We start from the raw sequence: 104,329 nt of genomic DNA, 5'->3' as shown, positions 1-104,329 counted from the left end.
GATGTTTTCTATCACTTCAATTTTGTTAAATAACAGCCCAAGGCTCCTGCTCATGATAAATGGAGCAGTTCAGAATACCTTGTCTAAAATGCATCCCGGAAGGTTTGACTCATTGTGCTGTGTTCTGAGGATGAGTTAGCCAGGCATGTTGACTGAATTTTACTAGATTGTTCCAGTTCTAGGTGGATTTTCTTTGAAGAGCAAGGTATTATGACTGCTTTTCTTCACCTAGGATGATAAAATGACCTAGCATAATGTTAACTCTTACTTGGATAGTGTGGCCATGACAAGAAATATCAGTAGCTTTTCCTGGAGAATCATGACAGTGGATCATGTGGGAGACACTACTGTATGCTTATCATCTTTCTCAGACTCTCTATTTATCCTCAGCTTTTGTATAATAAAAGTAACTCACAACATCTTCATCAGGCTTCTCTGGATGATCCAAATATGCAGAGAGGAAAGTGGAGGATCTTTTCTCTGCCCAGGAAGTTCACTCTCTTCAGCGATCTGTTGATCCAAATCTCAAAATGCCAGATTTTGCCAGATTCACACTTACCTTTCAGTTGATGAAGCTGAGGTAAAATGAGGTGATTGGCTTGCTTGCAACACAAACAAGCATGATTGAAGCGTTTGCTGTAATTTGTATCTGCTTTTTTTATATATGAGTGTCTTATCTCTCTGAAATATGTCATATTATGGCTTTCTTTGGATGTGTTTCATGACATTAAGAAGAAAAGTCAAAGCAAATTTCCTATGACCTTGACTGTGGAATCTACACTTGGCAAGTGAGGTGTTCTCACCATGAAATGCACCGAGTTGTTGTTTGCTGGAGCAAATATTGACGTGAAATGTATGATACCACAGCAGTCTTTTAACCCAGACACCAAACCAGTTACCTAGAATGGCTTATTCTTGTGATCCCAGTGAATGTACAGCTGCATAAAGTCTGTGATGAATGTTCTTTTGTAGAAGATTTAAAGATGGGATTACCATGCACTAATAAGAAACTGTTGGGTGTATATTTTAATGTACACAAATCTATGGGTGGGTGAATCCATCACTGTCACACCCAGACATGCTTCATGTGCACCCGTAGTCTACCTGTACTAGTCCACACTTGTAGCTGTAGGTGTGTTTTTTTGTTTTGTTAAGTTCTAATTGTAATTGTGAAATATTACAATTGTACTGTAGTAATAATTAAGTAAATCTCTGAACACTTGTGTATCCAGTGAAATGATCCAGTAATATGCTGGTGGGGAACAGGAAGTGGTTCAGGAGCATTTTCTACTTTTTCCCTCCTTAAAATAAGACTGAATAACACCAAGAGCTGCAATATATAGTCCCTCCAGCCATCACACTGCCAGTATTCCCATCCCTATGCATTACCCAATGCGCCGACTCTTTTGACTCACCGAATTTTTTGCATGTGCATGTATGTGTAAGTGCGTGTGCCTTGCTTCCTCCCTGCCTGCCTATCAGTATAATAAAGTTTATCCTGCCTAAAAATGCACTGTTGAAACTTTATCGACATTGATTTTGTTTTTCAGTTGCCTATAGTCATTTTTATTTCTTCAAATATTTCAGTTTAATATTGCAAACAACTTCACAACATACAAAATGAATAATATTAACCCAGAAACATGTCAATGAATATATATATATATATATATATATATATATATATATATATATATATATATATATATAGTTTTTTTTTTATATATATCTTGTCCTCTGGTGGGGATAAAAAAATAAACAGCAAAGCTTTGACAACAGCACCTTGACATAGTATGTAATTTCAACATTACCTTGAGAAGTTTAGAACAGTAAACAGATAAATTACTTGAGAGGAAAATTGTTTTCTGCTGAATATGTAAACGGAATGTTTTTTGGTCAGCATCATATCCTTTTTTGTAAGTGGAGAATTTCTCAATTCACAATTGAAGCAGCATGCAAGCTTTTGAAGATGGAACTGTCCTCTCTCATTCCTTGCCTGTTTTTTTTTCCTTCATTTTCTAATTCTTGGCAACGTAAACAAATCACAATGTCTTGAGGAATGTGATATAGTAATTTAAACTGGGCGCAAATGACTGATCAGATTTTTTTTAATTGTTTACAAGGTCATGAATATGTTCAATAAATAGACTGTAGTATCACTTTTACTGTATAAACTTCATCTTTTTTTACATGCAGTCCATAAAATTTTCATTTGACGGAATAATTTACCCTGTTATGTATATATACAAATAGATATTTTCTCTTTATTCTCTTTTTTAAACTCTTCAATAAAATCTATACATTTTATACACTATCTCCCTCTTTTAATGGTCAATGTGCATACACATGAAGTGTCTATCCTTATAAACCGCCAGCCAATCTTCTTTTTGCTATCCATGGTAAGCGCTCGCACGTAGGACTGGGTTGTCCTGCATTGGGAATTATAATGCCGCTTGTCTATTCCTCTGCAGCCCTCCTTTGTGTACCCCATGGGGTTGCATTTGGTCTCATAAAAGTATTGCTTCAGTTGGCCATTGGGGACAGGGACCTTTTCCATGACGGTAACTGTCTGCCCAGACATGTCTATTGCCGTCTTTTTATCCACAGCTGTCACCCACTGGCTAATACTGTCACACACACTGAGCTCTCCACGCCGTGAGGGATCGGAGTGTCGCCGCACCCTCATGGACATATTAGCGGCATCCAGATAGTTTTTGTATTCCTCCAGAAGAAAGAGCAAGGGCGGCTCCAAAGGCACTTGGTTGCTGATCATCACCCGCGAGTCGTACAGGTCGACATCCTTGGTCTCTGTGGTCACCACAGAAGACGGGCCCCCACCTCCCTGGCTCTTATCAGCCCCCTGTCCCAGCTGTGCCGCCTCTCCCTCCACCTCCAGCAACTCCTCTATCACCTGCTCAAACGTGTCTGTGAGTGAGGGCAGTTCCCCGCGCTGGCCTGGCCCACCACCACTCTGTGGAGTCCCATGGCCTCGTGCGGCCGTCGCAGCAGCACCCAAGTAGCCTTCCGTCCGATGGCCCCGCATGCCCGGGGCGTCTCTCAGGGGCGCAGCTCTCATGCAACTGAAGTATGAAATAACCATAGTAAGGAACAGGATGGTCATCACTCTTCTAACCTGGTGGAACTGGAGGGGGAGACAAAGATAGAACACAAGAGGGAAGGAGGGGAGAGAGAGAATAAGACAGTTAGTCAAAGAGCATTTTCAACGAAGTTAGCTAATTCTTGATCCATATAATGTACCATGTAAGCCTCTCCTCTCCTATCTTTACACCCTCTCCTCTTTCTTTGCAAGGCAAACAGAAAGCCAGTGGCCTTGGAATAACCACAAAATGTTTTTATTAAACTGATATTGGCACCGTGTCGTCAGTGTTTTCAAACTGTTTGCAAACTGTAATCATTCTGTTCCTATGTGAGGTCTGGCTTAGATTTTTATTTGCCGGCAGCAATGCACAAAAGCTGTGCGAAGCATCAGAGAGATCGTTTATTACAATAGATAAGATTACACAAATAGATGTCACAACACCCTTGCTATTCTTTATGAACTTTTCTTTTACTAGTGTGTTAAATAGTACAGTTTATTTCTAGAGCACATAAGGAAGTGTAGTTTTTCAATGGCCAAACTTGTCATTCATCCCTCACTGCCTGAATCATTTTATTGACTTGTCAGTTTTGAAAGCTCATACCTATCCCGTTTTTAAACTTTACAAAAGTCATGTTGGATTTTCACATTCCTGTTATGTTTATTTGGGCAAGTAGCTACTTGAATTATTTTTGTTTTTAAAAAACATATATTAAGAATAACATTGACAGGTGGCAAATACTGTGGGCGTAAACTGTGGGCTGACAAAATTCAGAGGCTAGGGATATGGTTTTGTTGGTTTCTGTTTGTTTGTTTTGATTATGACATTTACCCCATGATCAAAATCACAATTTGCGATATCCAGGGAACCTCCAGCATGGACAGCACTTACAGGCTGACTGAGTGGGAAATGATGTGTTTGTTAAAAAAAAAAAAACTGGTCTGTGCTCATATGAGCGGTCTGATACTAAACCTTAGAGTCATGAATGGGAGGCGGGAGTTTGTTGAGGGACACTGTTTGTTTTTGGCAGGTGGATGGCAAGAGCACTGCAGGATGAACTAACAGGATGTCATGAGAAAACTGAATGACAGAAAGATGTGTCATCCTCCCCGCACTGTAAAGTACCAGTCTCGAGGCTCCGGAGAGCAGCTCACAAGATAAGCAAAGCACTGCCAGGGGGAAAAAAAAGAGAGCCACAAGGAAACAGGTGTAGCCGAAATATTGTACATACATCCTTAACCAGCGAATTGCCTGAGCAGATATGCATCCCTTACCTTTGAGAAGCTCTAAGATTCACAGCAAATCAATGAATTGGTGGACATCCAACAGCCAGAGATATAAAAGCAACCATAATGAAAAGAAAATCTAGATCTCGCTTTCCACAGGGGCTCATTTAAAAATAGCCTGGCCGAGGCTTTGACTGCACTCTGCATGTCCCAACCTGATACTGGAAAACACGCCGAGCAAACACACTCCTGCTCCCGCTCAGAATGGACACGAGGACCTTTACAGTAGGGAGGAGCAAAACCCCACCTTAAAAGCATTTGTTTCATTCTTAATTGGTATCTGGGGCCGTGGCTGCAATTAACCAACACCACGGTGACTGCCATAGAGATATCTCGTCTAAAAATAGATGTGCTGGGAGTCTCACAGTCTCTATTCAGAATATCACATCCTTCTTCTTAATGAGCCACTCATTCCCTGAGCTCAGTGACGTGCTCCTCCAGAGTGTGTGAGTGTATGTGTTAGGGGGAGGGCATGGGGAGGGGCTGGCTTGTATGTGTTTGCAGGGAGATGGGGGTATTTTTCCTCTCGCCACCTAAAACAACAATGAGGACAAAGCCAAGAATAAGGAGCTAATTATGCATTTTTCATTAAATACTGTCAATAAAAGCCTATTTAATATGCAAAAATCAAGATTATTAACCCTTCAGTATTGCTAAGGTTTTGGTTCCAATAACAAGAATCTTCTGTGAGGCTTTCCAGCACAGAGAATCACGTAGGTTTACGGGATTGAGGCCAGTCACGAGCTTTATGTGTAGGATGCATTTAGGCTGATATTATTATCAGCATCGCGCTCAAATGGTTGCACTTCCACATGAGGGAAATGAAGGCAGAGGGCTGATTACTGTTAGGCGTCAAACTTCATGCTGGAAATGGTGCAGACGAAGAGTGCTGCATCTTCCGTAACAGACCACAGGGGTAATATTGCAGTAGCAGGGGGTGGAGAGAGTGCCAGCGTCATTTCGCAGCATAACAACCACAGATGACGTCTCTTCCAGGTCTCCATAGGGGAGAGAATGGAGGGGAGGAGGTTGCTGGGGGTAATGCCACTCAACAGTGTGCAATTGCATGCCATTCCCCTGGGTATCCTCACACCGGGAACAACAAATGATTTTATTTCTATCTCTGTGATTTCCTGTTTCCATCAGGACAATCAATATGGCTTATGCTCTCAATCAACATCCTGTTAAAATGCGATAAAGCCAATGAATCATTTAATTGCTATGGGACTGGCGGAGAAGCTCTGGCTTATATCTACTAGAGGCTAAATGTGACAACTGATTGGTTTGCTCGTTTTATACATCCAGTGAAGGAACATTTTATGTGCACTGCTGGATTCTGCGGTTAATGAAAAAGCGGCTTGCGAGTTAACATAATGAGCACGAATAATAAAGCAAGACATGAAATACATATGGAGGAATGTCTGGAGCCTGTGGACAAGCTTAACCAGTCGTCGGTTAGAAGGTGGTTGAATAAAGTGCGGCTTCCTCAACTCAAATCGTTTAAAATGTACAAATCCAACCAATCCAGCCATGTCACATAAAAAACTCTTAAGTATCATCTGATGCTTGATCATCTAAATATAACAGTTCTTTTGAACAAAAATGTAAATCACTTCAGCGCGGAGTATTGAGCTAATAACATGTAGTGGAGGGGAATAAAGCCCACAATAACCACTGCTCAAACACATCTTTATTCACGACAACACACCTAGAGCATGAAACACCCAGAACAATAGGAGCAGGTGAGTGTGTGGACTCTGTCTACTGTTTGGCTTTGACGTCTCTAGATGACCACCTGTTCGTCTGCTTTTGAGAGCACGGCTGTATGGCAGGGATATGTAACTTACCCTCGCATTTATTCTTTGTGCCAGGTGGGGATTAAAGTGATAAATGTCTCCTTTGACAGATGCTGAAAAGTTTCTCTAAAGCATGAGAGGACTAGCATGGTTTGTATTATTACACATTCAGTAATTTCCCCCAGCCTCCCCGCACATGTCAGCACACTTTATGTTTTCATCTTTACCAACAGCGTACATAATGTCTTAGGAACCGTTAGAAGGGAAAATAAACATCAAACAAGAGAGATGAAAGAGGGAAATATGCCCACTACATTTGAATAGAAATGTGTGACCTATAGCAACATTTGTTCTCTGCCTCTACCACGGCTCCCTTGTGGGCATAGGTCTTTGTTCAATTCCTCAAGAACTGTGGCGGCTAGAGCTATTAACCTAGCAACATGTTTTGTCATGTTCAACATGTATAGCACACAATGTTCAAATGTGCAGCTTGACAAAAAAAAAAAAGAATAAAAAAGACAAATACATGCAGCACATGATATCAACATTTCTACCCAAGCACCCTTTGTGTGCCACAATGCAGCACTTAAAAAAAAAAGGCAATTAGAGTTGTCTGCAGTAATGGCTGACACATGTGGAAGCTTGCTTCCTCAAGATCTGTTTTCAATCTGACACAGTTTCAGAGCACGTTTAGTAATAGATGAGCATCACTAAGGGATTATACCTGGCCTCCGGGCCAACCCTGGCGGCTGCCACAGAAAGCCCGGCGTTCAGATAGCTGCTGAGTGATTTATGCTATCCAAATGAGTCCCTGTCTCCCTCCCACTGTGTGTGCAACTGTGGACAGCTGAAAGAATACAATAGCAGCATATGCAGTTAAGCGAAACCATGACTGACTCTCATTTGAGACTACGTACTCGGACTTAAACAAGCTAAGCTCTGCTTTATCATTGTTAAACACTTCTGAAGTTTTTGTTTTTGCTCATGTAATCTTAACAAAAAGGTTCATAGCTCATTTAAACTTTTGAATCACCAAATCTGAAACCTAACCACTAAAGTAACACAAAAAGACCTATGGCTCCACATTTACAGCGCTGCAGTCCCTAACTATGTACACTAGATGGCGTTTGAGACCGTGAAATAATATGAGCTCCTTCTTTTTCTCCCTTCCTCCACCTTCCTCCCATCTCCTGTTCACTCCCTCTGATAGATAGATAGATAGATAGATAGATAGATAGATAGATAGATAGATAGATAGATAGAAAATCCAAAAATACACATCTTCTTTTCCTGGGACGTACAACCAGTTTTTTTGTTGTGCGTAATTGTAAACAGGCCATAAAGTTCACTTACATGGTATATTTATTCACAACTCTGACAAGAAATTTGGCTCTAATTTGCATTTTTTGGAAAGTACATCATTAACTCATCATTACACCATCATCCATCCAGCCCTCGTGTACTGCTGTGATCCCCGGATTAGTTCTTGGACAAGACATTTCCACATGAAGCAAATGTCACAGTTGGGCCAGTTTTCCACCGCTCTGTAAATAGGACTTTGTTTTAATGCGTGTTCTTTCTGGCCAGCAATGTGAAGTTATTCAGTGCGAACACACAACACCGAGAAGTAGACCCAACAGTGTATGTTGGATGTAGCTGGGCGTTAAGGTCTCGGGTTTCCTATAAAGTCTTAATGAGTTCATCAAAGTTTTTTTTTCCGCCTCCAAAACAACAACACAAAAACTGTCTGGGATTTTTGTTTGTTTGTTCACAGAGGATCCGAGGTTAGATGATCAAATTGAGACAAGACTGAACAAGTTTATTGAGCTATTCATGAGCGTAAAGTTGTCGTTAAATGTTCAAACGCGGCTGATTTTCATACAGAGACACGATGGATTGTTTCCACTTTGTTACTTACGAGAAATACTAATAACCAGTCACATTGCTCAGGCTGCTCTAATCATAATGAAACACAGTCTTTTTTTTTTCTCGAGATTACATCTGCTGAGCACCGTGCTCTCCACTGGAAACCCAATCAACATAATAACTCCGTTTTTTATTAATGAACGAGAGGATAAGGTTACGCATATCCCCTCTCGGGCTGCGGCGCTGTCTGTGCGCAGGATAACCGGAGTTGATCGAGCTACTTTCAAACCCCCTTCCCCTCCTACCTCCAACCGCCCCCCCCCCCCCCACACACACACACACACACACACACCCTCCACCCCACCCCAACACCACCACCGCACACATATAGACACACACACATCTCTGTCTTTTTTTCCCTTCAAGCAGCAGCAAACAAAGCTAAAGTGCTTCAAACAACTGATCGAAAAACAAACAGACACATACCTTTTACTGCCCAGTCGTAAAACAGACCATTCAACAGGACAGTAGTGTCATCTGGGATGTTTTGGACAACTCCCTGAGTAATTTACTTAAGCGATATTTTCCTCTCTGTACTCTCCCCGACAAGCTTCAGGATATCTCTTCAGCTTTGGAGCAAATAGATTAAATTATTGATGGTGGAAATTGCATGGATGAGGTAATGCACTCCCATGGCTGCACGGCTCCTTTGGAGATCGTCTGAAACTGAAGTTGTCGCATGCTGAAACGCCACAGCAGCAGCACCACGGGATGAGAGACCTCTGGAGCTGAAATGAGGAGCCTCTTTGCAACTACAGTAACTTTACTACACAATGACGCTGCAACATGTGACCTGCCGCTGGCTGACTGGTCGCCACCAAACTCCTGTTTAAACAGCCCCGAGGCGGAACTATTAATGCGCTTTCAGTGTGCATTATGTGCTTTTGTTTGTCCGCATACCGTGCAGCCTGCTCCGATACCATAATGTCTGGCAATATATAAAACACAAGCGAAGCTTATCCTCTTCCGTATTTTTCTCGCTGAGGCCAGAGGTGTTTTTTTTTTTTTTGAAGGTTTTGCGTAACAGCGCGTCTCCACCAAGTCGTGATACACTGCGTGCCATTTAGAGATGGCCCATTTGTGTAAAATTAGATGTTCAGAGAATTAAAAATAAGCATTTATTTTACTGGTCTGCAGATAGTGAAGATCCTAGGTAATTTATATCAACATAAGCTTCAAGTAAGAAGGTATTTGAGTCTAAAGTATATGTTTGTGAACGTTTATTTTATTTTTACCATTTAATCCATTGTAGGTAGTGTGAGTCTTTCTAAATCTATATCTATCTTCTATATCTTTCATGTTGCCCAAGAAGACTCTCACAGTCTTCTCATATGATGTATTCTGTATAATGTGTCATCAATGAGTCATTTCTATTATATATATATATATATATATATATATATATATATATATATATATATATATATATATATATATATATATATATATATATATATAAACTACTGAATATAAGCATAGAGGAGGCTTATTATTTTACTGCTGCAATATGTGAGTGGTGTTAAAACATTTGGACGCCAACAGGCACTGGAGGCTAACAAAGATGTGAACTTATTGAAAACAATTCTGCTTCTCCTTGCTTTTAAAGTGAGCCATCTCCACAACAGATGGATGACTCCCCTGCAAGTGCTCTGCAGTGTAGTAACCAGCTTTCACAGGTTATTATTACCAAATGTCAGCTAAACAAACGTGTTTAAATTATATACACAGCGCTTACTCAGAGAAACTGCCTTGCTTCTTGATACTCTGTTTCCCCTGATCAGGAACAAACTGGGAACAATTCATTCCCTTCATAATGTAGAATTCAAATGAAGATGTCAGTGGAGCCACAACCTTTCAATGGGTGATGAATGTTTGGAAACTCCACCTCTGATGAATACAAGAGTGAGCATAATGGGGAAATAGCAGCTCATTATCCTTGTGACTTGGCCCTGGTCCAGTGCAAAGATTTATTGTGATGTGTTTGCTATATTGCCATCATGATTCTTCCCTGCACGAGCTTATGAGCTGGAGAGCTCTTGTTTGGCATGTAGCAGTATGGGAGTGGATGCTCACACCTGCTTAATGAGTCACTCCCACCTCCAACACACCCGGGGACATGCCAAGATAGATATAGCCCTCCCTGAAGGCTCACAGGAGGTGAGGGCAAACTCTGGATGACAAAGAGTTGCATCAGCAATCACTGAGCGACATGACTCCAAAGAGGATAAAAAAAAATGCACACTGCACAAGGGGGCTGTTCCAAACAAGTAATTCATAAATAAATCACTTGGCATCTCATTAGAAGAGCAAAAACAACAACATGGTCTCTCTCATTTCTGCAAATACAGCACAACTGAAGGTGGTGTATCAAGTCTTTTGGCGTGCATGTGTCTGAAGCTTGAAGGGCTGAATTTCTGAATGAAATTAATAAAATGTCTAATGCTTGGGAACAAAAAGGAGTTTGTGAGCAGTGTTAGGATCTTTTCAGCTAATCCAACTGAGGGTCAAACTGAAGCATGACCGCACCGGCCTGTTAGAAGACAACCAGGAGACTTTCTGATAACTGCTAAAGCAGTAATTCATCGGAACCGGGGTGTAAGATTTCTTTAGGTTTAAGATTTCTCAATACGGCGCCAGTAACAATGACTTCAAACTATCTGAGGTGTTGGGTTGTCTTTGCATGCTATGTGGCAAATTTCGAAAGGTTTTAATCATCCCATTCATGGCTAAAGACGTGATTTTGCAGTAAGAGTTGGATCGTTCTCTCCTCACATCTTCCCTGCTCACAACCTTTTGGCTGTTTGTGCAGCAGAAAGAAGAAACAACCACAGGAGCTGACAACACGACACACTTGTATAACCTTTCAAGGCTTCTCTTGCCAAATGCAGCACAATGCTGACAGGTCTGCACTGCCGAAAGCTTCACTTAACAAGTAGAATTATGCCTCCTTGTGCGAGAGAGGTACCTTGTAACACGGACGAAATGACATTTTGTGAAATGTCATTTTCACTGGGGATAAAGAAAGGCGATGAGGGTATTTTGATGAAAGTGAAATTGCATTCCTCCTCGAGAAGAAAACACGTCAGCTGAGAAAACATTTTGTATGAGGCGGGATGACGTCAAACGAGACGAGGGTGAGCTGGAGAACAGTTGAGAAAACTCCAGACGGGTAAACGTAAACTCAGTACAGGTCTTTTATGATCAGATGCAGGAGTGAGGAGTCAATGCCATCCCTCCTGTGATGACAATAACCTTTGTTGTAATCATCAGGCAGACACAGAAGACCAGGCTTCTAAGCTTCATGTACTGTATACTCATCCTTGCACATCCTCATACATCTGATACATTACTTCTATAGTGGCACAGACTGAAAATCACTCCATAGCCTATTAATCCGATCTCTGTCTCTGTCTGACTGTCTCTTTTCTTGGCTTATGCATGCCCCCACCCACACCCCCACAACCCATTTCCCATGCTCCCCCCTCCCAATCCAATATCACCACAGCATCAATAACCTTTGCATGGTTCACTGCTGAATGAAACCACACTAATCATGCCACAAAATCACTTGGAAATGCCAAAATATTTGTTGTGAGAGCCCCAGTCAAAAAGCAGGTATTTTTTTTTTCATTTGCTACACAAAGGAGGCTGTAGAAAACTAAACCAGTGGCTTGAATATGCCTCCTCCTTGGTTAATATGACACATCATGCCACCATGTACAACTACAGATACACCTTTTACCAGATAAGGGCAGAAATGAGAGATTCTCTCTTACAAAAAAATAATAAAAAGCAAAAAGCAACCTATACGCTATAAGTTAGTCCAAACATGACTCACTTTTAGTCTAACTGACTAAAAGGTAATACAAACATATACACACACACACACACACACACACACACACACACACACACACACATACACATACATATGCTTCGTTATTTCGGGAAGTTGCTTGTATCCAGTGATGTGCTGCATGTTCACATGCTGAGAGACACACTTGAATGGTTTGCCGGCATGATCGGACATTTCCTCATACACACAAACGCGCGCGCGCGCGCGCACACACACATTCATTCACACACACACACAGCATCATGAATCCCTGTAGTCCCGCAGTGGTCCGACATATAATAAGTCTTTACAGTCAGAATAACTATATCCACTGTTTATTAATAACTTATCGTGGGCTTCATCACTGTAAATCACGCCGCTGTGACGAATAACTGATAATTAAAGGTTTGGAAAAAGGTTCAAGGCTTCGCCTCCTGCCAGAACTTGTTCAAACAAGCCTGTTAATTGGATGAAGGTGTTGGTGATGAAGATGATGGTGACTAAAGCAGCAGCAGCAGCAGCGACGGCGGCGGCGGTGGCGGCGGCGGGCGATGTAGCCTACATTTCCATAATGATTAAGATGATTAATTTTCGCTCTAAATATATCGTGACGTCCACCTAGCCGTGAGTCGAGATTTCCGCCATCTATAGCCCAAAAATAATCAATAGCCCATTTATAATTTATACCAGAAACCAGCTTGGATAAACAGACAAGTTATTACATTTCATGAATGAAAACGTTGTGGCGAAGTGGGCCAGCACAATCCGAAATCGACATTTATTAAAAACAAATACCTGTCATTTATATTAAAAGAAAACTGAACGAGCTTAATTAATTGAAAACCAGATTTCGCCAAATCCTTTTATCCCCCAAAGTGCATGAATTGATCGCTAAAGGAGAAAAAAGACACACAAAGGCCAACATTTACATTATGAAAAAAGCAGCAAACACATTAGCTGTATGAAACAATCTAGAATAATATTAATGTTATCTTTATTTGTGCAGAAGGCATTTATTATTTTTTTTCGTTAAATAAACAGGCCTACCGAAAGAATTTCATCTGATTTTTGCAGTGAAACCTACCATCAGGTTTGTTATTGACGCCCACCCCAACTCTGCAGAGCTGAGAGTGCAGAGACACAGAAAGAGAGAGGTAGAGAGAGGGAGAGGGGAGATTCTCGGTAAAGATAACACACGCGGAGACGCACGCACACAGGCGCGAGCGCACGCAGGCGCACGCCCGCACACAAACACACGCAGCCCCATTTATGGACTGATCCGCTGACGTACATTGCAGAAAAGTGCTATAAAAAAACCTTCATACATACAAAGTGTGTCGTGCCACCCCACAGACCCCTCCTAACCCGCCTCCGCTCATCCCTCCTCCTCCACCCAACACGCCCACGCCCACACCATAATCCCACGTCTATGTAGAAAAAAATAATAATAAAAATACTGCTACATGGCCAGAAAAGAGGCATTCTGCAAAGAAAATTGTATTTTTATAAACAAAAAGAGCCGGAAAAGATTCTGCAATAAAATGCTTTTAACTCTTTTATTGCATCAGTGAGTAAAAGGGCAAAGATTTATTTAAAATACCACAATTTTCTTCATCTTATATCAACTAAAACCTGCATCGTTTCGTTAGATAAATTACTGATCGGTGATCATTTGTGCAAGAAACGGCTTTGTGGTATTTATGAGCCTGAAACGTGGCTATTACAGTTGCGACGCAGCCTTTATTAAAGGAGCATTTTTATGAATGTCGGGGCCAGTCTAATAAGTAATATGATCTATTTTGGTTTCACTGTCATATAAAACGAGGAGAATTAGGCTATAATACGCAGAAAGCGATCTGCGCACATTACATTGCTGGGTGAAAATAAGCGAAAACGCCAGCGGAGAAGTCACATAATTCAAATGTAATTAGGGATTTACTGGATACATTCGGTTTTTGGAGTATTTATTTGAAAATGCAGCCTGCGAGAGGAATCTTGATTAAAACAGGACATCCAGTGGGCGGTGGGGCTTTTCTCTTCTCTTGCTGTTGTTTTGCCATGCAATTGCTTCGTGTTGGATCAGAAATCTTAAATCTTTGACCAGAGGAGAAAAAAACAGAAGACGAGAGAGAGAGAGAGAGAGAGAGAGAGAGAGAGAGAGATAGGGAGAGAGAGAGGGAGAGAGAGAGAGAGAGAGAGAGAGAGAGAGGAAATAGACAATATCCACCGCTTCTGCATCGGTGCGAGACGAATTTTTAGGCTACAAGTCCTTCAGGACAGCAGAGAAATAAAATCCCAGAGCAGTCTTTTTTAATGTGTGTGTGATGATCATCTAAATCTAACAGCCTCACGTGACATATTTTAAGCGTGCCTTCATTTTAAACAAAAAAAGAAAGAGAAAGCAAGGAAGAAAAATCGATGCCTCCCGAACAACTGCATATCAAGCCATCTTATCTCTCTCCATCACATTCAGCCATAACATCTGTCAGTGGATGTACTTTGACCACGCCCATCTTTATTGTAATTTTACACAGGAATGATATAACAATTCGTTTACTGTAAAGGAGCCAGGCTTTGGCAAACCCGGCAAAATTACACGAGTCATAGCGATTAAGAAACAATTAATCTTTCTTTGTTTTTTTTTATTATTCATCCGTAGCCTGCGTTTGACGGGTCGACACAGAGCCGTGTATGGACAAAAGAGGGGGTAGGGTAGCAGGTGAAGTGAAAAGCACCTTATGAATGAAACCGTGGAGCGGTCGTAGTAAAAACACAAGTGATTTGATGGCGATGACGGGAGGGGGGGCGATGGAGGGAGGGAGGGAGGGAGGAAGGAGGAGGGGGGGGGGGGGGGGGGGGGTAAAGAGTAGGGCTATTTTTGGTCGATAACAAAATCCAGAGGGTTTGACATCAAGACAAAACATGAATGCAGCAGATCAAACAAGAAAAATAAGCATAGATAGATAGATAGATGGATAGATAGATAGATAGATAGATAGATAGATAGATAGATAGATAGATAGATAGATAGACAGAAGACAAGAGGCTTCTCCAGACAATTTTATGATATGCACCAGCATCAGTACTCCAGTTCGTGCAGGCTGGAAGGATCACTGCAGCGTCTTGAGTCCCATATTGGGAGCATGATTAGGCACAACGCAACGATTACGCAAATTATGTTGCAGCAGTCAGTGTTCGGAAACTCCAAAAAAAAAAAAAAAAAAAAAAAAACGCTTCAAAAGCTATGTTTAAAAAAAAAATCCCAAGCACGAATACGAGTCCCAGTTTTACCGTTCCACATGACTCAAACCCTACACGAATGTGCAACGCGTCCATATTTTATAAATATAACTTCAATTTTTTTAGAAAGAAAAAGAAAAGAAAAAGAAACGAGAGTCTACGTGATATTGGTCACCTGGATCGGATTTCATCCCGGAGTTATTTCGGTCACTGATGCCCACAATTAACACACTGCATGTACGCTGCATGCTGTAGTTTTAAACCGAAGTTCATTTGAGAAAAGCCAGAAGAAGCCCGTAAAGACGACAGGAGCAAAAGAGTGACATGAAAACAATGGATTGTGCTCTTACCTTTACAAGGGCTGACAACCACTATGTGCGTGGTTAGATCTCCGCGACCAAGACTTGCATGTCCCAAAGTTTAACGCAGTGTGGGGGGGCTTATAGGTACCGAGAATGTGGTGTGCATAAGACCAGACGCCCTAACATTTAAACTTTCACAGTGCTCTACAAAAACACATCTCAAAGCACGAGCTCTTAATGGCACGCGCGTTTTCTTTTTTTTTTCCTTTTTGTTTTTTTTTTTTTAAATTGCCTTTTTTTTCCTCTCCTCTTTAAAATCCCGTTTAATTTCCGTTTACAGACCACAGGCTCCCTCAAAATAAGCTTACCAAAAGTTGAAAAAACAATCCCAGGTTTGGCAAAGGGGGGCTGGGAAAAGAGAGAAAGAGAGTTGGCGTCCACTCGGCGTTTTAGTCCATGCACGACTCCGGTGCCTCTGTCCAACGTGCTGAAAGCATAACACAGCCAGGGTAACTATGAGGGGCCAAGAATAATATCTTTATACTTTTGTTTGAATGCCCACTTTAAACTGCTTTTTTTTTTTCTTAACTCTGCTGCTTCCCCGCGTCTTGTCACGTGTATTTTTCCCCCCCTTGCCAAACCAGTCCTGTTAATATTTGATCACATGTTAGTCGGACATTTCCTCCAAGATAACAGCACCTATATCACAAACGCCGGTTCAATTCATTGTATACTCGCCTTAAAAAAAGGGCTTCACTCTCATGCCAGATTACAACTGGCAACGCTGATACTGATCCCTATTGTTCATGCTTATGACAAGTGTCACAGGCAAGTGGCACATGTTGCTTTTTTTTGTCTTCATTAAACACGGGCACCGCACTCAAAAAGAACATACATACATGCATAAAATATAAAGCCCTCACTGCCAACACGCACAGCCCTCCAAGACAGCATATAGCCTACATCACATCCACACTGCGCGCAGACACAATGTAATATTTCCTTACCTCTCTCACTGTACCGGCATATCCTTAGCCCAGAAATGCCACACAATCTTTTTTCACACAAGCTTTGTCAACATCAGCCTCATCAGACATGGGTCTCGATACTGAGTTTCTCAAGTAGCCACTGAGTCCAACCCTTCCAGCAATGCGTTGCCAGACTAAAGAGCAAGCACGACTATTTACTGGTAATCATCCCTTATATGCTGTGTGTTTCCATTGCTACTTACCATTTTCCCCTACGCTGTCCTGGAGATAGAAGTGTCTTAATATCCACTCACTCCAACAGATGCTGGTAGGTAATGTGTCTTGTTTGAAGTCATCATATGAGAACTTCTGCTGTGCTCAGTAGATCGCCCACCACTTCGCTGACTTATGAATCTAATAACCCTTTGCAATATCGGCGTGCTTAAACTCTCTTAGGCAACACCTTGGTGGCTCTACAGTAAAGACAAATATCAACAAGCCTGCGTTGTCAGAAAAGCTTGTACAGATATACGTAACACCCTCGCCCGGACAACGCCATTAGGGGTCTTACGTGATTGAAATAAGCGACGGCAGTCCAAGTTTATGGGGATACTAGTTCCTGACTGATCGCTCGCTTCACTGCCTCAAATCTTTAAATCCGCATCGAGCAACAATGACAGAGATATAAAACTTCTGAGACATATCCATATTCACGTGTTTGTGTTTTAGACTGTGAACTCCCTCTTTGGCGAAGGGCCATAGGCCCATTACGCATACGCACAACTGGTCATTTAGATGTTTCTGACACGGGCGATGCACAGCCAAGTCGGATTTACAAAACAAATATCACATTAATAGCGCCCCTATGTCTGTCTGTCAAGTTCTTGAGAAACTTGTTGCTGCTCAAAATGACCCCCCCCCTCCCCTCGTCACCCAAAAACCCCCATCCTGCGCTTTTTCTTTTCGGGACCAAACACTCTCATATATACTTACATTGTCAAAATTCTGTTGAAGTGCTGCGTTTTTTGCGTATTTTTTTTTTTGCGGACAGATATGAGAGAAATCAAAAAGTTAATCCACGTCCTCCAGAGCCGCAATTACACCGAGAGAGGCGATCAGAGCGTTTAAAGCAAGGAGTGATACTTTTCGATCGGGAATATCTGGAAGTTCAAAGGCGAAATCTGTTTTCAGTAAAATTCCATCAGTTGCACTGCCAACACTCAGCCATCTGATTGTTATGCAGTGACGAAGCGCTGTGCTTGCAAGTGAAGCCCCAAATGTACTAAGTAACATGAGTAATAGGTGATATTTGCCTGACTCTTTGCCAGCATCCCAAACTTTGCAGAGTGTTTGTAAGAAAAGTGTCATTCTTGTGGTATAAATGACTTTTTTTTTTTTTTTTTTGGTCATAGTTTATAGAAGTCACGCTGCATGGGTGGCGCGTTATTGGAACCTGTAGGCGTGCGTCTGCAAAGAGACAATAGCTCCAATCTGACAAATCCTTGGACTTATCTCACAACAACACAACACAACCACAACAGCAGCTAAAAGAAAAAAAAAGCTGCTCATCAAAGTGTTTTGGGGAACTCGAGACCTGCAGCTCCGGCGCACAGTTCGCCTTCTGCCTCTGTGTGTGAATCATGGGTGTAAAAGGGGGGCAACACTATCCCTTTGTCACCACATAGGCTTCATGCACTGATTTTTTTGAAGTTTTACTCTGCAGCTTTATGACAGTACAGAGTGAAGAAAAAAAAGATGCAAGTTGCTGTGTTGTCGGTGTCACTCGTCAATATTGTTTCCACCAAACTTCTAACACATTCAAAAGTCTTTTCTTGGCAAATATAGTTGGTTCTAATTTGGTCTGACTACGCATGTACTCTGTCATCTTGCTTTTAGAGGCAGTGGCCAAAAAAACTTATTTTCTTTGCAGTTTGAGTCAATACATTTCTGTCTTAAAGACACAAGATGGCATAATCAGATAAAATTAGATTTTTTTTTTATTAGAATTATTATTTGCCAAGAAAGATGCACTTTTTTTCATGTACCATACAGGCAACAAGTACTGGACTTGAGAGTCACACATAGCTTATTATCCTTGAACTCACTTCTTTCTAAATGTAGGCTTTTCACACAGTGGCTACTCATTACAGGCTACTAATAAAAAGGAGTGACGTAAAGAGAGAGGTAACACATATCAGCTCGACGTGGACAACACGCTGCGGGTGAACAATCCCCTTCATTCGCTTCACACGATTAAATGATTAGGATGTATGTGTCCCATCGCCTCTCGGGGCTCCTACCATCATCCTACTCTCAGTCCTTTTTGCTTCCTGACGTGGTAACTTGACTTGCTCCTACTTGTGATGTTGTTAACACTTCCTCTGCTCCCACAGCTTTTCGCAGACTCTGTTACTGACTCATGCTCGTCCCTTTTTCCACTATCCATGCCCTCCCCCGCACTCTTCACCACAATATCTTATGGCTGAGTCCGAGGTCACAGATCAATCACTTCATCCCCTGGGCTGCATATGACTGCATGGCATTTTGCTCTGTGGTCTGCCAAGATACTTCACCTCTTTTGAGCTTACTCTTGGAACTTTAAAAGTGTTTTGAGTGGAATGTATTTTGGCAGAGGGAGTGTTATTAAAATGTGTAGCCAACGGGCTGCACTGTGGGATAAATGTGGAGATGAATGTGCACCATTACAGATCTTTGAGGTCTGTTAAGAAAGGTTGAAGTTGGTATAGATGTTGATGTTCAGTAGGTGCAGTAAACAGCAAAGAAAATGTATGGTGTCAGAATAATAGCAGGAATAGCAGGAATAGCCGCAGTGTTGCTCTTCAGTGGTTGGCTTTTCACCACTTGTTATTACTTTTTTGTGTGTGAACCTGCCTTTAAGGTGGGATCTTATGTGATTTAAACCAACCTTTCCTGAGGATCTGCCAACAATCTGTTTGTAAAAGCCTGATGTGTATCCCAACTCTGCCCTCTCAAATGACACCTGTACAAAATTAATCATTAAAAAAAAATATTGTTAAAGCCATTTTAACACTGCAGTCATCATACTTCCCTGTTTACATCTGCTAATCACATTTGAGCCCTGCCTGGTCTCTGGAATCATTACTAAAATGTAGAGTGCCAGCCTAAAATTTTGAGTCTATCAGCACTTTCCTCCCCCTCGCTGTAATGACAACTATTAAGCGAGGATGGATCCAGTCGGGGCTGTGTGTATCATTACTCTGTCTTAATCTTTGTTCCATAAATATTGATAACAAGGGCCCCACGTCATGTGTTACTAGCACCTGCTGTTAAAAATAGAAGGCCTGCTGATGGCAGGTTATCTCTTACTGTCAGATCGCAGTGTATCTCCCCCTCTCTACCTCTTGTACAGTATCTACAGGAAGTTGAGCTCTGGGACGAACAAAGAGCAGACAGAAAACATCAAATGATTACACTCCAGTAGATCATTCTACTGTACCTCATGCCTCTTCTATTTGCCCTCAAACAAAGTGTATTTTGTAAAAAAAAAAAAAAAAAGAAAAGAAAAAGAAAGTGCCAACAATATTAAAGTCTTGATTCATTTACATAAAAACACAATTTCTTTTCAAAAATCCTGCATAATGAAAGAGTCACAATAGCTTAATCCAGTCACCCTGTTGACAATGTGCTTCATGCTGTACATCTGTCATTCTGTCGTGCAGCTTCATAATATTTCTGTAGAGTGTGGAATTAATTATCAGGCTCGGTCGGTGACTCAGAGCTCAGGTCTTCAGAAAGTAATGCAGCCCGTAAATAATCGCTCTACTGCCACCATACTTCACACTGATGGCGAGTGCTGCATTTGTGCTAATTTCGCCGTTCTATGTATAGTGTGACGGACAGTGTCAGGATGGATGATATTTGGGTTGCCCCAGTGGCTTAGCAGGCTGAAATTGAACTGAGTGTGCTGGTGTGATATTGAGAGTTTCGATCTGGCTTTGCTGCGTACAGTATCATCCGTCTTCTCCCGGCCATCTTTTACCAGTTAAACACCAGGTGACTATGTAAACTCTGTCTTTAGTGCCTGAGGGGAGAAATCCAGAGCTCTGGGTGTGACATATAAGTGCATTGATCTCCTAACTCTGACTAACCTCCGTCTGCTCAACAGCCGGATGCTGCCTGTCTGCCATTAGCTTTATGACTGCCAGGGTGAGACAGGTAATCTGGGCCTGCCAATGGAATGAGAGGCTGCCAAATGACAGTGGGCAACAAGGAAGATAAACATCAAGAATTTGACTTAAATTATGGAGAATATCTTAGATGAGTTTCATCACTTGAACAAAAAGAAAAGGGAGCACAGAAATATGGATCCAAACTTGTCTCAGATTAAATATCGCCCCAGGACAGTGACTTATTCGTAATTGAAATGAATGCAATGTATTTTAATTCTGCAGCGTGGTGCACCGAGATGAGATTGTTGTGTGAGTGTTTGTGTAAGCTCGAATGTGTACGGAGTGGTGTGAATTTGAATAGATGTATTTGCATCTTGTTGCTTAGCCAAAGGCATTATTGGTTCCCAGTGGCAGTGACCTGAAATTTTGCATGCACGGCAACTCTGCAAATGGAAGCCCCTTTATGATGAGCCAAATATTGTACAATAGAAGTATGAGGCACTGACCTTCAATGCAGCACATATATGTAACACACGTTGACAGAGGTGATCACATTGCATGGTTGTCTCTCCTTCCCAGATTTTCTGCTGAACTCTATGAGGAAAGAAGAAAAAAAAAAAACAGTAAAAATGTATTTAAGTCTGTGGTTCAGATGGTTCAGATTGATTTGGTGGCTTTGGCCATTAACATTCAGTCCTGTTTGAATGCCACCCTGTCTTCAAGTAATTAAGAAGTCAGACACACTGTAATGTAAGCAGACAAATGACTGAAAAGACGGCCAAGGCAGCAAAATACCAAATGTGTGGTTATCTTTATAGCTTGCAGATGTACAGAATTCATTCCACAGCAGTACTGCACGCACACTCAGGAGGTAGGTGGTAGATTGTGCATTCAGATAATCGCTTTGTGCACTTCAGTCCGTCACCAGTGAGGTGGACTGAAACTGCACAGGCTGCTGATCTTGTAATGGACTTTTGAACTATACACTGATCCCACCAACACCTTCTTTTACTTTGCATAAAGAAACATAAGCTTTCTCCGTATAGTGAAGTTTGACAGAATATGTAGTCGGTGTGTACATTTCTAGTATAACCACCAACCATTGTAAATACCTTGCCTTAAAATCCAGTGTAAGCCAACTTAAAACATAGTCAGTCAAGGTCCACAACCCTGCAAAATTCATATCAGCATTAATCAGGCTTTAAAACAAAACTGTTTTTTCAATATTTTTATGTAAAAGCCCTATTTTCTGACCCCCATACTAAAAATGCCTATGTGATTAAAATAATCTTTATCAGCTTAAGCACTTGTGGGCACCCAGGAGTGGACGGGTCAAGAGTTTTAGCTCTTTTACTGGCCGTCTGATATAAAAGACAGAAGCAGCTGCCTGCAGAGGAGGTGGAGGCTCGTGACTTGGAAGCTGGCAGTTCAAATCCCTGGACTGGCTGACGAAAGCTTGGTAGGAAAGTAACACTGTGCTCTGCCTCAACAGCAACTGTCAAAGTGCTGTTGCACAGAGTCACTGAAGTCCAAACTGTTCAGATACAACAGTGCAAGACTGCGACTGGTTTACTGGGCAGCTCCCAGGTGTGAGCGAGTGAACTTTCCTGATTTTAATCAAGTGTATGTTAGAAATTACAGTACGAGCTGATAGTCAAACTAATCAAACATGAAGCAGTGTGTGTGGGTGTTCAAATGAAGATTTTAATCTTCATGTAACACCTACTTAAACAACGAAGCTCATCCTTGACCTTGGAAACAGCAACTGTGGAAACAATCTCAACACAAGGCTAATTTAGTAGCTGTTCTGGAGCTTTTTATTACATCGCACGAGCTTCATCGGCAGATGGAGTTTCCCCAGTGTTAGAAAAATGTGCAGAAAATTCTGAAGCACCAGGCACAGCTACTAAATGGACCTTTTGGTGAGACTGATCGACTCCCAATTTGTTATTTTAGATAATATGAATACACACGAACCTCACTGTAATTATTTTGGAACATTAAGACAAAATAATCAAAATAGTCTCCAATTTTTGCTCTCTGATCGCAGCATGTGCTTTAAAAGACGGAGGCCTGATGGACTCTTGAATTTATGAAAGAGGTTTTGATTACAACACAACAGACAGCTTGATGCCACTGCAACATTTTCAGAATTTGAGAAATCAAACAAGTTTCTGACCCACTTTAAAAGAAAAAGAAAAAAAATCCCCAGAAGGTAATGTTTCAGCACCAGTTTGCCATAAACTGAGAGTGGTAAACTGGGCAGGATGATATAATCCTATTGCAGATAGGTATCAGCATAAGTCAGCCAATAATTTCTTTCTCTCTTTCTGTTTGAGGTAGTTAGAAACGGTGCAACCATTACACATTTTATCCACCACTGATCACTGACAAGCTGTTTTTTTTTCTAATGTAAAATGTTCCATTTGTTCATAATTCTTTAAAAACAGAAATCCTTTTTTCTCTTATGTGTCCATATAGAAAATAATAGTGGCTGATATATTATTAGTGAAGTTTTCAAACAATGACATCAATAACAGCCTCAGTACCGATGAGGCTCAATTTTAAAGCTACTTATACCAGACGGGAAGTTTTCCACACATTCATGCTGAACGACAATAAGCTAATATCTAAAGTATTATCTGGACAAAAAAGTGAAGTTTTACATGTTATTTTTCGTGCAAATCAAACATCAAGACATGATGTGTAAATTAGTCAGCTTTACAGGTGCTGGTGAGCGAGTGTAACCTTTTTTGTTCCCTGCTGTTTCCAGTCTTTCTGCTAAGCTAAGCTAAGCTAACCAGCTGCGGGCTGTGGCTTCATGTTTACTGTGCAGATATGAGAATAGTATTGATCTTATCTGACATGACTTCAAATGCCGCCCTATTCCTTTAAAATGGAAATTTTAAAATATCTACAGTTTCATTACAACTGGGCTGAATCACCTGTTGAAGAGGCTTTTGGCGGTATGCTCAAAAGCTCCAGTTTAAAAGCTACTAAATACACCTGCTGAGATTTGTTTGTCAGCTATTGTTATCATATGTTTTTATATTTTTACAACTCTTGACTGTCTAAAGAGTATCAACCTCAAACTTTGTCACATGATGTTTTTCCATATCTGAACTGCATGGCCCCAACTCCCCGTCAAACTCCCCTCCCCACACCCTGTACAATAAAGTCAAACAAGATTCCCCATTACAGTTGACAGACAGACAGTAGGCACAAAGTTTAAAATAAAGGTCTTAAAGGGAATAAAAGCTTTGCAGTGAATGGTGAGGGAATTGTTAAGGATAATACAAAGGAGTGGGATTTCTCGTGCATTTGTCTGCGAGGGATATCCCAGCCAAAGTTTCTCTATACATCAAAGGGCCGCTGCAAATAAAAGCACACTTGTCAGGGGCGAACAAACTGCCTCCTTTGTGCCTTCTACCAGCCAAATTCAGACACACAAAGCCTTTGGATGTACAACACAGCAAAGAAGACATACTATTCACATGACATGCTTTGCTCTCTGGTGGTTTGCTGTGTGCTTTTGTCTGCTCTGACCAGAACAGATATATAATATCACTGGATCAAAATCCTTTCAGTCCCTTTTACTCCCTGTTAAAGACTCCCGTTACACTCCCTCCCCCCATACACTCCACTATTCTTTCTTTTCTTAAACAAAGTAAACTTGATGCAGCCAGATAACACTTGCAGCCCTCAGGCCTAATGCCCAAAAATGAGTCTCAGGTTCATTCCGTTTTGTTTTTTTGTTTTTTTCTAGCAAGGAACCTCATAGAGACTGTGGTCAGACAGAGTGGACACGTTTCACCTTAGCCTCAGGACACATTTGTCCGTTTTGGTTTTCCATTTCTTCAAACATCTGTCACCTGCATCTTTCACATGTCTGTGAAATAATTCACTATCACTTAGAAAGTTTTTCCATGCCAAGGAAAAAGTTAGGAGAAAGTATTTTTACCGCCCGCACACTGACATGACTCACAATTACACACATACACACACACACACACCTGAATCACATATTAACTGCTAATTACTTTTGCAGTTAATCGTTTGTGAAATACATACATATGTATATATGTTACAGTATCTACCAAAAATCTGAATCTGAATTTGTTCTGATATGACCTAAGGCAGTGGTTCCCAACCTGTGGGTTGGGACCCCTTGAAGTAGTCAGAAAACCTCTAACGGGGTCTCGAGATGATTAACAAGGTGGAAGAAAACTCTACAAAAAAAACAAGTTCTGCTTCATAAAACTTTTTTTACCATTCAGGGCGCCACACAGAAATCAAAATAAATCTGTAAAGGGAAAAAAACTCACTCTTTGTTGGAAACATCTCATTGTCTATTGCAACACAGTAAGCAGACATTTTAAGAAACCAGGAGGAAACATTTTGAAATCATTATAGATGCCAATCAACTGTTTACTGAAAAAGTCTGTGATTTATAAATCTGACAAACAACACATTTGCTTTAGTTGTTACTGGTTCCAGTTCTTAGCTGCCTTACACAACTATTCTTCCTGCCAGTCTTGATTCTTGACTCTTTTCAATATAGCAACATACGCCAAATTTTCAGAGGAACGCCAAATTATCGATTGGCTGGAAATATTAGGTAAAGCCCAGAATGATCACAGGAGAAGGGAGACCTTTTTAATTATGTGTGTGTGGCTGGGAAATCAAAGCCTGGTTTCACTGGATTTTAATGACATTATGTGCTATTTTTATTTTATTTTTTTTTTACATTTGAGAAAAAAAACATCACGGCACACCTGAGCTCACTCAGAGGCACTATGGCGAAAACCACAGCGTCACTCTGCCTTAAGAGATTTCAGTGTGTTGAATAAAGCAAGTCTCTGAGTGAATGCAATGACTCATCACCAGGGTCATTTGCCTTTCACTGCAAATGAGTGTGGGTGTCTGACTAACTTGCAGTTATAAGCTGGATATTGTTTTTTAATCATTGGAGAGAGATAAAGAAAGGGTGAGAAAGAGAGACCTAGTGTTTGTGTTTGTGTGTACAGTACGTATGGAAGAGTGAGAGAGCGTGCGTGTGTGTGTGTAGCTGTGTACAGATTGTGTGCCAGAGAGTCTGAGGGCCACATTTTTAGTCTTTGAGATGCATTGTATGCCCGGAGCCCGGATGCCGGTTTCCTGTCATCCGACACAGAAGCCCTCTGTGTGTCAGCAGTGAAGTATGCCTCGCTCCCACATGCATTTGAGGGAGAAGCGCACACAAAGTGGGAGGAGATATTATAAGTGTGGTTATTTGTGCATCCTGACTGATTCCTTACAGTTCACACACACACACACACACGCATTGTGAAGGCTGGTTTTAAGTGGAATTTTTTTTTTTCATTTCTACAAAGCAGGTGCAGATTTTTAGCAGGTTTTTAAAATTAAAGGCTAAGGTAGGCAGGAGGAAAATTTAATTAAGCTCTATCTGAAATCCAGCCCACATATAGCTACTATAATATCCATGGTAACACTTTATTTAAAAGGGTGTGCATGAGGCTGGCATTACACTATCATGAAAACTGACATTATCATTAATTAAACTTTTGCAATTGTTTATGATTGTTGTCAGTAAGAGGTATCTAACTGATAATCACCCCCACCTGAAGGTGTTGTCAGATTCTGAAAAGAAGCTGTCAAAGGTGTTAAGCTTTCAGAACAGTTATCACATTGACGTGAATTAAGTATCATATAACTTTATTATATCTTCATAAAACTTCTAAACTCTTCCACCATGTAATAAAATGATTCACATAACAGTCACAGGAATGTTGAAAAGTAAACAGTAAAAAAAAACCAAAACAAAACATTACTGGTAACTTTAAAATGACATTATCGACCAAAACAACATTAAAATGGGGACTGCATCAATTTTACACATCTAAGTCTGTTTATAGGTTTTGGGGTGTGCGAGTGCTAATGTGAAAAAAGTTGTGCAAAGCCTTTTGTGGCCTGTGGGAACTGCACAAAGTCGGAGGAAATGTTTCAAGTGATGCCACATGAGGCAACGTTGGTTGACCACAAATTGGGAAAATGCAAAAAAAAAACCCCAAAACAAAACAGAAAAAATAGTGATCTGCCAGACTTAGGCAAAAAAAAAAAAGGCAAAAGGCTCTAACTCTAAACTCCAACTTAAAGGGACTCTAACTTTTTTGACTTAAAGCTATCAGAGCCTACAAAAACTATCCACTTACAAAGTTTGAATTCCACATCACAGGGTCGTTCAGATGGACACTTCTAGAGAATAAGGTAAACATGATCCAACTTGAACCTGGCTAACAACACACTGGGTGTTAACGTAGGAGACTGCTGTTCATTTTCCGTTTCGAGCTGCAATACAGCGTTGTCTTCACCATGTGGTTATTACTGTAACCATGACAACGAAGGCCCCTAACCATAACTATTTACTTATTATAACTGATACTATGATCTTTCCCTAAACCTGACAAAGTTATTTTTGTGCATAATCTAACCACATGATGCAGTCACGAAATTCTAAAAGCTTGAAGTTGAGATGAAAATGAAGGCTGAGTTTGAGGATGGGTGTGGTCTGACCCATGAGTACTGAATACTCATGTAATAATGTAGTAATGACAACCACTGAGTACTCATGGGTTGGAACATCAACATGTTGACAGGTGTTGCGACTGGTGCTCGATCTGGTTTAATTTTGCCACAGCTCTGACTATCACTCTGAATCGCTTGTTCTCCATACCAACGGTCGCTGCTGAAGCTCAAAGCCGTTGTCATATTTAGAACCATGAGTTAAACTGAAGTGACAGAGAAAACAAGGATTTCTCAGAAATGCAGATGAAATAATTAAAACTGGTGGCGATAGCATACACCTTTGTTTAAATTATCAAGGAGACTTGACCTTCTGTGCTGAGAAACAAAGAGGGTTTTGTAAAAGTCAACGTGGAAATCTACGCTGGGGGAGAGAACACTAATGGAACTCGCAGCTTCTCCCTCTTCTTAACTCTGTTACCTGAGGTGATCAAACTCTTTGCACATATTAATAAGAACGATAAAGGTGTTAAGCTGTATTACCCTAACAGGCACAACAAAACAAACCGGAGAGTGATGCAGATGTGAATCAAGCGCAGTCTGTACACGCCCACACAGTCCTGAGAGGAGGTCTAATAAGCCAAAACAAGTGAAAACACCTGTGTGGGTGTAACATGGATGAGTAGTTTTTTTGAAACTGGACAGGCCTGAATTAAAAGTCATTCAGCTGTAGAATAAAAAGCATGTCAGGAAGAATAAAGGGCCTCAGGTGTTGTGTTGAAATTGATTTTCTCTTCTAATATTTGCTTTTTATCATAAATTACTGGATATTTCTTTTTTTTCCATTTTTAAAATGTTCAAATGATCAAATAATCTGAGAAGATTTCATCACCCTTCGGTTTCCATGGTCATAACCCACAAACACAGGCAAAGGGTATTAGGGGTGCCTACCATTTGCAGCCTCAGCCTCAAAAAACAGGATTCGCTCCCTGTTCGTCCCCACTGCTCCTAAATATTTAGGACAGGAGAAATGCAAAGGACAACATTTCGGTAGAGGGATCAATAAAGTCTAATTTAAATCAAAGAAATATAGACATAGCCCTTATGTAAGCATCACTGAAGCTACATCGTCATCGGGTGGAGAATCCCCTCAATTGGCGACAAACTTTCGAATGCAAACAGCACAAAGAAAGATGGCAGAACAACAGGATGCTGTAAACTAAATGAAGAAAGAGGGAGGATTTACAGGGCACAGGTGTGAAAGGCTGCCGGGAAACAAAGACAATTTGAATGTCTGTATATTCCCTAACCATCCTAAAGAGGTGGAGTCATCCATTCACTCCAGTGTGCAGCGTTTCCTGGAAGTTGCGGAAAAGGGCAATGAGCACACACTCATGCAATGTATAATACCAGTAGGTTTGGGACTTAACCCTGTCTCCATGGCAATTGCTGCAATGATGACAAATTTGCTGTTTCAATAAACAAAATGACTAAAAATTCTGGAGCCTAAGCTGATGTCTCACTGTTGTGTGTTTTAGTGATATAGTCATTACATGGGTAACACAGAAGGGACACATTAACACAAGAGGATATTTTAGACTGTGTGCCTTACAGACGGAATAAAACAGAACTGGTTTGTCACAGTTTGTGTTTGCAGTCTGTGGGTTCAGACTTTAAGTCAGCAAAGTGCTTCAGTAGTCTCTGCAAATCGTGAAATGTTTGTTTGCAAGGCTACCTGCACCGTACAGCTCATTCTCCTGAGGATGAGTCATCCACAGGCTACATACAGTACATTTGAGGTGGGCTTTGGAAAAGCTCCTGGAGGAGAATGTAGAGGGGCAAAGAACACTGCTGAGCCATCACAGCTGTACTGATTTTCTGTCACATTGTTTCACAACAGGAGACATTACCTGGTAAAGGAAACTGTAAATCTCACCCATCCCCCACTATAACCACTGCACAAGGTCCTGTCAACAGTCAGCTGTGTATTGATAAAGGGAGCCAGGTATTTGCTGCCACACTGTTTCCTTTTAAAATTTGTTTGCTGAGTAAAACGTAGAGGGGGATTATAATGTGAAAAAAAGAAAAATCTAAAAAAAAAAAAAAAACCCAAAAAACAAAAAACTGCTGGGCAGACAAAAGAGGATGACAAACAAACGTGTAAGCAAACATTTGCGTTATCTGATATATTTCTGCAATAGGAATCATGAATAATTATATATTATTTGACTCAGAGTGAAAAAACACAATGTTCCATCTGCTTTCCCCTGATTTCTCTTCATTTCTGTGTATGATAACTAGTATACATATGATGTCCTTGGGGACTGGTGTATGTTATTACCTCAGATCGACCTCATTTTACCAAAGTCAGCCAAACAGTGTCCAGAAAAGAAGTAGAATTAGAGAAAAACAGCAAATTTTGACATTACAGAAGCTTTTCTGCAGGGTAAACAACTAAGACAAGCGGATTATCAAAACTGTTGGTGATTAATTTTCTGGTAAGTGACTGACCGATTAATTGACTAATCATTTCAACACCAGTTTAAAACTCTGTAAAAGTGTAAGCTATCGAGGCTTACCTTATCCAGAATCACTACGTCCGACTTCCTTCAGAGCTGAAGTATCTCCCCACGTTAGTGCTCCACTGCAGTGATTTTATTGTATAGTTACGTGTCTATTTCTTTGCCTCCCACAGCAGGATTACTGGACACAAATGTATGTGGTGTAAACAACAATCTTCATGGCCCTGCTTTACATGCCAAGTCCAGTGTGCGTCCCAGGAATTTCCATAACCCCCATTTAAATATTTGCATTAAGCATCACGGGACGGGACAGTGAGCAGAAGCAACACTCTTGCGCCTCGCTTACAATGCTGTATTTCTGACTGAAAAGTAAAATTTATTTTCTACTACTGAACACTGAAAACATATTTTCCATTTAAATCCCCTCTATTATTATTATCTATCTATTTTTAATTGAACTGAGCCATCCATAAATGCATAAGTGCCCCCCAAAAAATGTGTAGAGGAGCAAAAAAAAAAAACAAACAAAAAAAAACAAAAAACAAAAAACCATGGCTGCTCGACAAATATTTAAAGCACTATTTGAATCTGAAATATTAATCTCCATTTTTCAGCCTGTTCACATGAGACGCAGTAAGCGCATCAAGCATGCCAGCCTTTTTCAAGTGACTTTTACATATAATTTTTAGGTTAACAGAGGTACAACAAAAGCCAACAAGCAACACCATTAGTGGTAAAAGGACATACAGTGCTGGTGGTCAGATCTCCACAAGTTATTTCACTGTGACATATTGCTTTAAGATTTCAGGTCATCTAATTAGACAGGGGATGAAAAGTTCACAGCTGTGACGTGCTGCCTTGTGGGAGTTAGGAACATTGTAGGAGGGATCATATGCTTATATTTGTATGTGGTAGTCTGTGTCGCTCTTCCTGGCCATGAACAAATATAAAGGCTTAAAAAAAATGCTCTCAGTTTCATTTAGGTCAACACTCAAGGTTTTTGAATGGGAATAATGATAAAAAAAAAAAATCAGAATTGATTGCATCAGTCCTTTGTGTGTCTGTGTGTTAGTGTGATGGTATCTGGGGGTGTGGCAGGTTAAATGTTGCAAATGTTGATGGTTTATCTACATGTGAAGTCTTTTTTTTTTTTTTTAGCAGCCTTCCCTGTTGTCTCTGTTTATTATCACTCATCTCTGACTCTGCATGAGGTCCAGCAAAAGCTATTTTCCCTGTGATCAGGAACAAAAAATAAAACAATAACATCAAAATTCCTCTGACAGTTACATGTTGTAGTATAAAGACAGTAAATTGAAAGTGCTCTGCCTTGAGGGCGAAATGCCATTAAAGTCACCATGATCGTTGTTTAACAATGCAAAAATAGAGTTAACAACTTTGTGACGCATTTGCACAGAGGTGTTTTTTACTAACAAATCACAACACATTGCATGTAATGTCTCTCATGGAGGCAAGATAAGACAATGGGTCCGACATGATCTGAGATTCTACCTGCAGTTGCTAAGCAACACCCACCTCCAACCTCTCAATCTGTCCCATTGGTCAGCAGGAAAAACGCACAAGGCGTCCCATTGGCTAAGAGGAAGTTAATAAACTTTAGCCAAGACCTGCCTCCCTGTGTGCGCACACACACTCTCCCCCTCTCCCTCTCTCACACACACACAATGAAGAGATTCTTGTGAATGAGAGCATGAGAGGGTGTCAGTGCTTGCGCAGTACAGTGCTGATATATGCATTGAGCTCCTGAGCTAAAAATAAAGATCACACTGAATGCTGTGCCACTGAAAGTTGCAAGACTGAATTCAAAGTGACAAGTCTAGTTCTCTCCAGACAGAGCAACGAGGTCCCACCCTCATCACAGATAGATCCAGGAGGTATTTTTTGACATTTGTTTTTAGTATAGAGTTCTAATAAAAGCTTGTTCCCAGTGAATCTTCCCATTTGATCAGGCTAAAAATGCAACATAGGAAAGCCTAAAATATCTTTGAAACACAATTCAAAGTGGTATTTAGCAGTGGTTCCCAATCTTTTTTTTGGTCTAACGTTCCCCTACAGCCCCATCAGATGAGCTCAGGTACCCCTTCATTGACAATCTTGTCATGTGCTTTAGACTGGATATTGAACTAGATGTTGTTTCGCACAGTTTATTCTATAAAAGCGGAAATTGGTTCAAACATATACAGTTGAATTGTCAGTGTTTAGGTTGGTTTGGTTTACATTTGTACTACACTATAACTTAGTTTATCTTTTACAGTTATCTAACTATTTCCGCTGTCTGTCCATTACTTTGAGCCAACTTTATTATGCCTAGCAAGTTTTTCATTAACTGCTTCACTACTTTTAGCATGATTTTGATGATGAATGTAAAACTTCACTTAAGTTTTGAACAAATGGAGCTTAAGTTAATGAGAACATCTCTGTCAAGACTGAATGTGGAGTCTGTGTCTCTTATCATCCAGTACACTGTGACAGTACTTAAGTGGAACAGAGATCGACAGACAGTCAGAACAGATCTCTTAGTTCAGTTTCTTAGCCTGCTCGCTTTTCATGGCTGTAAATAGAACTTCTGGCCCTAATTCCATTTCCCCCCATTGTTGCAAGAAACAAAAGGGAAGTGAAGGGACCGTCAATGACCGAAGGAGAGAGATGCAATCCATAAACAGCTGTTTCCACGTGCCTCCCCCTGCTGATTTTGAGCGATTATTGTGAATGCTCAGATTATTAAATGTAAATAAATAATGCTTTGTTTGTGATGTCAGTTTTAACAGCTAGCCCCTTGGTGTTGTCCAATGTGCTCCAGGCACTGTGGTATTTTTTGATGCATTCAGCGCATAGTCGGACTGGCCATTGGACATACCGGGACAAATCCCCGGGGGCCGCCACATCGGTGGCCCAGTGTGCCGTTAAAAAATCCATAAAGTTTTTTACCAGCCCTGTCAGAAAGCCTGCTGCATGCGTGTTCTGGGACTGGTCTCACTGGCCAATCATAACTAAGTTTCAGTCCCCCCTTCCCATTTCATGAGCTTGTCCTACGTCATTCATTGTTGGAACATCTTATAACTCAAACTTCATTGAAAACCACATTCAGACTTTTGACCCCCCCCAAAAAAACATAAAAAATAAAAAAATAGAGATAACATTTAAGAAGAGGATTTATTTACTTTAAAACAGCCAAAGATTCTGTGACAAGCAGTTTTATTACGAAATATCTATAACCCCATGTTATTAACTGTACAAAAGGGAAAAAAAAGCATAAAAATAAAAATGCAAACAGCTCAGTATAGAGCAGACTATTTATTTATTTTTTTGCAGCCAAACCTCCATTTGAGGTCATTTGAGGAACAGTCTGCCTCTGATAATAGCTGCCCTGGGAAATATGGTAACCTACCAAACCTATCACTGTTTTAGAGTATAGCTAAAGAACATAATGTACGTAAAACACAAAGCATCCACAGGACATGTTTTATTTCTTACTGTCAGTTTGCACATGAGCGTTTTAAGGGTAGGGTTAGAAATAATAAAAATTTGTCCTTAATCTATCAAGAGAATAATCTAAAAAGATGACCAATACCTATACAATGTTTATATACAGTCAAGTAAAATTTCAGTGCAATGTGAAGCTGAAATGAAGAATATGAGAAAATAATGTGACTTACATTTTGCATTTCATCTTCTTACATTAGCCTCTGTGTTGGAGAAGCCTACACAATGGACTATTTTTATTTTAGGTTTTTAGGATTTTCTTTTGAAAAGATGAATTTGGACGGAAAGGGTAGAGAATGAAAATGGCCTGATCTGAACATGATGTTGCTTTACATCCGCTTTGCCACTCGTTTTAACTGTTGAGATGTTTTATAGAAAATGGACTTGGATTTCTGAGGTTCGAGGAGGCTGAGATTTCCTTCAGAAATGCTCCTCACAACTCTACGAGGTTTGTTCTCCTCTGAACCTGAGGACAGACACCAAACAAGAAATAAGAATGAACACAACTTTGGCAAGGACACACCATGTTTTATACATATCGAGTAATATACAGTGGCTTCAGAAAATATTCAGATATTCAATATTCTAAATGGATGAAACTGCCGTTTTTTCCCATCAATCAACACTCGATAACCCATAATGACAAACGGACAATCTTGCAAAATGTATTTAAAAAAACAAACAAAAACAAAAAAAAACAACCTAAACTTAAACCTCTCATTTACAAAGGCATTCAGACTCTCAGTCCAGTACTTTGTAGAATCTCCTTTGGCAGCAGTCACAGCTTTGAGTCTTCTTGGCTCTCTATAAGCTTTGTACACTTGGATCTTGGTAGTTTATCCCATTCTTCCAGGCAGACCCTCCCTAGCTCCATCAGACTATATAGGAAGTGTCTGTAAACTGCCATCTTCAAGTGTCTTCACAGGTGTTCTATGGGGTTTAAGTCTGGCCTTTGCCTGGGCCACTCATGGACAGTCAGACTTGTCAGAGTGTTGTCTTGGCCATACGCTTTGGGTCATTGTCACACTGAAAGGTGAACCACTGTGTGCATTCTGGAGCAGGTTTTCATCAAGGACATCTCTGTATTTGGCTGCATTCATCCTCCCCTCAATTCTGACCAGTCTCTTGTTCCTGTTGCTGAGAAGCACCCCCATAGCATGATGCTGCCACGACCATGCATCACCATAGGGATGATATTAGCCAGGTGATGAGCAGTGCTGGATGTTCACATAGTTTACAGAGTTCTTCTCAAATGGTTAAATTCTTGTCTCATCAGACCAGAGTCCTTTAAATGCCAGACAACTCTAGAAAGAGTCCTGGTGGTTCCAAACTTCTTCGATATCACAATTACTGACACCACTGTGCTCCTGGGAACACTTCAGAAATGGTTTTATACTTTTGCCCTGGTCTATTTCTCGCCCCAGAATTTTATCACAGAGGTCTATAGAGAGTTCCCTGGACTTCTTGACTTGGTTTTTGACATGTCATGCAGTGTGAATTGTGAGACCTTATATACACAGGTGTGTCCCTTTCTAAACTATGACCAGTCAATTCAATTTGCCACAGGTGAACTCAAATCAAGTCGTAGACACATATCAAAAATAATTAACGCAAACAAGATGCACCTGACCACAACTTGAACTGGCACAGCAAAAGGTGTGAATACTTTAGTAAATAAGAGGTTTCAGGTTTGGATATTTAATTAATCTGCAAAAAAAGAGTTCACTTTGTATTTATGGATAACTGAGTGTAGACTGATGAGCAAAAATGGCAGTTTAATCCATTTACATCATTTTGTCTCCAATATAACATAATGCATCGCAACATTTTGGGAGGATTTCACCCCTTTATTTCTAGAAAGTTCTTTGATTTTCAGATTTTAGTTTTTAAAAAACACAGCTAGCTTTATATCTCACATCATGAAAACCATGAAATAAAAACCTTGCTTTTTTGTATTAATCAATCAATCAATCAATCAAGGGGGAAAATAAAGTTCTTGATTAATTGATTGATTGATAAAAAGCAAGCTACATATGGAGCAGGCTCAATTTAGAGTTATGAAAGACATACCAAAGTAATGCTTTATAGGTATTTTCTCTTTAATGGATGTCTTCTTCAGCTGTGTGTGTCGACACTTACCAGCAAACCGGTGCACTCTGAGCGGTCTGCGGACCACTGAGGGGTCTTTCTTTATACGCTTTGGTGCAGAGAGACCCTGTGTTAACTCCTCTCTGATGCTGCTAAAGTGAATAAGACAGAGAATATAGAAAAAGTAATCAAAGACCAATCAACATCAAAAGTTCCTCATCATTTGTAACTGGATTCCTTCCTAATCACACTCAAAACTGGCTGGTAATTTTGTCACTTTGTCATATTTTGGAGTCATAAATATGTTATAGCAGAGTGTTTTTATCCACTGCCAGTATATAAAGTGAGATGATTTACATGAATAAATAAAAAAGCCAGTGGCACGTTACCGGTTAAATTTGCGCTTTCCTTGTGCAGCAGACGTCATGTCCATGTAGGTTGGGTTGGCTCGTCTCACATCTTGTAAAGACGGGATCTGTTGTCTACAAGAATACGAAACATTTCCCCTTGTATGCAAAATACAACAGCTTATAGCATTTTATTTGTGTTGTACTGGAAAAAATAAGTAAAAAAAAAATATGTTTGAACTAATCTGAATGCATCAGCATTTAGAAATTCGGACATTGTTGTTACAGATAAATTTGACACTGGAATTTCCAGGTATGAAATGAGTAAATCAAATGAGATGAAATGAAATGGAGACTTCATTCCATTGCAGGACACAGACTAACATTTTGGAGACTGGCCATGTGACTGAATGTGTCCTATGAGCTGCTGGTGGCATCTAAAAACCCAATGTAATGGGTAGATTCAAAATCCTACTTGAGGAAATCAGCCTGGTGATACTGGTATCACTCTGAAATTAACCTTTTGTAATTAATCTTCCTCATTTATTACTCAGCCGGGTTTCCACATTGGTTTTACTGGAGTTGCCTTTTTCCCCCCCATTTCTTCCAAACGTGACAGCCTAAACTTTTTTCCTCCCTCTAGTGTCCTTGTCTGCTACACTTTGGATGAACCCTACCCAGGGAACTGCCACTCAACCTCCTCCTTGCAATTTCAAAAAAAAAAAAAAAAAAAAAAAAGTTGCCAGAGTAAAACTAATGCACCAAGTTTCTCAAACTCATTCACTCTGTTCCTCTAAATTTGGCTTTGTCTGTTAGCACTATCTAGAGTGGCCAGCATGTTGGTTTGTAAAAGGTATTGCTTTTCTTTGCTAACTAGATGCAACATTTTGCCTTTGAAATCTGACCTGTCAGTTGCAGACCAACTTAGTTACCGGGTGCTAAGTGTGTGCTAGTTTGTGATGTTTCCAAGCAATTCGATTTGTCTGTGTTGTGACTTCACTGATAGAAAGAATTTTGATTTTTGAGGTTGGCTAGTAACAAATTAGTCCAACATATAAAACAATACACACTCAACAAGTTAACGTGAAGGTTCCTCTGCTGGGAGCTTCATTCACTAACACGAACCCTTTCTGCTGCTATAGCCTGAAATGTTTCCTATTTTATTTGCCAGTTCCAGCTGAAGACACGGATTTGCTCAGCTGACTTAAGCCTCTTGGCCCAATGTTCCAGTCTGGAAACATGCTGCTGATGAGAATACTTATACTATTTGCACTCTAGTCTCTGTTTTGTTTTGAATAAAGTTTGGGGGATTTACCACTTTTGAATGGTTTAGTCACCAGCCAGACTGAGCTTCTTTCACACAGAATTCTTCAGTTGCTTTGAAATTTTCAGTGGGCAGCCAAAGAGACGTTTTTTATGATTGTTTTTAAACATGGAATGAAACTGATTCAAAAGATGCCTGTATTAGCTCCCTCTGATCTTTTTTAAAGATGCAATCGTTTTTTTTTTTTAAACTAAATTAATAGAATTTTTCTTTATATGCTTTGCACTTCAGTGAGGTTTGTTAAAAAAATGTGATACATTTATACTATCAGAGAGTAATGTTTAATTAAAATGTGTGATACAAGAACTGTCTGGCTTTAAAAGGCATGAATACTGAATCAAAGTTGAATCATCATGCTTTTGTTACAGAGTTGGGAATTTCACCAAGATTAGCATGAGTGACATAACAGGTTTTCCCCTCTGTACCAATTTCTTTAGAACCATCAGGAAAAATAAGTGAAGATGTCCCTGACTGTTTAAACTCTATTTAGAGAGTTAAGGACATTCATAATTTGCGTTTGCCATTTTTATTAAAAGTTTAAAAACAAAGGAGTAAATTCTGATTTCAATCCTCTTTGCAAAATATAAAAGTGTTTTCAAAGGATTTTGTAAACATATATGCTGCTGTTTTAATACCATGCACATGGTATACCTGGCAACTCAGTGACTGAAAAATTATCTGCTGCTAGGCTACTGACTGAGCAATTTCTAGCTTGTCAAGATGATAATAATATTAGATCAAATCATTTTTAGATGTATAAGACATCTGGGTGGTTGTGAGTGTAGCCCAGATAAAAGGACAGGAAGCGCATGAAAAATTGAGAAACACAAAGGCATGTGTGCTACATCAAAGAGCAATTAATGTTTGGAAAACAGGCTCAGAACTGAGACTCTTGATTAGTATGTCCAGAAGAAAATGTGATTTTTGCTGCCAACCAACTGTAATGATGCTAATATTGCTCACTGGTATATTCCCACATCTCTCTGTTAATAGGTCAACTAAAAACACTCTTTGGCCAGCTCTGCATTGCTGAGAAGTGCATGTTGAGATGAATTGCTCGGTGAATGGGAGGCAGGAAAGTGCAACAACTGGTTCTGATACATTGTGGCAGCTGCTGCAGCTCCACCCCGCCCAAACCTGACTTATAAAAATGTTTGTCTGCAGTTAGACGGTGATGTTTTTTGAGTTTCTGTTTCTGCTGTGACGGCAGTATTTTCTTTGGTGTTTCAGTTACCTTGAAGAGAGTGTTTCCTGTTGACTTTCTTACAATATTTCCTGTTTATGAGGAGAGAAGTGTACACTGCTGTAGCAGTAAATCGTGGAGTGACCACAGGAGTGCAGTAGGCAGTATGTGGATGTTTCGATGCATTTGTTTGCAACTACTTCAGCGTGGAAAAATGCTGCACCATATGGACTGCCAAGAGGACCAATGAACTGTGTAGAGTCAAGAGAACTGTAATCCACATTACAAGCTAGCCTGAAAACTGACTTGTTCTGTTATCTGACTTTAGGAGGGGAAAAAATATCTTCTGAAAACATGAGAAGTGTGTTTAGTAGATAGACAGAAAGTTATGGTTCAGTTTCTCTGAGTATTTGTGTTTTTTTGTAAATTTATATGCCTGAATGCTTAGGAAGTGCAACTCCGCAAATGTGAACCCAGACATTGTTGTGTTATTTTAAATACAAATTTTTGATTTCCAAAACATTAAAGTGGTGCTCTAAAATTTGAGAAATCAGACTATATTGAGAAAGTTAAAACGTGAATATTTTCTCACCTTTTGTTAGGAATCTGGTTCCCCTCATTGGTCTTGGAAGGATGGAGTAGTCGGCTGTGACCCGGAAGGTCAGTGGACCTTGGTGCTTGACAGGGACTACCATTGCTTATTATGACAGTAGCATTACATGCAGTTTGATCATCGTCCAGAACTTCAAAGGTCATGTTGGGATCCATGGTACTGGTGGAGCTCAGCGGAAGGGCCTGGACAGTCCTTTGAGGAGGTTCTGGTGTGCACTGGAGTGGGAACATACCCTCCTCAAACGCTTGGGCCTTGGCGATGGTCCGGGGGCTTTCCGGTGGCAGTGATGCAGACAGATTTCTCCTGATGGGCATTCTGGGACGTGGTTCAGGTTTCATATCTGTTTGATTTTCTCTACCTAAAAATCCAAACCATCAGAAACAGTTAATATAAAGCAGCAATAAAAGTAATTCAACCTAACTGACAAGTGGTTTTGGTAATTTCACATTAGTAATTTCACACAAGTTTTAGTATTTGTGTTTTTTCCTGTGCTTTTCCCACTAAGTTGAAGTGCGTGTATGTGTGGTGGCGGTGGTAGTTTTTGTAGAAAAATATATAAAACTTGAAATATTTCAGGGGCTTTGAAAAAAGGAATTGTGTAGGCACAACTTGTTCCTCATCAAAAAACAGAAAAAAAAAAACAAACTAATATTTGAACATTAGAGATGAGAGTCAAATTGGCTTGCAGCAAACTGAAAGAGAAATGTCCCTGTATTGCACTTTCTGCATCCTGTCTTTACTTTATTAAATTCTACCTGTCTGCAAACTGATTTGTTTTAATGGGTCAAAACATTGTGTGTGTTGTGTATTTTCTGGTCTAAATGTCACATGACATGTGGATGTAGGATTTCAGCAATGTCACCATGTTACTTTGTGACTAAAACGTTACATGCTACAAGAATGAACATTATTTCTGCAAACTGACACTGTTTCAGTGCAAAGGGATACTGTTTTCTTTAGGCTAGAACATTTTGCTGTGTCATCCATCATGAGGTCTGCAGGAAGACAGAGGGACCATGTGGAAACGCAAGGAAAGATTGTGCCATCTGTATTGACTTGATAGACAACTAGCAACTGAATTTGCCTTTGACAGTCTCCATGTTTGGTTGGTGGTTCTGTCAACACACATTGCATCAGTTGTCAGATTATATGCAAGCCTTTGGCCCACCTCACTTTTGGTCCTCAAGAAGCAATTTACAAGTCATAATGTTACATCATTTCAAGCCTAGTTTGAAGATGCCAGCATCTGTAACGTGCCATCTCTGAAATACATTTATCAATGCACTGTTTACAACTATGGACCTTGAATGTGAAAGTAAATCAAACCACTTTAAAAAGTGAGCAGGGCAACAGTAAATCATCACTCCCCAAATGATGCCGTTCCCCGTACTCAATCAGTAATCAGTAATAAGTGCTGAAGTGCCAGCCTTAGGCTAAACAGTGCAATTTAAAAAATGTCACAACAGAGAAATGAGATGGATCATTCCCTTAAGTTACATCAAAGTGTGACCAGTAGTGTTGGAGATATTATGCATGGCACAATGCAATTAAACATTAAAGCACCTTCCTTGCACATATAAACATAAACTTTACTAAGACAGAGTAGAACTGTGACATGCATTCTATCTGTAAAAAGTGCTGCATGTTATAAATACACCACAACTGAAGGATTTTATTTGTTGACAACCTGGGAACTTCTTTTTTTAACAGAAGAAAACATGGTGCTCAAACACACGACTCTGAACTCTGTGAACTAAGCTTTTTAAAGGAGAAAATGTAGATATGAGCAGTTGTCTGTGCTAAGATTAGCCAGTACTTCTGTGACAGTCAACTGTTTTAGTGGGACTCAACACAGCAAGTGTCTTGCATTTTCCAAATTTGCAGCCATTGTATTTTTTTTATTGTTAGTTTCTTTTTTAACATTTATGCATTTTTATCAATTAACTGTTTTTTTCTTTCTTTCTGAGATACTGTGAGAATTTCATAAAATGTCAAGCCCTCCTCGGTTTGAGCCAGAATGTGTGATTGGGAAAATGACCCCCATAAAACATAAAATGTTCTATCATTCCCACCACTCTGGCTGTTCCCCCTACAATCAAGGGCACAATCAACGCTGTTAGCAGTCGTCTAATTGTTTACATTTCAAACGCTGTATCAACATTTATTTTGTAAGTTAGCCAAGTTACAAAATGAGACGTTGAGCATTGCAAGCTGCTGCCTGTATGCTTGGCCAAAGATGCTTTGTTAGAGTGAAACCCCACTCTGTATGTTTTGATAAATAAAAAGCTAGCATGGACTGTGCCTTTTGTTGTTGAGCCTGTTTTTCATTGAGTTCAGGAAATTTGAAAGAAAATCCATGACATGAACTGGGAGGTCTTAGCTGACTTGGCATGGAATGACCCATTAGTGATGATTATTTCAGGAAAGCAAATTCCTTATGTTTGTTTAATTTTTTTTAAAGACAGTTGTAATACACAGCCATGTTTGTACAGTTCAGTGCCTGCATTTAGATCAGTGCTGAAATTAAAACAGGTTTAGCCGGAATGACAATGAACCCCTCTGTTCTCTGTGGTTTTCTTCAGCATTAGTAATTTTAAACACTAAAACAAAAGTACCAAATTATGCATTTATTTATTTATATATAAGATTATATATTTCCATACTGATTGATATATGAAATGTTATCCAGTATTTTTTTTTTTGCCACAGTGTCTGTCTTCATTTAAAAATGACAACAGAAACTTGTACAGGCTGCAGAGCCGAATGAGGTTAAATCACAGTGTCTGCATCATATTATGAACTCATGGCATTTCCTGCAGAGGTGTGGTGGGGGTTAGGGTGGGGGCGAAAAAAGGAAAAATGCCAGCACATAAAGGAAGTTAGAACACTAAAAATAAAGGTGAATGACTGATTTATACATTATCCTAAAATATCAAAATGCAATATTTAGAAAATGTGAGTCAGACTTCAGACAGCACACGGAGTGAGGAGATGGTGATAAATAGCCCTTTTCTATGGCAGAGGAGTTGTCCCTAGCAATAAATGGCAGCAGAGTTCCTTCAATCACATATTTTTGGCTTGTAGGGGATTAATACATGCATGAGTTGCTATTTCTGGTGGAGGCTGCACTGAATTAGGGTCGCCTGGTTGCTGCTGCCTGTTTTTTATAGTGCGCCTTTTCTGGTTGGTGGAGCAGGGGAGTTTACGTCTGTTGACGTTTTTTCCTGCCCTGCTGTGGATCTGCATTTTCATGAATGAAGCTCAAGAGGGATTGGGAGGGTTAGATGCTAGACAGAGAGAGGAAAACAGTTGAGGATAGGAGGGAAAGAAAAGTAGAATGGAGGAAAAAGCCAGACTAACAGATGTTTGAAGCAAAAGGGACAGCTAATATCTAGGAAGGAAAAAAATAGAGAGGAGAGAAGTGAGGGGTGGAAGATCGAATAGGAATGTAAAAAGAACAGCGCAGAGGGGACAGTGGGAGAAAGCTGAATGAAAAATCATGAAGCTATTAATAAATGCATGTGTGGACATGTTACAATCATCACTGAGTTGTGGAATGCAGATATGTTCCTTCAAAGAGATCACTTTCGTATGATTTGCTTTTATTATGCAGTTCACAAAGAGTTAATGCTCTTTCAAAACCCCAACCCTCTCTAAAACCGATGAAATTTGATTGGCTTTGCAAGCTGCAGGGTGGAGCTATTTTTCATAACATGCTGCAGTGACTACCATTAAGAGCTGAGGAAGCAGTAAGGGGCTGACAAACAGCATCAGGATTAGACCAGAACAGTTTGTCTGAATGCTAAAATAAAAGACTTATTTATTAAAACATCTGTGCTATTTCAACTCTATATAATTTATAATTTGCCAGTAACTGACCAGTCATTTAACATAGCTGATTGAGATGCACAACATTTACAAAGCTGTACCTCAGAGTGGTAGCTCTAGACTGAAATTAAGATGGACAGGGTGGTTTTCAAGGATGCAGGTGTGAGTCAGTGAATGCATAATTGAAGAGGATGCACAGAGATATGATTTTATTAGAGAAATGAAACTGTGGCTACATGATCGCAATAATGTGAAAACAGTGATGCACAGCCAGTTATTGAATAAATTACACTGATAGTCACTACATGGCAATTCACTATTAAGCTATTGTTAAGCTTCTAAAAGTCATGAATGTATGTTGTATGAATGCATGTCTGAACAATGAATTACTTCACAAGGTGCTGCTGCAGGACGAGATATGACGATTAAACTGCCTTTTTATATAGATATTGTTGACAAAATGTTTACATAAATCTTTGTGTCAGACACATTTATTTATAATAATGTACGCCTGTGCCCACTATTGCTTAAGGGACATTGTTACTTTATGCATCTAAAATTCATAGTTTACTGCTTAGATTACTATATTATTTTTATGACCTTGGTTAATTTTGTTGTTAAAAACATTGATTAATATAAACACTATTCTATTTGTGCAAGGAAACAGCATCTATTGGCATTTTTCAAATACCAGATCTACTCAAAGCTTGATGCATTGTTGCATTTAACTGAATGAAGGCAAAGTTTGACCATTTAATTATTTTTTTTTGTTTATCCTGAAATTTTACCATAGTTTTACAATTAGAGTGTGTGCAGGCATAAACACATGGATAGCCAATCATATATGTGTTGGCAAAGAAAAGCACAATTATGAGTGAGTAACAACAAATGGAGAAAACAATAAAACAACTGGCTTGACTTGTATGGTATAAATATGACCATACAGAAAAATAGGGTTTGTTAATATCAGAAAAACTTTCAAAATGAAATGCTCCATCAGAGTTCACTTGTTATAGCAACTTGCAGGGAAATTTGATAGCAGTGGTGACAAACTCCCTGGTGTTTTCATATTTAATTTCCATTCAAGGAACTCTGGTCATCTGGAAGAAGTATTTTCTTCAAAAGTTAAATTTCCCACAATATGTTTCAATGAAATGTAGACCACCTGCAGTAAATATCATTACAGCCAATTTGAACTGCAATATTTCACAAAGGTTTTTGTGTTACATTTCCCCAGAGGCCCCCCATGTACAGTTTTCCCTCTATAAAACTGGTTGTGAGTATTCACATCATTTTATTATTCAAGTTTTGGCCAGGGCAGAATGTCTGCAGCACAGCTATAAATCAAATTATATTACATGACTGATTTTTATTGTGTATTTTATGACTCTGAACAAGTCCTTTTTAGCTAAAATGCTACAAACGTTCAGCAAATAAAAAGCAACGTGGCAAAGTGAAAATTCAGACTTATGTGGAACAATTTCAAATTTTATATGGTACATTAAAAACAAATTTATGATCTGTGTGTTCTACTTCAATAAAACGCAGCATCGTCTCTTGAAGTGTGTTTCCATGAGTGTGATGGATTGAGTGAAAGGTGGCAAGGAGAGAGCAGATAGGAGAATGATTGAGGGGTGGGAGGGATTAACAGGTATGCAGGGGTTTTAGATTAATGACTACAGTATGTTAGCAAGACAGCAGAGAGGAGAGCAGATTTACCTTTTGGTGATGGAGCAGCTTTGCACAGTGATGTTCTTTTTGTGTGCCCCTCTGCACCTGTGAATCAAAAGAGATTCAACATGAACACATCATCACAATTACAACACAGAAAGCTAGAAAAGCTTCTGCAACCCTTATGTGGTTTTCTTTCACTGAAAATGTTATATTACCACTACATGTTTGAAAGGCGGTAGCTTTTTAATAAAAACTTTGCTGTCTGACATAAAAATGTGAAAAACTACCACGATGAAACCCTTTCTAACGGGAGCAGCGATTTAAGGAGTTTTCATTGTCTTGAGTTTTCATTGAGACATTCCATCAGGTAAACAAACTGAGATCCTATCGTCTCCTAAGAAAAAGTCAATCTCGCTTTTGTAAAACATTCAAGAAAATGAAATCTCAAGCAAAAGCCAAAGCATGATACAATGTGGCAGAGACATGAAGTCAGAATAGCTTGCAGTTTCACTCATGATGAATTCCTCAAACGCAGAGTGTTTTGGGTCTTATACAAACACCTTGTAATCTTTTAGACCTTGACCTGCAGGAGGATACGATAATATCTGTATTCTGGGGTCCTCACATTCTTTGTATTACTGACAATGAATTATGTTTCAATTGAACAAACACTCTTTCAAAAGAAGCACTAAATGTGATATGATTTGAAACAAGCCAGCAGTGGAGGAGAGGACAGGTGCAGAGTTTACCGTCTGACAAATGATAGACACCATCACAGTAATTGAGTATTGTTGGCCAGCTTTGGTTCATGCTCCACTGTCTGTCATGGTTTATATGTCATGAGGGACTGGTGCTGCTAGGTCATGCAGAGATGACAGTTAAAAATGAACTGTGCAATCTCATGGGTCCCACAACACACACTAGACCTGGACTGATGCCAGGTACACTGGGCCTTATTAAACTACCTTACGGGACACCTGACTAATATATTTCAAACTATTGAAAATTTGACTTTACATCTGGGTGTTGTGTGTGTATACTTGTCTTTAAGAAGCAGAAGCATCAAATGAAAAGAAAAAGATGGAAAAACATTTTTTAATTTTAGGTGCTGTAAGGGTATAACTTTCATTTTAACTTTGTGAAAAACATTTTCTTTGAAGTGATTGAGACTTAATTATATAATTAATATTTTCAATAAAAGCAGCATGTGCTTAATGGGATACAATTCATGTGTGTAACACACTCCATGCTACTACTACATGTAGCCTTACAGGTCTTGGGACTTAACATAATATCTTGACCAAAAACAGTGTATTGTGAAAAGTGCACGTCAGCTGTAATTATGATTTAAACAACAGAAAAAAAGGTTTAAGTGGTAAGCATAAACAAGTGTGAACCTATAATCATCTTTTCAAAATATATTACATAAAATAAAACTAATTTAAGAAAGAAAATTGTTGGATTGTTAACCTCTTACACATCCTGCCTGACTGTTTGACTGTCAGTTTAGTGTTAGCTAATCTTTGCCAAGTGGCAGTGCATCATCCCTGATGGATGACCTCAAATTCAAGCAAACACATCTAGCTATAAGCTAAGATTCTGGATATGGGAGGGATGAAAGGCCAAGTAACATTTTCTCCTTTAACGGGTTGACAAAGATTCATTCACTGGGAAGCCTCTGTCCCTCTCTTTCATACATTCTGGGAGGGGGAGGGGTGAGACTGTAACATGCTGCTGATAGAGTTAATCGAGGAGGAAGAATCATTTATATATAATTATTGGGGCGACCTGCCTCCTCATAAAATGACGCCTTCTCTGTATTTCTTCCCACCAACACAAGATGACAAATATATGTCTGTTTTGTTTTTATTTTTATTTATTTATTTTGTATGTGGATTTTATTTTGCAAGTGTAATGTTAGTACTGAAACACTGAGTTGACAAATTGAGAGAAAATTAACTTGTAACTTAATTTGTCAAGGAAAAAACATTTACTGCTTTTAGCTTCTCAAATGTCCTGCTTTTACTTCTTTTTTTTAATCAATATAAACTGATCACTTTTTAGAAGATTTACACTGTTGGTCAGACAAACTAGGCAATTTTAAGACATGAATTTGTGTGCTGTGACAGTGTGATGGGAATTTTTCACTTTTTTAAAAAATATCTTAGAGCCTAAACAATTCATCGATTAATAGAAAAAAAGGCCATATTAATTAATAACATTCAAAATTCTTAATTTTGTAATTTATCCCAAACACAACATCTAAATGTATGCTGAATAAACAACAACAAAAGAATAAATAGGATGATAAGAGTATGATAACTTACTGCAGGGGCTACTCTGGTGGTATAGCAAATGTGAGAAAGTCAGGACAGGTGCCAACTCGCTGTGGAGCCCAATGCTTCCCGCCTCATTTGTCTTCTGTGATTCCACTCCAATCCCTTCACCTTTCAGGTGCTGCTCCACCTCCTCCTGGTCTGCCCAGACCACACCTCTCTCCCTCAGCACAAGGTGCTCGAGTTCATGGTTCTCCTTCTCATCTGCTGCCGTGACAAGCCCCGCCCCATGCAACGCAGAGTAGTGCCGACTATATGCTGGCAACAACATATTCACCATTCTGAAATGCAGCAGAAAAATAATAGAGATGTTTTTCCAGGAAAAAACCCCGGGTTACAATAAGGCAAAGTGCAGTTTCTTCCACTGTAATGAGTAATAGTTTACTTAATCAAATGTGAATTAATTCTGGGTATTGTCAACCTACTTCTGCATGCGCTTGTTCTCCTGATCCTGCAGAGTAGTGAGCTTGACCATCTGCTTGATCTGCTGCTGGAGATCATTTACCTGCAGCTCCAGTCTGTGACAATGGAGGTCCTTCTCTAACACCTGAACAGAGCAGGAGAAGTGATGAGAGAGTAGAAATAATGAGGCAATAGTCTCTAACATCAGCATATTGAATTAACACTCTAGTGGACAGGATTAGAAGAAACAAAAGGTGGTTGGGGGTCAGGATAGTAGAGCTAAGATGCAAAGTTCTGTTTTCATCACTGTTTCATCAGACAGGCTGTCTGCTCAGGGCAAGGGAGAGGTGAAAAAAAAACCTCTGACGTAAAGAAACTACGAAACAACAGCAGAGAGAACATTTGACCGGTGGGTGCGTCATAGTTCTGGGTCAGTTCCTGGAAGAAAGGATAAAGAAGAAAAAAATAACATGGACATGGTTTTAGGTAACTGGCTGCTGTGTGAGGGATGAGTAAAGGGTATTGATTTATTCTCTTCAGTGATCCACGAGTGAGCTTGAGAAATAAAATGAGCACGGTTCTAATTACTGGGAGAACAGATGGGAAGAAAACAAAGACAGTCACGACACCAGCAGAGACACAGCCTACCTTCCAAAATAAACAAACAAAAAACAAAACAAAACAAAAAATAACAAGAAACAAAAAAAGACAATGAGTTCAGAAGGATTTAAGCCACATTGTAAAGTTTTTCTCTATATCTAATCATGTTGATTTGTCTTCTTACATTAAATAAAAAGTATTACATCCTGTCTACAAGTAATGTAATTAAGTGTCTAGTTTTACTCACCACTGTCAGTGCAAAGTGTTGCTGGAATTTGTGTAAACATGGCTACAGCTATTTCAATTAAGGAAAAATCACCAGCAGTTACAACAGAATTTGACATAACTTCTACATGCAGTTAGTAAAAGTTGAAAAATGAAAAACACAACAACTCACAACAAAAACACACATTTTCAGTCAATTATGCTGTTCTGGAACTAGTAAATGTGAAAGGGTCAATAAGTTCTACTTACCTCTGAAGTCGGATCATTTGACTTCAGCAACTTCATCTCATTCTCAACACGATGAAGCCAGCCATCATTCTCCAGGAAACGTGTTTCTGCCTCCTTCAGACGTTTGCAAATGTGTTGCTGCTGAGTGCGTAAGCTGGCAATCTTCCGCTCATGCTTACAAGTGGCCTATTGAAAACAACAACAGAAGCTTAAAGTGATATTATGAGTTAGCTATTGTCTGTGCTAGTATAAGTACTGCATACTTTTAACTCTGTGTGTGGTCTAAATAACAATAATTATAATAATTATAGATGAAAGCTACAATATGACAACCAGGCTCGAGTCGAGCAATATACATTAATGAAAAGTCTTTTGCGTTTGTTAAGAATTCTTTGTTGAAGAGGTAAATCTGAAGCAATTTATTTCAAGATTGAGGATTTCAAGTAACAGTTTTAAAACAATGGCAATTGATTTAGCACCACTCTCTGGAAGATTGCTCTCCCACTTTAGTTTGTTTTGGCAGATCATTCTAAGTTTGAACCAAAATTCTTGAGAATTCCCTTTTTATACTTTAAATGGCGTTGGAACTAACACTCAAACAGCAGAGAAGAGCCAGGAACTGGGGAGCAGTGACCCTATCCTGTAGTGGCGTAAATGAGAGGCTAAGACAACTATAGAGAACAGAGAGGTGAAATGATGACTCAGCAGCTGTTTTTCTGCAGGGATGATGGAATCTGTGGATAGCAGTGTAAGCATCAACTACCTTCTCAGTCTTTTCTTTGGCACAAAAATATTGGATCTGCAGGTTGTCCTCCTCACTGTAGCGCTGGCGCAGCTCATTCTCCTTCAGTTGTCTCTCCAGATCCAGCTGTTCTCTCCTGATTTGGGCCCGACTCGAGAAGATTCGCTGCAGAGCTTCTGACACCCTGAAGAGAAAGAGAGAGGGAGAGAGGTGATGTTCAAGTATTACAAGATTTGCCTTGAAAAGGGCTGCATTAGGAAATTGGAAGTTAACAGATGAGAATTAATGTCAGACTTTTCAAGTATAAATGGTCTAAAATTACTTTGGCTATTACATTTAATTAAATGAAAGAATAGGTCCCATTTTTTTTTTTTACAATTAAAGGAACTATCTGTGATTTAAATGTGGAGAAATGGGTCAAACAGCTTTATGTAAACATTTGTAATTTTTAGGTTTAAAACTTTGGAATGCTCAACTTCCACTGGTGTTCATTCAACTCTGGTTATTTTTGAGGCTGTTGTCATGTTGTTTTGGACTGTATTATACTGAAAGGTGTTTTTTTTGTTGTTGTTGTCATGTCCTCTCTGATTCACATACATGAGGGGGACAGAATATTAGAAACACCTCTTAGTATAATGCAATCTAATAAAACATCACCATCACCACAGGGATTCAAGCCAGATGTGATTAGTAGCTCCTGTGCCACATGGAAGGAGCAAATTTAATTTATTGCTGTGCCAAGAGCTCTTATAACCCACTTGTTCAAGTCCAAGTATTTAACACATCCTAAAAAGATGATGAGATATTTAATAGTTCTATCAACACATTTAAACCAGTTTAAAATAATTTAAACTAATAATGATAACGTAAAGGTATACCAATTAATTACATCAAAGGTTTACAAGACTAATATTATTTCCCACAATTAATTAATGATGCTTTTATGGTTGAGTCAATTATTAAATCAGGCTGTTAACCTTTTAATATATTTAATTTATAAAATACAGAGCTTCCACAAGATGCCAGTTCTGTTTGAACTGAGCTAGAAAGATAATCTTAGCTATATGATGTATATCTGCATTCCTGGAACAGAGTTGAGGTCATATCCCAATTGAATGCAAGAGGCTGTCTAGTTGAGTTAAAGCAGGAGGAGAGACAGGAGAGGCATGCAGGTAAATAAGACTGGAGAGCTGTCGCTGAAATGTGACTGCACTCTTCAATGTAACTCCAGTGACGTAGGAGACGTCGTGGCCTTGCTAGACTGCTGAATTTTTAATAGTGTGAGAAGCGTGCAGCCTCTATTCAGAGCCTCTCACTGTGCGAGTTGTGAATTCTGATGCCAGTGAATGAAATGTGTGGGAGTGAGACTCATTCAGCTTTTCCGTGTCCCCCGCCCCCAACCCAAATACCCTGACAGATGCCACTGTATGCCTTCGAGACGACTATATGGGATGTGGTTGATCTGATTTATGTAAAAGAAATGATTGTGTATATATCATTTGAGTTAAAATAAAGACACAACCCAGCTGTCATTATGAAAAAGTAAACTCCATATTTAAATAAAATAAGATAGTTAGCTAATGTTGATTATAACAGTTTTATCAAACACTGCTATACCTTTATATACACGGATACCTAATGTATATTTGTGGCAGACAAAAATGACAATGGGGATGCTCTAACTTTAACTGGCATTTCTTTCCCCAATCACAAAACTGCCAACACTAGTGGCTTTCCAGCCCAATCCTTGGGCCTCAAAGCACATCTGGTTTTCAATCCAATAAGTAAAATAGCCCTTGATTAGATAGCTAGATTGAAAAACAGAAGTGCTCGGTCCTGCGTAACGGTTTGGAATGTATCATCTTGTTTTAATCAAAGACAAATAAAATGTATGCATAGACAAGGACTGGATCAATAAATCAATTCTCCAAATAATTGCAACTTTTATTAAAGTAATTTTTTTAGCCTTGCCTTGAGTCATGACAGTCTCATAAATTACAACGTGTATACTTCCAGTCTGTGGAAACAACTGCAGTGGACGGGACTTTCGAGGTCACGAGAGAGGGACAGACTGATAAGAAAAAAGACTGATCTGAGCTCTCAGTTTGTGGTTCTTGAAGTCATATCTCTGGTGATGAGACGTGAGGCCATGGAAGTTGACTGAGCAGTATGTGGATTCTATTTTGTTCAGCCTGTCCCTGCCTGGTAGCCAATGCTAGCTAACCAGTTGTCTGCAGATATTAGCCAGATGTGGTGTCAGCACAGACAGTGCAGATAAATTAGTGGGCAAAATCTCAGTTCCTGCACCGTCTATGCAAAGTGATAATTAAAGTGGACGTGCTGTACCTAGTTGAGGCATCTAATATTAACAGTCCATGTGTAGCTGTATGGGATAGGATTTATTTTCTAAAATGTGCATGACGTCTTTGTAAGTGGTACAGGTTTTTCATGTTCCCATCTCCCAGTTTTTTATAATTGGAAAATACATTTACAATTTAGCCTATAATGTTCACTTTACATAATTTCAATTCAACTCAGTTTTGCTGACTTGATTGTCGAGGAAAAAATTATGAGATATTATGAGAAGCATTTTTACGCAACATTGGCATTTATCAAATCAAAAAAGAAGCGATCCTGGATTTGAAATGAATCTATATCCAGCCCTAAAAAGACAGTAGCAGTAATTTATATTATAACAAAAAGCAGTTACTTATTTTAAATGTAAAACTAGAATACTGCTTTTGTCACCTTAGATTTGTTTCTAAGTTCAATAAATTTTTGACACTCTATCAATATTTTCTTTTCTTTCCCTGCATATGTCCCTTGACTACTGTACAGGTCAGGAGCAAATGTGGGAAAAGAAGTCCAAAAAGCCTTCTAGTCTAAAAATATTGGCATGCTGCAGAATGTAAATACTTACAGTTACAGTTGTAATTCCAAAACAATAACACCAAAACACACAAGATCATATTTAAAATATAAAGATTATTTGTCTCCCTCTTAAGTATCAAACAATATTAGTTTCTTCATCTGATCCTTTTGAAAGAAAATGTTACAGTGGGACATTAGACCGATATGATTTTACAGAAAGATGAGAATGCTGAAAAACATTTGTGATGAGGAAGGGACTTTTTGTTATAACCACTAGCGCGGCATGAGGTCATCAGTGAAGATGCATGGTTTTCCAGGAAGTAACAGTTTTCCAGGAGTACCCATTTCATGGGACAGCATTTCGTGGGTAACAAAAACAAGTTGTTTATAAATGATAAAATAGGTTAAAAAAAAGTATGGGAACTGATCAAGGCTTTTATTAGCAATTTAGCAGCACTTGCATTGGATCATCAATTCTGACACTTTGCTTCCAGTACACTCTGGGTGGGTCCAGCTGTCAAAAAACACTCCACTGTGCATGGCAGCACAAACAAATAAATAACCAGCAGCTGGCATTTTCAACTAATGACATTCACACTGACACTACGTGTTACCAATCAAAGCACGAAGAACTACTTTGGTTAAAGAAAAAAAAGAAAAACCAAAGGTGCTTTGCTTCTATTTTAGCAACATTTGTTTCTGGGACACAGACCTTGAAAATGCTACTCCTGGTAGAAAACTACATTTGAACTTCAGGATTTTGTTTATGTAAAGGGTGAAGACAGGTTGTCCAAGCACAAACAAAACATTATACATTAGGCGCAGATTAGGACTACCTAGTTTGGTGACCTCAGAAATGTGTTACTATTTTTTGCCAGTGATGTAGTTCTGTTATCATTGAACTGTGACCTTTACCAGCACTGGGTGGTCTTCAAGCGTTAGGCAATGCCAAGTCTAAAGACTTAACTAATCGCTGCTATAAATGAGCAAAGTCAAACATATTTGGATCTTGTTCACAAATGAGGTGAGAACTGAGCATGAGGTTGACAGGTGGATTGGTATGTAATAGGAAGTAACACAGGTGTAGCACCAGACTTCCGTGAGCTCTGAGCACTAACAGGACAAAATCACTGGGGTAAAGGGCCAAAATGAGTTTTCCTCACATGGTACTTAGGCTCCTTTGGGACATGGGTGAGGGGTTCAAACATCCAGACAGAAACTGGAGTAGAAGTGCTGCTCCTTTACATTGAAAGGAACCAGTTGAGGAGGTTGGGGTGTCTGGTTTGGATGCGCCATGGACGCCTCCCTGTGGAGGCATTTTAGGCACATCCAGCTGGGAGGAGACCCAGAGGCAAACCTGGAGCACACTGGAGAGATTATATATCCCATTTGGCATGGGAATGCCTTGGGAACTACCAGAAGGAGATGGAGAAATTGGGCATAGAGAGGAGCTTCAAAAGGCTAACGCTTCTAACTAAAGGCTACGTCGCATAGTCTGCTACTACAATGACCAACATAGGGACAAGTGTAAAATAAAGAAGAACTTATAAAGAACTTTAGAGGGGCAATGAAAACTTATCAAATTGTTTTTCCTCAATAAAAGGATACATTTACAAGCAAAATGACTTATTCTCTTAATACAAAGAGTACACTGAGTTTTAATATTAATGCTTCAAAATGTATTTCTTATAATAATTATGCAACTATACTTTAAACTGTTTAAACTATAAAAAAAGGTGTCTAGACGGCCCTATTTGTGCTGACCAGTGGATCACATGATTTTTTCAGTGAACAACACAGCACAGAGACATTGCCAACATCATTGTTGTTCATGCAAGTACTCCTAAAAAGATTTTGCATTTGACACACATCTATTTGTAGTCCCAAATGCAAGTGGAACGCTCACACTGAGCACCGATATTAATGTGATAGTAGGGAATTATTAATCAATATGCTTACTAGAGGGACTACCTGAGCTGATACAGCAAGAATAGCTGATGGAGGCCCATTGCTGTAAGTTAAATTTTAAATATTTAGTGCACCAAAAATATCAATAAACAAATAGATAAAGACAAATGATTTTTAAAAAGTTGTCAATTGGAATATAATTTGTGATTCTGCAACCTAGACCACCATACCTAATTACACCTTATGCTGCTTGATCCACTTAATTATAAATTATAATGAATATAAAGCCACCAGAACCACTTGTAAAACCACAGATCTCATGAATGTATCACCACTGCATTATATACCTACAATTGCAGGCTATATGCTCTATCTGTTCTACTTGTTTCAGGTTACACTGTGAGTCACAATTGTGTGCATGCTTACCTTTTGAACTCTGCTTGCTTCTGGGACGAGATTATGTTAGAAGGCACCATGTTCTTCTCCTCATATTCTTTTAGTTTCTGCTTCAACTGTAGAATCTTTAGAAATGCAGCAAAACATTGAAATAAAAGTCAGAAGTGAATTTTAAGTGTGACAATTTTTCCATTATTTTTACTCAGCAACGTAGTTTTGGTTGTTTACCTCTTGCCGTTGCTTCTCACATATCACTGCATATTGGCCAATGTGACTGTCCAGACTAACAACATTACTCTTCAGCTGATAGGTAAGGATAAAGAGAAGAATTTCATTATTTAAAGGGAATTCATGCAATTATGGACCAAGAATTGTACACAGCAGTTGCATTACAACTGACAATTATAAAACAATATAATAACTTTAATACTAACCGAGGACTTAATCTCCTTGGCCCTGTTGGCATATTTAAGTGTGTTGTGGGTGTCATCATATGATTTCGATGAGGGGCTAACATTGGCAATCATAACCGTCCTGCAGTTGCCTCCCAACGAGTCTTTAAGTAGCCGTGTCAGCTTGCTGTCCCTGTACGGTATATGTGCCTTTTTGCTCTGAAACAAATGAGAACAGTGGACATTAGCCCAACAAATAAGATCATTTTGGATGTTTGGGTTCACTTTATGTATACACAAACAAGCAACTCAGAAAATATGACAAACTCTTGGGGTTCCATTTACTTAGGAAATTACATCAAATAAAAGTTTGAAAGAACAAATACAGAATTTGGGAACCTATTACTTCTGTCAAACAAGCCACAAATCAAAATAAAAGAAAGAAAAAGTTTTCTGCGGTGTGCAGACGAGCACACGTAAGGTGTGCCTTATTATGCATTCTCCATCTGGACTAGCTCCACAAGAAAAGCTTAGTCACATTACACTATTTGGTGGGGACCAATAAACCTAACTGGGAACACAATTCAGTATGGAGTGTTCATTTTAGATTTAAAACGGGGAACATCCATCCACAGTACTTGGTCTGGAGTCTTTCTGCAGCTGGTCTGTGATAATAGCATTAGATAAACTACAGCTGCTGAGGTGAGTCACAATCTCATGGGCATTGCAACTGCAGAAAGTCAAATTAAAGTTAAGTAACAAAGGAGTGTAAAATTATCTCTTTTGGGGTTCGCAGCTGTGTTTGCACTTCACCCTGGAAAAACCCTAAGTCTACATCTAGAAACAAAAACTTCCCCTATAGTTCACATCAGGTCCAGGGAATCTCAGTATAGCTGTGTCAGTTGGTTAAAGCTCCATTTTAATAAGAGCAGTCATGTTCTTTTAGCAAAGTCTGCATCGATGAGACAACCACATTTCACAAATCTAAACTTGTTTTGACTCCATAAATCAAACAAACATTTGTGTTTGGCTAATCCATTAGTTTGAACTGAGTGGAAAATGACCCCAGGCAACTTAGAGGTGAATGTAGGGAACTGCATAAATGTAAATGGGAGGTGTTCAGCAGCCACAAAAAACAACAGCTAGGTTCAAAAGGAATAAAGACATGTCCGCATGAATTACACCTTTTCCCACCAATCTCTATCAATAAGCAGGTAACATTTCTGGGAGCAAACTCAGTGCTGCAGTTACGTATATACTAATGTCAATCTTTTTGTCACTGCTTCAGAATTAAAGCTCCAACGGGTCTGTAAAATGTAAGAATTTCTCTGTGAAGCACATACAGGTTTTAGCCTTAGTCAACAAAGTCAGTGACTGTTAGCTGTGACAGAAAGTTTGCTTCTTAACATTTGTGCAAGGAACCTGAACGTGTCAGAAAATTACGAAAAAAAAAAAAGCTCAACTTTCTCTGTTCACACCATTAAGCAAGATTGGCAACATCAAATGCACTTTTTACAACATTTTCAGAAAACCCGATTTTTGTGGGTGGGAAACACTGGCCTTGTGTGGATGGAAGGCCAACATGGAGAGAAAGGATGTGTCATAAAATGTATCTGCATTAGCTTGGACATCGCCTAAGGCAAACATCTTACAACAAAAACCTCTGTGCAGCATAGCATGAAGATGACATACTGAACAGCCCAAACAGAAGTAGCAGACATTCTTCTCACTCAAACGAAAGGCATGTCAGCCCAGACACAAGTGGGGACATTCTTTCCTGTAAACAACAGCCACAACATGAATTCCTTGTCTGCCAACAGTGAACACTGGAGCACCAATAACCACGGGGATGGGTGGAGGAGAAGTGGAGAATAGAGTGGTGAGCGTTGTAGATGGAGCAGATCTATCAACTATTCTAGAGTCCACAGCTACAACACTCAAGAATGGTAGGCAGAGTATAATGATAACTGGACAGTGTCCATGAAAGAACACAGTTTTAACCAAAGAGTGAAGTAACCTGTTGAAGAAGGATCACATTTCAGCATGGCTGTGCTACATTTGCACTGCACTTCCTAAATGCATGTGGCCTGCTTGTGCCTCATCCCTTGAGACTGGTGTGTAAAACGAGAAGACTGCTTGACAGGTTAATGTATGCAACTGGAATGAAATAATGCCCAAATACTCAGTTGACTCTCCACTCTCCAGGCAGCTCTCTGCACTATACAGAGGCCAGTGCTTAACTTCATATACCTATATGTATAATAATTATATAATAATAAGAACATGATGCACAATTTCCATATTCACGGACAATTTTCTGAACAAATACAAGCATAAAAACTGCACATTCACTGGATTTGAGCACTGTGCCGGCAATGCAATGTACCAGTGCCTATCTCTGGATATATCTACATGTTATACATTTTAAAGGTGCTGTTACTGTGACAATGAGAATGACAAAATACTGTTATAAAAATTCAGTCTAAAATTCTGTATCTAAGCTATAACTGCCAAGAGACTGTATCTTTTCCCTTTGTATTTTTCTTATGAACTTTGACTAGTTATTAATTTGTTTAAAAGTTTATTTTGGCTGGTTTAAACTGATGATTTTTGGCTGATTTTACCTTATTTGTGAAGAGCTGTGCAACATTATTTCAAAGGTTACTAAGCAATTCATCATTCTAACTTATTTTAGACCCGTGAATAACAAAGTAGAGTTTCATTTGTTACCAGGCTAACCAGCCACTTTGTTCGCTCTCTAGTCTGACAGATGCTGTTGTGTGCAGCTGTCTTTGCTAACCAGGGGGTGTCTTCTGTGTATTCAAAATCCAAGATTCTGAGTGTCACAACAACAAGTGCACAACACTGTTTGAATGTTAACTCTTTTGTTAACAGATCCCTAATTGGAAACTTCCAGCTGTCATTGACACATGTGAGAGATTGCTCCCAGCAAACAGAAAATGTGAAACACTGTTAAATATTTAAAGGGAGAGCACATTTTCCAGTTTCTCTTTTCCAATAATTTCTCTGTTACTAGAGAACAACTCCAAATGTTCAAAGGATTTCCAGGGCTCTTATTTTCTAAGAAGCAGTGGGCACCCCAGTGCTTGGTGATAATGATCTTAGAAAATGTGAACAATGTTTTCAACATGGATTGGTCCTATACAGTGTTGACACATATCGCTTTACTATTACATAACCAAAGCAATCATTAGACCTAATGCTAAGTTTTCAAGTTTATCCATAAAACTATGGTAACATCAACTCACCTTTGGGTCAGCAAGAGCATTGATAACATTTCCCAGAGCAAGGAGTGAGCGATTGATGTTAGCACCTTCCCGCAAGCGTGCCCCCTTGGCATTGGTGGCGCTGGCTCTCTCTGAACCTGCCAGATCAATTAGGCTCATTTTGGCAACACAGACATTAGGATTGAGGCTGGCAGTTTTGTCCTGCTGTCTCAAATATATCTGGAAAAAAAGAACACAAAACTGTCAATGTACAACAATTAAGAAGAAAACTGTGATGCGTTGTTAGATGTTTGTAGAGAAACAAGATCTTTCAAATACTTCTTATCTCATAAAATGAAGACATTAGTGACTGCTGAAATTAGGGTGTGGAAGTAGTTTTCCAGAGACTGGCTTTAAATACCTGAAATACAGCATGGGACCGGGAAGAGGTGGCGTTCACATCAGTGGGGTGTTGAGTCCTGTTTCGATTGCCAGAATCCAAAGCCTCAAGAATGTGCTCTGCAGATTTGGGCTGTATACAAAAGACAACATAGATGGTGTGTGAGCCAGTAAAAGGAACCATCACACAGCACTTAAATACGACAATACCAGTATCACTTCTTGCAGGGGACACCATTTCTTGCAGCTTATTATACAGACTTGGAAAATATGATTTTCTACATTACATTATGTATTGCAAATACTGAGGGAAATTAGACCGACTTTGTCGTGACACCTTAGATAACTTCTGTGATGCTAGAGTGAGTGTGTATGATACATGTTTATACTGACCTGATGCAGTGTGAGGCCCTGAACAACCACTCCTTTAGAACTGTCCTCTCTTACTGCGAGAGGGCCTGCATTAGCTAGCAAGTCTCTTATCTGTTCATTGTAAACCTGTAAATGACAAATATAACAGCAAACAGAGGGAAATCCAAGACAAGGTTAAGGTTCTGTACTGGATAAGAGTTAACACTGCAATGCTTCAAAGCCATTAATGCAATGCGTAACTACTGCAGTAACTGCCTTTAAATGAAAGCAGTGTGGTTCAAATTCAAAAGAATATTACAACTGAAATCCTTCAAAGTCTGAGAATCCCTTTAACACAAAAATGAACAGGTTATGCACTAATACAGTTCAGGACAGAACAAACAGAGAAAACAGCAAATACTCAAACATTCACCTCAAGATACGAGAATGCGACAGCAAACTCTTTCTCCTCCTTGGCATCATCCATGCGTTTGAAAAGCTCTTTCATGGTGCGGTACATGACCCCAGGGTTATCTGGTGAGCCTAACATGGTATGTGTCTTGCCTGCTCCAGTAGCACCATAGGCAAACACTGCAATTGAAAAATGATTCAATTCAAGACAACTGAATGACACTACTATGAAATAAAACATATGTATAACAGTAGTGCTTATTGCGACAATAAACTCACTTTGCATACAGCATAACCACAAACTGTCATGTGAAAACTTGGAATGTGAGCAATGGAAGCATCAAATACAGAATATTATATTTCACAGTGGGGTCCACAAAATCTGTGCTTATTATGAAAAGTCTGGTAATAAAATTACATTCTAATGAGCCCAAAACTCAACAGCACCTAAACGACAAGCTTTAAACTTAGAGACTTAGACTTCAAGAAATTTTTAGTTACATAGGATCATTCAATCAAGATAAGCTTGCTGGTAAACATTCTGTGTCCAGTACACACTCAGCTACGAGTTTATTAGGTACACCTGGCTAAAACTAATGCAGCTGAATACAACAAGCCTTGAATGAATTCATTTATCTCAATGATGCTAGGCTAAATTTCAGCAAGGCAGATTACAAGCGGAACTATGGAGCTAATTAACCCAATTCTCTACATTGTCATACTATAATTGGCTGCTGCTGCTGTGGCTGATTCTAACAGACTGTAGCCGTGACTATGACTATAGCCACGGGATGATATATGATATGATTATGGCTGTGACACATTAGTTTTTAAAGGGGCTGTAAAACTGACTAAATGCAGGCACTGCTTGTGTGCACTGAACTGACATACCAGTAGTTATGCTAGCCAAGGGTTGCATAACTACTACTGTAGTGTATTGGTAATACATCTGTCATACGTGATAGAAGTACAGATTCAAATCCTGTGTGGATTAACAATGCTTTCTTGGCTGATGTTAACAGGAGCAGTGAAGAACAGTCAAAGTACAGCTAGTGTAGCACCATATATGCATAATATAATATAAGTGTCACATCTTCTCTCCTTTCTGTCATATCAGTTTGCTAACAATTTTTAGTTTTACTACACAGCTTGTATTTATTCATGTGTTACCTGTGCAGTTAAATCCATTCATTACACCATCCAACACGCCTTTAGTGGTGTTTTCAAAGATGTCAACTTGAGTGGAGCTCTCGCTGAAAACATGGTCAAAAACAAACTTAAGGTCTTTGTTAGGCCTCTTGTTGATGTTTCTGTTCCGCACTCTTTGTGACCCAAAACAAGATATGTCCTCTTCTTTGGGGTCAAATATGAGCATGTGGTTATCGACAACCTGGACCACATTTCGACAGTTTTCACGCTTCTCACTGTCGTTGGTTGGCCTCACCCGAACCACCACCTTTACATGGCTGCACACATCACTTGCCATTGTGGTCACTGTGCATTAATGGTGTTTTGCTGCAAAACAAAAAAAAAAGGGTTAGTTTCCCACATTATCACTGATGACATTGCAGATAACTGATTGTTAATCAGAGGGAGAAAATCTAAATCTCATTGTTAAACAATCACATAACCAGGCAAGCAACATTTACTCTTAGTACAGGTTATGTGGAGCATGGTTTTAACATTTAACGTGAGTACAGGCAAACATATTATTATTATTACCCATGAAAATCCTGTATGAGGGCTGCATATGCATTTTAATTTTACCATTCTTCAATTGAAGAGATAACAACTATGATTCCCATGCTTTGTTTATACTCATTACAGGGAAACTAACAGCTAAGGTTATGGTACCTGGGAGGCAGTTTCTGTCCAAAATCCAAGAAGCAAATCTATCGGTACATTACAACAATGAGGCTTAGTAATGACATTATATATTAAAATCTTACTTAGAGGTTAGTGACTAGTAACAATAAAACTTCACGATAGAAGTTATATAATGCACTATTTTACTGTTAATTAAGTGCCATTTAACATACTCGCATACGGTAAATATTTTAATTCAAGCACACGTTTCAATATAACACTTAAAAACCAAACGGTTGAATATCAAGCCAGTGAGTCACTCATTACAAACGCATATTGTACAGCTTAACAGTGCTGAAGCTCACACAACCTTATTAGTAATTCTATCCGAAATCCTTAAGTCTTAAACCATACTAAGTATTCCAAGCTTTATTTTGGGAAAATGTGTATAACACAAAGGAAAATAAAATTAGCATATGAATAAAAACGGTTTGACTGCATTACATCGTAACGCTTCAGTGAAGACTAAGACAAAGCTGGTGTAGAATATAAAGCTGTTAAATGGAGTAAAATAAGTTAATTTTTAAATCTTAAAGCTATTTAAGGGAAGGCGTGTAGGGGTTAAGTTGACAGTGTTGGCTAACGCCTGCTAGCTAGCTCTCACACGACTTCCAACGGTAAATTAGCGTCTGTTCTCTTCATGTCGTTTATGCGGTGTGAGGATTATCATGGCTTACCTTTTTGCCGTTATCTTTCGTTACATAACCACGGTAACGTTTTTGCTGAGAAACGAGTACTTCGTGTTAGAAAAATAATTTCGCTAGCAAAGCTTATAAGATGGCCATGGCTAGCAAAGATACACAAGCGCCAATAATTTCAAAAACAAGCCCTCTTCCTCTGTCGCAGCAGATTGGATGTAAGCCGCTGGTCACGGGGCGGGCCAGAGTGACGCACCAGGCACGCCGCTGCCGAAGGTGGAGCTACATTCCGGTCTACTACGGTAAGCTACAGTGAACTTCCCTGAGGTGTAGACACAGTTGACCTGGGCGAAACATTTGTAAATGTTAGTGAATGCACTGTTGCGTCCCTATCCGTGTATTCGTCGATAATTTCTGTAGGTAACTGCTCTGGATCATCCAACATGTAAGGGGTGAAATGCCCAGCCACTGCTCACCCGAATACCATCACAGCTAGTATACACTTATCTGATCACGGGCGACAAACTTATCTTTAAATCCCGAGCAAAGCCAAACATCTCTTCAGTACTTTTGTTGAGGTTAGTTTGTACGTGTGTAACTCCACGATTGTAATCAACAACCTGCACACTTTCTCCATGCTAGCTCTCATGTCCTTAGCTAGGTAGGTTAGCTAGTTTGCTTCACATCAAAACAGTGCCTTTGTTAGGTACTTCAAAATATCCTTATGACATTACACGATGACAGGCGTTTGACTAAATGAAATTAATCTTTTAACAGCTACCAACAACTCAGTGCTGTGAAGTTATGCTATTGAGATCTCCCACCCACCCCCTAGCTTTATGGCTAGCAGCTATAGCAATATTTGGAGACGGGTGCGTAGCAAGGATCCCGGGCCCTTGGAAAAAATGCCTCTTCCTTTAATTAAACAATAATGTCCCTCTTGTCCCAGGTACGATTCCCCACCTTTCACCTAGTGCATTGCACTAGGAAGGACACAACAGAAAGGACAGGCTGTTTAATACTTGTATGTCAGAAGACAAAACCACTTTTAAGTTGTTTTGATGTACAGTTGAAATCAGTAACGTAGATACAAATAATCACGCACTAATTTATAAGTGTTAATGAATATACAGTGTCCTAAAAAAAGTATTGCAAAATATTTTGATGTATAAAAAGTTGATTTTGATTCCTGTACTGCAGGTATGACCCATCACCACTCAATATTTTTAATGCTATCTCTTCCAATACTGTGTAATTCTTTGATGTCATTGATCATTTGCATTGCATTCACCAATGCCATGTGCAGATTTTATTAGAATGATACATCATTAACTGAGCTCTAATTTTCAATACATCTTGTTGCCAGGAAACACCTGAATATCTTTTTAACCACGGAGCTCACTTTGCTGCATGGTAGGGGCAGTATTCATATAAAGTGCCAAAATGTTTAACTAATCAGCCAAAGGTGTACTTTGTGGCTGGGGTGGAGAACCACAGATAGGTGCTGGTTGAGGGGGTCAGCTCTTCAACTGGCTTGAAATGTTAAAGTTGTGATGTCCTCTTGTTTTGTTGGGCATCCCAGGTTGGAAACTAGCTGCTGAAGTCAATTAAGAATTATTTGGACCGTCCATAGTTGTTACATACCAGTATGTTATCATTTGGTATATATGCTTGGCAGCTATTCCAGATAATAGCAAAGTAACTACAAAAACATATTCTCAGTTATTTTAAAACTAGTAATCACCTGTTATTGTCACCCATATGCAACAGTATTACAAACCCTGCTCCTCACAGCTGGCTTAAACACACTCTTATTTTCCTCATAGTTCATTACAAGGACCATGATTTTCCTCATGGCAGTGCGCTCCAGCTTAATGTTACGGAAAACCAGTCTGGCTGTGTGGAGATCATGGAAGTTAAGCCTGCACTGTTCTACAGTTGGCGCATCTTCTGGTCATGGTCCCTGGGACAGATCTCATGAAGAACTGTCTTCAGTTTCAGCCAAAAAGCATCCTCACACGCCTGTCATGCTCAAAGAGGTGCTTCATTACTTAGACATCCAACCTGGTCAGGTATGTGTGTATCTTTACTATTGTACTAGCTTTTTTTATGGCCTTAAGAAAGTGAATGTCTGTTTGTTTGTTTGAATGTTCTTTTAAATGTGTCAAAGATTTATTCAGATCAAACGAGAGCCATGTGAAGGTATTCAAACAAAAGCAATGGTGTAGGTTTGCGTCCTGTTTACAGTTAATGAGGATAGCGGGTATTCAACCTCGTACATATTTCCACATTAAAAAGTTCCCAGAATATGTTCAGATAGGCAAATCTGTGTGTGACTGAAATGAATCTCTCTGTCCACACTGATATTTACAAGTGATTAGGATGTATTTGTATTTTCAGGCATTGTTATCCGCTCTCCCTTGGTTGCTGTGGTAATGACAGACGCATGCAAACTCATACTGAGAGGTGTTTCTCATATTCTGTCCCTCTAATGTGTGTCAGAGCGTTTGAAACACCTATCAGTGTCATACATTTCGATACACCACCACCACTAACTATTACTATTAAAAAGTACAGCAGGTTTTGAATTGGAAAAAATAAAGAATAGAGATCAAAGAAGTAGTTTTCCAGATTTGGGCATTATAATACCTTAATAGCATTTCATTGCAATCTGAAGATAACTATTAGAAACAACCTCTTCACTGATGCTTATTTTCTTTACTGAGACGTTTGTTGCTAAGGTAAAAATTCTGTTCACACAATATATAACAACTTGTTATAAAGGCACACATGAATTGGACAGGGTGCCAGTATCTTGGCTTTCACTTAATGTATGTACTACCAAGACAGATGGGCATGAGTCAAAAGCCTTCTGGTGTGGCAGGCAGCATAGGAGGGGAAGTGATGCCCCCCCTATATAATGCATGGTCAAGGCAGGTGGGGGCCATGGGTCAACAACTTAGTCAGGAATTGCGCCACTGTAAGGCTGTTGGCAGGACACAGGGTGCTGCGTCGCTCCTGCCTGAACTTTAGCACCTCTAAACTCCTCCGCTGCCCGCCCATTTGCCAACTGTCCCAAGACAGCTTGCCAATCAGATGCTATTAAAAACAGTTTGATAGATTTTGTTTTTTTTGTACGGTGCATGCTGTAGACCTCACTTAGTGTGACATTCTGTGGGAATGTTACATGGTTACATTCAGAAGTCGTGCTTTAAATGTTGCTCCACTGCACATGTCTGTTAATTTGTCTATTTATCTAATGAAACATGTGTACTGTTGCCGTTTGACTGGCTGTGTTATAACCACAGCAACATTACAAACTTATTAGGGTTTTTACTCGTTGTCATAATACGCATTCATACAGCTAACTTATAACTCTGTAGGGACAGCCACATTCTCTGTCACTCTCAGGCAACTGGAAATCTGAATTCTGACATAACCATCTGACAGAGCTGCCATTTAAGCAGTCATATTTGTGGTGGTTAAGTGGTGGTGTCACTAACCGATCAGTTGCTGTTAGGAAGAAAAGCTACTCTTAATATCAGACAAATGTTCACTGAAATCACTGAGGGCAGAGATTAATTATATGAATGGCTATTGTAAAATAATCACCAATATGTAATTACTCTTGTCAGCTGAAGCAGAGTATGTATGAATGGAGCGCTTATGCAATGATGGGTGTCAGAGCAAATACTGCAGTTAAAGTGTGTAAATGGAGGCTTTTAGTGCCCTGCTGCCTCCCACACAGGACATCTGGCTGTAAATGTGTATGCAGGTAGCTAATTTGCACTGGTAGCTTACACTATATTTTCAGTTTTACAAATGGCCATCATGCTTGTTGGATCTGGCTCGATAGTTTGTCGTAGTTTTTCCCTGAAAGTTTTCATTCACTTAACAAAGACACAGTACACAGCTCAGTAGTAACTGACTTGAATGGTTTTCTTCCTTGGTTTGATGTGTTTTTGTATGAAGCAGCATCCTGCAACATGACTTAAAACGTAGAATGGGGACTGATTTTTAGCCACACTACATGTAATGCCCCAGGGATAGTAATGATGGTCAGTTTTCCCATCGCTTTGGTCCACACTGAGAAATCTCTCATATGGATTGCCAGGGAATTTCTGCTCCTTTGATGATCCCCTGACTTTTCTTTTTGTGCCACCAACAGTAAAAAGTTTTTGCTTATTCTGTCAAATTTCTCAACATCTGCTAGATTGATTGGCACAAAAGTTTGTAAAGACGTTTATGGTTCCCAGACAGTTTATCCTAATGACTTTTCCTCTGGCGCCTCAATGAGCTGACATTTGCAGTTTTGAGTGAAATGTCTGAACATTTTTTGGATAGATAGCAATTAAATGTATAATTTATAATATATTTTGATGAAGTACATTTCATCATAGGTCTTGTTTTCAATTGTTGTCTAATTTTTGTAGTTTTAGTCTCATTTTTGTTATTGAAAAAATTTGAAGAATATTTGGACAGAAAATGAAGGTGAAGTGTATAATTTATACCCAAACTGTCCAATGTAAACATCTATCACAGTTTACTTTGGTGAATAATGGTACAGCGTTGACATTCAGCTACAAAAATAAAAGCCAAGTTGTAACCAGATATTTCCTTTAATATTGTCCTAGTCTTTTATAGAATTTGTTATTTAAATTGTGCACCAGATAGAGGTGTTTGCACTTGAGAGTTGGGAGTGACTGCTCATTTTTATCTAGGGAGATCGGTGAGAGCTGAAAAGACTCATCTATGCAGTTCGCCAAACCAAGACAATGAGCTGAGATCCATATAGAGCTGCTTGGTGGAGGTGGAAGAATCTGTAACCTCTGTAAACAACAGAAAATCTGTGAATTCAGTTTAAATGGAGTTTTTAAACTTTGCTGCCACCACTGTGAAATACTAATAAATTCACAATTTTGGGTTTAGGTTTTCTTAATGGAAATGTTTCAGGAAGCAACCTCTTTAATTCGGTTATACTCATAGTTAAATAAAACAGTTGTGCTGAAAAGGACGAAGCATGAGGAGTCCTCCACTGGCGCAGACTGCTTGTGTAGGGGACCTCCTCTAGAATAGATTAATGAGCCATCAGCTGAGAGTCCAGGGGAGAAACCCTGGGCTGCTGTGGAAGGAGAAACGAGCTGCCTGCTCTTACATTTCAGTCTCAACACACTCCCCCTTGTGGAATTAATGAGGCCATAAGTGTTAAATCTACTTTTTTGGATCAATATCAGAGTCTTTCAACAGTCAACTTATTTTTGATCAGATTTAGACAAATAAATATTAGTTGGAGAGCTTAATATTAGACTTTGTAATTTTTGTCCTCAGTTAATGCATAAAGTTATATCTATGTCATCTGCTGATGCAAAAGAAGGTTCATTATTCCTAACAACTGATTAAAAATTGACTTGAGGATATGTTAGCATTGATGTTGAATGTATGACGTAGTTTTATAATTTATAGGTCAAGTTAAACAGTTTTTTTTTGGGCATACATACAATGTAATTAGGTTCTTAGGAATTTTCACATGCACATTTCACCCTGTTCACAGTCAGAATTGGTTTCTGTCTGTTCTGTTTGTGTTTTCTGTTTCTGTATTTAAATATATTTTTAACATCACTCCGTAAATTCTGATACTCTTAACTCTTTATCATGCAAATCCAAAGGCAACAATAGTAAAAAAGTAAAGAACTCATAAAAGTGTACACTGTTCTTAGGACTACCAAAGCACTGTAATTTTAAGTCTGGGATCATCATTAACGTAACAGAAGCATTAATGCCATCTTATGTAGAAGGCAGGTGGTCGTCGATGAGGAGCTTGCACACCATAAATAGCACGAACCAGGCTAGACTCATGATGACAATGAAAATCTAGCACAAAAATACAGCAAAACAGGCAAACCACAAATCACAGGTGTTGTAGCTTGTTAAGGCCCTGAACCACAGCAGACTTAGTTGAGTGCTGCATTTTTCACTTCCCCTGTTATTTGGGTTATTTGGCTGGCTGTAATTCGGACACATGAAGAGGCACTCTGTTCTATGGATAGATGACCACAAAACACTCCACCAGCTGCTACTTCTCAGTGTTTTTTTTTTCCTCGTTCTCCTTTTTGCATTTTTAGATGCAAGATAGAAAGCAGAGTGGGAAAGGTGGTGTGCAGTGGTCTTGCGTGAAGTACTTAAGAAGTTACCATCTGTTTTATCTCTCATTTTTACATTAAATGTGGTTTTTGCAGTGGTGAGCACAGGTGGATTTGAGGAATATATAGCTTATGGGGGCTGTCAGGGAGGAAAAATGCATCAGTGTCAATGAGTGCTAATGTGAGCGTAGGATCTTTTTTTTTTACCAGGTACTGAGTGTTCCGGCTTGTGAAAGGGGGCACGTATAGGGTTAATGTGATTTTGTCTTGTTAAATTATTTTAAAATCTCAAAGCTGAATTTTGGGCCAGCTGAGGTGAGAAATGACTCTCTAAGTCTACAGTAAAGGGAGTGTTGTGCAAGACTATTTGGAAACTTAATATGTAATCTATAAAACCTCTATTGTAAAACAGACAGGGAGCAACTGAAAATTAAAATTTGTGGGATATATACTCTCTTTCTGGTCTTTTTGAAAAATGTGCAGTTAGATAAAAGGTCCTTTTTTGTGACTTTGTCTGTGCTGACTTATATTCCCAGCATCAGCCACGAGAAGCGCTGTTGTGAATACAAGGAAAGGGGTAATATGATCTTGTCTCTTCAAATTAGTTAAAAGCCTTGTAGATGCTGTTTGGGACATACAGCTGAATTCAAGAAATGGCTTTAGGAGTAAATATAAAGCACAGGAAGTCACAGTAGTTGCATCCTCAAGATTTTACTTTTGTGTCTTTTTGTGAGGAACTTTTTAACAGTTAAGACAGGCAATTTAAAAATGAAGTTTTATTTATTTTGATTTTAGTTTCATAGCTGCTGTAAGTGTACATATGTATTTTATGAATATTCCAGGGATTTACTGTAATCTTTTATTTACTATTTTTTATTTTCTCTAATCAGATATATATGTGTAAGTACTGAAGTGTGATTTTTAAGTTACATAAATTTACATATGCTTCAGAATGACATTTTATTTATGCTACTCTGGCAATACCTATTGGAATTGGTGTACTTATACTTTAAAAAGTCCACACAAACTTATCTGTCATACACAATGTACAGAATAAATACTATCTGTATTATCTGGAGCAAGCTACTTACTGTTTTCTCTGTTCTAAATTTGCCACCACAAATTTTTCTGGGTCCTGACAATGTTTTTTTCTTTTTTTTTCTTTACACTCCTTTTTTGGGAGCACTGACTAGTGAAAGAGGAGGCTGGTAAATAATTGATCCTTGTAATTAAACACTCCAGCCAGGGATGCTGGGGCTGATTGACGGCCAGATATTAGGCCCTTGTCTCGTAAGGTTGCAAGTTTAGTCTGAGGTTATCAGTGGCCAGAAGAGTCTTTCTCCCTCCCTGCCTCATTACTTTCATGAGTAGAACATTTCATAGTGGAGCGGTGGGTGGGGGTGTGGTGTGAAGACAGTCTGGGACTTCATTAGCCAAATGGGGTGCCTCAGTCTACAGAGCGCCAAATCGTTCAGCCTTGCTGAGCAGACAACCCCTTTGTGAGTGCTTCACCACGCTGTCCTGTAGAGTTGTTTTAGCCCTTTCATCTAGCACATTCTTCAGCTTCAGGTTCACCTGAACAACAACTTAAACAAATAAAGTAAGCTTTCTTTCGCCTACCTGAGTAAATGGTGTCTATTATACCTTAGCTCAAGTAAACCTCCCTTCCACCCTCTGAACTATATTTGCTCACCATTCAGTTTTGCTATTGCTTACAAAGCTGTATCTTACACCTTAGGGTGCCGTATATTGTCCAATAAAGCTTAAATGCTCCTCTAAAAGTAAATAATTTCCCAAATGTTGCACTTTATTAATATTAGATTGAATTTGCCATAACAACATTGAGCGTGTGTGTGTGTTTGTGGGTGTGTGTGTGTGTGTGTGTGTGTTTGAGTGAGAGACAGAGAAAAAGAGAAAGAGAGGGAAAAAGAAACCTTTACAACTGATGCATCCACATAACATTAAATAATGGTGTATGGCAGAGTAGTGAATCGAGGGAGACTGTGCTGGTACAACATCAATTACTAAGAGTTATATTTGCATATAGATTTAATAATAATTATTGAAATTGTATAACTCTATGCTCACATGCACCCAATTTTGCTAAATTTAGTAAAAATAAACTGAAACCCATCCTCAATGCCGAACTGATACTATTACAGCAGGTTTTATTGCAGTATTTACATTTGTTCCTGGTGTGCGAGTGTGGGTATGCTAATCAGATACAGCTGGATTGAGATGACTCATTCCTGCAACACATATTCAATTGATGTTTGCGTGAGGTCCAACTGCATTATCTCGGTGGTCTTTCTTTTAAATATGTTCAGGCTAATTATATAATAAAACATTTGTCATTTAGTCCACTTATTGTTTATCACTGTTATTGTTTAGATATCATCTAGATTTACTGTGTGATTTTAATTCTTATTTTTATGATCAATGCTGGCTTTTATGAAATGGTTCCACTTCTTGTCATACTGTTAGACTATGAAAATGATCTGAATGCAAAAAACACATTTATTTTCAGCAGATTTATACTTGCAGAAAGGGTGATTTATCATCAATGTTCAGATATTCTTTTGTTTAACATGTAAAGAAATTAACATGACTTCTTAAAAAGAGAAGAAAATAATTAAATTGACATGCACACAGTGCATTTTACACTTGTTTTTAAACTGAGTTTGATGCCTTTACCATTAACTGGTGCATTCTTAGTACAAATCGGTGAAGGGGGAATTTATATACCTTGCTGCAGTAAATGGTTTGTCATGTTAGACCTGCTTCCTCTCTTTCATTAGATGGTGTTTTAACAGCAATCTCATTTTGCTGCATCACTACTTTCTACTGTAAAAGCCTAAACCACGCCTAAGAATATTACTAACAGACTGTCATACGGCAAGCAGTAATATGTGTGGTGATGTGATGATGTAGATGAAAGAGTTCTGCTTTCTGTGTAGCGTCATCAAAGGTGCGGCCCAAATCACAAAACCCATTTTTGAGCACTGCTTACATACAGCTAACAAATGGGGATAATTCTGCTTTTTATCTGATCATCGAGATGGAATAGAAAATGATTGTTGTTTGTACACTTTTCAGTTGTGAAGTCCCTCCAAACACTATTATAAACCCAGGTCTCGTGGCCAGTTTAGACTGAAGGCAATTTAAAACAAGTGCCATGTATACTCTCTTACTGATCTTGCATGTGTTCCTGCATCCAAATGATGAAATGATTAAACTGCCGTTGCACCTCTTCTGATAAAAGTCAGTTGCACTGACCTTATCGGTGTAACCAACATTATCTATATTCCCAGCAGCATCCAGATGAAGTTCTGTTGTTCTCAGCTGGGGCGCTCCCACTCCTTGCCTACTCAGTTTCCTGACTAATTTGGCAGGGAAGAGCATGTCCGCTTGACACTACATGACACTACTGACCTAAACAAGTAACAGAAGTTTCCTCACTTCCCTCTCATTGTTCCTACACCATGTCTACCTCCACATTTTAACTAGAGTGACGCTGCTTGGGCTCGTTGATTTTATATAAAGTATATTATAAACACCTTGCTTAAGATTAATCTCTTAAATGCCTTTGTTCTTTTTGAACATTACAATGGGCACAGTCTTTCTGAGGACCATTGCATCAGTTCTCACATTAAGTACCACAAAGCTTGCTGCAGACTCTTGTCAGTACACCAGCCGTAAACTTCGTGCTTCAGAGGTCAGATGTACTTTGACTCATAGCATCTTCACCTCTTGCTGATGAGTAGCTCAAGGAAATATATGCACACTGACAGCAGTGCTAGATGTAGTAAATCTCACCCTCACTGTATCAGCAGTGTCATGCTGAGACATAGCACTCACACACAAGCTTATGTACCCTCCAGGCAGCCTAGGCTCCTAAGGCTGACCACTACTCCCCAAAGGCTAAAAAGACTGATGTCAGAGATTGAAAACCTGGAGCTGGCTGATGGTCATTTGTCTGAGTGGCAGCTCAAAGTCTGACCTTTGGTCACTTCCACCTTTAGGAGCTAGACTCTCTGTGCTAGCACCTTAAGCTGGGGGATGGACAGTGTGACCATGTAGACTGTGAGAAAAATGAGATTTGTAGACCATTAAACATTAATACTGTTTAGCCTGGTTGCAGATCTCTGAATCTCTGCCCACATCTCTAATTTGTAGGAGTGAATGGGAACGTCATCTTCCTGTGCCAGAGTCAGCAATACAGTCACATAAAAAAACAAAAATAACAAGAAGCGTGGATAAGACACACCTACACTGGCTGTTGTAAGTCGACATATTTGTTCAAAACACAGGACATTTGTCATCTGTTCTCAGCAACTACAGCTTATAGTGATATTACTTACTATTTATTGGTTAGGGCAAAATAATTCTTCCTCAAAAACTCAATCAATAAGGAAAAAAGAAAACAATGCAAGGCGTACTGATATACCTACAATATGTCTCTATACAAATGTGATGTACTCTGTGGCATTTACAGTGCCTCCACCTCTTTTTAACAAGTACTGTAAGTACAAAACATTGGTGGACTGATGATAGCGCCAGTCATGGAAAGGCCCAGGGAAACTTTATCAAAAATCAGCACAAAACACTGCTCTGTGAAGCTTCCCTCTGAACCTACCCCTCCCCCACGACATCTCCACTGCCCCCACCCCATTCCCTACTTCCTTTCATTTCATATTGTATTGTCAACCCAGTCTTCAAACTACTGGAAGCATCTTCTTAAATGCCTTTAGATGTCTTTTCCCTATTACCATGCCTTCCACAACGAGGCCTTCATTTAGCTTGACTCCTCTTTGCACTCCCTAATGGACTTGGCCCTGTTCTTCTTTTGTCTTCCTTTAGTACCATGAAATTCACCTTCGGGAGAGAAAGCCATCTTTCCTGACGCTTCTTTACATTTTGTGAATATAGTTAGATGATTCCGCCCCCTCTTTTCAGTTTCACGTCTGTTTTCTCTTGGGCTTTATATAGTTTGCATTGTTTCCTTGGCACACTGTATTGACAGTAATGTCACACTTAAGAGAAATCTTTCAGAGCAGGCACCAATGAAGCACGTAATCATTTTGAATAGATCCACTGCATCATATTTGACCTTATTTCTTGTTTCCTGTTAAAACAAAGAAATAACCTTTTGGCATTTCTGTCACAGCTTGTGGTGCTTCCTATCCACTGGAAGTTAGCAGTCTATATTTTGTATTTTAACAACTGCAATTTGTAAGCATGTCAAAATAACAGCGTAAGAGGTCAGACAACCAGACTGAAAACGAGAAGTTTCCATTTTCAGTCCAGACGGTCCTCTTAAGAAAAAAGACAGCACTGGAAGTTCACACTGCTTAAAGCAGCTTATGTTTACATTCAGTGCCAAAGCTAGAGGTAGAGTGATATACAGGGCAGCAAAATGTCATCCAGGGTTTGCATTTCCTCTCCTACTCAAACTCAGCGTTGGTTTATTTTACCTTTGAAGGTGAGCTTTCCTTATCCTTACCCTAGTAGCTGTAGTTTCCTAAACGTAACCATTATTTAATTGCAACCAAGAATGTTTTGTTGCCTAAACATCACTGTGCCTTTGTCCTCAGAGCAGCAGTCCAGAAAATACAAATAAGTAGCTTATTATTCTTTTTTTACAGTATACTGCTGTGAAAGATTGGCTGCAGATTCTTGAACTACATAATATGGTGGTATGTGATGTCTTGTCTGACATTCAGCACACACAACGTCATGTCTCATGACAGTACACCAACTGCGTCATACAGACAGCGTAAGAAGTCAAGGTATGTGCTCATTCAGGGAGCAAATGTGATAAAGTCTGTGCTTAATGTACATTAAGACTCCACTGTGTGATTTTACATATAAAATAATGGGTGTTTTGATACATATCATGTGCTGACCATGTGTGTTGTTAAGACAAGAGTGCTTTCCTGCACCTCCCCTTGTTTTTGTCCAAGTGCATAGTGTGCGCAGGTTACTGACCAGCGTCTTGCAAAATTAGGTTATGATGGATTATGATAGCATTAAGCGAGCATACCTACCATATTAAAAATCCACTCGAGACATGTTTTAAGATACTTAAAATGTTCTGCTTGAAATAATAATTTCTATCTGATGTGATTTATCCACAAAAAAGTTCAATTACTTTGGTAAAAATTCTTAGAATTACATCTACCCCTTCTCAGTCAGTCTGTGTGCACTAGAGGATTCATGTTTCCCTAACACGCTTGTTATAAGTTGAATACTGAGCCACGATTGGCTTCCACACCAGTTGTGATGTCACTAAATTGTTCTCGTAGGTGCATGTGTTAAACTTAGTTTTAAGGTGAGCACAGACAAACTTTCCACCTTCAACAGATGAATGTGAAAACAGCCCCTCCAGTGTCAAACTCTGCACATACATCATTCTGCACAGTGAAGGTCAAACATCCAAGTAAAATAACAACAAGCGAAACACAATTTTTTGTGGATGGAGACCTCAATATTGCAGCATTAATTCTGCCAAAGCTTCTCTTTGGCTCATAACTAACAGAGTATAATAATAATATCTGAGATTTTTTTTTTAAAGCAAAATGACAAATAATGCAGAAATGTACCCCTCTAGAATATTCAAATACCAGCTCAGCTTTGACAATTAAGATTTGATTATCATGAACGGCTGTCTCCCACAGCTACAGAGCACAGAAGTGAGGCTGGAGTCTTTGCTGATGTCAGGATGTGTATCCTGGTGCCACTATGCTATATGAGTATTAAAAAAAATCTGTTTTGTAGATTAGGTAGTTGTAATTTTTCATAAATTTCAAGCTATTAAATCCTTAGTTACTTAATAGTTTAAGCCTGACATGCTATTAAAGTAAAATGTCAAAAATGTATCCTAGTGTAACTGTGTTTTAGCAGACTCAGCACCCTCCTGATGTATGTCAGTGTTAGAATGAACATTAACATTAAACACTGATGTTGTTTTAATTAAACACATAAGTTTATATTTAGGATATCTTGCACTAACTGTAAAGACATTTTTAACAGTCACTGGACCTTTGTTGTAATGCTCCTGCAAATTTGACTCATCATTTTACTCACTATAATTTGCTTGTTACAACCTGCATTCAGTTTTATGCGAAAATGAATCTTTCCAGCAGAGAAAATGTAGCTCAGTAAATCTCCAACCTGCAAGACAAAAACAGACAGTTTGGCTGGGGGGGTGGGGGTGGAGAGTGATGACTCATGCACACAGTAGAGGTCCCTCCCTTCCCATTTTTTTCAGTGTCCAATCAGTTCTTCCCCAGCTGTCACTCATTGCCTCCAAATCAGATCCCCACAATGCTTTACTCTCCCTTCTAAATCACTTTATTTGCAAAGGTTTAGAACATTCAAGGTAAATAAAAATGCCATTCACATCACTTTGACACACAGATTGCTGCTTGATAATGTGATTACCTTGCAGTGCAGATGATAATCCTCTGCATCCATGATGTTTTGCTCATGCAGTGGCCCCAAATCCAACTGAAACACACATGAACATATTCTCTAATGCTTCAGAATTAAAGTTACTGCTTTATGTACGTTGAACAATGTTTTCATTTTGACAGAAAAAAAGTCTAGTACTTCATCAAAACAGTTCTGGGAGCACTGTAATTAAATAAATAAACTGTAATTACTTTCAGATAACATTTTCAGAATGCAAGCAGCCTATAAAATACGGTAGAAAGACTAATCGTTGCCTTGGATTGCCCACGTACAGTAAATATTGAGTTATTGGCTCATAGTTTCAGAGAAGATACAAGTGCCTGCTATCCTTGTTTCTCCAGGGATCTCCTCAGCACCACCGTGGTGTAAGAGCCAGTCTCAGGACTCCTTGAGGTGGGCGGATGCTTGACATGGGCTTTATGAGCTTTATGTAGAGGAGGACAGGGACTGGGGTTTTCCTCTTTGCAGTCAGATTTTTATTGAAAAATATAACAAATGTAACCATGGAACAAAGGCAGAGCTGCTATAAATTATGCGAAAGTGGTAGTGAGAAAAAAAGAGCACATGAGGGAAGGGAAGAGAAGAAAATGTGAGGGGGTTGAGGATGTAATGGTGTTTGATTTGAGGTGACTAGAGTGAGGAGAGACATTACAGTATTACAAGAAACTTCACAATATATCAGCAACTGTACATAAAGCATACAAGATCTCTCCAAAACTGAGTGACACATCATGTAAAGGAAAGTGCTTGGGAGGCACTGGTGTTTTTAATGGCACTGGTAACATCTAGGAAGAACTTGAGGAGGCACAGTATATCTTCATGTCCTCCTCCATGCTACAGGGTGAGTAAAAGTAATAGTTTTAAATGCAGTGATTCCAGTAAGAGACAAACAACCACCCAACCATCCATTAAATTAGGAGTCATTAGATCTCCTAGTTTGGCATTGTACCTCAACAACTGTGACCCTAAATAGTGATAAAGTGATACAGTATTTAGGTTTCTAGACTTGTGAATAATTGTGTTGCTCTGTCAAAATGTTTTTAAAGTTGTTAAGTCACCCATATACAACCAATAGTATGATAGGCTCTAAGATGACAGATGTGGCTAACTGTGAAAACTTGCCCAAGGTGGCATTTTTTCCAGCAGGCTTGCACCCTCATGTGATGTACAGATAATATAAAATAAATAATATTGATAAGCCTGTCTAACAGTCTAATGCAACCCATTTGTTTTGTCATAAAGTTTACTTTTATCATGCCTATAATGTTTGATTTTTGTTGACATTGTCATAGTGGTGGCAGTTTAATTGTGTTCTAACATTGACGTCATAGTGATGGTGTTGTACTAGATTATATTAAGAGCTGTTTCTGACATTCTGTCCCCCTTACGTATGTTAACGGCAAGCAAACAAAATAATTACCTCTCAGTATATTGTAACATTTAATAGTATTATTGGCCTTTTGGTTTTTTGGTGTTGTATTGTTTAGGCTTGAGCATTTAAAGCATTTAAGGTTTAAGGTTCATGTCCATAACATGATGAAAACATATATTTCCTCTAGTTGCTTGCAGCCATAGTTTGATGTTCTTGGGTTTTTTTTTTTTATATGTGTCTCTGAGATTTCTGCTGCCACCCTAAGTACAGTGAAGGGAAGTGGTATTTCTGTTGTGGTGCTCATTCCCACTGGGCCCCACCTGTTTCAGCAATGCAAAATGATACATTCACACCTACAGCCAAAAAAATTTTTGTCACCAGTTTACCTAACCTGAGGGACAATGTTGAGTTTCCTCTGACAGCTCCCACATCCCTGGCGGCCCCAGGATCAGCACCTTGGACAGCGAATGTTGCACACTTATGTACAAAATGTTAAAAATGATCCACCTGAGCTGAAAGCAGGAGACTCTATTGATAGTCTTGAGCCTTCACTACAGATGATCATATTATTATTTCTGATTAGTGGAATTTGGACATCTGGGAGCCTCCAGACAGATAAAGTCACATTAACCAGAACACGTGCTCATGCCCCTATTGGAAAAATAACATTTCAAATCGACTCATTCAAAATTAGTTGTGTAGGTCTCAATGATAAATATAGATTAAATTTCCCAACTACTCAAGTTATGTATGTTTCTCCTTGTGAGAGCTAGCTTTACTTGCATATGATTAAAATACATATTTTCTAAGTTTTTTTTCAAATTTGAAAGATGTTTAAAGAAGCAGATCTCTTATTTCTTGGCTTTTGTTCAGGCATCCACTGCTGCCAGTTTGTCAATTTAAACTCAGTTTGTGGCAATTTTAGCTCCTGGTTATTTTTCCTCATCCCAGGGGACCTGCAAACTCTGATGCATAATCACGTAGTGTAATCATATTCAGGTAGAACATTCATGATCATTGACCTAGCAGAGGTGTCTTATTGAAGTACCCTCACTTCTTTGTTCTTGCTTTCTTGGATTTTTATCACATATGGACTTCTAGTTACACAGAGCTTTACCCAGCAGTTACCCAAGCTTCACTCTCCTCTGCCCTAACATAACCTTTATCCTGCAATGTTAGAGGTGCCTTTAGGTAGAAAATAACAGACCCAGAGGAGGAGATGTCTCCATTCTTTACCTTTGCCCCCTCATTTTTTGTATATCAGGACATTTTATTGTATGTTATGCTTTACATATTGTTTTGTACTGTTTGCTCTCGAACATACAAGTTTTTACTGTTGCATTGTGTGTCTGTGCAGTGGTTTTTCCTTATAACCAATTAGGAACTGTAAAAAAAAAAAACAGTTGACTAGAAGCAGCTTATGTAGACCTAAACCATATTATGTCAAATATTTGATCAACACTATTGATTTACTTGTTTCTCCACAGATACAGTTAATAAGCTGATTTATGTCCATGGCTTTATGAACCTTTATGAATATTTCCTGAGCTTAAAACAAGGTGACACCAGAAGAAACATAAAGACACGTATCCATGCCTATGTGTTTCATAACATCCCAGATTGTGATTGAAATTTGCTATATATGGTGTGGGGGACACACCATGACAAACAGACTAGCCAGCTTCCTGAAATTGTTTAGATAATTTTCCACTATGTCCTCTGCCTTGTGCTACACTGAGAACTATGGCCTATGGTCTGTTGCAGCCAATCCAAAAAAGGAATGTCTCTGGAAAAAGGACAAAACACTGGCTAGAAAGTATGCCCATGAATGCCTAGTCGGTATTTGTGACTTTGTCAACATTTTTCCCAGCAAAGAAAGCAAGTGAAGGAACTCTTAGTAGCTGAAGTAGTGTACATCAAAACTTTAGTCCTGGGCATTACTCAGTGATCCTTACTTTAAGTGCCCGTGGCTGCCATTAAAGGCAGCACAGTCCCATTTTTTGCAGCATATACACTGAGCCTCTGTGGATATGGCTGTACAGTAAACGATACACATTTACTACCAGCCTCTCTCTTGCTCAGTCACATTCTCCTCAGGGGAAGATGCTCGACAGTGCGGTTGCATCTTGCTGTTGCTTCCTTTACAAAATCATGGCAGTGGTGTTAAGTGATTGATTAGATCAAGATTGGTACAAACTAATCAAAAATTAAATGGTGAAAGCTATGGTGGTCTCAAATATGAATTCTTTAGTAGTTTAACTGTTTCACTATAAGCTGAATATTTTTTCTTTTAATTGACAGGACAAAATAAGCAATGTGAAGACATCCCTTTGGATCTGGTATCTTCTTAGGAGCATGAATTGTTGAATTCATCATTAGTTGAGTGTGCACTTCTCACAAACACGTGCGAACATGTCATTAGAATTTATATAGTAGCCCTGTGTGTAGCATCATGCCCTCATTAGATTTTGTTTATGCAGATTTTGCAGTGTTAACCTCTGTCAGCCTTGTTATACCTGTGCGTACACGTTGCCAGGAGCATTTCCAGCAAAACAAACAGCGTGACCCAGTCAGCTTATTTAAAAAGGATGTGAACAGTGCAGGTAACAGGGCAGTGACTTACACTGATGAGCAACATATGTAAACACAGCAATAATTTTCCCGCTAATATCATGAAAAACACAATTGGCACAAGTTTTGTGCATTTGGGCACAAGCCGATGAGTACAGCTAACTGACTTTTGGGTGACCAAAGAAGCAGCATGGCCCAGTCTTAAAAAGGGGCTTGGCTTTATTATTTGTAGGTTGACTTAAGTCAGGCTTCAGTAAATCAGATCACCTCCGCTCGGCCCCGCTCTAGCCTGAACCCTACTTCAAAACAACTGAGGAAATAAAACATTTATTTTTGTTTATCTTTTACCAGCTCATTTGCCTTTTCAGCTCACTTTCTTATTTGCTTTGCACCAGCACACATTTAATCATGTGTCACGTGCAATTAGCATGATAACATTCACCAAATTAGAATTTATCCTTTGGGGAGCATGAATATCAGAACCAAATTTCATGGCAATAATCCATTCAGTGTTCATGACATTTAACTGTGGGCCAAAGTATTGGACCAACAGAAGCACTGAGGGGCTGGCTCACAGACTAGAACGGACAGTGCATACCTATAGCCGCATGCTTTGCATAGCTATAAGCAAAACCCATATTGCTATATCTTCACGGGTGTGTTTACTTTGAGTGTTAAAACATGTTATAGAAAAACAACCCTGTCATAAATAACTCCACACCCTTACAGGACTGAATTATGGAACCATTAAAGAGCCTTCACGTTGGTTGGAGTTTTTAAAGTCTCATTATGCAGTTTTTAAAGCCCAAATCCTAAAACCAAATCAGAGAAAAAAACAACATTTCCTCTTTCCTCATTTTGGATTTGGTTTGGAAATGACCTACATCTGACATACTACACATGGGTGTTTTTGGAGGCAAATGAGCAAATACTGTTGTTACGCGTGTAGACGTGTCTTGTCCTACCTAGCTCAAATACCTCCTCAGGTGCCTTTATTTAAACTCGTGCCAAAAGAGTGCAAACAGCACTGAATAGATGAGGAATGAAAGTATTTGTCGTAACTCTGCAGCATTCCTTTGACAAAAGAGAGATTAGCTTAACATATAGAAAGGCATTTGGAAGGAGCCCTCTGGCAAAGAGTTTTGTCAACATTTTTTGTACTCCTGTATCACTTATTCACTCGCTCTCTTCTGCTCTCAGACACACAGGTAGTATGTTTAGTACACTTTAAATTTAGGCCACATGCATCTCAGACATCACTGATCACCATCAACATAATCTCTTGACAGAGTAATTGCGGGGAGCTTTCATGCCTTTTGAGTTTGTCTGCTCTCACTGGCCATCTGTTTTGTGCACCCTCCACCCCCACCACCTTCTCCACCTCCTATCTGCAAGATCAATGCACACACCTATGACATTTGTCTAAACGAAGTAGAGAGAGGAAAAACTTATTTACACCCAAGTAAAGTTAAAACCAGCATGCAGAGGTAGAGAAACAGACTGAAGCTGTAATGAGGTGATACAGGCATAAGCATGCTGTTAAAAAGTATTGTAAAATAAACTTGATATAATTTAAGCATAGCCGCAGTGTGAGATTTATATCCACAGTCAAGTCCACAAAAGCCTCGACCGGGTATGTAGACACTTCACCACTGGCAGTCGATAAAACCACCGTCATACCCATAATCACAACCTCCACCTTTGTCTGTTCATAACATGCTCTCATGTCGCAAACCTGCCAAATTCGTGTGCACTTGTATCTCGCCATGAACTTTGTGTGACAGAGAAAGAAATGCAAACCGGTTACCTCCACTCTTGCCATGGCAACGGACGCGACAAGAAAAGCGATCCTGTACCTGTGTATCTGTCTCCCTAATGGTCTGTGTGTTAGTGTAACAAGATCTGTAAAAACTCCCCTCAATGACATTTTAGATCTCCCACTGTAACTGACCTGGGCTGGGGAGTCACAAGTAGGATTTAGGTGAGTACTCAGGCTTCTCTCAGGTTCCTGTTTCCCTTTTCCTAATGAATTCAACCATAAGAAGACTTGAGATGAGGCCCCTTTTTTCCATATGGTCAGGATATTATTTACAGTTGTATGAGTATGTACTATGTGTGTAAAATCTCATTAATGCAAAAATTATGTTTTTCCCACATCATATGTTTGCTGTATCTCTCTAAATAGATGCTCTTACCCATGTTTTTGATGTAACATACCAAATGAGATTCTATAATGTGTTTACCTTTTTCCTTTTGGGAAGAAAAGCTTTCATTAAGAATGCTGTGGGGTGACTGCTGAAGTGTCCTGCATTATAGCACCTTGCAGCTTCACTGTTGGACTGCACCACTCGGACCTCTACTAACTCTCCTATTCCCTCTGCTGGGAAAGGCAGATATTACACACCCTAAAAAGAGTGCAAAACATAGACTACAGAAATTACTTTTATTTTAAGTATCATTTCGGCATTTAGAGTCTAAGATGACCCGTGTTCGGCTTAATTCCAGTCTGCTGCTTTCTTTGGGAAGGCCTGGTCTAGGTGAGAGCCTTGCCGACAACCCTCTGTATGAAATATCAATGTGAATGACTCACTGCCAAGTTTGGTGTCAATCATCATCGCAAATGCCAAACCCATTATTACAAAATCTTTTCAAGAGGTTGTTTTGTCCATCTGGTGGCAGAAGAAGCAGGCTTTTTGGAAAAGAGGGAAGGTTTTCACAGCAGCATTCAGAGTTTTCTGAAGAAGCTTGTTTTCCCTCAGGGCGAAGGAACTAGATTTTCAATTTACCTTATAAATGACCTTGTAAACATCCAATTCTCAATTTTGGGTTGCATGCACTTAATTTTTAGCTTAGTTTATTTGGTGTGTGTATGTGTGTGTGAGTGAGGGAAGGAGGTGCAACTTGTATTAAACCTCATAAAGATGGATAGTGTCTCTGTTAAGCGTAGCAGTGATACAAATGTGAATATACAGTATTTATATTTCCAACCAACCACCTCTGAGAATATTGAGCATCTGCTGGCAGTCTGTTCTGTCATTTGCAGCAGTAAAATAAATAGGCTTTACCTTTGTTCTTTTGGCCACAGCTTCCTTAAGATGTGACAAAAGATTGTTGTGACAAGTGCTGCACACTCCAGTAGAGGACCAGTTTGTCTCCTGGTTGCTTGTGTCGACGGTTTCGATAAAAGCCAGCCTACTTTGCTGTTTGTGTTTCTGTTTTCGTTTTCCTTTTTTGTATTGAATAGCACAACAGGCAAGTTCATTATGCGTGTGACTCATCCCACTAGCCCACACCCCCTCCCCATCTGCTGCTGTGCGCTGGAAAGGAGAGGGAACCGCCATTGATCACTTCTTCCCTCACACATGCACGCACACACACCCCACCTTCAACGTCACTATCGATCGACAGGTTTAATGTTTTTGTGGGGAATAGCTGGCATTTCCTTTTGTGTCATTTTACATCTGTTCCCTACCATTTGCTGACATTATAATAAATCACAGAGCATAAATTGCAAAAAATAAAAAGTAAAGAATAATCAAGCCAATTATTCAGACAATCTCAGACTGTTCAGTCAGTGCAGGGTGGGGATTTTTTTTTTTTGTAGCAGTGACAGTCAAGAAACACATAAGGAAGTATACCTGGACAGGAGATGTTTTCTGCTTTGCAAGTCTTATACCATGGATACAGCTGAGTTAACAGCTACCTGACAAACAGCAAAGATGCTGCGGAATGGTCGGCAGGTATTGGACATTTCCTTGATAAAACATTTTCCCATTCACTTCCCTTCATGATATGATTGAATGGTTTAAGGTAAATTAACAGAATGTTTTCTGGAACGTTTTTCTGAAATTAGAGGCTTACAAAAGTCCAAGTTTTCACAATAAGGAATTCTTCACAAAACAGATTTTTTATAACACAGTAGAGAGCTAACACACACACACACACACACACACATATATATTTCCGCTTTGAAAATGATAGTGTTCACAGTGCTTGTCAAAAATCATTGTAGCCAAATGCAGCGACATCCACCACCAAAATCACAACACACTAAAGGACCAGCAATGCAGAACCAGTGATTTTCATTTAGATATTCCCATTTATTCATGATTTTCATTTTTCTGACGCAACAGCTCTCTTGCACTTGAGCAGCATGCTAGTGGCACTGTGAGCAGTACCATTTCTATGGTGTCACAGAGTGTTTTAGTTGTATTTTTACAAGACCATCTTGAGAGGACTTTTTAATGAAAAATTTAGGCTAGAGTCAGAAATTAACTGGGGCCTTAAATGCGGGGCCAAAATTGCCACACACTGTTGTTCACACGACCTACATACGTAACTATTTGTAACTGTGAGTCCGTACTACTACGCAACAGTGTTACGACACCTGGCAGAGGCCAGGCAATCCTGTACCTGCAGTGAAGTTGGCTGCTGCAATGTACCCAAAGCAACCCAAATCCTGGGCTGTCACCAACGCCGCCCTCAGTAAATAAAATGGCAAAGAAAGTCACTGCTTCTGTGATTGAAAAATTGAAAATAGACTTGCTTGGTGTTCAAGTGGTGAATAAGAGGACTCTCCTCCTCTGTAAAGCATACAGGGCTCACCTACATACACATAGCCTTGGACAGCTGAAGGCTAATCATGAATTTGTTAAAGGAACGTGAAATAATATTCAGCTCACTGCCACCAAACAAGCACTCATCATCAATTTGGTTATGATAACATTTCTGATGCTATAGAATTTAAAATGACTTTCGTCTGGTGCCTTACCTAAAAGTGTCAGCAATTGGCAGTAAATGTTAACTAGCTAATGTTAACGTAGTCTCGCATAGCCAGACCTATCCCCATACTTTGTTTTACTGCTGTGCCAATGCTGGCGAAATGCTAATGTCACAGCCTAAATGTGTAGTTACATAGTCTAGTCTATAATTTTCATCTATTCTCAAAACATCAGCAGGGCTAAATATGGTGATGAGATAAAGCAGGGAGACCTGAATATGACATTATCCTACCAACCAGACCTTTTGGTAAATCTTACTAGATTAAAGCCAGTAAATATTGTCATAATCTAATCATCATTATCTTGTACTGCCATCTATTGGTTCACACTGAATGCGCTTCGTAAATAAAATCTTAGTTGTTGAAAGGGAATGGGCTTGCATTGTTTTACTTTTCGTGTGCTTATTATTGTAGTTATACAGTGTTGTTCACCGATTACTGTTTTTGTGCACCAAAAATGTTTTTAGAGTGGGAGCGAAAGCAGAAAGCAGATTTTATTTTTTTAAATTATGCACTTTCATACATTGCTTGTCCAGTATTGTTTCTCATTGAAAGTATGCTGGAATGCCTGATAAGGTACATAAACACCTAGCTAACATTTTTTGTCAAGGACTTGTGTCTTTTTATTTTCTCTTTGACATTTTTGGATTAGCATGAGAGCATGAGACAAAGCCTGAAAATGTATGTGGACTCACTGAAACATAAGTTGGCAGGTAGTGTGTGGTGGGTTTACAGGGTTTCCTGCAGCATGTTATAATGTTGGTTCCATCCTGCACAGGAAGTCAACAGCACGTCCATGAACATAGGGCCAGCTGACTGTTTAGAGCACTAATTCACAATTAAATTAATCGCGAGATGAGACTCGTCCGGATCTGTAGATTAAGCTCAATCACATCACACCTTCACTTCGACATAATTAATCAGAGCAGCATGTTGTAATATCAGGACAAAAGAATACCTGTGTTTTTATAGGTAGGAAAAGTTGAGGCTAACACCTCAGTCCATCACAGGAGGGGATATGAAAGAAAAGAACTCACCACTGTACTACGGTGTTTCAAATCAGCAAGTGTCCTCATTAACTGGTGACCGTGGGCTGAACGTGTCAACGGTTTCTCGTAGTGATGGGGTTGGCAGAGCTTGTGCCGTCTTTACATCATACAGGATATATTTATATAAAACACTTATTTAATCAGGTCATCCCGTGGGTTGAATTGATAAAGGTCAGTATAGATAGATAAATGGATGGTAGAGATGGGAAAGATTCCCATGTTAACAACTCGAAAATGTTCACATCATCAACATGGTTGTATGATTACAGTTGGTCATGTGAGGATTAAAATACTGTACATTAACATAATAACCATATCCATTATATTTTTTTGACTTACACTGAACAACAGTCTTTGACTGATGTGAGGCAGCCATATTTATTTGGTTTACAGGCACTGCTCTGATAGTGAGTGCTCGTCAGGTTGGACAGTTTGGAAAATCATAATTAAAGTAATTCAATTGCAGTGGGAGTGAACCAAAGTAAACTAAATTTGTGCACTATAAATGCTAAAATTGCACAGCAGATCTGAGGGGAACTGCAGTCAGGTGATAATTCTCTGTGGGTACAACCAGCACCTTTCACAAATAGACATTACTAATCGTCATTTGATTCACTGTTCATATAAAAATATTGATCAGAACAGCTTCAGCTGATTTGAAATATTGATTCAGAAATAACAAAATGTCTAGTTTTGGTAAAGGTTGAAACTGTCTTGCTTTTTATTATGTTTTTGAAGGGGAGAATAACTAGCAGTTTAGTTTGCATACAGAAATACTGCCGTGAGACTTCAAAATAAATCAAGGGAAAAAATCGACATTTGCCAGAACTTGCAAGACATCATGGCTAATTTAAAGAATGATTAAACAAATGCTGACCCTGTCATGTTTATCATGTGTAAGTGGGTTTTTCCAGAATAACTGTTCCCACAATAAATTTTTAATCTGTTACAGCCTTTTAAAATGCAAAGGGCAGAACAAAATAACAACATAAAAAGAACTTGTAGTAGGATTTTTAACCTTACTGTTTCACTCTTATAAAGGATATGAGACTAATAAGCAGAATATTGTAATTTTTTTTTTTTTACATTACATTGTGAGCTGAAAATCTGTTTTATCTTCAGTACAGAGAAGAATTTCTTTTAGTTTTAGTTTAGAAACAATAGCCACAACCACTTAAGAAGGAAACAGTGAATAAAATTGGGTAGAAAACTGCCATCATGCAACATTTATACTTGAATTATGAGCATGACACTTCCACTTTACAAAGACAATTTTGTAATTTTGAATTATTTTCAGCTTTCACATGGACATTGACTACCCTGAGATAAGTCAGGTTCAGAAAAATCTGATTTAAAATGACACTTGTCTGTGCACCACTGTGAATTAAACACACAAATGAAGATCTAACATTGTGATGATAAACTGATGATGATGAATCATGTATATGGAGTCCTGTTGTGAGAATGAGAGAGTGAGAGTGTTGTTGTTTTCTTGCTTTCTCGCATGTAGGTGGTCCTGGACATGACATTTGGAGGTGGTGGTCATACCAAAGCAATACTGAATATGGTTCCTGAAGTTACAGTCCTGGCCTTAGACCGAGATCCTGCAGCAATTTCTCTGGCCCAGCAGTTAGCCAAGGAACACTCGTAAGTGATTTATTGAAAAAGATCAGCTAGACCACAACACAAGTTAAAGCCACAAGCTGCCTAGACAAATGTTTACACTATGCCATGGTTAATGTTTTACCATAAGTTTTTATTGTCACAGTTGACAGCTTGACCATTTCGAGCAGTGTTTGGTTTGTGGTCATTATTTTTTAAAACATACTGTAGGTGTGATATAGTATTGCAGTTCTCCCTGTGTTTCTCACTTCTTGCCTGAGCCCGATCAAATGCTGCTTGCCAAGATACAGCCCCTGAGTTTCACTATCCAATCAAATCCATTCCTCCTTCTTAACTTAAAGCTTTTCTCCCCCCACGCAAAGCTGGTGGGCTCGGCATGTCATTTGTCAGAGTAAGGGCCCACGCCTGCAGTGTGAGGGAGATGCTGCCTCCCACGGAGGATCTATAAGATATGAGGGGGGGGGGGGGGGGATAGAGAGAAGCCCAGAGAAGTTAAAAAGTGGAGAGAGAGAGAGAGAGCGAGAGAGAGAGAGAAAGAAAATGAAAACACGAGAGTGAGAGAACAGGGAGACACGAGGACACAATGCCAGGGTGAGAGGGAGTGTGTGTGTGCATGAGCAAGGCGCAGGAGGATGAAAATGAGATGTTCCTAAGACCATGGCGTGGGAAGGAATCCTTTTACGTAGATTCTGGGGAAACCTCTCTCAAGGGAATCTGCCAGAGAAATGTGCCTGTGAGCAGGGAATGACAATTAAGAGAGAGAGAGAATGAGAACACTGTATTCTGTCAACAGCAATATACCCCTGCTGTAAACTCTTCCACGCCTACTCGTGATACAAGTTGAGAGAAGCTAGAGAAATCTAGCAATTAACCAATATTATTGGAAGCCTGAGTAAAAGACCCTGGCAGCCTACGCAGTGCATCCACACAACGGGGTTAGAGGATTTTCTCTCCCCTCTGTACTCCCATGTCTTGAGGAAAGTAAAACCTCAGTGCAAACTGTTGAGTGTTGGTGTGAATCTGAACCCAGGTTTAGTGTACATTATATTTAAAAAGCATTAGTTTATGAAAGTAACCCTCTGTTCTTTCAGTAATATTCACCCATGTCTTTAATGGGATTTGTCTCCTCCATGTTGAGCCTTGCTATTCTCTGCTTTTCACCGTTCTTGTTGTTGCTATGACTTCCCAGCACTTGAAACACCGCAGCAGTTGTGCCCACAGTAAATGTTATAAATCTGAAAAGGCACCAAGCATTATTGAAAAGCCAAGTCAGGCAAACATTGCATTTACATATGTGCATATGGGGGTCACACACAGACTGATATGAGATATGATATTGACTTTTTAGAGGCATGCTGCACTTTGTTGGTTTTACATCAATTAACATGCTGGCTATCACATTCAGACAGTCAAATCTGAAAACTTTGGCACAGGAAGCTGAGTTATAAGTTACCTTATGTCACATATATATGATTTTGGCACTTCTGCAATAGTACATAGTAATGATATTCTGACTAAATTCATGTTGTGTTTCACTTTATCTAGCCTGACTTTATCTTTATATTGGCCCATTTCTTGGAGGAGGAATTCTTTTATTTTGTTGCCATAACCAGTCAGTAGTCGGAGATGTAGCATCTGTCTATTTCAGTTGATCAATTTTCAGTTGATACGAGAGCGGTAGTAGTGGTGGTTAGGAGCGATTAACGTGACGTTTACATGATGATTGAAAAAAAATGATTTTATTATATATTTTCTGGTCCATCATACAACATCTTGAACAGCTGCGTGTGTACACGCTGTGTTTGTAGCGTCTTTCTTTTTTTTTTTTCTTCACTGGACTGTAGATATTTTCATCACTGCTCCCCTGCTGAAAGCAATCAATCAGCATCTTGTCTTAGGCTTCAGTGACGCAGGTAAAGGAACTGAGTAGGTCAACACAAGGGAATATTTCAGGCTTGATATGTGAAGAGGCAGCATCATGTTGAATGAGCATGCACTCAAACTGAGGCTGCTGTGAAGGTTCTTGATGTCCTCACTGAGTGTTCCCTTATTCCAGATGGACAAGAACACACAGCACAGCTGAGGATGATGGAAATGTCATTTTTCTTGGTATTGGCTTTAAAAGTGTTTATTGATTTGTCTAATTTTTGACCATGGCCCCTTATGAGAAGTTAATGTGTCACCAAAGTTGATAGAGTTTTCATGGTAATCCATCCAATAGTAGAGACATGCCACAGAATGTCCCCTCATGGTCGAGCTAGGGGAAAAGTCGGCGGTGAACCAAAGTCGTTAGGAGTCATCCTGAATAAATGTGCCAGATTTTCTGGCAATCCATCAAATAGTTGTCAAGTCATGTTGAATGGTAATAATAGTTAAATAATATCAAATAGTTAAACAGTCTGGTCAGTGGTGAATCAGTGACCAACACTGCAACTGCCGCCAGTGTGACTAAGAAGTATGAGAATTCAACTGACAGTCGGACTTTATTTCAACTCATAACTTTTTCTTTTGCTGGGCGTGTGATTTCTTCACTAAAAGAGGATTATACAGCCCAAATGGGAATGTATCAACGTTATAAGTGGTTTGCTTGACCATTGTCTAACTCTAGTATTATCAGTACTGGTTTGTAATCTTTGCCACTGGCATTTCACATATTCCGTAGTTCAATCTGCAAAGATTTGGACTGTCTCTATGTGAGTTTAGGGAAAATCATATTCAGTGTTAGGTTGATCCAGTGAGATGCCAGAATAACAGAAATTTGCATGATGTCAATGTTGTGGGGTGCTACAACTATAAATAGCGTAGATCTCTTAAGCAATTATGAGCCCACACTTGGACCTCAGCACATACACCACTGAAACTTGTCCTCTTTAATAATATAAGACCTTACATAAGGCATTTATATCTCCAACGCTGTGTCTAAGCCACATAAAGAAGTTAATAATTTAGGAATGTTATGTAACTGTTTTGCATATTTTTAAATGCTTCAGTGGCTTACAAAAACATGTTGTAGAAGTCACGGTGTGTAGTGGAAGGTATGTCCATCACCTGCATGTGGGCAGACTCAGACTTCAGAATTTGAATTTTCAGTACTTAAAAAGTAGACGTAATTTGTGTAAAACATGACAATGTAATGGAAATGCAGTTGATTGTAAACATTTCATTAGCATGATAGAGCTTTCAGTATTGTACAGTAATTAGTTATAACAAAGACTTTGACTGTATTGCCTCAAAGTCTACTATCCTATCAGTCTACTCATTTTCACCTTTCCTATTCATGCGTATTAACTGGGTAGGGTTGAGAACCGTGCTTCAACGAAGAGTGGTAATACGTAACACAAACTCCTCCCATAGCTGCCTTCAAATAAAGCTATGAAGTCCCACTCCATCTGAAGATAAACTCCTGCCTAACTCATAGCTCTCCACCGTCTTTTGCCAGTCAGTATTGTGGCTGGCACTGACAACACCACTAGAATGTGTCTTGTCTGCAGTTATACAGAGAAGGTACCCTTCATAGACCAGTTGACATAAGTTCTGTTCCCCAAGACTATTAAAATGAGGAATTCAGCAGGTGTTTTATACCGTACCACCCTAACTTGTCTAACATTCATCGAAAAGGTCATAGCTTCACTAGCGGGCACTGCCCACCAATCAGTGGAGCTCTGTCCGCTCTCTCCTCAGCCATTACCAGATAAGCTGATCATTCACTGTAGGGGGATAACTGTTAGCTGCTAGCTAACAATGATATGTATTGTGACTGATATGTATTGATTGATATGTATCCAAAATGCAGCTGAGAGCATCCTTTGAAACTTTTGATTATAAGTAAAATGTGGCCAGCTTTCTTTCACAAATATGGTGAAGATAATGGTCAAAAGAAATTTCCCCCAAAACCCAGACAGCACTTCATCCCTCTGAAAACGAAGGGAAAACCCTGGAAATGAATGTGTAATTTACTGCAAACACTAGTTCAGCAGTGGAGAACAGTGTCTCTGCTCCAACATTAGTACCAGAGAAAACCTGTTATTTTGTACAGCCACAAGTCTTTTATGGCTGCACATTTACAGTTCAGTCTCACTGTTTCCAACTGTCAGAGCGAGCAGTTTTCAAAAAAAGCGATTAACCCACTGTATGCTACCTTTGAATCACCAAACCGCAGTCAAAGTAAGCAACTAGGTTTGAGGCAACAACAGAATTATCATCAGCACACCACTGCCTGATTCCATCTGTTTGAGTCAGTAGGCTCCAACTAAAATCCAGAATGGCTAAAGTGTTCTAAAGCCAATGACATAAAAAGTTTGTAAACTCTCACTATAAAGTTTATACTGCAAGTCTGAATAATCAAAAAAAAAAAAAAAAAAAAAATTAGAAATTTAAGATGGTGGGCAGAGTGCTACTGAGGAGGCAGTAACAGAAAGGGATTGTGCAGGTGATGGGAGAGAAGAACAAAGCTTTTACTATAGATTTTTCAACAAATTAATCACTGTGCAGGATAGTGAATAACAGCAAAGCAAGGGGAGGCCCTGGTAGCGTGGGTGAGATGCTCCCTTGCCATTTTGTCTTCAGTGGGTTTTGAAATAGAGGACCTGCCAATTTGTGTTCTTTCCCTGAAAGCCCCCAGTTAATGTTGAGAAAGGTGGAGTCATTGTTATGTATATAAAACAGGCAAGTTTCAGATTTAGTAAAATATCTGAGAAGGGAAGGGTATTGACCCTACCTACGATCTATATTCTATCAATACCTAGTTTCACTGTTTTTACTATTGCAGCTTGTTGGTATTTACACAGTAGCCTACTCTAAAATGTTTTGTGCTTTTGGTGCTGCTTTACTTGAAATAAACTAAACTTAAATAAAACTATAGAGGAACAATAGAGCAGCAGCTACTTGGAAGCTAATGACAATAGATAGACTGTCTGCAACCATTTAGTCACATTTGGCAACTAAGTTTTACAGACACTCTGACTAAAGTTAATCCGGAGGTGCACCAGATGTGCATTTGTTATACAACAGGAAGGAGAGATAATTAATGATAGTTTGTGTGCTGAGTGGTGAGTGGCTATTGTGCTCCAGCTTACATGTGGTAGGCATACACTAAAATCAAAGCCTTCTTGTCCAGATGGAGGTTCATGTGTTGAGAGCAGTGACTCAATCTATGTGCACAGGTTGCTAGTTGCTTGGATGAGACATCAGATTAAATGAAGTATTTGAAAGGGCATTCCATATATTGAAGAGCAGAGACTCTCTTTAATTTCACCGGAAGAAGACCATGCGTCACGTTAGCTAGCTAGTGCTGGCTAATGTTAACGCAAGGGGTAAAAGAAATTGAGACAGTGTTGCTTACGAAAGCTGTTAGAACTGTTGATACAATAGAGAAATATTAGTAAAAAGTGCTGTAGTACAGTAGTTAATATAGAAGTTAGCATGCAGCTAACAGCTAGCCCCGGCCTGTCCCGTGCTGTAATACTATTTTGCAATAGTGAGTCACTGTAGCGTCCAGTCTGCCCCCAGTTCAGCATGAGAGGAGGTTAAGGTAGTGCTGCTCAGAGGGTTTATTCTAACCTCTTGCTTTGTAAACACAACGATGGCTGAAGCTCTTGGCAAGCAACCATCATCACCGCCTCCATCACCACCCATTACCGGCAAGAATCCACAGCAGAGAAAACCGCGGCAGAGGAAACTTGCGTATAGCACCTTTAAGTGGGTGTTTTCAAGAGATGGATGGAGTCAGTCTAACAAAGGCTAATAGCTAGGATGCTTCTCTATCTGGTAATGACTGTTACCCTGACGTTAGGTCGACTTGTCATGTTACTCTGAACATAAGAAAACCTTTCTCACTGATCTTGGGGCAGTGGACATGTTACACTGTCCATAGCACAGTAGCCGCTTTGCTAAGAATCACTGCAAAATGATAGCATTGTTACCCCTCATATTTGATCCTGTCCATCATAGTTTAAATAAAACAGAAAAAATTAGAACTGTTGTTATATTAATAACAAAAGTGTGTAATAACTTCACAAGAAACAGATTTTCATCTAGGAACCAGATGGGTGGGGAAGGCTGCAGAGGACCTTTTGCTACTAATGTATAGATGCTAACTCCTGTTGCTTTCTTCTGCCATCATCTTTGTTCACACAATGTTAAAAGGTCACATGAAAAATGCATGAATGTGGCTGGAGGATCTCACCACTCGTGCATGAGGAAGTGACTGAGTACACAGCTCTGTCAGAGACAAGGAAGGATCTCAATAGGCTAGCTAAGACATTTAGCTTGCTTCCAAGGAAATATCTAATTTGATTTTAAAAGAATGACCGGAAAGCTGTGGGTTTCCATTGAACTGAAAATTGTATCTTCCCTTAAACATTACAGCTTAAAATGACTTGTCAAATGGTGAGTGTGGGTGTTTTTTTCTCTACAACGTATATATGATGCTGTAAACATAAAATATGGAGAATAGTCAGCATTTCCCATGCATCAAAGAGGGAACTTTACTTACCTTTCACATTCAGTGGCAGCTGTGACCTAAAGACTAGAGAACGTGAAAGAGCAGTGCTTCTCGCTTCCTCATCACCTTAGTCTCATGGCGCAGACTAAGGTGCCCTTGAGCACAGCACCTAACCCCCAAACTGCTCTAGTGGAGATTAGACTGTGGTTTTACTGGGCAGCTTACAGGTGTTCACTTCCTCCTCTCCACAATTTAAATGATCTTTTTAAAGGCATTTTATACTTCAGAGTCAAAATTGTAGACATTGATAACCATAATCTTTATCTCAGCTCTATGTTATGTTTTGTGTACTTTTCATGAAGTGTTTATTTGTGTTTGTTATTTATCCCTTTCAACTGTCTGTTTTTATTAAACCTGTTGCCTCTGTTTTCTGTTCCTTATTTAAATATCATGCAATTTTATTCTTCTCTTGTCCTCTCACTGTTTTTGATTCCAACAGTAAAAACGAAAGAAAGAAGAAGCGAGCAACCAGTTTGTTGTATTTGTTGTATAAACGTATTATTCACTTACGTACTTATTCAACTTATTAACTACATCATCATTACTACAACATCATTAAGAACAATGGTAAAGGCATGTAGTTTGCAGTCACACAAAGTTTGACGTGATATATTTTTCACTTATTCTCTTTTTATTACTATTTTCAAACCTTATTCCTCTCATATCTTAAAGGTATTGTTGTCAAGGCATGACAATGAAATTTTACTGTTCTTTTGAAAACATTGGATCTGAATGGTCAGCAAAATAGTGAAGCCTTTCATTTCCAATTCCATCAATATAAGGCCAGTATTTAGACAACAGTGTCTAATTGTGCTGTTCTTTTCCCTTTCGTCAGTGGTCGCGTGAAACCATTGCTTGGCCGATTCAGCGAGCTTGAGGCCCTGCTGTCTAACATGAACGTTCAGCCAGGCAGCATTGATGCTGTCCTGTTGGATGCTGGCTGCTCCTCCATGCAGATGGATCAGGCGGAAAGAGGCTTTGCCCTCAGCAAAGATGGGCCTTTGGATATGAGAATGGATGGAGAGAGGTAAGAGATGTGCAACATAAAGTTTTTCTGGAAAGGATGGACCTCATAGACTTTAATTTTCTTGCTTATATTCCTATTGACTTGAAAAACTAAAATGCCAACGTGAGAATGAATTACCACAAAAATATATTACCATGCCCCTTGCCATTTGTTTTTCCTGTGTAACAAAATAATGATAATTTTATCATGGATTATGGAATTTACAGAAATTTGTCTTTGGTAATTATGATGGTTATGATTGGGTTTGTATCGTTGTGTGTGAAAACTTAATGGTAAAATAAACTTTGAAGTAATGACTGATAAATTCACCTATCTTGTTCACAATTCACAATAACCAAATTTAATGTTACCTTGTCAAAAATGTTCCCCTGATGTATCGGTATCAAAATTTTTTTTTTGCTGTCAGTGTAGCCTCAAATGTTTTGCTTCAATAGTCTCAGAGGGGATAATTTTCAGGTTAAATTGTACTATTTGAATAAAGGCTTTTTTTCTGCCATAAAGACAGCAAAATGCAGTTACTAATTTTCATTTTTATTTGAATTATGGCAACATCATATCTCCATATTACTGAGGGAGGGAATTCTACAATAATGTGGTTGCCTTTCTAATTTTTATCAAGCCTATATATATGTGTGTGTGTGTATGTATATATATATATCTTGCTATATGCATTAACTGCATATAGCAATCTAATGCTTCAGAATATTTTCAGAAATTATTGTACAATGTCAGCATACTGTGCAAAGAAACAAGGTAAGATAACCTCATTTTAAGCTATTGCACAAGCTGCATATCTCTTTTCATTCCCTCACAATCAGTCTATTCATAACTGTCAGCCATAAAGGTTTTCAGCTGTATCTCAGAGTTGTCAGGATTCGCCACTGTCAGCAAGGACGTGACGTCAAGCAGCTTAATTGGGCTTCTCTTTGTGCGTAGGTACCTCGACATGCCCTGCGCTGCTGACGTTGTGAATACCTTAGATCAACAGGCTCTTGCATCCATCCTCACTGCATACGGGGAAGAAAGATATGCCAGGAAAATAGCTTCAGCCATTGTGGAGGCACGCCGTGTCAACCCCATCACCCGGACACAGCAGCTGGCCAGCGTGGTGGCAGGTAGCTAGACACTATCCTGATTAATTCCCCACAGCATTCTGGAGGCTGCAAGGGAAAATAAAACACGAGTGGAGTTGTTAAGGCTGTGTTCCAGAGGGACGTATTTGTCTCAGAAAATTATGTGGACTGTAATCTCAGTCATCATCCTCTTTCCTGCCTGTGTTTTGGGTGTCTGTCTTCTACACCTTGCTTTGAGAGATAAAGATGAGACAAACACAGAGCTGGAGGTGGCTGGAGCAGAATGTGGCTAATGCCTTGAAAACAAACAGTATCTCACATACAGTAGCTCATATCTCTTCCCTTCCACACTGCATTTTTGCTTTCGTTTTATCCCCTCTTTTCCCCCGTTTCTCTATTCACAAATATGCACACAGACCTGTCACAAATGCAAACATCCACATATGCTCACACACGACACACTCGTGCATAAAGCCGGGATTACATTGTTTGTCTTGACTGATTGTCTTTTTTAGGCGTATGCCTCCAGATTTGAGCTGCTGAACGAGTGAGATGTAATTTTAATGGTTATTGCACAGAGTGGTATGTGCGTCAGTGTCACCCTGGGAGAACAGGTGTGAGTAAGAGCAGCTGTTTGATCTTTTTTGAAGAGCAAAGCGAGTCACCACTGATATTTATTTGGAACAATCCAAGAGGTCTCGATTTAAGAAAGTTCCAGGTGTGGCTCTGTGACCAACTGAGACAGTGATGCTGACAGAAAAATGTACAGTCACAGGAGAAATTATGAGGACTTCTGTGTGAGGGGGTGGGGGGAACCACTTTAGGGACTTGGTGGGATTGAGAAGGTCTTCTGGTCACGTGTTCTCTCTCCTCATTTAATTTTTTTTTTTTTTTTTTTTTTTTACCCTTTTTACACATTGCACAGCAGTGAATATTTATTCAAATGGATGCATTTTTATTGATGAAAATATATAGTGCAGAAAATGATATGATGTACTTTTCCTTTTTTTTATACAACACAGTCCATTATATTGCACTGCATCATCTCTGATCTATTCATTGACAGGTTCAACGAGTAGTGGAGCAGGCAGAACCATGCGTATGCACAGCTTTAAATATCTATATCTATATCTATATCTATATCTATATCTATATCTCTGTCTCTATCTATATAAATATATATACACACAAATTCAACCCAACATGTAACTGAATGGCAAGTATCAAGTGAGAAAAACCTCGGCTTATTACAACACTAAATGTATTCAATACAAAAACCCAGTAAATTGCATAATCACCCTTTACAGTACTTAACTGTGTGTGTGTGTGTGTGTGTGTTTGAGTAGCCAGGGGGAAGGACATGGATGAACTGACTTAGAGACACCAGAAGCTATGAATGTCCACCTAGAGCAAGAGCTGTAACTGTAAATGTGTGATGATCTACTTGAATTAATATAACATTAGCAAAGATGCTATCGCTGCCCATTTAAAATGCATTAGCCTGTTGCAGAGTTTCACAATACGGCAACAAAATAACCCTGTTTACAAAGATTTAAAATGGTTCTTTTCATACAGATCCGTGGCTGAATGTTATGTCTATGTCTTTGAGCTGACCTGTAGTTTTAAATGACATTTTTCTTGTCCTGTTGGGTTTTAAAGGTGCATAGATATGTTAAGTGCATGTTCAGTTCTGATTTATGTAACTTTCATACATGGTCTAATGGCCTGGTCACATCAGCATTTATAACAGCTAAATATCAGATTTAGCTTATATTAGTTTTGCTGCAACATCTGGATTTTAAATAAACCTGCTCTTCCAGAGTATGAACTACTTCACAAAAGAGATTTAGTTTGCAGTCAGTCATGAGACAGAAATCAGTGGTACAAATACCTCTTTTGAATAAACTGGTAAATTGCTCCAAAGCTAGCTTGCTGACTGGCAGCTAACTAGCCTGGTACGCTAATGTCGCTGGTTAGCACTAGCACTATTCCCAGTGAGACAGCATGCTAGCAGTTGATGTAGTTCACCAAGAATAGGAGCTAGCCTCGCTATTAGTTACTACTTCACCACGGCTCCAGCAATAGCTATTTTCTGGATTCAAATCAGTTGTACTGTGTAACATTGTGACGTGACAAAGCACTGAAGTTTGATAAACAGTCGATTTGTGATGATGCCACTCTTCATTCTCAACAGCCCAGCAGTGTTTCTGTTTATTTATATTTCTGTTGTGCTACTGCAAACAAAGTTGTGTCCATGTTTTCTGGCTCCATTTATTCTGCTGTTGTGAACAAACTCCTGCTTTTTGTTCAGCCAGTAACACCAAAGCATCAAACACTGTTGTTGTCCTAATAACCTCTTGTGGAATGTAGTTGTGGTCTTGCCTTTGTAGATGCATGCTACAAACATCAAATATAGCAACTTAAGACATAACACAAAGATAGAGTACAACAAGAGCTTTGTGATTTAAGTCTGTATGTCGTCCTATGTAATACAATCACAAAGTTGTGGTTCCTTCTTAACTACCTGATTTCTCCTTTATGTACACATCTTAATCTCTTCTTTTCTCCATGGATCTGTCTGTAGGACCTTTGAAAGATGAATTAGAGAGAGAGAGAGCACATGGCTTGGTGAGGCCAGACCAGGGCTGGTCCTTGCTGTGCAGGCATTGTATTGATTGCAGTGTGAGTCACACCTTGGGCTGTTTAGTGCAGGAGGAGAGAAATGCCACATCACTCACTTCTCTATTTATTGCAGTTTCTGTTTAGATCTATATAAGTGTCTAATTGTTCTTTTGTCTTCTGAGAGGTGGTTATGAGTTGGTCGAGCTGGACCCTGCATGTATTGATATAAATCGAATTTTCCCAACTTACGTGCAGAGCAGGTTTTTAATCAGTTTTGCAGTTAGTGTTTTGGCCCTAACCTCTAACGTCCACATTTATTGAACTTTTTGTGCCGAAACTCTGATGCATTTTGCACCCTGCGTGTTATTTATCAAACAGGTGCACAAGCCAGTAAGTGCAGTTTTCCTGTCATCTGGAGCGTTCTCTGCATGTCTGCAGTTAGTAATGCCTTTCTCCATATTGTACATGTATTTTGACGGAGAATTGCTCAAATAACTGGAGGAGATATGAAGAGTAAGGCATTGTTTTCAAAATGTTCTGCCTCTTAAAGGCAGGTGTAAATTGCTTCAGAAGTATTAATGAGAAAGACTGTGGTGAGACAGAGAAACATAAATCACCCTTTATTTTACAGAAAGCAGGTCAAGACTGAGTGCACCAGCAATAACTACAAAAAACACAATATTTTGATGGTTTTTCAACAGTAATCAGGACATGGAGAGTAGTCGTTTTGTGCTCTGTAAGATTTAACTTGAACTTGGCATTCAGTGGACTGAGAGATCACGAGAGGGATTTGGCTGCATTTACCTCAGTATTTTAGTGACACATCAGCCATACCAACACCATCTCCACCCTCCATCTGCTCTGCACAGAGCCTCTGATGGACCTGCCGCTCAGTCCTGCTGCAGCTCCTCCTCCACTGCTTGTATATATTTTTAAATAAGCTATGTTTTTTGTGCTCCATCTTGCTATCTCAATTCATCTTCTTCTTTTTTTTGTTTTCCTTGAACTTAATTTAATGACTCCTCTTGCATTAATAATTTAAACCAACCTAATATGTCTGGTGATTCTCAGTCAACGAGAAGGAGGCTTCTTTTATTCTCTGGAACAGCTAGGATCCCAGGAATTTCAGCCTCTTTTGTGTTATTCACACACTGGTAACATCTGTGGGTTGCGGAGGTCATACATGAGTCATTAGGCCACATAGAAGTCCTCAGAGTAACAAGAGTCAGGTTATGGATTGGCGGTGTGGTAGCTGATAAGCGGTATGTCAGGCTTTCACTTTGCTCATGGATGGTTGTTTAAATTTTGACACTTCAAATTGTCTCCCTCATCTGTCCAAAACCTGTATATTTCTGAACCCACAGTAGTGTCTTTTGTCCTTTAGGTGGATGTAGACTGTGTAGTCTTTTCCTCAAGAGTTGACCCTCTTGGCCCATGAGCTTGATCAGTAGTTGTTTTGCATCTGTACATTTCTCACTACATTTGGACCCGTGTTAATTTTGGCAACAGGGTTTGATTTAGTTTTCATCTTAAACATTTTAGTCTGGTTTTTGGTAAAAAATCCAGTAATAACAAAATGTAGTACATTAGTCTTGCATCCAATTTTCACAAGATCCACTCACTCTTTGAAAATCTCTTAATCTTGTCTCCAGGATCATTGCCTCCTGCTGTTGCCTATGCACGTAAAGACCGACTGCACCGACCTGCGCATGTGGCCACTAAGACGTTCCAAGCTTTGCGTATCCTTGTGAATGATGAGCTTAACGAACTACACGCAGGCCTGCGTGCTGCCCAGGCAGTACTGAGAACTGAAGGACGTCTCTGCGTGATCACCTTTCACTCGTTAGAAGACAGACTGGTCAAACGTTTTCTCAAGGGAGATGACTTATCTAATCTAGATCAGCATCACTTCAGCCCGAGGAAGCAAGGCACCAGAAAGGAAAAACTGATGGATAAAAAAAAAGATGGGGGAAGTGTTTACTGGCTTCCTCTACGAAGAAAAGTGATCACCCCAGAAAAGGACGATGTAAAAGAAAATCCTCGAGGACGCTCCGCTAAACTCAGAGCTGCACTCAGACTTTAATTATGAGAAAAAAGAAATTCTCTCTTATTTCATCAGAACATTTGACCTTTTTACAGCCAGAGTAACTTATTGCAATTAATACTTAACATAAGTTAAGAAAAGAGTGTGATGCAGAAACATAGAAACTCTCCTCTGCATTTGTGTGCTATGGATAATATTGTGTCTTTTTTAAAATTTTTACCTTAAATGTTAAAAAAAAAAAATCTGTATTGAGGTACAAAAAAAAAAAGATTTTTTTTTTTGTGTACCCACTACAGCAGAGACTCAGGGTTTGATCTTGGTAGCAGTGCCTCTAACTTAGTCGTTTATTCCAGTGCTGGTGGGAAGCCAGTGAGGGTCGTCATCCTTGATGCTGCATTAGTGATTCCTACTGGTTGGCTTGGGCACTCGGCAGTGACTGTGGGACTCTGGGTGAAGGAAACAATTAATCTCCCAAACAATATGTCCCCTAGTTTAGATTACACTAAAAGTCACTACTCATCTTGCATCTCATTGTCTTCATTAAAGGGATCCGGCTGGTTTAAGTGTCATCCAGGACCTGCGAAACCCTGGTCCACATGTAGGTTACTTAATGGCCTGATTCAGATCCGTTCACCGAGTGAAGACCATCAAATGCAGTTGAGAGCTGCAGGACCTGTGACCCAAACCTATTTTGCTGCATACACTGTTCCCAAAGGTCGAGAGTGAAAAAAGCATGTACAGTTTAAATTATGAATCAAATGAAGACACAGCAGTTATTAGAAGAAGCAGATTGTTTTCCCAGATTAATATATATAAAAATTTCTTATTGATTTAAGAGGTTGGCACCAGTCTGTCTTTCTCTCACTTTGCCTTAGCACTGAAAAACTTGTCCAAAGTCAAGCGAGGGCCACAAATGTGAACACAAGATTATATGAAAGCTGGTTAAAGATTGAGGTGTTATGAAGAAATGTAAATGTGGTTAAAAAAAAAAATTATACCCAAATGAAAGTAGGTGACTGTATTTTGTATTTGATGCCTTTGTATTATTTGCCTTTTGTATAATAAAATATACAGAAAATGACTTAGAGGTTTTTCTCAGTTCTGTTAATGACAGAATTGTGTGTTTCTCTCCAAGTTTACATTACAAACACCTTTGGTTTGATACAGCACTGTAACAATGGCTGTCCTATGCTATACTGTGTTTAAAGAGACAGGTTTGAGTTCACACACTGTGATGGAAGAAACAACCTTTCAGCACTGAAGACTTTTAATCTTCATTTCTTTGCGCTGTTCAAATTTATTTGATTTTCTTGTATTGCTAATGTTTGACAGCACATTAGGTGGTTATTGTGGCTAAACAGTTCAACACATAAAACAAAAAACCACCTTTTTCCATTGACGTCTGTATTTCCCCTGAACCTCCCTTGATGAGTAGCTCAAGTGAAACCTCTACTGTACCATATGAATCAGTAATGCCACTAAATACTGAATGACGCAAGTGTCAGAAGTGGTGCTGAATGAGCTGGGTGGTTGTTCTTGAGCATTCTCTCACCTTCGACTGTAAGCAGATGAGGTGTTTTGATCTTTACTATTTGACTTTGACTAATTGTAATTGCTCCATCAAGATTATTAACACTTTTTTCTTCTGTCTCAGTTTAGTGCACTCTAAATATACCCTTCTTGTTACCTTGGAAACTAAATGGCGCAAGTAACATTTAACTGTGTCTAAAATTATATGCTGTTTTAATTTAATATGAAGTGATGGCATATCGTGAGTTTGAACATCCCTCCCTTTTGACATCAGTGGATGTCAGGTAATGCATATTACCGTCCCTGCTGACGGAATATGTCATGCCATTTGGTCTTTTGAATACTTTTCTATTTTATTGCCATAAGATGTTTACTGAATCCCACTGTTTACCATGTACCAGGAGGTGAACATGGGAAAAAAAACAAAAAAAAAAACGTTACTCACGACTTCATTTCCCACTGAGACGTCACAGTGTTTATATTAATATGATATATTTAAGAAATATGGCAGAGATGTCCACTTCTTTAAATAAATGAACAGTATATTTCTAAAAGATTCAACTTTGACATTTTCAACTGGTCTTTTGTACTGCCACCTTTTTACCTGGTATGCAGGATTGCAGGATGTTATGTTGTCATGTTGACGTGTGTGTGTGTCTGTTTTACTATCTACTGAACACTAACTCAGCATCTACAGATTATACTGTGATGTGTAAATTTCAGATTTCATTGAAATGTTTTATAATTAATGCGTCAGGTGAGTAAATTTATTCAAAGGGGAACTCTATTGATTTTAGACATTAAAGTCTGTTTACGGGTCTTGGGGAGTACTGCTACCTATGCAAAAAAAGTTTTTTTTTTGTCAGTTAAACCGCCTCAAATGATAAATGTTGACAAAATCTGGAGGTGTGGAGTTAGAAAGAAGTGAGCTTACCCACTCCTCGTCTCTACAAGAGGCTACATTAGCCACTATGAGGATATATCATCACACCCGAATCTCCAACCAAACTGTTAATTGAGTTGAATTGTGGGTAATTTTGACAATGAAGAAGACAGTACAAAATTAAAAAGACAATACATCTCTGGTTCTGCAGAACTGATTATGAAAGTTTTATGTATCTGCCCATTGTGAGTCCGACTCTTTTTAGTACAAATCTAAGATACTTGTTCTTTACTTGAATATTTTCATTCTCTGCTGCTCTATACTTCTACACCAGTAAATCTTAAAAGCAAATATTGTACTTTCACCACAACTTTTATTTGACAGCTGACATCACTACTTATTATTTGACCATTACTATTACTGTTATTACTTTTTACCAAGTGTACACACAAAACTTATACTTACATCTTAGAACACAGCCATTGTCTTCAATATATTTTTAATAAATTTTCATTGTGATAGTACTATTTCAGTATGTTCATATTATTGTTATTATTATCATTATTATTATTATTATATATTTGTATTTCAAATTATGTTATGTTGAGGACTGGTATTTTTTATGTTCTGGATGTCACGTCTAGCCCCTCTAGTTATGGCTTTCATTCCTGCTTGTCATTCTAGTTTGTGTGCCCCTGTTTTACTTTGTTGTTCTAACCTCTGTCTCGTTTCAGAATTACTTCCTGCCCTCCTGTGTTTCCCGCCTGTTTGATTACCTGGCCCCGCCCTAATGTGTTGCACCTGTTTCCCATTGTCTCTCCACCCCCTCTTGTATTTAGTCGTGTCTTCCCCTTTGTTCTCTGCCAGTTCGTCCTTGTGGCAAGCGTTCCAGCAGTATTTTCCTCGTGTGTTTTCTAGTGTCTTTCAACCCAGTTTTTCCCCTTGTGTTTCTCGAGTTTGCCTATTTGGATACCTTTGCCTTATTCTTCTGACCACTGTGTACCGAACCCTGCTTGTGAATAAACCTCCCTTTACTCACCTGAGCCAGGGTTGAGTTGTGCTTTTGAGTCCCCTGTCCGAGCCTGGCCTGATACTGGATAAATGTTTAATGTGTGACCAAGGTATTTTGTGTTTTACCCTCAACTAGTGTCTCAGATATATGTCTGAAGAGGCTCATATCCAATATATTAAAATTCTCAGCCACTGTTGAGACAAGGATGTTTAATGGTTTATTTGTGGCAGACTCAACTGTGGACAGTTATATATCCAATGTATAGCAAAATACATTTTTTAAAGTTACTGACCTGGTGTTTTGTTTTTGTTTGTTTCTTTTATTTATGTATTTATTTATTTATTTATTCTGTGTTCTCAGTGTATAAAAAAAACAACCAATGTTTGTTGCTCAGTGCAGGAGAAGATGATGAGACAGGGACATCAGTGATTATAAATTATTATCCACGACTGCAAATTCTCATTCACCATGGAAACAGTAACCTCAGATAACAGTAAATATACTGTAAGACGATGCTATTATTGTAGACTTGGATCAATCCATAAATTGACTACCAGATACATAACTAATAGCTACTGTTGTTGAATCACGTCTCTGAAACCGCAGGCAGACACACTGAGCATCATCTAACCTGCTGCTAACAAACCTGTAGACACAGGTTGACCTGCTTCACGTCATACAGCAACAAACACACAAAACCCAGTCTTTATGTCACTTTTAGGTTTCATTGATTCATTTCAACAAAAGAATACAAGACAATGGGACCTCTGAATACTTTTCTTTTTTAAATTTTAGAGATCTGCGCCACATGAGTACAGAGCGAGTTTGTTTGGCCGTGTGGCTGCAGGTTTTTGTTCCAACCAAGCAGCAGCACACCAGACTTGACTCACTTAATCAACTGATCTCAGTCTTCAGACAGTTGATTAGTCAAATTCTGTGCTCTTCATTGGTTGGAACAAAAACCTGCAGCCACACGGCCCTTTGTGGAACAGTTTGGACACGTCTGCAATATTGCTCCTTTTTACAGGATCTGGGTACAAGCAACAAGAAGAAAAACAAAAACCCAACAAAAGCAGTTAAATGCAAGGTAAGAAGAAATATCAGTGAAAATGGATTGTTGACACTGAATCTGAAAGAGCGTTCGGTTTTGTTTCTGTATCTGACTGGTTTGCCAAACCTGGTATAATCAGTCAGTGGTACTTGTGAGTGGAGCTGAAACAGTTAATAGATTAGTTGATTTTATGAAAAATGATCAGCAACTAATGTGTTTTGATTATCTGTTATTTGCTGTGAGTCATTGGTCAGGTAAACATACCAAACATTCCCCAGGTTCTCGGTTGTAAGGATGGTTTTTTATTTGCCTTATGTGATTGTAAAAAGATTTTTTTTTTAATTTATTTGTTTATTTATTTATTTTTGCTGTTGTTCAGAC

General features: G+C 39.2%; 3 protein-coding genes across 6 annotated transcripts; 1 reads left to right on the top strand and 2 right to left on the bottom strand.

The window, feature by feature from the left end:
- Positions 1-1,928: 1,928 nt before the first annotated feature.
- Positions 1,929-8,821, bottom strand: bdnf (brain-derived neurotrophic factor). Its single transcript, XM_041038190.1, has 2 exons — positions 8,533-8,821; positions 1,929-3,142 (listed from the first exon to the last, which is right to left on the bottom strand). The coding sequence occupies exon 2, from the start codon at positions 3,119-3,121 to the stop codon at positions 2,312-2,314; it is 810 nt and encodes a 269-aa protein (XP_040894124.1). The 5' UTR covers positions 3,122-3,142; positions 8,533-8,821; the 3' UTR covers positions 1,929-2,311.
- Positions 8,822-32,845: 24,024 nt separating this feature from the next.
- Positions 32,846-61,370, bottom strand: kif18a (kinesin family member 18A). 2 transcript variants are annotated; one of them, XM_041036303.1, is made up of 18 exons: positions 61,236-61,370; positions 59,863-60,207; positions 58,715-58,872; positions 58,324-58,428; positions 57,953-58,063; positions 57,574-57,771; positions 54,347-54,523; positions 54,141-54,215; positions 53,943-54,037; positions 48,759-48,921; positions 48,017-48,181; positions 46,966-47,087; positions 46,532-46,821; positions 44,250-44,306; positions 38,682-39,060; positions 35,625-35,717; positions 35,287-35,387; positions 32,846-33,613 (listed from the first exon to the last, which is right to left on the bottom strand). In XM_041036303.1, exons 2-18 carry the CDS (start codon positions 60,176-60,178, stop codon positions 33,477-33,479), a joined length of 2,742 nt encoding a protein of 913 aa, XP_040892237.1. In that variant the 5' UTR covers positions 60,179-60,207; positions 61,236-61,370; the 3' UTR covers positions 32,846-33,476. The 2 variants fall into 2 exon arrangements, with proteins under 2 accessions (XP_040892237.1, XP_040893036.1); XM_041037102.1 differs by having other exon boundaries at positions 35,287-35,384.
- An 89-nt stretch (positions 61,371-61,459) lies between these two features.
- On the top strand, positions 61,460-101,516 carry mettl15 (methyltransferase like 15). 3 transcript variants are annotated; one of them, XM_041041318.1, is made up of 6 exons: positions 61,460-61,498; positions 63,023-63,268; positions 86,092-86,228; positions 93,542-93,733; positions 94,670-94,848; positions 99,081-101,516. In XM_041041318.1, the coding sequence occupies exons 2-6, from the start codon at positions 63,038-63,040 to the stop codon at positions 99,509-99,511; spliced, it is 1,170 nt and encodes a 389-aa protein (XP_040897252.1). In that variant the 5' UTR covers positions 61,460-61,498; positions 63,023-63,037; the 3' UTR covers positions 99,512-101,516. The 3 variants fall into 3 exon arrangements, with proteins under 3 accessions (XP_040897252.1, XP_040897261.1, XP_040897245.1); XM_041041327.1 differs by lacking the exon at positions 61,460-61,498 and adding an exon at positions 61,525-61,612; XM_041041311.1 differs by lacking the exon at positions 61,460-61,498 and adding an exon at positions 61,643-61,774.
- The last annotated feature ends 2,813 nt before the right edge of the window (positions 101,517-104,329 follow it).

Source organism: Toxotes jaculatrix, chromosome 1 (genome assembly GCF_017976425.1).
Source record: "Toxotes jaculatrix isolate fToxJac2 chromosome 1, fToxJac2.pri, whole genome shotgun sequence".
NCBI classification, from domain to species: domain Eukaryota; kingdom Metazoa; phylum Chordata; class Actinopteri; family Toxotidae; genus Toxotes; species Toxotes jaculatrix.
The sequence above is the reverse complement of the archived record's forward strand: the minus strand, read 5'-3'. Positions and strand labels throughout refer to the sequence as shown.

Bases quoted from the DNA above. Each gene is read 5' to 3' on its own strand.
- bdnf (XM_041038190.1), bottom strand. From the start codon at position 3,121: ATGACCATCCTGTTCCTTACTATGGTTATTTCATACTTCAGTTGCATG.
- kif18a (XM_041036303.1), bottom strand. From the start codon at position 60,178: ATGGCAAGTGATGTGTGCAGCCATGTAAAGGTGGTGGTTCGGGTGAGG. The intron at 39,061-44,249 runs GTAAATCTGCTC...TTGGATTTTTAG, and splicing joins AGCTGCTCCATCACCAAAAG to GTAGAGAAAATCAAACAGAT. The intron at 35,388-35,624 runs GTAACGTGCCAC...TATTCACTTTAG, and splicing joins GGAAAGCGCAAATTTAACCG to CAGCATCAGAGAGGAGTTAA.
- mettl15 (XM_041041318.1), top strand. From the start codon at position 63,038: ATGATTTTCCTCATGGCAGTGCGCTCCAGCTTAATGTTACGGAAAACC. The intron at 63,269-86,091 runs GTATGTGTGTAT...TCTCGCATGTAG, and splicing joins TAGACATCCAACCTGGTCAG to GTGGTCCTGGACATGACATT. The intron at 93,734-94,669 runs GTAAGAGATGTG...CTTTGTGCGTAG, and splicing joins ATGAGAATGGATGGAGAGAG to GTACCTCGACATGCCCTGCG.